This window comes from Nyctereutes procyonoides, unplaced genomic scaffold (genome assembly GCF_905146905.1).
Source record: "Nyctereutes procyonoides isolate TBG_1078 unplaced genomic scaffold, NYPRO_anot_genome, whole genome shotgun sequence".
In the NCBI taxonomy this organism is placed as follows: domain Eukaryota; kingdom Metazoa; phylum Chordata; class Mammalia; order Carnivora; family Canidae; genus Nyctereutes; species Nyctereutes procyonoides.
Genome location: NW_026575043.1, coordinates 497,171 through 641,349, shown reverse-complemented (window position 1 = coordinate 641,349; position 144,179 = coordinate 497,171). Strand labels below are relative to the sequence as shown.

Genomic DNA, 144,179 nt, shown 5'->3' with positions numbered 1-144,179 from the left:
GGGAGTCTATCCTATGTGTGAAGATTGGGGAAAATATACCGGGTATGAGAACACAGCAAGGGGTTTAAGAGAGTATGTAACTCAGGGTGGCAGTCTTCAAAAGACATACTTTGAAAGGGAGAGGAGTAAAGAAAAAACAGTTTTTGGTAAATTTGTAGTGAAAGGGATAAAGAGTGAAAGAGGAAACTTTTAAGATTCCTGCAAGATATATATATATACACACAAAGAAATCTCAAAACCAGTAATCACACAGTCTGCATAAAAACATCTACTAAAGAAACTGGATTTTGTTACACTGACAGAAGGAACCACTGAATAAAGAATCTAGTACACACCCTAAGTTTATGAACAGGGGAAAATGTGAAAAAAATATAGGAAAAGGTACTACATGGAAACAAAAAATCAGAACCAACACACCTCAGGTAATACAAATCAACTAGCCCACTCCCCCAAAAATCCTTGAAGAAAAAGAAAAATGAAACAAATACTGCAAAGTAAACTGAACATCTCAAACAAGCATCAGAGATATGAAAAACACCTTGAATCAGAAACTCAAGGGGCATCCCGCGTGGCTCAACGGTTTAGCGCTGCCTTCAGTCCAGGGTGTGATCCTGGAGACCTGGGATCGAGTCCCACGTCGGGCTCCCTGCATGGAGCCTGCTTCTCCCTCTGCCTGTGTCTCTGCCTCTCTCTCTCTGTCTCTCATGAATAAATAAATAAAATCTTTTAAAAAATAAAAAAAAGAAACTCAAAAATTAAAAACAAAGATAGATCAAAAAACTAGGAGGAAATGAAAAGAGAGCTGATTGAACCTGGAAGGAAATGGAAGAAAGTTACCTGAAAAACAAACACTACATCGAAAGATACCTAGGGTAGAAAATCCTAAATGTAAAAAATAAAAGGAGCACTGAGGCAGGAAAGGCAGGAAAACAAAGAGAATGAAAGCGAAAGGAAAGAAGAAGAAAGTGGAAGATATTAGAGGAGTGATTGAAATGGAAGCTGGGCCAATGAAGTCCCTGAAAAATAAAACAACAAAATAAAATTAATATTGAAAGTCCTAATCCAAGAAAACTTTACATGTTTTTTTTCCCAAAGATTTCATTTATTTATTCATGAGAGACACACAGAGAGAGGCAGAGACATAAGCAGAGGGAGAAGCAGGCTCCCTGTAGGAAGTCTGACGCAGGCCCTGGGTGGCGCAGCGGTTTGGCGCTTGCCTTTGGCCCAGGGCGCGATCCTGGAGACCCGGGATCGAATCCCACATCGGGCTCCCGGTGCATGGAGCCTGCTTCTCCCTCTGCCTATGTCTCTGCCTCTCTCTCTCTCTCTGTGACTATCATAAATAAAAAAAAAAAAAAAGGAAGTCTGACGCAGGGCTCAATCCCAGGACCCTGGGATCACACCTTGAACCAGAGGCAGACAATCACTGAGCCACCCAGGCATCCCAAACTTTACATTGTTAAACACTGAAAGGGCAGCCTTGGTGGCCCAGCAGTTTGGCGCCACCTCCAGCCGGAGGTGTGATCCTGGAGACCCGGAATCGAGTCCCGTGTCGGGCTCCCTGCACGGAGCCTGACTCTCTCTCTGTCATGAATGAATGAATGAATGAATGAATGAATGAATAAATAAATAAAATTTTAAAAAGAAAACAAAAACAAAACACTGAAAACAAGACCTAAATGTACAAAGGGCTCACTGGATACCTTGGAAGATTGTCCTGGAACAGGAAACTAGAGATGTGTGCTAGTCAATATATTTGGCTTCAAAGATAAAGAAAAATGTCCTCTAGGCCTCCAGGGGAAAACATTAAAGAACTTAAAAGGGCTAAATAATTAGACTGATATTAGCTTTCTCAAAAACACCACACAAAATGAAACTATAGTGGAATATTTTTTAAAAATTCAATGAAGAAAAGTGCGACCCATGGGGCACCTGGGTAGCTCAGTCTGTTAAGCGTCTGACTCTTCATCTCAGCTCAGGTCTTGGTCTTAGGGTCATGAGTTCAAGCCCCACACTGGGCTCCATGCTTGGCATGAAGCCGACTTAAAAAAATTTTTTTATGAAGTGTGACCAAAGAATTTAATATTCAGCTCAGCTGTCCTTCAAGTATCAAGATTACAAAAATAGTTTGAGATCTAGAAGAACTTAGGGATTTCTAAATCCATGAGTCTTTCTGGAGGAGACACCTGGAAACAGGCTTTATTCAACCATATGACTTGGAAAACTCAAAATTATCAATAATATTTTAATATATTTTATTGTAGGCCTAAAATTAAAATAGAAGCAGCAACAAGGATAGAAGATAAATATGTAAACATCATTTATTGTGACAAGTAGAATTAATACAACTTCAAAATGGGAAAAAGGAGGAGCACCCGGCTGGCTCAGAAGAGCATGAGACTCTTAATTAATCTTGGGGTAGTGAGTTGGAGCCCCATGTTAGGTGTATAGATTTTTAGAAAAAAATAAGTAAACTTAAAAAAAAATGGGAGAAAAGAGAAGCTCACTGATTGTAGGTGAAGGAAACAAAACTGACAAGTCAATGTAAAAGCTGGATATGAAAATAGGTGACTAAGGGCATTAAAAATATTATAAATACAAATGTTACCATTGTAATAAAACTACATTTTCTTCTAAATATGAAGAATATTTCTAAAGTAAAAGAGCAAAATATACACAAGAAATAAATATAGCCAACACAACAGTCAATATTAAAAAATTTTAAAAAATAAATTGATGGTACCAAAGATATCAAATCATATCAATAAATAGAAGTGAAACCTAACTTACCTGATAAAAGAAAGATTGGGGGGGGGCATCTGGATGGCTCAGTCAGTTAAGTGTCTGATTTGGGCTCAGGTTATGATCTCAGGGTCCTGGGATCGAGCTCCACATTAAGCTCTCTGCTCAGTGAAGAGTCTGCTTCTCCCACTGTCCCTCCCCCTGCTCATGCTCATGCTCTCTCTTTCAAATAAATAAAATCTATAAAAAAAAGAAAGATTTTTCATTCAAGCTACAAATTAAGACCTGATTATACATGTACCCTATGCACTGAATGTTGCCAAGATAAATTCAAAACGATGTAAATAAATGCAGAAATATACAATGTTCATATGTTAGACTACTCAGTACTCTTAGGATGTCAATTCTCCCCAATTTTTTTTTTTATAGATCCAATGCAATGCAAAGTAAAATCCCAGATGTTTTGGAAGAAATTGACAAGCTGTTTCCAAAACTCATATGGAAATGGAAATGACCTACAATTGCCAAGACAACTTTGAAAAGGTTGGAGGACTAATGCAACTGATTTCAAGAATTACTATAAAGATATTAGTAATCAAGAGAGAATGGTATTAGTGTAAAGGTAAACAAATAGATCATTTGAACAGAATAGGAAGTCCAGAAATAGACTCGCATGAATATGAACAACGTTTCAGCAATCATTTGAAGGCAAATCAGTGGAGGAAAAAACTAAAAATTACGAAGCACCTAAAAGAATTACAATTTTTGGGATCCCTGGGTGGTGCAGCGGTTTGGCGCCTGCCTTTGGCCGGGGGCGCGATCCTGGAGACCTGGGATCGAATCCCACGTCGGGCTCCTGGTGCGTGGAGCCTGCTTCTCCCTCTGCCTGTGTCTCTGCCTCTCTCTCTCTGTGTGTGACTATCATAATTAAATAAAAAATTAAAAAAAAAAGAATTACATTTTTTTTGTGTGTGTGTGACTTTGGGTTAGGCAAAGATTTCTTAGTCATATCACCAACATGACCCGTCTTAAAAAAAAAGATAAATTGTACTTCATGAACATTTAAAAATTCTGCTCTTCAAAACACAGTATTAGAGTGAAGATAGCCCATAAACTGGAAGAAATAGTCATACATCATTGCACTGATAAAGGACTGGTATCCAGAATATATAAGTTTAGAAAACAAACAGCCCAAGGAAAAAAATGGGCAAAATCTTGAACAGATACTTCAGAAAAGGCTTTATAGGAATGACCGATAATCCCATGAAAAGATGCTCAATCATTAGTCCTTAGAATTACAAATTAAAATTACAATAAGGTACATATCTATTAGGTTGTCTAAAATCAAAGACTGACCTTACCAAGCATTAGCAAGAATGTGTAGTTAAGGAAAGCCCATAGAATGTTGGTAGGAATGTGAAAGAGAATAAATATTAGAAAACAATTTGAGTTTCTTTAAAAGTTAAAAATATTCTTAGCAAGTAATTTCAACCATCCCACTCCTAGGTATTTACTGAAGAGAAACGAAAACATGTCTATACAAAGACTTGTTTATACACAAATGTTCATACTTCAAAACTTCATTTTTAAGAGCTCTCAAATGGGAATAACCCAAATGTCTATCAACAGGTAAATAAATGTACAAAAAAAAATAAATAAATAAAAAATAAAAAAATAAAAAAAAAACAGGTAAATGTACAAACTGTGGTGTATCCATACAATGGAATACTCAACAGTATAAAGAAAGGATTGTTGATATATGCAACAACACAGATGAATCTCAAAATAAATATGCTGAATAAGAGAAGCTGGACCAAAACAGTTAATGTACTGTTTTATACATTCATATCCAATTCTAAAAAATGCAAACTAAATTTATAGCAACAGAAAGCTGAGCAGAGTTTGCTTGGAGATGAGGGCAGGATGCAGGGAAGGGAGGGAGGGAGGAATTATCAAGGCACACATGTTAACTTTTTTGGGTGATAAATATGTTCATTATATTGATTGTGGTAATTGTTTCACAGATGTGCACATGTTAAAAGTTATGTTCAACTGTACATTTCTGCAGTTTACTATACATCAATTTTCCTCAGTAAAGCTGTTTATTTTTTTTAAGATTTTGTTTATTTGGGAAATACTGCACAAGTGGGAGGACAGGCAGAAGAAGAAGCAGGCTCCCTACTGAGCAGGAAGCCAGACCCAGGACCATGAAATGATGACCTCAGCCAAAGGCAGACCCTTAAACAACTGAGCCACCCAGGCGCTCCAGTAAAGCTGTTTAAAAAATACTATAACTGATTATATTGCAGATTCGAGGTAAATAAATTTAAAAATCTAGATGAAATGGATAGTTTTCTAGGCAAAGTAATACATTACTAAAATTGATTCTCATTATAAATAGCCTAAATAGACCATTTTTTTGTAGAAGAAACAGAACAAGTTACCAAAGAACTATCACATAGGAAAAGTACTCAGATGGTTTTACATTAGAATTCAAGCTTCAAAGACCAGCTAATTCCAGTGCTCTATAAATTGTCCTAGAGTATTAAAAATGAACAAAAAAGGAATTGCTTTTATGATGCAATTAAAATGTTGAAACCTAAACCTGGAAAATGTAGTACAAAAAAAATAAATTACAGGCCAATTTCATATAAACATTGAAGAATAAAGTACTAAATAAAATATTAGAAGTCACACATATTAAGAATACATCATGACTAAGTAGGATTTACTGCAAGAATGCAAGATTGATTCAATATTAGAAAATCCTTTCACATAACAAAAGATAATAATAAAGAAAAAATAATGTGATTTATATAATTTCTAAAAGGCCTTTTGCAGAATGCAGTCTTCTTTTTTTTTATTAAAGATTTTATTTATTTGAGAGCGAGGGAGCAAGAAGAGAGCATGAGGAGGGGGTGGGGGCAGAGGGAGAAGGGTAGAGAGGCAGAGGTAGAGGGAGAAGCAGACTCCCTGCTGAGCAGGAAGCCCAACAAAGGGCTTGATCCCAGGACCCCGAGATCATGACCTAAGCCAAAGGCATATGGTTGGCAGACTGAGCCACCCAGGCACCCTGAATGCAGTCCATCTTCTAAAATGACTGGAATAGAGGACACCTGGGTGTTTCCGTGGTTGAGTGTCTGCCCGTGGCCCAGGGCGTAATCCTGGAAGAGTCCAACATCTGGCTCCTTGCACGGAGCCTGCTTCTCCCTGGGCCCGCATCTCTGCCTCTCCCTGTGTTTCTCATAAATAAATAAATAAAATCTTAAGAAAAAATGAAATGACTGTAATACTTATTTTTTGAGAGGGAGAGAGAGCACTTGTTGAGGGGGGGCAGAGGGATGAGAATCTTATTTTAAAAGATTTTATTTAGGGCATCCCTGGGTGGCTCAGTGGTTTGGCGCCTGCCTTTGGCCCAGGGCGCGATCCTGGAGTCCCAGGATCGAGCCCCGCGTTGGGCTTCCAGCAAGGAGCCTGCTTCTCCCTCTGCCTGTGTCTCTGCCTCTCTCTCTCTCTGTCTCTCTCATGAATAAATAAGTAAATAAATAATCTTTGAAAAAAAATAAAAGATTTTATTTGAGAGAAAGCACAAGTAGGGTGAGGGACAGAGGTAGAAGCAGACTGCCCCCTGAGCAGGTAGCCCATTGTGGGGCTCAAACCTGGGACTCTGGGATCAAGACCTGAGCCAAAGGCAGATGCCCAACAGACTGAGCTACCCAAGGGCCTCGAAGGAGAATCGTAAACATGCTCCACAACCAGCAGAGAGCCCAACATAGGGCTCAATCTCATGACCCTGAGATTATGACCTGAACTGAAATCAAGAGTCAGATGCTTGGGACGCCTGGGTAGCTCAGTGGTTGAGCCTCTGCCTTTGGCCCAGGGTGTGATCCTGGGTCAGGCGATCGAGTCCTGCATCAGGCTCCCTGCGAGGAGCCTGCTTCTTTCTCTGCCTATGTCTCTGTCTCTTTCTCTGTGGGTCTCTCATGAATAAATAAAATCTTTAAAAAAAAAAAAAAGTTGGATGCTTTACTGGCTGAGCCACCCAAATGCCCTCTGTAGTATCTATTCAAAAAAATTTAGGAATGCGCAGCAAATACACTCAGAGTTCTAAAATAATCACTGCAAAGTTTTAAAATCTATGTTTCCTATATTTAGTGATTAATTATATAAGCCTCATTCTCTCTCACAGAGATTAGGCCATATTAACAACTTGCTGAAGAGCTTCTAAAGATGCTTTCCTCTTTTGGCCTGTTTTACAAATGAAAAAGGATAATAAGTTAAAGTATTAGCCTTCACAACGTTATATTATGCATTATTTGTAAGGGAAAGTATTTCCATCATTATCTTTCAATAAGTTGTCTGTGAATTATCTTTCACTATCTTTTTTTTTTTTTTTAGAGTTTTATTTATTTATTCATAGAGACACAAAGAGAGAGGAGACATAGGCGGAGGGAGAAGCAGGCTTTATGCAGGAGCCCAATGTGGGACTTGATCCTGGATCCTGGGATCACACCCTGAGCCAAAGGAAGACACTCAACTGCTGAGCCACCCAGGCATCCCTATCTTTCACTATCTTAAACAATCAAACCCAAGGTAGAATATACATATTCTCTAAGGGACACTGACATGGTCTTATGCTGGAGAACACAGAAGCAATCTCAAATTTAGGAAAGTGTCCAACTTTATAAATGTAATTTTTGTGTCCTGGGGTACAGACATAAGCCTATTTAGCTCATAAAAAAAATAAAATATAACAGTAGACAATATCTACTGTTGTTGAATGAATTAAAATATGAGATTACAGCAGGCCTGGCAGAAACATGTACACACAGTCATCAAGAAGACAGTAACACAGATCCTGGGATGCAGATGAGCACCTTATTTCAAAAGTTCTGGTTGCTTACATCTATAGATTCCTCTAGAATGCAAAAAAGAATGGCTGACATTTTCTTTTCTTGACCTGAGACATTCATTGAATGTTTTTACTGGCTAAATTGGGCAATTAAGAATACCCATTCCCCATACAACTTGCCTTTTTACATTAATTTAATTTTCCAATAATGTGGAGATTCTGTTGTTGAGACTTGGTCTCTGTCCATGCAACATCCCATGATCCTCTCATTTATAAGAACTTCTGGGGTATGGATTCACTGATGTTAACCAAGGTCCAACCACTGTTTGAAGACTTCCATACTCTTCACACTGTCTGGGTTTCCTTGTAGTGTGAATTCTTCAATGATGAATAAAGCTGATGGTTCCATGCAAAACATTTCCACATTCATCACATTTATATGATTTTTCTCCTGCATAGACTCTCTGGTGCACAGTTGGTCCTGACTTGTGGGTGAAGGCATTCCTGTTTCCTCCATGTAAGGTTCTATAAGGTTTCGGTGCTGTATGAAGGCCTCCTCACAGTCATCACATCTATGCAGTCTCTCCTTTATGTGGATTCTCTGATGTAAAGTAAGTCCACTATAGCTGAAAGCTTTCCCACATTTCCTACACTGAGCATTTTTCCTTGTGATGTATCTCCTGGTGGGAAAAGAGGGACCCGCCATAAACAAAAGCCTTTCCAAACTTGTTCTCCAAGAGATTCTCTTTGTCATTTGGACTCCCTGATGTCGAGTAAGGACTCACCAGTTACTAAATCTTTTACTACACTTACTGCATAGGTGTTGCAGTTCTACAGAGATAGAACTACCACATGATTTAGCATCTTCATAATTTTTTTGTTGGAGACAAGTCCTTATTTTCATTCTCAGTAACACCATCTAAAAAAAAAAAATGCAGACAGTTCAAATGTTGGTTATCTCTTCTCCTGAGATAATAAGACTTAAGATGAAGAGCAGTGATAAAATAAAACCCAGTTTTACCTAAAGTGCATCCCTTTTCTATGTATCCAAACTGTCATCTCAATTTGGCAAAGTGCTGAAAAAGGCATGTGAGGTTCCAGTTTTAGTGAGAAGAGACAACTGGGCAGAAAGTTTGGAGGATTTTCTTATAAAATGTGACAAAGAACCAGGTAGGTATAATAAAAAAAGTTAAGAGATCAGCTTGAAACCAGAGATGAAAAATGAAGTTATTATGCAATCAAGAGAAATTTTGTTAGTGTGAGTTAAAAGGACCATTTATACCAAGTGAGATGTACTTAGGCCACTATTATAGAAAAACAAAATGCTCTACAAATATTTATTGAGTGAACCAATTAACAGTGAGATATGATAAAAGTTAACTCAAAGCAATAGCTAGAACAGTTTCAAAAAACGTAGTATTTTTTAAAAGATCTGTTTCTTTATTTCAGAGAGCTCATACAAGCATAAGGGGCAAAGGAAGAGGGAATATTAAATGGACTCGGCACTAAATGGGGGTGCTGATGTGGGGCTGGATCTCACAATCCTGAGATCATGACCTGAGCCGAAATCATGAGTCAGTCACTTAATCAGCTGCACCACCAACGCACCCCAAAATACATACTGTTTTGAAAGGGAAAAATTTAAGTGGGGAAAATAACTTTTCCAGCAATGTTCAGGACTAAATCATAGGAAGAAAGCCGCACTTTGAAGTTCAAGGAGTTGAATAGGTCAAAACAAACTAAACAAAACCCCTCACAAATATGGCTTGGAGTTTCTACCTCAAGAATTGGGCAGATAATGAGGAGATGGGTAGAGGCCAAGTTTTCTTTTCTTTTTTTTTTTTTTTGAGGCCAAGTTTTCAAGGGAAAGGGCATTACTAATGAGAATTCTAAGAAACTTTCTTCAAGGATCTCTTCTTTCTCTGAAGACACTGCTTTCCATTTCAAAAGGCAATAATGTTCAAAGTCAAACTAAGACAAGGTCTTAATAGGCTGCACTTGACACTTTGGATTCCAAAGTACTATTTCTGCCACAAGCATATCTTGTTTTATCCTTTAGCCTAGACCCTAAAGGAAATGGGATGAAGCTGGTCTTGCAAAACTGAATTTGAAGATAAACTTTCAGTAAAATTGCCCAAACCACCACCATCCAATTTCAAAAATTTCCAGAGATGCACACGAATACCAAGGGGGAATTAAAGTCCATGAGGTAGGTGCTGGGTTTGGCTCAAAGACAGGTAGTGGATCCTAGAGTTCAGTTTTACCGTTTTCTGTACTATTCCAGAAGACTTTCACTTGTCAAGCCATAACATAAGTGATTATCCTAACCCTTCCCACCTGATGGCTCTTCCTCCAAGCTGTCTCCAACTTCTCCAGCATCAGCGATGTCTCTTCTCCACATTCTGGATATTATCCCTTCCTGAGTCTGCAGCTCCCCAGTAGGTGTCAGGATCTGCTTCAGCACTTGCTCCTTGGTCTGTTTCTGATCTCAGCAACTGTAGGCAAAGCTCTGAGACTTCTGACAGCCCTTGGAGCCCAGGTAGCTGCCTCTTGGTAGTAGCAACTTCAAGTCTGAAGGGATGTCCATGATTTCTCTGCCAGCACGATCCCAGGCATAGCCCTCTCCCTCTGCCATCAGTCACTAGTAGGGACCTTTGCACAGGAGGACCGCCATTCTGAGAGGAGAGCGCTCAGAAGATTCACTCCAGCCTCGAGTTCACACTGGTTCTTCAGAAGTATTTCCTTGTAGTTAGTAACAAACAACTACAAGGAACAAAGTAACACTGTTAACAGAAACTCTCAATTTTAAGTTCTTTTCCTCAAGAGCTCACTTAGGAGACAAGGCACTGAAGGAAAAAGGAACTGTCAGGAAGCGAAATAAATTAGGAGAGTGGGAGTGACTTTGCAAATTATTAGCTAGCACCAACACTAAGTACTAAAATCTTACTTCCTAAATGTTAATAAAGCTTGAAAGACCATGACCCTCTTCTCCTGGGTTCTCCCTTTTAGAGAATCCCAAATAAACAGTAAAGAAAACAACATCAGAAATGAAATAACAGCTAATATTTAAAAGTGACTACAAATTTACTCATTTAAGTAGATAATATCATAATCCCACAGACAGTTGAGACACCATGGTAGAGATTGAATCACTCAATACAGCACACAACCATCCTAATCCTTTCTCGCACTCCAGCGTCACCTATACTCTAGGGAGAGTCATGAGGCGGATCATCTCCCGACCAACCCAATTTTGCTTTCACAAGAGCCGGGCCCCAGACTTTCCTCCTCCTAACAACCCAGGTATCCTAATACACCTCACAACTCGGAAGCCATCCTTGACCCTCCCATGCAGCTCTCCATTGTCGGACACACTCCCACCCCAGCGTGCCTCCTCTCCTCCTGCACTGCCGTGGATCTCCCCTAGGAACCTGGAGGCTTCCTCCTCTCGGTGATTGCCTTGGCTGTCCCCGCCCTGCCAAACATCCCTGCGGCAAGGGCAGATGAGGGGGCCCACCCTCCCAGGACAAACGTCGCTAACCCGGGCTATACTGAGATAACGAGCAGGGGCGGAGACAGGGCGGGGAGCCCTCTCTTCGTCAGCCTGAGTGAGATGGGTCCTGAGGGAGCCGCAGCAGGCAGTTGGCCCGGGAATCCTGCAGTGGCCACAGACGACTGGTGCCCGCGGTTGGAGCGCCCACGGGAACGCAGCAGCAGCAGATGGCTGTTAAGAACCTCAGAGCGCCAAGCACTGTTCTCAGCACGGTCTACAGAACCCAGCGACTCATGTACCGGCCCAATCACGTGGCGGCTAGTACTGCCACTTTCCCTATGGAGACACTGACACAAGGATAGCCATCGGTCTGCCCGAATTCACTTAGTATGCCTGGAAAACTAGTACCTACACTGCCAGGTCCGTTAGCGGGTATGAGATGGTGAGATGCCCACTCCTAAATATTTTTCAAGTAGGCACAACTGATGCAGTAGATGAAAGTGAAATATACGTATCAAGCTTATAGAGGAATGAATAAAATCCTAACCATAAATCACAAGGGACAAATGACCCCCACTTTGAGGTCCTTCTTGGGATAGCCTGGACCAGGCCATTCCGGGTAAGATGACTGGTGGAACAAACATGCATCCCCCAAAGACCACTTTCAACTGTGTTGGCTGAAAGCTCTGGGAGCCAATGGGTTTTCAGACCCGGGAGTCAGTGGTTTCCAATATGAAAACTGCTGGCTTTCAATGATGGTCTTACCATGTGAGCTAAGGAGTTACTCAACTGACTTTACTTATTTGGCTTTGTCAAAATCAAATTACGTCTAAAGCCTACATACAACATTTTTTTATAAAATACATTCATACATATATCCTCTCTATATATACACAAAAAAACTATACATGAGTAATAAATGTGCAAGGACTCCTTACCAATTACCCCCAAAAACATTTGGAATGAGAGAGAATCCAAAGAAATTTCCAATAAAATGAACTGCTAGAGACTGTGGTATGAGAACTTTTAAGTGTGAAAGGACAAAAGTTGAGAATATTTAATTAAAGGTTATCAAATGATAATCCCTAAGAGGAATAGGACAACTTGTTGCTCAAATTCTGGGCTTGTGGTGCCAGGAGAGACACCTGAAAAAACTATTTTATATACTTATGTTTCCTTCAATCTTAGAAGTGGTGTTAGCTACAAATATAAAACCCTCATCAAGGGTAGATCCATATGGGTTATTGGATAGACCCATAATGGGACATCTAAATCTTTATCATTTGTATTAGTGAAAACTGCCAAATACCCTGAATTCTGTCAGAATGGAGGGTGATCCCTTCCTATAAACATATAGAGAGCCCTCTTTTAGTGGAATGTCTCCTGTGGACACCCTCCTTGGGTAGGCAACAAGAATTGGGGTTCATGTTAGGCTGACCAAACCTCATTCAAGATTTGGTGTGCAAAGAGGGTGGTGATATTACCTTGGGTGTTTAGACCTAGGACTCTGGGGTTTCTAACATATCTTTCAGAATAATGACAAGAGTAAGAAAGTTTCCACACAGATCATTACTAGAGACACTGATTACCACTGCAACACAGGGTTCCCTCAACTGAAGTAAACAGGAAGTGTGGGCTCTGGAATTGGGCTGCTTGGGTTCAAAGCTTGGCTCCACCACACAATAATTTTGTGACCTCAGATGGCTTTGATTTCAGTTTCCCCAGCTAAAAATAAAGCACATAGTAGTGTCTGGCCCTTGGTAAGCCATTAATGTTAGGCATTAACAAATCCTTTTCTTGACTTGCAAAGATAGCCAATAAGGGATCTGTTCAGAGCACAGGAGTACAGAGCTGCTCTTCTTGGATCTTCATGCTCTCTACAGCTGGCCTCACCACACAATAGACATTCTCAATTAAGAGCCCTACTCAATTCCATTCTGCTTCCTCATTAGCTTTATTTCCCACCTAAAATTCCAGCAACCTCTTCATACAACGGGGTTTTTTTTTTTGAGGGGGGCCCCAGCTTTCATCCCTTTGTCCCTTTCCATTAAATCCTGGACCCCGTTTGTCAGGTTACTTTTCATTTAAAGCCCCCTTTTCACTGTTTTAGTACTTTGATTCTCCCCCAATCTCTCCAAGTTTTTTTTTCTTTTTTTGTCTTAAACACTCAATATCTTGTTTACCCTGAATCAATTAGAAAAGCCAGGCAATCTCACTCATCCTTATTTCTAAGCCACCACTTCATGATTCATCATTTGAATGTTACACCAGTTCTTCAACCTGGCTGTTATGTTACTATTCTCGACTGACCTTATTTCTACCTTGGACTTGCTTCAATTTCACATTTTTCTTTTCCATCCTACCGCCTGTTATTGTTGATGATTTCAAAATCCACAAAGGTAAGCTACTCCAAAGGACCCTAATTTCTAGATGCTGTCACGGTTATAGCATGTCTACCTTTTATCCATAAAGATATACTCTGGACTTCGTCATGGGGCACTCTGTTCACCACATTCCCCAGTTTCATCTCTAACCCGTCATGTCCCCCACTTGCCCCTCAGGGCCTTCGCCTTCTGTGTTGCCAGTTTAGCTGGCATTATTCCACTCTATTTTCTCCTTATCCTGGATAGTTTGACCCCTCTGATGCCTACTTGGAAATTCCATGCCATCCCACCCTTTCTTGGTTCTGCAACTATATACAAGTGCAAGAAGCGATCAGAACAAAGCCCCCACCTTCACTTTTAAACCAGTGATGAACTGTATCCTATTGAAGGGGTACATCCTGCTGCTCTGGGTCTCTGTCTATAGCTCCTTTATGTTAGGCAGTTAAGGACATCAGAGGCAGATGGAGGATGTGTCTGCGTTGAAAGAACGTGTTAAGCAGATGAACTGCACAACCTGCAAGTAATAGCACTGCAAACAGAAAATAAGAATTGAGTTCCAGTAAATAGTAAGATTATGAGAGAGGCTCGAAGGGACTATGAAGAGTAACTTCAGTTTGGACACCGTGTCTGAAACCAGATCTGATGGCAAGGACAGATAGCATCAGCTGGTATAGAGGAAAGGCGTGCGTGGGTTCTCATCACTGAGTAGCAGAGAACTTGCAGGAGAGTGAGAGACACATGGCAGGGTGAGCTGGGGAACAGGAGCATACGGCTGAGTACACTCAGGCTCACTCGGGGCAACAAACTGATTTCTGGATGTAAAAAAATTAGGTGTCCGGCCCTGGTGGCTTCAGTGTCTCATGGGCTCAGCACCAATGCTGGTCGTAGGATAAACACCCTAAAGAGTTTTCAACTTATGATTGAGTTGTTTTTCAAATGTTCATTTGCTTTCCCCTATTGTGAACTCAGGATGTTTTCCCAGTCATGTAAATTCCAATCCCAAAAGCAAATGTGATACATAATATGCCTAAATTATAGTAGTGATACCATTATTATTTTTATAGGAAAATGTGCTCACACCTACAAGTTTAGAAGCTACATATCTATTTCTCCAGAGACTCTTCTGGTTCCAAGTCAGTGATGATATGCTTATTTTCTGTAAAGGACTGTGGATAGAGGGGCAAGAGAAAGGGGCCACTGGGAAAGGACACCAAGTACATTACAGGAGCAGGGAGGAAATGGGATAAAGACACAGGGCTGGATGCAATGGGAGATAGGAGTAGCCAAAGGATAGTTACCCTTGTCTTTCACCACCCCCTTCTGTCACTATCTTACCACTTCAAGCCCACTAACCAGCTAGAGGTGAGGGGTGGAGAGGATCCTGGAGCCACATGGGATAAGGTGGGGTGAGGAGGTAGCCCCAGAAATTGTAGTCCGCCATGGCAAGGTAGAAAGGGAAGGAAATAAGGGGAGACAGCTCAGTGAAGGTTATAGTCTCTGTAAATAGAAAGATAAACAGGGGTGCCTCAGTGTCTCACTTAAGCATCTGCCTTCAGCTTGGGTCATGATCCCAGGATTCTGGGATTGAGCCTCAGCCCCACATCAGGCTCCCTGCTCAGCGGGGAGTCTGCTTTTCCATGTCTCTCTGCCTGCCACTTGACCTGTTTGTGCTGTCAAATAAATTTAAAAATTTATTTAAAAAGAAAGTTTAAAAAAATGGTAAAAATAAAAAGACCAGGAGCCATACATGCCTCTACATGGCTGCCTATTATCCACAACAATAATCATAGGCCTTCATTAGGACATAACTATTTACTCAGTAATACAGGAGTAAAGTTAACCAGTTATCAGTTGATCTGTGTTTTCACAAGTCCCAAGGGACAAAGTCACCAATCTTTGGCTCTTTCATGTGCTCAAAAAGGTATATAGATCAAAAAATTGTAAACTAGTTCTAGAGAGCACTTATTAGGGAATTCAGAACGTGAGAACTATATAGTTGGGTAAAAAGAGAGGTTAGGAGTAAAACAGAACTCTAGCACCCTCCCTTAACTAAACATACACAGCCGTGTGCTCAGATGACCCCTGGAAGCCTTCAAATGTAGGTTAGTCTATTTTGAAAGCCTTAAGTTTGAAACAGTAGGAAGGCCATTCTGAAGCCCTAGGGGCTGGAAAGTGGTCTAGTTCCCTGTCCACTAAAGCACTGGTAGCACCTGGCTTTCTTTATGCCTCAAATCTGCATGGGTCCCTGTTTACACAGATTGTTTCTAGGCATAATCACTCCACAGGCAACCATGAAGGGAGCTGGGATTCAATGCAATGTTTCTCAGATTTACAATCAGGTGACCACAGAGCTATACAAATGAAGATTCTTGGCCCTCATTCCAGACTTAATGAAGCAGAATGTCTGTGAGTGGGATACAGGCATTTCAACAAGCTCCATGGGTGATTCCGATGCTCAGAGGAATCCCTAGAGCAACGGATAGGACCTGAAGTCAGAGACCCAGGCTTCAGGGGCTGGCCTTTCCCTTTGTGTGATGTTAGGGCTATGTCACCATCTCCATAAGCAAGGGTAGCCTTGCTTTTAAGAAGGAGAGAAATGTTGGGATGCCTGGGTGGCTCAGCAGTTGAGCATCTGCCTTTGGTTCAGGGCATGATCCCAGGGACCCAGGATTGAGTCCCACATCGGGTTCCCAACAGGGAACCTGCCCCTCCCTCTGCCTGTGTCTCTGCCTCTCTCATGAATAAATAAATCCTTAAAAAAAAAAAGGAGAAGAATTTTAATTTACAGAGATATTTTAGGAATTCATTAAGAGTGTTCTGTAAGTGCCTTTGGTTAAGAGGCTCTTTCGCCCTCCCAATCTGTCCCCAAGTTCTGTTTCCAGCTTACTGCCATCAACTGTCCAACTGAAGCTGGTCTACCTCAGGTTGGCATGGATGCTTCCAAACCATGAGCACTCTTGCCTCTGCTTACATCTCCTTTACCCTAAATGTTTCCCGTTTTGCTTTCCAAATCTGCCCATCTAACCCTCATCATCCATAGAATCCTTCTTGACCTGCTTAGGCATCAGTGATCTGTCCTCCAGAATTGGTAGCATTTACTGTGTGCCAGGTGCCACTTCAAAGATACAGGACTCATCAATCCTCCTGCCCTGCTGCCATTTGATGATCTAACCTCACACGTGAATCTTAAGAAATCCCAAACTAAATTGTAAAACTTTTGAGAAGGATAATTTGGTGTTCTGCGTCTTGTTCTCCACAGCACCTGAGAGAATGGGCAGCACACAGTGAATTCTTTGTAAAATATCTGAGGTTTCCTTTTAGCAAGTGACTGACGTTTTGCCCTAAAGGATTTGAAAGCTAGTATTTCTCTCCAGCCTCCATTGTGAGACAGTTTCCCTATAGTTGTCATACAGAAACAGATTTTTTTCCTCTGTGGATAATCTGATGTTGAATTAGAGCTGAAGTTTGCCTGAAGGATTCCCTACACTCTTTAAATTTACAGGGACCACCTCTGTTATGGATTCTCTGGTGTTTACTAAGATCTGACTTTTGCCTGAAGGCTTTGCCACATTCATCACATTGGTAGGGTTTCTCCCCAGTGTGGATTCTCTGATGCTGAATGAGGCTGGTTATTCCTCGGAAGGCATTCCCACACTCATCACACTTGTAGGGCCTCTCTCCAGTGTGGATTCTCTGATGTTCTGTGAGGACTGACCTTTGAGTAAAGGCCTTCCCGAACTTATCACATTTATAAGGTCTCTCCCCAGTGTGAATTCGCTGATGTTCTCTAAGACTTGTCCTCTGAATAAAGGCTTTTCCACATACATCACACTTGTAGGGTTTCTCCCCAGTGTGGATCCTCTGATGCTGAGCAAGGCCACTCTGACTGAAGGATTTCCCACATTCCTTACACTGATGGCACTTTTCTTTGTGGTGGATCTCCTGGTGGGAAATGAGGGATGAGTTATAAACAAAGGCCTTTCCACACTTGCTGCACGCATAGGGCTTCGCCCCAGTGTGAACTCCTTGATGTTGAGTAAGTATCGAGCGCCAACTGAAACTTTTATTACACTGAGTACAATGGTATGGTTTGTCTCTTGTGTGGATCTTGAGATGGTGAAAGAGGCCTGCTTTCTGGCTGAAGGCTTTGCCACATTAATTACAGTGATAGTGCTTCTCTCCTGTGTGAAGCCCCTGATGTTGGTTAAGAGCTGACCACTGGCCAAAGGCTTTGCCACATTCATTGCATTTGTATGGTTTCTCTCCAGTGTGTATTATTTTGTGCCGAATAAGTACAGTTCTCCCACGGAAAGTTTTTCCACATTCCTCGCATTTGTAGGGCCTGTCCCCAGTATGGACCCTCTGATGCTCTACGAGGTGCAAGTGCTGACTAAAGCCTTTCCCACATTCCTCACACTCGTGAGGTTTTTCTCCCAGATAGACCATCTGCTGTCCAGCCAAACTGACTCTGTTTTCATCACCTGTAGATTGTTCACCTTCCCTGGAGTGTCCAGAAGACTCTTCTGCTTTTGCTGCAGATTCATTAACTTTTCTGTATCGAGTGGACCAGAATACTTCACTTTCAAACCTAAACATATTCCCACATGGTTCCATTTCTTCAGAAACTTCTTGCTTTAAATTCCTGTACTCCTTTCCAGTCTCAACACCTGAAACTACAATCGATCACCAAGTCAGCTAATTTCCAGCATAAAATTATTCAGGTGAAAAATACATAAGAACCTAGAGTTTCTGTAGGACAATGAAATGGCATTAAAATACAGGACTGACATAATATATAAAGCACTTCAAAAACTATTATGGAAAAGACCAAACCCAAAGGAAACTGGTCAAAGGAAGAATTGACTGTCTCCAGGAAAGGAAATAATTAACTCTTAAACACAAGATACTCCACCTTAAGATAAGGGAAAAACAAATTTAAACAGTATCAGGATACAATTTTCACCCATCATCTCTGCCCATGAGTATAACACCATGTTCATGAAATGGGTGTCACACATCGCCAGTGGGAGTGTAAACTGACCCAGGCTTTACAGAGAGCAATTTGCCAATATCCATCAAAATTACAAATGTTCTCAACATTTGGCCAAGTAACTCCACATATGAGAATCTATACTGAAGTACTCACACACATTCCCCACCACTACCTGTTAAAGTAAAACACTGAGGACAGCTTGGGGGATGGGTAAGTTGTGTGGCTTGTCCATACACTTTAATATCAAGCTGCTGTTAAGAAATAAAAACTACAAATTTTACTATCTTAGTGATAAAAAGAAAAAAAGATACTTGTTTTGAATATGAATACATATTTTGAATCTGAAAAACATATGTATGTAAAAATATTTCTAAGAAGAACACATAAGAACTTAAAAACAGTGACAATCTGTTTCAGGGCTGGGAGGAGACCAGATTGCCAAAGGAATTGAGTGGAATGAAAAACCTTTCACTGGGTAACTTCTGTTTTTGAACTATATGAATTTTTACCTATTTTTAAAAAATAAATATAGACAAAGTAGAGATAGGAAAATATGGGTTCTTTCACCCATTCACCAACTTTTATTTTTATTTATTTATTAAAAGATTGTATTTATTTATTTTTAAAATGATTTTATTTATTCATGAGAGAGAGAGAGAGAGAGGCAGCAGAGACACAGGCAGAGGGAGAAGCAGGCTCCATCCAAGAAACCCAATGTGAGACTTGATCCAATGACTTTGGGATCACGCCCTGAGCCAAAGGCAGACACTCAACCGCTGAGCCACCCAGACGTCCCTCATTCACCAACTTTTAACACTCTGCTATATTTGCTTTGTCGTTCCTGCTCTTTATAAGCATACACATTTATACATTTTTTTCCCGAACCATCTGGAACTTGCAGACATCGTGGGGCAGAGGCCTGTCTACTGACTGATAGCCAAAGTGAAGACAGTAGTACTGTCTGATCGGATAAAGGCTAGAGAAAGCAGGGAGATAAGGACAGGAAAATAACTATCAGAAGGACTAAATTAGGGATCCCTGGGTGATGCAGCGGTTTGGCGCCTGCCTTTGGCCCAGGGCGCGATCCTGGAGACCCGGGATCGAATCCCACATCGGGCTCCCGGTGCATGGAGCCTGCTTCTCCATCTGCCTATGTCTCTGCCTCTCTCTCTGTGACTATCATAAATAAATAAAAATTAAAACAAAAAAAAGGACTAAATTAAGTGATCTCAAATAAAATATTTCAAGAATTCACACACAAAAAATTTAAATACAAAGAGAAAACAAGAATGGAAGAGTGACAAACCAAAGTGGGTGAGTCTATGCATGAGAGCCCTTCCTGACTATACTGATCAGACACAGAACAAAGTACTAGAGGCCCCATGTCATGGGCCAGCCTGCCTTTTCCTTTCTCCCAGGATGGTTCTGTCTTCTTTACCTTGCTCCTCTGGTTGGGCTTCAGGTTCCAGAGACTCAAATTTTAGTTGCACCGTCAGGGGTGGAAGGGACGTGCTGGGCTCCTGCTCTGTCCCCAGAGGGCCCATGTCCTGCAAGGGCTTTTCCTGTTCCTCAGTGTGGACCAAGACCTGGGGCAGGAGAGACACAGTTCAGACACTCTGCAAACAGCAAACAAGAGGATACAGTCCAGGGCAGGGACACCAGCTCCCCGATACCTGAACTTCTCTCCAGACACCAGTCTGTCCTAAGCCTACTCATGGCACCTCCTCTGGGAAACCTTCCCTTCTCTCGTTCTTCACAGCTACAAAATGCTGGTTGTACCACCTTCACTTCATTTATGCTCGAAGAAGTGGAGAAAGGGAAGGGAGGCAGAAAGGAAGAGAACAGAACTTGGGGGAGAATAAAACAGGAGAAGGAAAACAGGGCGGGGATAAGCAGAGAGGAACGAAGGACAGAGGGGCTGAAGAAGGCAGAAGGAAACTAAGAGGGAGGAGGATGGAGAGGAGGTCTCCTCCCTACAGACTCTGCCCTGCCCAGGCCCCCACCCCACTTCCTTCTGGGAGATGACCTTGATTTCTCCTTGTACATGGTCAAGGTCACGGTCACATCAGGACCGCCCACCCTTCATTTCATCACCCCCCCACACACACACACACACACTTCTCCTTTGGTTCCCACTTAGAGGAAAAGGCCTTTTCTTGTTTGAGGCTTGTATTTCCACCCTTGCCTTCAACCCCATCCCTTCTTGCACCCTTAACCCCTGCTCCTGCAACTAACTCATTTATCAGTTTAAGCTGCCATATAGCTTCCATGCCTAGACAAAACAATTCCCCTTGTATTTGAAAATAATTGGTTTCCCCAGCAGGGTGCAAAATGCAGGGGCCAGGGACCGCTTAGTCTGTTTCTTAGTTCAGTAGCTCTGTGACCATGGCCCAGTTACTCGGACCGTATGGCACTGATTGTGTACCAAAGCACCTCACCTGGGGGGGGGGCACTGGCACACACCAGGCCCTCAAACTGCTCCCCAATCCCTTACAGTGGCTAAATTTTGTAAATAAGAAATCACCACACACTGCCTCTATTCCGACTCAGTTTCATTTTGTAACCTCTGACCCCAGAATAAGAGCCAGAATTAGCATGATGCTATCTGAGATGGACAGAAAAAGATGTGTCCACCTCAAAAGTGGAAGGAGAAAAAGGCTGGTACAGTGAGCTATGCCTTCCACCCATGGATCTCTGGCAGGGCCTCAAAAATCAAGTTTAAATTCCATTAGCTGCCCCCAGCGTGCTCTGAGGGAAAGGGCTAGTAGGTAAACAAACTCAACATGTTTAAAACCAAATTACTGTGCTGCACTTGAGAACTCTGCTTCTTTCTTCTGGTTCTGCCTAGAATGGTGCCTGGTACAAAAATCAACATTCAGTATATGTCTTCTGAATGAGTGGACTTTTCCTTAATCCACCTTCCCCTATACCTTGAACTCTGTTAGGAGCACCTGGATCACACTGGAAAATCTTAAGCTGGAAATCCCCAGTGCTCAGCCTAGAACAGAATCCTCGGTAGACAGTTTTCATCCTGCCTTTTTCATCCACTAGTCTGTCATTGTTTCCAATTAACTTATGGACGACATGCTTCATCCTTGTAGACTCACCATCACAACTCCATTTCAAACTCACATCCCTCTCCAGTGTTTCTGCCCCAATGCTGGAATGCACTTCTTGTTTGATTAGTTACCTGTCTTATACTCTTCCTACCAAGACTTCCCAGCCTTGACTTTATGACAAGTTGGGTCAGATAATTCTTTGTGGTATGCGGCCGTCCTATACACTGTAAGATATTCCCCAATGTCCCTGCCTGTTAGCCACTAGATGCCAGTAGCACCTCACCCTATCTGACAACCCAAAATGTCCCAAGACGCTGTCAGATGCCTCAAGGGCACAAAATTGCCACCGGTTGGGAACCACTGTCTTTTAACAATGTTTAAACAAAACAGAACAGAACAAGCTTCTATAACTTTGGTTACATCCTGGGGTTAGAGAAACTCATTTAGATTTAAAGAGAAACAGAAGCTTGTGTCCTACAGAATAAAATCTACACTCCAGAGATGATATTCAAGGTCCTGGACTCTCTGTTCTCAACCCTTCTACTTACAACTTGCCTGTCCAACCTAAATGGGCTTTCTCCTACTCCAGGCAACTTGGCTCCTGCCCTGGCCCTCAATCCTAACCTTCCACTCTGCTCCAACCTCACACGTCTCCAAGGTGGAGACTTTGATTTTGCCATCTTTTAATTCTTTAATGGAGGCAGAGCAGCAGATACACTATACTGCAAAACAGAAGTGATGTCTGTTTCAAACGACTGTTGCCCACCCCATTACCATGACCTAACATTTCCTCTTAGAAATCTGTTTCCAATGTTTTTGAGCAGCATTTCACCAACTAGAACTCTGTAGGCCTAGTACAGAAATACACGATCCTTCCACAGAAAAAAATATAATTTTAACCAACTTTCCAAGAGGGTTGAGCCTGATGCACCAGACTGTCAAGAACAAATTTTGTGAAACAATGCTGCACTTCACTCTGGCCTAGAAATCCATAATCTACCTTTTCTCAATCATAAACCAGATCTCTTTTTCTCACCTGTTCTCTGGGCTCATCCAGCTCCCTCTCCAGGTCCTCCAGCACGGTCACCACCTCCTCCCCACTCTCAGGGTGCTGCTCCCGCACCCAGGCCTGGAGTTCCTCGGGCAGGATGGTCAGGAACTGCTCCAGAACTAGCAGCAACAGGATCTGCTCCTTGCTGTCGGTCTCAGGGCGCAGCCACTGGTGGCAGAGCTCCCGGAGCCGGCTCAGGGCCTCGCGGGGCCCAGATGTTTCCCGGTAGCATAACTGCCTAAAGTACTGCCGGAAGACTTCTCTGCTGTGGGTGTTGTTCTTCTGCAGGTTCTGATCCCGTGTGGTGGTATCCTTACACTCCTTTTCCTCTTCCTCGATCTTTACTTCCAAAAGCTCATCCGGGTCCTCGTGGGCCTGGGCTGCCCAAGTAGATGCCATCGTGTCTGTCTTCAAAAGCTTTGTCAACGCTTTTGGCAAGAATCCCTGGTCAAGTTCGTCCTGAGCCGACCCGAGGGAGAAGCCATCCCTTCTAACACAGGCTACACCACAGGCAAAAATGGCAAACTCTAACAATTTACTTTGTGCTTTGAAAGCCTCCTCCAGGTTAATTGACGATACTCGGGGAAATGCTCTGATTACAAGAGATTTAAGAACAGACTAAAGAGAAGTATTAAGTAAAAGATGCCAAGTGGTCTGAGGATTTACAAACGAATACGACGCGGCAGAAACACCTGCATTCTGTTCTAGAATAAAGGGCAAAGCGCATACAACTAAGTTTAGAGCAAATAAGCAGTAATAAAAGACATCCTTCCTGTCTCCTTTGTTCTGCTCGCCTTTGTTCTGTGACCGCCGGAAGTGCGGCGGAAGCCCAGAAGTTGGCAGGCAGCGGCCGCGGGACTTTATCCCCGCGGGCGCAGCCTCCGCTCCTTCCCCGCGGCCCTCCGAGGACGGGAGAGGGCCGCACGCTCGCTCACCCGCGGCCGGCAGAGGCCAGAGCACTTACCCCTCCCGGGCACGAAGGGCCGTGGCCTAGAATAGGCGCGGAGCCAGAACAGCCGACAGCGCCCCACAAAGGCCGGAAGCGAGCGAGGTCCGCGAGCACGCACTTCCGCCACAGCCGCAGGCGGGCGGGCGACTCGCCGCAGTTCCCGCGGTCCCCGCGAGGTCGCGAGAGTTAGGCGGGTGGGAGCGCGTGCGCCCTCCCCGGCAGCCGTAGGGAGGGGCGAGCTAGCAGGTGCAGTAGCTCTCTCTGCCCCCCCCCCACGGTGGGCGAGGCCCGGCACACCTCGAGTAGGTGCCACTTTGTCCTATAATGCTTTTTATAACTTATTCGAGTCAACTTGGCAATGTTTTGTTGGGGGTTTGCATCCCTGTTCGTGGAAAATAACTGCCGGTTTTCCTTCTATGACCTTGACCCCATGGCGCGCGGCTTTCTGTAGGAGGCTGACCTCGAGGAGGCGGCACCGCGGACGGGCCGGGGCGACGGTGGCCGCGGCGCCTACTGGAACGGGATGGCCCTTGGTGGGGATGGACGGGGGAGGAGGGCCGCGGGTGTGTGTGTGGCCACAGCAGAGCCCCCAAGCACGGAGAGCATCCCCGTCGTTTACAGGGAGGAGACCCATGGACGTAGGGATGCAGAGCAGACACCAAAGGTATAGAAACGAATCTCCAGAAAACTCATTCCTCACTTTCCGTCCAAGTTTATTCCTAACATTTGGCCATTTTATAAACCAGGTAATGCTAATTTATAAGAGAGTGTTTCTTGTGATAATTTGATGAGCCTTCTAACTACTAAAAAGAGGGGGAAAAAAGCAGACTTTGAGATCCAAGGCTCAGGAAATAAATGGTGAAACTAATGTCAGAAGATCACTTTACTTTGTGTATAAAATATGAACGTATACACTTGATTAGCTCATAATCATGTTGGGTGTATTTAGGGAAGTTGAAAGGAAGCAAGAAAGGAGGAAAAAGTTGAACAATTATTTAGGAAAAGAGAATCCCAAAGGAACTTTATTATTATTTTTGCCCCAAGCTTTAAATCTGGGTGGACAAGGCTGTTTTGGAAAATTAAAGATGGCTACAAATTCGTCAGCACTTTTACCATTAGGAGGTAATGTCATTTGGGGGTCTATGTCATTTTCCCTTAAGTCTGAGTCGATTTGATGACTGCTCTAATAAAATACAGCAAGAGTGATGCTGCTTAAGTTTTCCAGCCTGAGCCTTTAGAGAACAGCAGCTTTCACTTTTTGTTTTCTGGAACAACTGCTTTTTTTTTTTTTTTTCCATTTGTTTTTGTTGAAGTTCAATTTGCTAACATATAACACCCAGTGCTCATTCCATCAAGTGCCCTCCTCAGTGCCCATCACCCAGTTACCCCAATCCCCTTCCCACCTCCCCTTCCACAACTCTGTTCGTTTCCCAAAATTAGTAGGAGTCTCTCATGGTTTGTCTCCCTCTCTAATTTTTCCCATTCAGTTCCCCTCTTTCCCCTTATCATCCCTTTTACTATTTCTTATATTCCTTGTATGAGTGGAACCATAATGATTGTCCTCCAATTGACTTACTTCACTCAACACAATACCCTCTAGTTCCATCCATGTCGAAGCAAATGGTGGGTATTCATCCTTTCTGATGGCTGAGTAATATCCCATTGTGTGTGTGTGTGTATATATATATATATATATATATACCAATATATACCACATCTTTATCCATTCATCTCTCAAAGGACATCAAGGCTCCTTCCACAGTTTGGCTATTGTGGACACTGCTGCTATGAATGTTGGGGGTGGTGTCCTGGCGTTTCACTACATCTGTATCTTTGGGGTAAATACCCAAAAGTGTAATTCCTAGGTCATAGGGTAGCTCTATTTTTAACTTTTTGAGGAATGGCTGCACCCGTTTGCATTCTTACCAACAGTGCAAGATGGTTCCCCCTTCTCCACATCCTCTCCAACATTGGAACAACTGCTCTTGGAGCCCTGAGCCATCACAGAAAAAGTCTGAGTGCCCTGCTGAAATCATCAAATAAAGAGGCCCTGCAACCATCTTTCTACCTGTCCCTGTCCCCAGTGCACTGGACATGGCACTGCACTGTCTTGGATTTTCCAGACAAACCCAGCTGCCAGATGAAGTGCCAGTAGAAGATGCCACATGAAATGGAAGACTCTCCCAGCTGAGCCCTTCCAAAATTCCTGGCCAAAAACATCATGGGATGGCTATCTAAGCCATTGTTTTGGGGTAGCTTTTTATGCAGCAACAGATAACCAGATCATGTTTACTATTACGGCTTGGTTAGACGATTCCCTGAGAATATTAAATTTCCTTAGGTTAAATGGTATAGTCTACAGGGAATTTTCAATTTGTAATTGATTTCTCAACTACTAACCAGAAAAAGATGTGGAAGATATGCTACATTTTTTTTTTTTGCTATTTTTTTAAGTTGAGAAGTTTATTAGGGAAATATGAGAAGCAAAGACACTCCAGTGACATGAAGAAAATTCTGAAAATGTCCCTTCAAGCCAAGTTGGGGCCTGGCCTTGACCTCCCCAAAAGGACAAGAAAGCGATGAGTTAGCAACAAAACTCTGTGGTGGCCACCTTACCAGGACATGAGGGACTCAGCCAGGACTGCCTCTCAGTTCTCCACCAAAGGCTGAGAGGAGACAAAGATTGTTTATAGAACCAACAGCAGAAACCATGAGAGCTCTAAGGAAAGTCTGAGAGAGAGGAAGGGAGGACTGTAACAAAGTCCCAGGGGTTTGGCTCTGAGCACCTCAAATACATTGACAAATAGTTCCACAAGATGTTACTTAAAAGGTAAAATGCCTAATGTTTCTGAGTTCCCCAGGTCCACAACCAGCTGTTTTATTTTTTTTAAAGATTTTATTTATTCATGAGAGACACACAGAGACAGAGGCAGAGACACAGGCAGAGGGAGAAGCAGGCTCTATGCAGGGAGCCCGATGTAGGACTCGATCCTGTGACTCCAGGATACACCCTAGGCCAAAGGCAGGTGCTAAACCACTGAGCCACCCAGGGATTCCCCAGTTTATTTTAAGTAATCTTTACCTACAACATGAGTCTTGAACTCATGACACCGAGATCAGGAGTCACTGGTTCCTCTGACTGAGCCAGCCAGGCGCCCCCAACCTGATGTTTTGTTTTGTTTTTTTTTTTTAAGGTTTATTTATTTATTTATTTATTTATTTATTTATTTATTTATTTATTTATGATAGAGAGAGAGAGAGAGAGAGAGAGAGGCAGAGACACAGAGAAGCAGGCTCCATGCTAGAAGCCTGACGCGGGACTCGATCCCGGGACTCCAGGATCGTGCCCTGGGCCAAAGGCAGGCGCCAAACCACTGAGCCACCCAGGGATCCCCAACCTGATGTTTTTAATAAGTTAGTTGCAAGTGGGGAGATAAGGAAGAGGAAACTATCTATTTAAAAAAAACTTAAGAGACATATCAACCAAAGTATGTCTTCTTCTTGGGATCCTAATTCAAACAAATAAGCTAAAACAAAAGAAATTTAAAAATTCATGACATCATTGAGACAACTAGAAATTTGGTACCAAAGGATTATTGCTAATATTTATACATGTCATAATACTATTATGGTTAAATAAATTCCTGTCTTTCAGTCATACCTCTAAGAATCCATCTTTTGAGCTATATATTGAAATATTTACATTTGAAAAAATATATCTGAGATGTACTTCAAAATTATATGGAAAAAATAATACGGCAATGAGTTATAAATGAGAAAGATGGTCATAATTTGATCATGTTGAAGCTGGGTGGCAGGTTCATGGAGATTCATTATGCAATTTTTTATATAGATTTGTACTTTTTCCAGAATAAAAAGAAAAAAAAAGTTTGTGGCTTTTAGTTGGTAGTATGTAAAAAAAAGAAAGAAAAAAGAGGCAACTTAAAAACCCTCCATGGCTAGTTAAAAAATAATTTGAGCTTTTCCCGTAGGAGCCACTGGGTTGAGAGGAGTGCAGTCCTCTCCTCTTCATGGTGTGTACTCATCCACTGATATCTGTGTACTCTGAAAAGAGGTCATTTGGCAAAAATGTTACCTTGCCTGCTGTGCTCAAGGCTCCCATTCAACCTGATATTGTGAACTCTGTTCACACCAACTTGTGCAAAAACAACAGATGACCCTATGCTGTCAGTGAATTAGGAGGTCATCTAGCCAGTGCTGGCCTCCCAGGGTACAAGGTGATGGGACTCACCATTATAGCCAGGGTTTCTGGGAATATGTGCTGTGGGAGCTGCACGTTTGTACCAAGAAAACAACACAGAAGCAACAATGCTATCTGCTCTACCCTGGCTGCATGAGCCTTTCCAGCACTGGTCATGTCTATAGGTCATTGTACTGAGGAAGTTCCTGAACTTCCTTTGTTGGTTAAAGATAAAGTTGAAGGCTACAAGAAGACCAAGGAGGCTGTTTTTGCTTCTTAAGAAACTTAAAGCCTGGGTGGCTTAGTCGGTAAAGCATCCAACTCTTGATTTTGGCTCGTCATGATCTCAGGATTGTGGAATGGAGCCCCGTGTTGGGCTCTGCACTCAGTGGGGAATCTGCTTGAAGATTCTCTCCCTCTGCCTGTCCATACCCCCATTTCTCTCCCTCTTTCAAATAAATAAATCTTAAAAAAAAAAAAGGAAGGAGAAGAAGAAGAAAAAACCTTAAAGCCTGGAATCCACTGAAAAACCTGGGAATCACAGTGAAGCTAGACCTGTACACAAAGACCACGTGCCAGAACATCATTCTTCGCTAGGCCAAGAGTCACAATCCAGAGCAGCAGCCTTAGAAGCCAAATCAGATGAGAAGGGGTTTCTGGGCAAGAAGCCTGTGTTAGGGAAGAAAGTAAAAAAGGCTGTTGGTGTTGGAAGCAGAAGGAACGTTTGGTGGGAAAAGGCCACAGCTACCAAGAAACCAGTAGCTGAGAAGCAGCTTGAAGGGAAGAAACCTATCACAGAAGACAAGAAGCCTGCTGCATAAGCTTAAATTTGTTTGTTCTCTAACAGTTGAACCATTTTGGACAGCTAATTTTGAATAAAGACCTGATCAAAGGCAAAAAATAACAATAATTTGATACCCATAAAATGAAACCTGTAAGTGGGATGCCTGGTGGTTCAGTGGTTGAGTGTCTGCCTTCAGTTCAGGGGGTGATCCCGGAGTCCTGGGATCCAATCCTGCCTTGGGCTCCCTATGGGGAGCCTGCTTCTCCCTATGCCTATGTCTTGGTGTCTCATGAATAAACAAAATCTGGGCAGCCCCGGTGGCTCAGTGGTTTAGCGCTGCCTGCAGCCCAGGGCATGATCCTGGAGACCCAGGATCAAGTCCCACGTCAGGCTCCCTGCATGGAGCCTGCTTCTCCCTCTGCCTATGTCTCTGCCTCTGTGTGTGTGTGTGTGTGTCTCGTGAATAAACAAATAAAAATATTTAAAAAAAATCTTTAAAAACAAAAAAAGAAAAAAATTTATGCTAGCAATATGTATGCATAACATGTAACTCTTATGGATATGTCCATAATGTATTATTAAATTTAATAGTAGTGGCAGTTGATATGTTCAGTATGATTATATTTGAGCATATACGTGTGCTTCTCTAACAAGCACATAAAAATACTAAATTTGTTTCCTGCACTAATTTTTTCAAAATGCACATTTAGAAATTTTTGTATTGCACGTAGCCTTTGAGTCATTTTCTATTGGCTTCAATGAAGAAAAATGTTCTGCCTCTGGGATAAGAGGAAGTTGGTAGGGATCAGGGAAGTCGGTAGTATTAAGTTAGAATGGAGGAACTGAACCATTCAATAGGAGTGAATTTTCAACAATTTTAGTCAAAGAAGTGAAGGAAGAATCACAAGGTGAAAACAATGTGTTTAGAGGAACAGGTTAAAAGTGGAAAAAAAGAGCAAGTGAAAGGTAGGGAAAAATGTTAGTGATGAGGTTTGTTTGGAAAAACACAAGAAGACATTTCCTATCTTTTCCCCCGTTGGGATCTCCTCACCTTTCTCCTGAACAGGGTGCAGCTCCCAAGGTTCAGAAGTGAGCTGACCCATTCTGGCTGGAGCCAACTCTGGGGTGAGTCCTGTGCTGCTGCCACATAAGCTGTTTGCCCCTGGGTCCCTTCCTGTCGCTGCAGGAGGACTAGGACCCAGGGACAATGAGATAAATTTGACCAGGAAGCTATATGCTGAGAGTTCTAGAGCTTCAATCCCAATATCAATGGGGAACATAGATCAGGAGGACAGAGGTTTCCTTGACCAAGGGCAGGGATTAGAAGGACAGGGAGGGGAACACAACTCTGGCCAATACATCTTTTTTTTTTTAAGATTTTATTTATTCATGAGAGACACAGAGGGAGAAGCAGCCCCCCCCCCCCCCCCCCCAGGGAGCCCAATGCAGGACTAGATCCTGGGACTGGGATCATACCTTGAACCAAAGGCAGACGCTCCACCGCTGAGCGACCCAGGAGTCCCTAGCCAATACATCTTGACAATTTCCCTCCCTACATGTGAGAGGAGATCACAACTCTCTTATCTCTCTCTGGAGAGAATACCTGCCTTCCGATGATAGATCACTTCTTCCTTATCTCACCCTTTGTCTGGGATGATCCAGCTTCCTGGACAAGCCTTCCAAGTCCAGCAACAGCCTCCTCCCTATCCCCTGGGCTGCTCCTGCACCTGGGCTGGGAGCTCTCCCACAGGGTGGTCAGTAGCCCTGGCTCCAGAAAGTCCAAGCCCTGCTCCTTGCTGTGCAACTCTGGTCTCAGCCACTGACAGCAGAGGGTCTGGAGTTGGCCTTCTGAGGCCCAGAAGAATCCTCCCAGCAGAACTGCCTTAAGTTTCGTCTGAAGAAATCCTGTCAGAAGGACCACTTCTGTGCAGGTTAGATTCTGCTACTCACATTCCTTCTGTTCTTCTGCAGCCCAGAAGGGCTGGATTGAATCCATTCCTGGGCAAACTGCTCAGAAGACTGGCTCATTATAACAGCAGGGGGAACTTAAGGCTCATGATAACACATAACACAACACTTAACAGATCAGCTCCAAAGGAAGAACATATTTAGTCAGAGTGAATCGCTATGATCAAGCCAGTGATTTGAAGGTAGAGATGCTCTGTAAAAGATAAAATGAACACAAACTGTCATTAGGATACTGTCATAAAATTATGCAAAACACATTACTTTAGGATTAAAGAACAATACTAGTAACTTAGATCTAGAAACTTCAGTGGCATATTCAGATAACAAAATATTCAGGTAACGAAGAAAAAACAATGCAAACAGTTGTCCGCTTAAGCTGCATGTCACAGGTTTAGTCAGTTATATTTACAAATCAACCTGTCTGCCAAGAATTGTGATAGATATGTTCCAAGGCGTTCTTAGTTTTAAAAAAGAACAGTGTGCATGTCAGTCAATGTGTCCCAAATTTGAGTCAAGAGTCCCAAGTCAATTAACTGAAGCCCCCTTTGTACATAAACCCAGTGAGTATTTTTCAGTTCTTATCAGATGCCCCTGCAGCACCTAACACTGCTAGCCACTCCCAGTCTTACAAGGAACTGCAATCTTGTGGCTGTTTTTCCATAAGTTGGTATCTGTAAAGTGCTTAGACCAATGCCTGGTGCTCAGGGAGTTTTTGTTTTGTTTTTTAAGATTTTATTTACTTATGAGAGCACAGACAGATGAGAGAAGCAGGCCCCTCATGGGAAGCCCAATGTGGGATTCCATCCCCAGACCCGGGATCATACCCTGAGTAGAAGGCAGACGCTCAACCACTGAGCCACTCAGGCATCCCCAGGATGTATTATATAACACTTGTCATAACTCATTCTTAAGTCTACTTTATGGCTCTCCTTCAGCTTGTCAAGAAATGTCTGGTACCGTAAGTTGAGACCCAGCCATCTTCTCATTCCATTTTCATGCTGGGCAACCTTGTCCATTCAGTAGTAGCATCTGAGAAGTGAGATGTTGTCACCTAAGAACTCCTAAATCTGATTCTTTTTTATCCCAATCTTGCTTTGGAGCTCCAGACCATTATAGTCCAATGGTGTATCAGACCCTTCCACTTGCATGTATTAAAAGCAGCTCTTGGGATGCCTGGGTGGCTCAGTGGTTGAGTGTTTGCCTTCAGCTCATGATCCCAGGGTCCTGGGATTGAGTACCACATCGGGCTCCCTGTAGGGAGCCTGCTTCTCCCTCTGCCTATGTTTCTGCCTCTCTCTGTCTCTCTCATGAATAAATAAATCTTAAAAAAAAAAAAGGCATCTCAGCACCACCAAAATTAACTCATTTTCCCCCCATAATTAATGTCTCCTCCAAAATTACCTACCTACCTCACTCCTTCCTTCCCCCATCTCTTTTAAAATGGCACATTCACGGGGCACCTGGATGGGTCAGTCAGTTAAGCATCGGACTCTTGATCTCAGCATTTTATTTTATTTTTTATGATAGGCACACAGTGAGAGAGAGAGGGGCAGAGACACAGGCAGAGGGAGAAGCAGGCTCCATGCACCGGGAGCCCCACGTGGGATTTGATCCCGGGTCTCCAGGATCGCGCCCTGGGCCAAAGGCAGGCGCCAAACCGCTGCGCCACCCAGGGATCCCGATCTCAGCATTTTAAATTCAAGCCCTGCATTGGGTTCCATCCTGGGTGTGGCACCTATTTAGAAAAAATGGCATATTCATTCACCTAATCATCTAATTAAAAAAACTAATTATTCCTGGCTATATTTTGCTTTATTATTTTTTCTAAAGATTGTATTTATTTGAGAGGGTGAACAGGGGAGAAACAGGGAGAGGGACAAGCAGACTCCAAGCTGAACATGGAGGCCTTTCACCAAGTTATAGTATTGGTTCTTTCTGTGACAACAGCACATCCCTTCTAGCTTCTAGTCTTGCCCCCTTCCAATTCATTTACCACAATGCTTCTAGAATATTCCTAGTAGCCTATTAGGATTATATTACTAAGCTGTCTGTAGAGTAGACCTTCCCATCTACCGTGGATGCCACAGTTCACCGGGTGCCTAGATAGTGCCAGCATACTGATGAGCATAACTGGCACAGCTGCAGCCCTCGGCCTGGTCTCTTCTGCAAGGCGGCTGCACTGCTGTTATGTTAAATGTATGAGCTGTTACATTAAACATGGAGCAGCACAGTGCCTTTCAATGTTTAGGACCCTTGGCATACCCAGTTATTACTACTTTCCTCTGGGCCCCAGCTACACCACACCCGCCTTCTTTCGTTTCAATTTTCTCATCTGTCACCCACAATCAATCCCCTAAGGGCCATTTCTTTCCTCTTCGCTGTCTGCCTCCAATTGAGAGACCGCTCTAATGGCTTCAGGGGGGTGACCTCTAACTCGCCCCGGCCCGCCTCCCAAGGCCTATATGAAGCTTACTTCCCTGAGGCACTTACACTATACTGTCATAGTTTCCTCATCACACGGTAATGTCTGTTCCCGTGCTTAAGGCACGCACGGCGCCCACCAGACGGCCGTGCTACCTTGTGGACCCGTTCTTGGCCATAGGATCTCACGAGGCGCTGCCCTCGGCCCCTCGACATTATGCAGGTCACGCTGCCGTATTTCAGTGAGAGCCTCCCCTGCACTACGTGCAATCCCACGATCATTCCCCCAGGATTTTTCACTAGTACTCCGGCAAAAACACCACCTGCGGACCACACCAGCGCTGCGCAGCGCCTGTGTCCGCCAAGGCTGCCCAGGTCTTGTGGGTCCAGGCTATAGCCATCCTGCCTGCGGGCAGAGAACCAGCCTCCCGCCCACGCCCGCACCCGCGACGGAAGGGGCACCCTGGGACAGCGGCGCCCGCAAGACCGGAAGTGCGTCACGACCCCCGAGCGCGCCTCCGCCGGCTCCTCGCCGCCTCTCTAGGGAGTTAGAGGGCCCGTCATCTCAGTGGTTAGTTGGCTCCCACCCGCAGCGGGGCCTCACAACCGCTCGGGAAGGCGGCTTGGCCTGGTGTCCGGCAGCCCTGGTGCCTGGGCCCAGGTCTCTCTACTCCACTGAGGACACCGGGCCCCTGGTCGATGGAGGTCCTGCCCGCAGGGTCCCTGAAGATGCCCGCTGTCCAGATAACAGTCCACTCCAACCCCCCGGGCCCCGGAAGCAAGGCTGGCTTGCTCTTCATTGTCTGCAGGCCTCGTTCACACAACTTGGGTCCTTCTGGGTAACGGAACCGCATCAGATCCCTGACTACTGGGCTGGCAGAAAGCTAGGAGGATACCACCCCCTACCCCTACCCCACCCTATCCTCGGGAACAACATGCTGATTTAGGCCTCTTATCTGGGTGAAATTAGTAACCGTTCCTTTCATTCTCAAGTGTCCCAAATTGGGCAATAAATTACATATATGATTACCTTATATCTGAGAATCACTGATAAACTAGCTAAAATACTCCCAGGTTCTGCCCTCAGAAACATTCAGCCAGTCTGGGGTAGTGCCCAGGAAACTGCAGTTCAAACAGCGCAGGGGGTTCTAACACAGGTATATATTCAAAAACAGTGGCTTCATCAAAGAGCTGAGATGCTGGCATGGAAAACTGGGTGTGGGTGCAGACCTAAAAAAAAGTCAGTAATTTATACACTGTGCTCTTCTCTTTCTTTTTTATGTAAAGCACCAAAATGAGTAAGGAGTGAAGAGCAGAGGGACTGTTTTCACTGTTAAGACAAGTGGACTAACAGAGACAAAGGGATCTCTAGTAAAAGGTATTATAAAGATAAAGCACATTTTTTGGTAACACTGTCTCTGCATCTTTTTATTTTTCCTTATCTTTGGTCAGCATCTGTTGGTCTAATCCAGTTTTAACATGTAATTTTGCCTGAGTCCTTAAGTTCTCACATTTTGTTCTTCACTTTCCTCTTTCCCTCTCATTTTGTTGCTACTGCTGTTTGCAGATGCCTGAATTGTGTCCCGGGCTACATGAAATTACGTATAATTCACAATGATCTCTGTTCATAGTTTTGCTTTTAAAAATTTTAAAGTGATTAAAAAATAGATCAGTACAAGTGTTTAACCACTCTAGGCTTCACCTTTCTCATGTAGATATGAATGGGTAAACTCAAAATTTCTTCTTAAAGGTAGAATTCTCTGATTCTATGTTAAAAACCTCCTCCTATAGCACAACAAATACTTTCAGTGATTCCACTATGCTTACCAAATGCACAGGAAAGTGTTTAAGGATCTCTCAATCTGGCCCCACTCCTGCACTTCCTTGCAGGAGCTCCGTGACGTGACCTGGCCAAACTGGAAAACGTGTGGATCTTGAATATATCTTAATCGGGCCCTCCTCACCCTCTTCTCTCTGCCACAAATACTTTCCTCTATCCTCCATTTCCTTCTACAAATAATCTATTTTCCTCTCAACTTCTTTTGTAAAAGAATTTTTTTAAAGACTCATTTATTTGCCAAAGAGTGGGAAAGCATAAGCAGGGGGAACAGAGGGAGAAGGAGAAACAGACTCCCTGCTAAGGGGGGAGCCTGACACAGGGCTCGATGACGCAGGGCTTGATCCCAGGAGCCCAGGATCATGACCCAGTGGAAGGCAGCTGCCTAACTGACTAAGCCACACAGACACCCTTACTTTTCTCTCAACTTCTAACTTAAATTAACATTGAACCACAGACACACTTGTATACTGGTACAGACTTTATATTTCAAAATTGCTCCTGAGAAAAATACTTCATATTTTATAATTTTGACTTTAGATAAACGTTTTAAAAAAGATTTTATTTGAGAGAGAGAGCAAGCACAAGCAGGGGGAGCAGCAGAGGGAGAAACAGGCTCCTTACTGAGCAGGGAGCCAGATGCAAGGCTCAACTCCAGGACCCTGAGATGACCCAAGCCAAAGGCAGACGTTTAACCAAATGAGCCACCCAGCTACCTTGACTTTAGGTATACTTTTATTTTAAAATCTCCTCAGAGATAACTTTGTCTTACTGGAAAAGTATAAAACACTCTTCCACTATAAATAATAAATTTTAAAGGAAAAGTATTGTCAGATACAGAAAATAGGAGTCATTTCCAAATACAAAATGTGGACAGAGACTTGGTTCTCCTTGTGTCTTGACCTTCAAATAAAAATTACAGTGAAAGAATCTTTAGGGCTCTTATCTACATCTCTAGATAGGTGTTAGTTGCAAAATTCTCAGCCATTTTTTCCTTACAGTGTCCAGTCTCCTAGCAGTGTTCAGAGGGGTCCTGGACTATCCCTCAAGAACCAACAGGCTTTTTAATTGGATTTCAATCAGTATTTCTTATACCTTGCTCAGCTGTAAAACTGACTACTCTTTCAGATTAGACTTTCAAAAGCATACGGATAGATGGTTGCTGGCTTAACAGAGATCACTGCCAGAGACTTCGTGGGTTGAATAAAAAGAGCCAGGGTAGAGAAAGAAGAGAGAGAAGCGGGGGTAATTTAGGAATGTAAAAGGGACACAAGCAAGAACTTCTGGCCAGGAAGGCTGGAATAATCACAGAATAGCCAGGGTCTGCATGCCATTGTCTACAGGCCACATCAAACATTAGTTTTCAGGGAATGACAAATATGCATCCCAGATAAGAGAATTAGCACAATTAGTATCAGAAACAAGTAAAGTTAGTTTAGTGAACTGTAAGTAATTTTAATCACGTTAACCATCACTGCATTCTAAGTGGCACATATCTGTACAGCATATATAACATCTTTTGTTTCTTGGTATTTCATCAGTTGTTGAGAAAATTTAGAATTTTTGAGAAGCTGTGAAAAAAAAAAAAAAAAGACAAGCACAAAACAAACCAAACAACCAATCCTCAACTGCAGGTGTAAAACAATCCATTAGAAATACATTCTTTAAAATTCTGATCTGTTCATATTTTAAATCTTTTAAGAGCTGATATAGCGGAATTATCCAAATATGCTGCTTCGGTATATGCAGATGCATTTGAAATATTTATGAACTCAGATTACAATTGTATATGTATTATATTACTATATGGAATATATATTTATTTGAGAAGTAGATTTTATTTCAAACTTAAGTCTACTATATTTTCCTTCACTTTCAAATCCACATGTACACTTTTGGAAATCATTTAAGCTCGAGACACAGTAAAATACACTCTTGAGAAAATTTAAGATTTGGGGAAAGACCTGCAATTAGCCACAAATGGTGACAGAAATGGTTTGAAATATTATAAATAAGGATATATAATAGAGCCAAATACACGAGACTGAAAATCACCCCATCACTTCTGCATTTCTCTGTAGAAGAATTAGGTGCAACTCTAGTTACTCAAACCCTATTTCCTAGCTCATGTGGAAGTTGTTAGTTTTTAAATGGTTTGGCTTGAACCAAATTTGGAAAAAGAATGAAACAATCTGTGACACTGTAAAGTAGTGATTGTGCATCTACGGGAGTGTGTCAAACTGCAAGAGCACCAATAAATCAAATACTGTCCCCACTAGTAAACAGAACGAAGAAGCTCTGTTACTCTAAAGACTACTGTTTCATGAACACAGAAAGGTCTAGAGTATCATCTTTCTGTGTAACAGAGGAAATAAGGTTATATATACTAACGTTTTCTTGTATTTACATAAACACTGAGGATACATAAGATACTAGGAAAATGGCTATCTATAAGGTCAAAGATAGGCTCCCTTTTTAATGTTGTTCTGATACTTGAACTGGATGAAGAATGAGTTATTTTTCTTGAAAACTCTGGCTAAGTAAATTAAAATTTAAAAGTTAAAAATAATCAGGTTGCCTGCTGTTTCAAGTCAGTGGAGTGTGTATGTTACTCTTGATCTTGGGGTTGTGAGTTCAAGGCCCATATTTGAGGTATAGAGATTACTTAAAAATAAAATGCCCCAAGTGAGGGATAAGTGGTGAGTCTTTCCTGGAACTGAATAGAGGAGCTGTGCATTTACTAAAACACACAGATGGGAGGCTTTGTTGAGCTAAAAAAGCAAAGCCTCAGTGCCTTCTAAATCTTGTAAGTTCCATTTACTAGTAATTTCTATTTGGAGATAAAATGCTTCCAGTGGCTTAATAGAAAGAGCACTGGGAATTAGGAGACAGAGTTCTAGCTCCAGCTTCATTAATTAGCTATCTGTATGATCTTACAGTTGCTTCCCAGAACCTCCATTTCTATATCAATCATACAAGGGGGCGCAGAAGTGATCTCTGAGAACCCTTACAGTGTTTCTATTATTAAGGCGTATTTGGTACTCCAATCCAGATTGTCATCACCAGAGAGTTTCCATTTCTTTGTGTCCTGGGCTTAGTATAAAGTAAACACTCAGTTACTTTAGGGGAAAGAAGTTTTTTTTAATGCATGACCTTGGTGGTAATCAATAGGTAGTGCTGAGAAGCATGGAGCTTATAAAAAGCCAACAACATGGAAGACTGATAATACTTTTCTCCTTTTTTATGTATTTGAAAATATCCATAACTAGGGGTTAAAGAAAGCAAAAACTGAAAACGCTTGTAAGTCACAGGAAAAATACAGAGGCCTATATTTTCATAACAAAGATCAGAAGTGAGATAACCAGATTTTTAGCTAAGTTTCTTGGCCTGTGCCAATTGAGTATCTCAGGCAATGTCTGCTACGTCTAGCCACTGAGCTACCAGTAACGTATGATTGTTAAATTCCTTGGATCCTATCTGGAGGCTGAGTTACTGAAATGCTACAGAGTGCTTCTGTAGGGAAAAGCTTTGTGTATGTCTATGGGACAATTCATCTGCCCCCCTGCTGCAGGTCAGAAAGGTATGATAATTTTATCACACCTTAATGAAAACAGAAAATAGCCAAATAGTTTATATTATATATTTCACTGCAATTACTTTTCAATTGGTTTTTAAATTCTCAGTGAGTGAACTACTTTTAACATAATTTTGTGTTCAGGCAGCATTTAATTTTTAAAAACTCTTTAAAAGTTTCCTAGAACTAGAATGAAGAAGGCTTCCTGAAGCACACCTAGAAAACTTTTTGCACAGGTGTGTGTGAGACTGAGGACTGTGTTGATTGAGTCAACACAACAATGTTCAGTACTGCAAACTGTGGATGCTGTTGACCTCAGAACACCTGACAGAGGTACTTACGGTATTAACACTTCTCTCAGCAGAAAAATACAATTTCACTGGCTCTCCTAGGAGCTTCCTACTCGAGAGGATTACACTACTTTTTACTATTACCTTGCTCAGGGACAAAGTGAGAACCTGCCCTGCAACCTTGCCTAGTGGTCTGATGTCAGGAAATGTTGCCCTACCTGTTCCAAGGGGCTGGCTGGACTCAGCAGAGGGTGCACTTTCCGGTGCTGAATGAGGTTGCATTGATAAATGAAGTTCTTGCCACATTCTTCACATTCGTAAGGCCTCTCCCCAGAGTGAATCCTTTGATGCTTACTGAGGACGGAGCGTCGACTAAAGCTCTTACTGCACTGACCACACTGGAAGGGCTTCTCCCCCGTGTGGATCCGGAGGTGATGGAAAAGCCCCGCATTCTGGCTGAAAGCTTTGCCACAGATGCTGCACTGGTAGCGCTTCTCCCCAGTGTGGAGTCTCTGGTGCTGAAACAGGCCTGACCGCTGCCCAAAGGCCCGTCCACACTCCTCGCACTCGTAGGGCTTCTCGCCTGTGTGTGTTCTCTGGTGCTCGATAAGGATGGAATTCTGGGTGAAGCTCTTCCCACATTCACCACAGATATAGGGTCTCTCCACTGAAGAGCTCACCCGCTGCCTTTCCAATCTGCCCTCATGGTCACAGGTGTCTCCACATTCAGGCGTCTGAATAATATCACCATTCGATTTTTCAGGTGCTTCCACAAGAGATTTCATTTCTTTAGAAAGCTCCCTCTTTGGGGCTAACTCCACATTCCAAGTCCCAGCCCCATCACCTGAAATAATAAGTAGATCACATGAATGTTGTTTCCAAAGGAAAATGGGAAAAACCAGCCAGGAGAGTAGGTGGCAGGAGACAAATAACCATGGTTTCTGTTTACTGTCCCTGGGTAAACAATGATGCCCAGTCCCCAGGGAGAAAACTCACGGAACCATAACTGCTGTGACTGTCTGCCTCTCCCGCCAGGCTGCAGACTTCCTGAGGGCAAGGAGCATGTCTCCCCTGCCTGTCACAGTATCCCTAAAACCAAGCACACTGCCTGGCACACAGCAGACATGGAACAGAGGTGCTGAACTGATAGACACTCGGGGAGTGAGGAAGGCCTCCTGAGGAAACTCTAATCCTCACCGATCTCCTGAACCGGGCACATCTCTCGAGAATTGCACTGATGCAGCTCTTCCAAGGTTTGGAGCCGGCCACCTGACAACTCGTGGGCTGTTCCCCGGGATGCTTTCTCCTTCACAAACTCTCCCTGTTCACAGACATAGGTTGGGACCTGATGGAAATTAAGGACAGTTAGGAATCAAATATCAGAGAAGACACTGTAAGGGAGCCATCTCAGGTCCACTGCACAGGAAAGGAAGGACCAAGAAACTGGCAAAGAGGAAAAGGCAGAGAGATAGAGAACCCACAATACACCCCATCAGGAACAAAGAAATCCTCCTCTTCCTCTTGCTGCACTGAAACCCACACTCTCCCTGTAGGTACAAACCTCTGTTTTCCTATCTTCCACCTGTTCTCCTGGCTCATCCAGCTCCCTCTCCAGGTCCTCCAGCACGGCCACCACCTCATCCCCGCTCTCAGGGTGCTGCTCCCGCACCCAGGCCTGGAGCTCCTCAGGCAGGATGGTCAGGAACTGCTCCAGCACCAGCAGCTCCAGGATCTGCTCCTTGCTGTGGGTCTCGGGGCGCAGCCAGTGTCGGCACAGCTCCTGGAGCCGGGTGAGGGCCTCTCGGGGCCCAGGGGTCTCCTGGTAGCAGAACTGCCTGAAGCGTCTACGGAAGATCTCTCTTGTATGAGGGTTATCCCCCTCTTGTTCTTCTACCTTTACTGCCAGATGTCCCTCCTGCATCTCTGGAGTCTGAAGGGCCAAGGCTGTGGCCATTTTAGGCTTAACTATTCAGGAAAAGAGTCTATGCTCGATGATGCCTTTTTGATCTTTTCTCCTAGAAATCCCAAAATCTATAAAGTAATTGCAGAGAAAAAAAAATATTAAAATATAGAAAATATTTTCTGCTGGCAGGCACAGGGAGTACTTGTACCAAAAGCAGTCACTGTCTAGTGAAAAACTCTGAATGCACGAGTAACGGTAAGGACTACAAAAATTCTGATGCAGGTGATATGGGAAGGGAAATAGAACACCCACCCTATCCCAACAGACAGACAGACACACACACACACACAGAGTTTTATTGAAGGAAGGGACCATTCTGATCATCATGAATGAATCAGCTCAAACAAATCGGCGGGAACATACTAGGTTTCCATTTGAATGGCAAGATACTGGACTCGGAGTTAAGTTTTCAGTTGGAGGTAAACCAACGTTTTGGTGCCAAGGGGTCACAGAGGACACTAAGAATAGGAGCAAAGGGAGAGAGAAAGCAAAAAAAGATAAAAAGACAGAATGAGGAGAAAGGCTCCATCCTTGCAGGTGGGGTGTGGAGGAGCGAGGTCTGTGTGGGGTGGGAGAAATCCAGATGGAGACCTGGTCCTCCAGGCACAACCTCTGCTGACCTATCTTTGTAGGTGGATATAGAGATCTTTTTTTTTTTTAATTTTTATTTATTTATGATAGTCACAGAGAGACAGAGAGAGAGGCAGAGACACAGGCAGAGGGAGAAGCAGGCTCCATGCACCGGGAGCCCGACGTGGGATTCGATCCCGGATCTCCAGGATCGTGCCCTGGGCCAAAGGCAGGCGCCAAACCGCTGCGCCACCCAGGGATCCCTGGATATAGAGATCAAGTAAGACCATGGATAAAGAGCACAAGAAGCTGGGAGCTTGAGATATTCTCAAGTATTATAAATTACCAATATTATTATTTTCCTTATAAATGTTGTTGAAAGATTTAATGAATCCTAGTGGTCAAAACATTATGGTAAAAAAATGCTCTTGAACTGCTCTTGACTCAGAGATATTAAAATGAAAGAAATATTGGTTCTGATATTTTAAAACAGAGGTAGAGTTTGAGCTGTTTCTTGTTCTTTAATTTTCTGAAAACTGTTTTCTCTTTGAATATTGAGGATGGAGGATGGCAACCGTGTGTAAAAGAAAATCAGAGCACGTAGAGAGACAAATGTCTATGACCACGTAAAACTTATGGTAAAATCTTAACCATGAGAGTAATTAATGAAAGCAATTTTCTGAAAGAATATTATATAAACCAAGTGATTTCAAAGGATCATGTTTTGGCAGAGGCTTTCAAACTTTTTTGACCAGGACTCTCAGAAATATTTTATATAGAAACAAAAAATTTTTACATTGAGACCCAGAGCATGTATGTATACATGCACAGGAATGCATGTTTGCACATGAGTGAGGTACCACACACACAAATAGCTAAAATAATAATTTCACAAAACACTATGTATCCTGAATTACATATATATACTATTATTTTTTAAATTCTTTTTTGAAACCCCAAAACAAAAAACCCTGCTCACAGCTGACCACATAGATTTCACGATCCAGAAGTCATGATATACAGCTTAAAAAAGTTTCCACATTTAAGTAAAATTATTAAAATTCACTGTAAATACTGGGGCAACTGGGTGACACAGTCAGTTAAGCATCCAACCGTTGGTTTCAGCTCAGGTCCTGATCTCAGAGTCCTGGGATCCGGCCCTGCATTGGGCTTCAAACTCAGCAGGGAGTCTGCTTGAGATTCTCTCTTCCTGTGCTTCCCCAAACCCCCTCCTCTCTCATATAAACAAATCTTTAAAATATATATGTGTGTGTGTGTGTGTGTGTGTGTATCCCAACACTATTCTTAGGCATTGGCATGCATCACAAAATAAAAAAACTAGGAGTGGGGTGGGGGGGTGGCGGGTGGAGGGCTGCCCGGGTGGCGCAGCAGTTTAGCGCCACCTGCAGCCCAGAGCATGATCCTGGAGACCCAGGATCGAATCCCAAGTCAGGCTCTTTGCATGGAGCCTGCTTCTCCCTCTGCCTGTGTCTCTGCTTCTCTCTCGCTCTGTGTCTCTATGAATAAATAAAAAATCTTTAAAAAAAACTAGAAGCATATTTAAATTACAACTAAATACAGGTCACACTACAACCACAAAGTTAAATCTATAATGCCATTTTTAGTTATATTTAATCTGCAAACATAATCCTCCTCCACAAATTTCTGACAGTTCTGGCTTCATTGATAGTCATGACCCTAGCACATCTTAGCTCCTTTTCGAACCCAGTGCCTCTAAAATGCTTCCCAAATGTTTTATAACCCTAGCCTCCCAGTCACAAACATATAGTTTTTAATATTGTTTAGGTTCACCACCCCATTGTACAGGTCTTCCTTGACTTACAATGGGGTTATGTCCTCATAAACCCATCAAAGTTGAAAATATCACAAGTTGAAAATGCACTGAATACACTTAACCTACCAAACATCATAGCTTAGCCTCACCTACAGTAAATGTGTTCAGAACACTTACATTAGCCTACAATTGGGCAAAATCATCTAACACATATCCTATTTGGTAATTAAATGTTGAAAATCTCATGTAGTTTATTGAATATTGTACTGAAAGTGAAAACCAGAATGGTTGTACAGGTACAGAATAGTTTTAAGTCTATCAGTTGTTTCTTGTAAACAACTTGAGAAGATCAAAACTCAAAATTTGAAGTAGCATTGAACATCTATCACTTTCCATCATTGTTACGTTGAAAAATCATCCTACATCATTGGGGCCTCGGAAACAGGTCAGGAATATAATTAGCATAATAATCTCTCACAGTTAAAAAAGAAACACATCAGCATTTTATTTTATTTTTACATCAGCATTTTATTTATTTTTTATTTTTTTTAAGATTTTATTTATTTATTCATGATAGACACACACAGAGAGAGAGGCAGAGACACAGGCAGAGGGAGGAGCAGGCTCCATGCAAGAAGTCTGACGTGGGACTCGATCCTGGGACCAGGATCACACCCTAGGCAGAAGGCAGGGACTTAAACCGCTGAGCCACTCAGGCTGCCCTACATCAGCATTTTAAAGCTAGTTTTTCCTAGAGCCTCAGCAAGATCAATACCTCAAAATCTACCATGACTCTCAGAGAGAAATGTTCTTTACCAACAGGCATAGAGGTTAAGACAAAGCAGCATGCAATACAAATGTCTCTATCATAATGCCTCCCCACACTTCTCCCTCTGATGTCACCATCAAAGGCCCCCACCACTTGTTGGACACATCCCCGTACTCTCCCCTCTGATGTCACCATCCAAGGCCCCCACCACTTACTGAACACATGCCCACACTCTCCCTTCTGATGTCATCATCCAAGGTTCTACCACTTACTGGACTCATCCCCACACTTCTCCCTCTGATGTCACCATCCAAGGCCCCCACTACTTACTGGACACATGCTACACTCTTCCCTCTGTCACCTTCAAAGGCTCCCACTACTTACTGGACACATCCACACACTCTCCCCTCTGATGTCACCATCCAATGCTCCCACTTCTTACAAGATGCAATCCCACACTCCAATGTCACCAGCCAATGTGCCCAGTAACTACAGGACGCATGCCCACATTCCCCCCATGATGTCACCATCCAAGGTCCCCACCACTTACTGGATTCATCCCCACACTCCTCTCTCTGTCACCATCTGAGACCGCCCGCTACTTACCGGACATATCCTCAAACCCTCAAGCTTGGTTTAAGACCAGTCACAGCTCTAGCTCAATTGTTGGGCCACATTCTTGTTTACTCTATTCCACATGCAAAAACTGCCAACTCCATTTAGGCTTTCCTTCTCACTGTTCTTTAATCAGGCCTTCCTCTTCCCTGTTCCATGTCTGTGGTCTTACTTTCTGTACTTATTCAAACCCTATCCAAACTCAGCACATTGATCTGACTCTCAAATCCTCTGAGGTCTTCCCCATGCACTACAGTCCATCCCCTCCTCCTCCCAGCTCTTCTATTATGAACCTTTTCTTTTCCCTCAAGTCACTATCTTGCAGTTATTTCTCATATTAAAAAAAAATCCAGAATGTACAGAATAAATTCCTTCATCAAACTCTACTCTCCAGAAGTAGATACTGTTAGATAAGAATGGACCCTTTGGACTTTCTCTTCAATCTCAGAGGTGTGAATGTGTGCGTGTACACACACACACACACACACACACACACACACACACCTCTTATGTTTCCTGTTTATCTGCAGTAAGTAGAAGGTAGTATGAGGTAGCAGATCTAGTTATGAATCCTGACTTATGAACAATGTGATTCCAGGCAAGTTTCCTGATGGATTTTTCTGACCTTCAATCTCTCTTACAAAATGAGGACAACTACTTTGTAAAGTTGTGCAAGAGTATTAAATGAGATAATGCATATAAAAGGATTTTGCACAAAACCTGGCACTTAATAAGCTTCAAATCAACTACCTTCTAAAGAGATAATGTACAATTTTTGGTTTAAGGTGGCTTAATCAATAGCTGCTACCTACCCTAGCAGCCAAGACTGTAATGTTTTCTACTTCCCAAAGCACAGCATGGGTATGTGGGTGGCGAAATGTGGGTACCACACAGGTGAACACACAAATGAAATCGCTGTTTCATCAAGTTTGCAGAAATATTCTGCAAGACATTCAAGTCTTCAGATCTATTCTTCTGCAATTTTAAATCCTAGCTAGAAGACTAGGTCTCCTGAGGTCCAAAAGGTGCAGGATCAGATTCAAACAAGAGAAGTAACCTCCTGGGTTGTGGCTGGAAAGCTAATCCAGAAAGAGGGCAGAATCAACAGAGAGAGCAAAAGGTCTAAGAAAACAGACCCTGGTGCCAGACAGCCTGGATTTGCAAGCTGACTACAGCCCTGACCAGTTACACGACCCTAGCAAAGTTACTTGACCTGATTTTCTTTCTCGATATTAAAAAGGGGGCAGGGGGGCTTACATTATAGCAGTGCCTACCTCCTAGAGTTATGGGAAGTGAATATGTTAATACGTGTGCTTTCAACAATGCCTACCTGGAACATAATAACTGCTATTTAAAGTCGCAAAAAAACAAAAACAAAAACAGAAGGCAAGAGCCTGCGCCGGCTGTGAGCCAAACCACGAGAGGCTGCGGCACAGGATGAAACGACCCCTGCTCCTTGCTTCAAGCAAGTCCCCAGCAGAGACTGGCGGCCGCGGGAAAACACAAACACGTCCTACGACACGCACAGGGAGGGCGCGAAGCGGCCCGGGAACCAGGTCAGCGAGCGAATTAGGTCAGCGAACGGGTGGACGAGCTGGAAAGAGACAGAGGGGAGGGGCCGGGGCGAGGAGTGAGGGTCCAGGGGCCGCCGCCGCCGCCGCCCTGCCCGCCGGGACCCCTCGGCCCCCCGCCTCACACCCCCAGCCCCGCCGCTCCCGAGGCCCTGGCGCAGCCGGACTTCGAAGCTCACCGGGCATCCGTGGGAGGAGAGGCCCTCGGCCAGACGGCTCCACCTCCGAGTCCTTGACCACCGTAGCCCACGCAGCGAACGGCGGCAGTCCCGAGGTGCTTCGCGCGGCCCGTCTCCCGGGGACAGCGGTTCCGGCCGCGTTCGCTCTAGCAAGCTCGGAGGTCTCGCGCCTCTGTGGTCGCCTCGCGGAGCCCCCTCTCCAGGTGGAGCGAGGGCCTGGGTGGCGTGGAGCCCCCCAGGCGGGCAAATGTAGTAACAGCCGACTTAGTGTTTTAAACACGTTAACTCATTCATTCTAAATAGCAACCCTGTAAGTTAGGTACAGTAATCCCCATTTAACAGAAGAGGAAACTCACCCGCATTACTTGCTTGTAGGCCCTATCAATAATTCTTATTTTCTTTAGGATTTTATAGAATGTCTCCAATTCAAATACAAAAACATAGAGTACTTAATTTGAATGAATTCTTTCTTTTTATAGTTATGTTATAAACTTGGTATACAGTTAGGATCATTTCTTTCTGTTTGTTTTTCTGTTTCAGGGTTTATTTTCCTTTCATCCCTTTTCATTTCCTTTCTGAACATGCAAAACACTTAATTCAAAATCTAAACGATATAAAAGGATATAACCAAAGTTTTGCCTCTATCCCTAACTCCTTTACTCCATATACAGTGGACCCTTTAATAAGATGGGTTTGAACTGTGTGCATTCACTTATACACAGATTTTTTCAATAAATACAATAGAGTTCTATAAATGTATTTTCTTAATGATTTTTCTCAGTTTACTGTACTATAAGAATACAGTATATTATACATATAACATACAAAGTGTGTGTGAATCTAATTATGTTATCAGTAAGACTTCAGTCAATAGTAGGCTACTAGTAGTTAAATTTTGAGGGAGTCAATATGTGCGTTTTTTACTGCATTGGGGTCAGTTCTCCAACCCCTGCATTGTTCAAGGGTCAACTGTGTACACCCCATTTCCAGTAGTTTTAACTTATCCTGTCTTTCCTTCCTCTTTCCCTTCTCCTCTACTCTCCCTTACAAAGATAAGCACTTACCTTCTTTCCGTCTTAAACTATCATATTGTTTTGTACCTTGCTTTATCACTTACTAAAATAACCTGGAAATTATCTGTTCAATGAAATATCCCTCTTTGATTTTTTTTACAGTGTCATAGTACTCTATCATGTAACTGTACCATAATTTTTCCAGCCAGTCTGTGAGGGATGGGTATTTGGATTGTTTCCAACATTTTGTTTTAATAAATAATGCTGAGGTGAACAACGAAGAGAGAGGAGAGAGAAAGGGAGGTATCTTTGTAAACATATTATTTTGCACTCTCAACAGCAAAGTGTGAGAGTGCTTGTTTTCACATAACCTCCCCAACTGTATGTTTTCAAACTTTTGAATTTTATCAATATGGAGGTCATTAAGTATTTATTTTTTTAAAAGATTTATTTATTCATGATAGACATAGAGATAGAGGCAGAGACACAGGAGGAGGGAGAAGCAGGCTCTATGCCAGGAACCCGATGTCGGACTCGATCCCGGGGCTCCAGGATCGCACCCTGGGCCAAAGGCAGGCGCTAAAGGGCTGAGCCACCCAGGGATCCCTCATTAAGTATTTCTTTAGCAACCACAACTCCAATGCTGAAATCCCTGTTAAAAATGAATTCATAGTGTACTCCAAAAACTATAAAACATTAATGGAAGAAATTGAAGATATCCCACGCTCATGAATTGGAAAAACCTATATTGTTAAAATGTCCATACTACCCAAAGCAATCTATTGATTTAATGAAATCTCTGTCAAAATACCAACAATATTTTTCATAGAACTAGAACAAATAATACTAACATTTTTATGGAACCACAAAAGACCTTGAATAGCCAAAGCAATCTTGAAAAAGAACAAAGATGGAGGTATCATAATCCATGATTTCAAGTTTGTATAACTACAAACTTCTAGTAATCAAAACAGTATTGTACTGGCATAAAATTAGACCTATAGATCAATGGAACAGAAAGGAAAACCCAGAAATAAACCCACACATATGTGGTCTATTAATCTTTGACAAAAATATACAACAGGGAAAAGACAATGTCTTCAATGAATGGTGCTGGGAAAACTGTACAGCTACATGCAAAAGAATGAAACTGGACCACTTTCTTACACCATACACAAAAATAAACTAATGGATTAAAGACCTAAATGTGAGACCTGATACTGTAAAACTCCTAGGAGAAAACATAGGCAGTAATTTCTTGACATTGACCCAGCAACATTTTTCTAGATACATATCCTTAGGCAAGGGAAACAAAAGCAAAATTAAACTATTAAGGCTACACCAAAATAAACAACTTTTGCACAGCAAAGAAAAATATCGATCAAATAGCACGGCGAAATACTGAATGAGATTGGGAAAAGATATTTTCAAGTGACATATTCAATAAGGAGTTAATATCCAAAATATAGAATTTATACAACTCAGCACCAAAGAGCCCCAAATAATCCAATTAAAAAATGGGCAGAAGACACAAACAGACATTTTTCCACAGAAGACATACAGATCACCAACAGACACACAAAAAGATGCTCAACATTACTAATCACCAGGAAAATGCAAATCAAAACCACAATATCACTTCACACTTGTCAGAATGGCCAAGACCAAGAAGACAAGAAATAACAAGTGTTGGCAACGTGGTCTCCATGCACAGTCAGAGGGAATGTAAAATTGGTGTCACCACTTTTGAAAAAATTGTATGGAAGTTCCTCAAAAAATTAATAGAGTTACCTTATGATCCAGTAAATGCACTATTGGATATCTGCCCAAAGAAAACAAAAACATTAATTTAAAAAGATATATGTACCCTATGTTTATTGCAGCATTATTTACTATAACCAAGATATGGAAGCAACCTAGTATCCATCCATGGATATAAGAAAAAATGGATTCACAATGCCATATGTTAGCAAGGATTATGGAGCAATGAGAACTTTCATATGCTGTTGATAAGAGTGTACATTAGTATTATTATTTGGGGGAAACTTTTGGGCATATCCACTAAAGCTGAACACATGCATAGTCCATGACCCAGGAATTTCACTTTCAGAGATAGCCACCAGAAATGAATATATATTTGCATCTAAAGGCATGACTGAGCAGCATTTTAACAGCTTTAAAATTGAAACAACCCAAACATCCATTAACAGCTGAATACATACAAAAGTTTAAGTTTATTCATACAATAGAATACTATGCAACAATTAAAAGGAATGAACTACTGCTATAAGCCACAGCGATAATTTTCACAAAAATAATAGTGAAAGAAGGCAGACACAAAAAGATACATATTTCATGACTCCGTTTACATAAAGTTCAAACAGGGAAAGCTAATATCTGGTGTTAGAAGTCATAACAGGAAGGGTGGATGGAGCACAAATGGGTCTTCTGGGGAACTGGTAATGTTCTCTTTCTTGACTTTGGTGATGGCTATGTGGGTAGTTTCATTTTATGAATTTCATTTACCTGTACACTTATATTTTCAAATATAGGTTTATGTCAATAAAAAGGCTTTGTGTGTGTTTTTAATTTTAATTTTATTTTTTAAAAGATTTTATTTACCTATTCATGAGACACAGAGAAGGGCAGAGACATAGGCAGAGGCAGAAGCAGGCTCCCTGCGGGGACTTCCTGATATGGGACTTCATCTCAGGATCATGCACTGAGTCAAAGGCAAATGCTCAACCACTGAGCCACCCAGGTCCCCCTGTGGGTGTTTTAAATTCAAACCGTTTTACAGTTGAAGAAATCAACTTTCAGAGAAGTGAAGTATGTTGCTGAGGTCAGCACAGCTAGGACTTAAATCCAGGTTTCCAGATAAGGTAGCTTCCTTGACTCTGAAAAATCCTTTAGCTAGTAATCTTTACATATGGGTCTTAAATGGGCCATTACTTTTGTTGCAAGTTTAACACAGTGTCCATTAGGCAAAAATACAATTGTTAGTAATACTTAGATACATATATATGATAATCTTCATACTCAGTTATTCCACAAATGCTTCCCAAGTAGAGGTGGAGATATATAAAGTCTAAAATGACCTAAAATTATTATACCAGCCGTAAGGTGATTATATAGAAATATGGAATGTTTTCTTTAAATAGGGGTTATGGATAGAACAGTTCAGAAAAATTTGAAACACATTATCTAAAATTATGTTCTCTCTCTCTCTCTCTATATATATATATATATATATTTGTTAGATATATATCTCTATATATATTTGTTTACTATATGTAAACAAATCAATATATAAATAAATAAATGTGTAAACAAATGAATAAATAAATAAATAAATATATATCTCCAAATAGTGTAAATAAATGAAAATAATTCTCAAATTAGGGAGGTAGGAATCTAGAGGAATTTTTTTCTTTAAAAATATCCTTTATTGGGGTGCCTGGTGGCTCAGTTAGTTAAGCATCTGCCTTGGGCCCAGGTCATGATCTCAGGGTCCTGGGATCGAGTCCCTTTCAGGCTCCCTGCTCAGGAGTCTGCTTGTTTCTCCCTCTGCCTCCAACGCACTCATGTTCAATCTCTCTCTCTCAAATTAAAAAAAAAAAAAAAAACCCTTAAAAATATATCCTTTATTACTAAGTTAAAATGGATTTGGGGGGATCCCTGGGTGGCGCAGTGGTTTGGCTCCTGCCTTTGGCCCAGGGCCCGATCCTGGAGACCCGGGATCGAATCCCACGTCGGGTTCCTGGTGCATGGAGCCTGCTTCTCCCTCTGCCTGTGTCTCTGCCTCTCTCTCTCTCTCTCTCTCTCTCTCTCACTGTGTGCCTATCATAAATAAATTAAAAAAAAATGGATTTGGGCTGTATTTTTCCCCAAGTCTTTTTAATAACATTAAAAGAAGCCTGGTAGGGACGCCTGGGTGGCTCAGTGGTATCAGCGGTAGAGCATCTGCCTTTGGCTCAGGATGCCTTTGGCCCAGGATGCGATCCTGGAGTCCCAGGATCGAGTCCCACATCGGGCTTCCTGCAGGGAGCCTGCTTCTCCCTCTCCCTCTGCCTATGTCTCTGTCTCTCATGAATAAATAAATAAAATCTTTAAAAAAAAAATAAAAGAAGCCTGGCAAGTTTAAAGAATCTCCAATTCATGAGCTTTACCTATTCCCACTCCCTGCTTCCCACTTTTCTTTCTCCTTGCTCTATTCTTTTTTCCTTTTTTTTTAAAGATTTTATTTATTTATTCAGAGAGACACAATGAGAGAGATGGAGACATAGGCAGAAAAAGAAGCAGGCTCCATGCAGCAGGCTCTGTGCAGGGAGCCCAATGTGGGACTCCATCTCGGGACTCTAAGATCATGCTCTGGGCTGGAGGCAGGCGCTCAACCGCTGAGCCACCCAGGGGTCCCTCCTAGCTCTATTCTCCTAATCTCTTTTTTTAATCCTAATCTCTTAATATCCATCCACCACTGTATCTCCTAGTTCTAATTTTGTGCCTTGCACCCTTTACCATTCATTCATGCATTCATATGTAAATCAGTCTTTTAGCACACATTTATTCACATTTATTTAACAATTCAGAACTCAAAAGATTTGAGACTGTTGGCAGAGATTGTTTGGCTACCAAATAAGTATTCTGTTTTCTTAAGTAACAGAACTCCAATTTTTATCTGTGTACTTTGGTATCTGGTATTATATTCCCTGGCTACTTTTAAAAAATATTTTATTTATTTATTTGAGAGTGAGAGAGAAAGAGGGAGTAGGGAGAGGAGCAGAAGGAGAGGGAGAAGCAGACTTAGGCTGAGCAGGGAGCCCAACATGGGGCTGGAGTAGGGGCTCCATCTTGGGGCTCATGATCATGACTTGAGCCAAAAGCAGACACTTAACTGAGCCACCCAGGCCCTTTTTCCTACCTACTCTAGCAGCCAAGTGTGGTCATGTGACTCAATTCTGGCTAATTAAATGTAAGAGGAAATGTGTGTGTTCTTGGAAGGTTCCATGAAAGATGCTGTTAGCTGGCAGAATCCCTTTTTTGCCCTTCCTGCTGCCTGGAATGCAGAATTGATGGGTGGTGCTTCAGCAGCCATGGGAAGAGAAGATGTATGAAGAAGATGGGGAAAATGTGAGAACCTGGATCCCCAAGGACCCCATGAAATAAACCAACAACTGTAAATGATCTGCGTTTAGATGTCTTTTACATGAGAGAAATATATTTTGTGAATTTTTCAGATTTTTGTTACTAATAGTCGATCATAAACTCTGACATAGGGCGTCTGCTCCTTGACTTAGATACAGATGTATGATAATCTTCTTACTCAGCAATTATGTGAAATGTTTCTCAAATATAGATATATATATATTTTTAAGTCTAAAGTGACCTAAAATTATTATCAAGTCATAAGGTGATTATATAGAAACATTGAGTGTTTTTAAAAATAAGGATGATTGATAACATAGATGAGAAAAATTTGAAACTCATTATCTAAAATTATGTTCTCTCTCTCTCACCTTAGAAAACTAGGGTTTTCTTTTCCTTTTTGTGTAAAATGTGATCCTTTCATCTCTGATTGAACTATCTTTGCTTCCTCCCTGAAACATAGATATTTAGGAAACACAATTTGGAAAGAACGTAGATAATTAGGCAGAAATGATGTGGCAGAAAGAATGTAAGTAGTCAGGGAATAAAAGGGAGGAGAGAGCAGGCAAAAAATGGCACCGCGTTCAGTGATTCATCAACCACTCAGTAAATTATGTTAAAAATGCCATAATGTCAAGCCAGGCTCAAGTGTCCATAGCTTGAGTTACCCTCCAAGATTGTTATGCTTGGAAGTTTGATCTCTCCCTTGAAACCTGGGGGAAGTTAGGGTCTTTCCACTTGTAAGTATGCTGGCTAATCAATATAAAAAGGATAGCTCTACATTAACAGTGATATGACACTTAATAGGAATGACAGCTAATGCCCTCAGGGTCACTGGGTCCTGAAACAAGTTAACTCTCATGTGGGAGCCATGCTAAAGGAGCATATTTTCTAGCTTATCCAGTTTAATCTCACTAGGGTATACTCTTTTTGATCCCTGCTACCCATCTTCTGATTGAACAAAGTATCTACATTCTTTTGACTTGAACCATTCTCTGCTCTTTGTTTTGGGAAGATCTCAGAACTCCTCTCCAGAACCAACCCATTTTATTTTTCTCTGCATTAACATAGCATTAACGTAACAGTGCCTGGAAGGAGCACTTCCTAGGACCTCCATGAAAGAGCAAGATCTTTTATTTTTTTTAAAGATTTTATTTATTTATTCATGACAGACACACACACACACACACACACACACAGAGAGAGAGAGAGAGAGAGAGAGAGAGAGAGAGGCAGAGGGAGAAGCAGGCTCTATATAGGGAGCCTGACGTGGGACTCGATCCGGGGTCTCCAGGATCACACCCTGGGCTGAAGGTAGTGCTAAACTGCTGGGCCACCAGAGCTGCCAGAGCAAGATCTTTCAGAAGGTAATCCCAACTGTCACCACATTTACTGAATGCGCACAGACAAATCTTCCAGGGCTCTGAAGGGGAGGTACTGGACAGTTCACTAATCCATAAGCCAGGCCACTTTTAGTGACACATCAGAAGCACTGCTATAACCTCTGGGAGACCCAGCACTCAGAAAGGTTATTTATCCCAAATGGGGTTACAGCAGGACATACATAAACTTAGGGAATCAACACCCCTTCCAAAAAAAAAAAAAAGGGTATTCAGGGCATGAAGGGGGAGGAATGGAAGACAGACATGGAAGCTGGAGTGTACTTGGGTAGCTAGGCAAAGTGAGACCAGAAAAGGAAAGTAATACGGAAGTCCTGGGACAAATTTGTGGAGGACACTTTTGAATGTTTAGGAATTAAATATAGAGGGTTGACGGTATTCACAAAAACCACTTACTTTTAGAGGTGGAAGGGACCTTTGAGAGATTCTACTATTTCTTTTTAAGATTTTATTTATTTATTCATAGAGACGCAGAGAGAGAGGCAGAGACACAGGCAGAGGGAGAAGCAGGCACCATGCAGAGAGCCCGACGTGGGACTGGATCCAGGATCTGCAGGATCACGCCCTGGGCTGCAGGCGGCGCTAAACCGCTGCGCCACGGGGGCTGCCCAGATTCTACTATTTTAATCCCATAATTCACAGATGCCCAGAAAGCATGGAAGACTTGCCTAAATGCAAATGCTGCCCAACAATTTTACTACAATAATTAAAGCAATGGGTTTTGATTAGTTGTGTGTGTGTGTGTGTGTGTGTTTTAATGTTGAAAGAGACCTAACCTCTGTTTGAGGGATTTTCCACACTTATTACACATGTAGAGTTTTTCTTTGTTGTGGATAATCTGGCGCTCAGTGAGACATGAGGTCAGATGGAAGGCCTTCCCACACTCTTCACACTCAGGGTTTCTCCCCAGTGTGAATTCCGTAATGTCTATTAAGGTCAGAACTTACACTGAAGGCTTTTCCACATTCACTGCATTCTAAGGCTTTTTCTCCTGTATGAGTTTGCTGATGTTGAGTGAAGACTGAACTTTCCCTAAAAGCCTTCCCACATTCCCGGCACTGGTAACATTTTATTAAGCTATGGTATCTCTGCTTGCCACAGCAAGTCCTATGCTGTTACTGAAGGTTTTGCCACATTCACTGCACTCGTTCAGTTCCTCCCCAGTGTGATTTCTCTGATGTTTAATAAGGACTGAGCCTGGACTAAAATTTTTACTACACTGATTACACTGATACGGTTTTTCACCCGTGTGAATTATGAGGTACTTAAACAGGGTTGTGTTTTGACTAAAGGTTCTCCCACACTCTTGACACTGAAAGGGCTTTTCCCTGTGTGGATTATTTGATGTCCAAGAACTTCAAGCTGTGCATGAGGCTTTTCCCACACCAATCACATTATGTTGTCATCCTTCCTCTGAATTTCCTTGACGCCTCCCAAGCCTGTCCTTGCATTCATGAAGGTCTCCAAAATGGAGAAACAGAAAAATATTCCTACCTCTGCAGATTCTATGGAGTATCATCTTCTGTGATTCCATTTCTTTGGATACTTCCTGCTTTCCAGCCAATTTCCCAGTCTCAGGCTGGCTCACTATCTAAAATAGGAAATAGATCATTGAAACGTCCCTTTCTTTTTTCAGCTTTTTTTTTTAATAGAAAGTTTTAGACATTTAAAAGCAAACAAAATGGAAATGTCACCTGTTTGAACTGATGGAGTCTTACACACCAAGGGACCATTTGTCTCTTTCTTAGTCATGTTCCCTCAACTGATAAATATCTCTTCAGCTCAATTAAGGAAAGTGCTGGAGAGGAAAGGTGAAATAAACACATCTTGAAATAAATAACTTATGTCGTACTTACTAACGTAGGATTGGGAGCAATCTTTACCATGAAAAGGGCACAAATTATTAAAGCATTTGTTAAAAGTCTGAGGGTATGAAGAGTACTTCAAACTGCATTCAAATACAATTATAGAGGAAAGGCAAAAACTTATTTATTCTATTGCTTGGAAAGAAAATTCTTTGTCTTAATCTTCCCCCAAATAGGACATTGCTTGCAGATTCAGTGTAAACTAATAATTCCCTCATATTAACTAAGATCAGTATTCCTTTATGAACACAACAGAAAAATACAGTTTTAGTGAAATTTGGCCTGAAGGAGATAAGTGTTCCACCAAACTCATTAAAATGAAGATTGTACCTGAATTCAAAGGAAATCTGGAAAAGGACTGATTTCTTGGCTCTTCTGGTCATTTTATTGCTATTATCTAGACAGACTGTCAAGGGGATCAGGATATAAAATGGGGGTAGTTTGTAAATGGAAAGCATATATGACATGTCAAGAATGTGGAAAGGAAAAGGTACCAAATGTAGACTGGAGTGAAATGAAAGGGAAAGTATTGGCATGAAAAGAGGAGAGAATTTAATGTGGAAGAAGATAGAAATGCAGTCAAAGTGAAAGGTTTTAAAAGGTGACTTTATCCTTGATGGGTAGAAAAAACTTAGAGAGACAGAGGGTAGGGCAAGACACTGAGGAGGTAAAGGAGAGCTGGTTGTAAGAAGCAACAGGCTGATGTGATAATTCAGTGCTTTAATAAAAAGCATAAATAGGTATCTGAAAAACAAACTCCTTTTGCTTTGAAGGCCAAGAATGAAGGCTGTACTTTGTAAAGAGAGAAGTAGATGAGACAGTAAGGATTTCGGGTGAGTCAGGCAGAAGCACCCATGAGTAAGCTCTCACGGACGGCTTTGATTGGCCAAGAAAGAGCCTGCTCCCCTAACACATCTCCCCAGAGAGTCTCCTCCTCTTGTCCTCACCTCTCTCTTTTTGGGAATGGGGTTTCAGAGTGGCATGTTGGAGCAGGGTCTCAATGTGCTGGAGCGGATAACTTCGTGACTGGTGTGTGGCTCCCAGGGACATCACCTCCTCCCAGAGCACTTCCTGTCCATCTGCTTGGGATGTGCCATGGAGACAAGCAGGGACTACTGGGCTTCAGAAGAAGCTGCTGTGAGAATCAGAGCTAAAGCTTCAGGAAACATTTCCCATGGAGACAGGATTGGGGAAAGGATTCAAGGACTCAGAACAAGGGAGAGACAGAAACCATGAAGCATGATGGGGGGTGGACTCCCAGCAATCTCACTGCTTTCCTATTAACCTAACCCGCAGATACTGCACTTTGCCACCACAAAACACCTGCTCTTGTCTCCTGAAATCCTGGATCATCAAACTCTCTATCCAAATCTTCCAACAAAGACACAGCCTCATCCCTGTTCTTGGGGTACTACTCTGGCACCCAGGCCTGGAGCTCCTCAGGCAGGATGGTCAGGAACTGCTCCAGCACCAGCGGCTCCAAGGTGTGCTCCTTGCCGTGGGTCTCGGGGCACAGCTAGCATTGGCACAGCTCCCAGAGCCGGGTGAGGGCCCATTTCTGGTAGCAGAACTGCCTGAGGCGCAGAGCTCCTGACTGGACTGGCTGTTCTTCTGCACGTCAATTTCTTGTACAAATACTTACCTTCCTCCATCTTTATTTACTATTACAGGTTCTTGTTATTTTCCGTCCTGGATGATGAGCTCTGTAGCCATCTTCTCTCAGGTGAGGGGTCCCTGCAGATGACTTTATACCCCAAGGAGAATCCCTTTCACAGAATACAGAAGAGTATTAAGATGAAAAATTGCCACCAATTAAAAAAGAAAATCTACATGTACTATTAAAGGTTGCCCAGGATACTTTAAGAAAAACACAACAGAAGAAGTTTTTGAAATTTTGCTAACAGTAACATAGATGATTTAAGGATTTGACACTCTTGGTAATGAAAATTTAAATGACTATTTTGGAAATTAAAGAGTAATCTTTTTCCTTCTTGTCTTTCCTGTCCTCACTCTACCCCAGTAAAATCCCCTTCAATTTTAGACGTGTCAAATGTGTTCTACTTGAGGGCCTTGACACCTGCTTGGGATGCTCTTATGCAGATATTTGCATGGGGTATTCCCTCATTTGATTACAGCATGCTCAAAAAGCATTTCCTCCAAGAGACATTTCTAGATCATGCTGTAAAATAGCTCTCCACCCACCATCACTCTCTTATCCTACTACAATGTTTTTTGTATCATTCACCACCACCGGAGGTTGTATGTTTACTCCTCAGTCCCACAATACACAGGCAGGGCTTTATCTGTTCAGAACACAAACAGGTGGTGCCAGAGCAGTGCATGATACATAGTAAGCCATCAATGATTAGACAAATACAGCAGTGAAAACATTAATAGGTCCACAGTTGTGAACTTCCTGAACGCTCTGAAAACCAAGAGCATTTTCTTTAAGTTACTAGAAGGCAATTCTCAAAGTAATAAGTTCATTAACAAAACTTGTCCTGAAATGACAGTAGGCTCATAGTCTTAGTGTGAATCACGTTCTGTCACAGAACTACTAACACGTTTGTACACGCGGCTGCCCTAGACTCCTGAGGGGCTATGCGTTTAAAACACCATATAAGCACCACGCTTTTCAAACAATCCCTCCAAATCTGGTTCCGAAATCATTTCTGACCCCCAGGGTTGGAGAAAAGTTTTCTGTGTGTCAGGGACCCACCGGCTCGCAAGAAAGCCACGCGTCTCCCCGGAGTCCCTGGCTTCCCGCCCGCGCTGGACAGCGGAGCCGCGCCAGATGTCAGCCCCTCGGGGTCCCCCTCTGGCGGCCCAGGCCCCCTGCAGCGCCCCGCCTGGTACATGCCTGCCCCCCGCTCCCCGCACCCAGGACACTACCACCCCCAAAACCCACGCTCCCGGGTCGAGGCGGGGCTGCTCCGGAAATGACCGCTCGGTCTGCAGTTCCTGATGCTTTCCTCCCTGCCCCCCACCCCGGGGTTGTATCTTCCTCTCTGCACTTGCGGGTCCCCGAGCCTGCACCGCCCCCTCCCGCCGAGTGTGTGGTTCTTCCGGAGCCCCTTCCTCCGCCTTTCCTTCCTGCTCACGGGACCCCACGGCCTGGCACATCTGCACCCTACAGTGGGATAGCTCGGTGTCCGAGCTCGACTTGGAAACCCCGCTTAGTGCTCTGGATACCCTGTCGCCTTGGAGGCCCTTGTTGGAGGACTGAGAATCAGATGAGACTGTTGGGGTGGCCGGTGACCTGGGGCCAGAGGTTTGCACCAGGAGTGGAACGACGAGCAGGACGGATTTGATTCTCTCCAGGGAAGGAGAGGGCCCAGATACGCAGAGCTGCGGGCTCGGTTCTTTTAGGCTGGCCCGGAGTTTTAATGATGTGAGAGGGTTGCAGGAGCTCCGGTGGAGGTGGGACAGGGGGGTCCATTCTTGGCCAGGTAGAGCGGGAGGGGCAGGTCCTCTCGGGGCTCTGTCAGGGGCTCCTTGGGACGCGGGTTGTGGTCAGACTAGAGAAGAATGTTTTGTATACGTGGAGTCGATTTTCCCAAGATGTAGGGCACTTGAAAAGCAATGAGGTAGGGCCAAGTGTAGACACCTGTAAGTTTTGTCTGTAAGGTGGCTGGAGGAAGGGAGGTGGGGTTTGAATAAATTTCTTTTAGAGATGAACCATAGAAAATCAAATCTGATAGCCTACAATTGGGGAAGTCACACAGACATGAAATTCCAAAGACAGTCAAGCAAAATAAGATATAAATGTCAACAAAGGAGAACCTGGTAGGGGTCTGGGACTCACAGGGAAGGAATGCAATCCTCAGGAAGATGAAAAAGAGTAACCGTTTGGTAAACAAATGTTTTCTTAGCCACTCAGAAATACTGGGGCATAGAGGACCTTGATGAAACTGGCCTTGGTACGTTCCTCCCTGTCCACCATACCTAGTTCACACCATAATGTTGTTATCCGTGGTGACACCTCCCTTCCTGGAGCAGGACCTCTATCTACATTCTGTTTAGGCAGTTGTGGGGGAGGTAAAGAGCTTTACCTGAATCTCCTGGGTTTCAATTGCTTTTTAACTCAAAATAATCATTATGCTTAGGGAGCATGTCTTGAGGCAGCCTGCCCTTGGCCCCTACAGAATGCAGTTACTTAATCTCTGTGTGCCTTATTTTCCTTATCTGTAAAGTAAAAATAATAGTACACTCATCAGACAGTTATCGTGAGTATTGAATGATTAACCTGTAAAGAACCCCTGGCATCCAGGTAGATCCTTGCAAATCATCTGGAATAGTTCTTAAGCATTATTTTTAATGGTCTCAAGGCATTTATTTTAATAGCTAACTTACTATCAATAAGCATACTAAAATATATTTTTTGCTATAATGAACAAGTCTGCAGCATTTCTTTTTTTGCAACATTCTTATACATGATCTCTTCTGCACACATATGATTTTATTTCTAGGGGATAGGTTTTCACAGTAAGATTCCTGGATGGAAGAATATATATATATGTGTATATATATATCTTTTTAAAGATTTTTAAATTAATTAATTAATTAATTTATGAGAGAGAGAAAGAGAGTGTGTGTGGGTGGGGGGGAGGGGGGGAGAAGCAGATGGAGAGGGACAAATGAGCTCCATGCTGAGTGGAGCCAGATGTGGGGCTGGATCCCACATCCCAGAGATCATGACCTGAGCATTAAGCAAGAATCAGATGCTTAACAAAATGAACCACCAGTATATTTTTAATAATGAAAGATGCTGTCAGATTGCTTTCCAAAAGGCTGTAACATCTCATATTTCAAAGAGCAACAGTCATTATAGCTTTTCAAAATGAAGGCCAGGATGGCCTCATGTCACATGGGAGAGAAAGTTTTCCCAAGCTTATCCTTGATCCTTGGCCCTCAGATCTCTTTCTCTAGGGTGCTATTTATTCCCTCCAGATAACGGGATAAAACTAATTCCTATATTCTAAAGTATTGCTCACATTTAAAAAATATTACTTTCTAGGGTGCCTGGATGACTCAGTCAGTTGAGCATCTGCCTTCGGCTTGGGTCATGTCCTGTGATGGAGCCCCAAGTTGGGCTCCCTGCTCAGCGGAGAGTCTGCTTCTCCCTCTCCTATTCCCTCTGCTTGTGTTCTCTCTCTCTCTCTGTGTCAAACAAATAAATAAGATTAAATAAATAAATAATATTACTTTCTAAGATCCATCAACTTTCCTTCATATGTGTGTCACATTTCCCAGTTTGTATTAGCAGGAGTTAAAAGTCCATGTCACTTTGCAACCTCGTCTGCACTTTTAAAAACTTGTTTGTAAGACCAAGTTTTGTTACATAAAGGTATGCCTATGTTTCCTATACCTAAGATATCTGTATATTTATCAACTTTTTATGTTGTTTTGTGTTTATTGTGTTACACACATCTTTATCATTTCTATTCATCTTGTTTGGTCTTTCTATTTATTCAATTGTCAAAAGTGCAATTCTCTTCTACAACTGTGACAGTAAAGTATTTTGTTTTTAATGAAAAGCTTTTTATAATGTTAACCTTTTGATTTAAATTTAATTTGTTTTAATTTATGGTATGAAGAATAGACCCAAATTAAGTATTTACCATACCAACTTTTTGATTTACATTTATTTTTTTATAATTAACAATGCATGTTGTAATTGTGTTTTTTTTTATTTTTTTTTTAATTTTTATTTATTTATGATAGAGAGAGAGAGAGAGAGAGGCAGAGACACAGGCAGAGGGAGAAGCAGGCTCCATGCACCGGGAGCCCGATGTGGGATTCGATCCTGGGTCTCCAGGATCGCGCCCTGGGCCAAAGGCAGGCGCCAAACCGCTGCGCCACCCAGGGATCCCTAATTGTGTTTTTTTAAACAAGGGTGTTTATTTTCATAAGCGAAGTGTGAGAATAAGAAATATGTATTTGATCTTTGTGCCCAGTTCCTGACACAGAACTTTGAATTTCCCAAGTGATGGAGTGATAGGAGCATCCTATGTTATTCATAACAAGCCAATCCAACCATACCTGAATTTATTCTAATAAGGTGACTCTTGGTGGGCCCATAGGTGGCTTCAGATGAAGGGACTGATTGCCACAGGAAACACCGGGATTGGAGGGTTGGAACTTTTGGCCCCCTCCCTTGACTCTGGGGAGTGGAGGAGGCTGGAGATTGAGTCAATCACCAATGGCCAATGATTTAATCAAACATGTAGTGGAGCCTTTGTAAAACAAACAAACAAACAAACAAACAAACAAACAAAACAATGGCATTTGGAGAACTTCCAGGTATGAGGTACTGTGAGGCATCATGCCCTGAGAGTGAATGAACACTTCACCCACCATCCCTCCCTGCCAAACCTTGCCATATGCACCTCTTACACTCAGCTGCTCCTAGGTTGTATGTTTTAGTAACAAACTGGTAAAAGTAAGCAAAGTGTTTCCTTGAGTTTTGTGAACTGTTCTGGCCAATTATCAAATCTGAAGATGAGGTTGTAGGAACATTTTATTAGCTGCTGGGTCACAAGTACAAGTGGTCTGGACTTGCAATTGGCGTCCAAGGTGGAGGCTGCTTTTGTGGGACTGAGCTCTCGAATTGTGGAGTCTCTGCTAACTCTGAGTAGTGTGAGAATTGAATTGCATTGTAGGCCACCCAGTTGGCGCCAGAGAATTGGCTGGTGTAGGAAAACCCCAACGTACTTGGTAAGCACAGTTCATGAAAACTTTCTTGACTTGACTTTTGAGTATGATTTTGGTGAAACATATTTAAAAGAGGACATATCTTAGATTATTGTTGGGCTTTTCCATTCAGGATAAAGCATCATTTTCTCATATTCTTTTGTACTAAAAGGCTCTTCTGAGAAGTCTCCTCAAAGCTTCTTTAACATCCTTGCTCCTCAGGGGGTAGATGAATGGGTTGGCCATAGGAGTAATAACACAGTAAAACAGCATTAGAACTTTGGTAAGGTCTTGAAAGCTATCCCCTGAAAGCTGCATATAGATGTAGATGCCAGGGCCATAAAATAAAGATACCACCAGTAAACGTGAAGAACAAGTGTCGAAGGCCTTAAGTCTCTTATCAACAGAGGGGATTCGAAATATGGCTTGGGCAATACAACTATAAGGGACAAGAATCATGGAGAGGGGACCCATTATCAGAAAGGTGGCCACCATAGCTAAAGTAACCTCGTTGATTATGGTGTCCACATAAACCATCTTAATAACCCCAGGCAGCTCACAAAAGAAGTGGTCTAGCTCCTGGTTCCCACAGAGGGGCAGCTGGACCATGAGTATGGACTGCAGCAGTGAATTTGCCAGACCATTGAGCCGGGCAGTGCTGGAGAGCTGCCAGCAGTGCTTGTGGTCCATGACTACAGAGTACCTCAGAGGCTTAAGCACAGCCACATAGCAGTCTAAGGCCATGATTCCAAGCAGGACACATTCAGTACAGCCTAGCCAATGGAATATATAGGCGTGGGTCATACAGCCTATATAAATAATGTTCTTGTTGGGGCCCACCAAGTTGAATAGCATTTGGGGTACAGTTGTGGTGGTGAAACAGAGGTCCAAAAAGGAGAGGCTCATGAGGAAGAAATACATAGGACTTTGAAGTTGGGAATTTAGTGGAGAAACCAGAATAATAGCAATATTTTCCAATTGTGCACATGTAGGAGATGAGAAAGGCAAAGAAGAGACGAAGACCCAACCAAGGGTACTTGGCAAAGTCCATAAGAATGAAATCCTCTGGGAAACTTTCATTTATATGCTTCATTAAATTTTGATGGGAGACACCTGCCAAAATCAAGGAAGATATGAGTGATTTAAAAACCCCAAGTTAGGGGATCCCTGGGTGGCTCAGCGGTTTAGCGCCTGCCTTTGACCCGGGGCGTGATCATGGAGTCCCGGGATCGAGTCCCACGTCGGGCTCCCGGCGTGGAGCCTGCTTCTCCCTCCTCCTGTGTCTCTGCCTCTCTCTCTCTCTCTCTCTCTCTGTCTATCATAAATAAATAAATCTTAAAAAAAATAATTAAAAAAACCCAAGTTAGCAGAAGTTTTGAGAAAAAAATATACATTTTGGGGGGCGGAGAGATAGGTTACACTCCCGATAGAAATCATAACATTAATGAATATAATAATTATATTAATATAATTTTTTTCTTTTTTTTTTGATTACTAAAAAGGAAGAATTTAACATTAGCAGAAAGAGCTGCAGATTATCTTTCCTTTGTACCCCCTGGAATTGTCTTTCAGCGTAATCACATACAGCCTCACTCTCTTCTCTGAATGGACCTATCATCTCCTTGCTTTCACTAAAATCTGAATGTTCCACAAGGACCTTGTTTCCTTTGTAGACCTCTAAAGTGGTTGATTTTCTCCCTATATCACTCATCTTGTGAGCCTGGAGATGGAGTCTATGTTTCTCCTGATACTCACTGCCACTTGCAAACTCGTTGCCTGCCCTCCTTCCTGCCTAAACTTCACCCAGTTTTGAATTTCATATTATGAGATTAACACACTCCACCCTTTCTTGCTGCAATAATAATAATATATTATTATTATCTTAATAATTATATATAATGTTACATTATAAAGTAACATTTGGAAAATCCTTTCAGTAGAGAATGTTTTTAGTAGAGAAGTTTCTTTTTTTAAGATTTTTTTGATTATTTATTCATGAGAGACACAGAGAGAGGCAGAGACATAGGCAGAGGGAGAAGCAGGTTCCTCGTGGAGAGCCTGATGTGAGACTTGACCCTGGAACCCCAGGATCACACCCTGAGCCAAAGGCAGACTCTCAATCACTGAGCCACCTAGACATCCCAAGAAGAGAGGAAGAGGGAGAAGCAGGTTCCAAGCAGGGAGGCTGATGTAGGACTCGATCCCAGGTCTCCAGGACCAGGCCCTGGACTGAAGGCAGCACTAAACCACCTGAGCCGGGATCCCTGGGTGGCACAGCTTTTTGGTGCCTGCCTTTGGCCCAGGGCGCGATCCTGGAGACCCGGGATCGAGTCCCACATCGGGCTCCTGGTGCTTGGAGCCCGCTTCTACCTCTGCCTGTGTCTCTGCCCCCCTCTCTCTCTCTGTGACTATCATAAATAAATTTACAAAAAAAAAGAAAAAAAAAAAAACCACCTGAGCCACCCAGGCTCCCCCAACAACCCAATTTTAAAACAGGCCAAAGTCCTTAGCTCATCAAAGAAGAAATATAGGTGGCAAATAAGCAAATGTAAAGATGTTCCAAATCATATGTTGCTATAGACTAAATATTTTATTCACCCCCTTCACCAAATTCATATGTTACAACCTAATTCCCAATGAGATGGCGTTAGGAGGCAGGGCCTTTGGGAGGCCTTAGGTCATGAAGGTGGGCCTTTATGTCTGGGATTGGTGCTCTTATAAAAGAGAACCCAGGGGATCCCTGGGTGGCACAGCTTTTTGGTGCCTGCCTTTGGCCCAGGGCACGATCCTGGAGACCCAGGATCAAGTCCCACGTCGGGCTCCTGGTGCATGGAGCCTGCTTCTCCCTCTGCCTATGTCTCTGTCTCTCTCTCTCTCTCTCTCTCTCTCTCTCTGTGACTATCATAAATAAAAAATAATAATAATAAAAAGAGAACCCAGAGACCCCTTGTACTTTTCACCATGGGAGGTTACAGCTAGAAGGTGCTATCTGCTCATCAAAAAGTGGTTCCTTACCAAATATGCCTGTCTCATGATCTTGGACTTTCTTTTTTTTTTTTTTTAAAGATTTATTTATTCATGAGAGAGAGAGAGAGAGAGAGAGAGAAGCAGGCTCCATGCCAGGAACCCGATGTGGGACTGGATCCTGGGACTGCAGGGTCGCACCCTGGGCCAAAGGCAGGCGCTAAACCTCTGAGCCACCAGGGATCCCCAATCTTGGACTTTCCAACTTCCAGAACTGTGAGAAAAATGTTATAAGCCACCCAATCCTGGGCATTTTGTTTCAGCAGCCCAAATGGGCTAAGACGTATGTCATCAGGGAAATACAATTAGAACAATGAGATTCCACTACATGACTACTAGAATGGCCAAAATTCAGAACAATGACACCAAATCTTGAGAAGGATGTGGTGCAATACGAACTCATATTCATGACTGGTGGGAATGCAAAATGGTGCAGCCACTTTGGAAGATAGCCTGCAAGTTTCTTACAAAACCATACATACTCTTACCATTTGATCCAGCAATAACCCTTCTTCCTTTAAAGACCTTATAAACTATTCATGGAAGCAAGATATTTCATAAGAGGAAATGTATACAAGAGAAAATTAACATATGCACAATTCTCAAGACATAGCATATAGCCTTAATATTTAAAATCAGAATATTGGGGATCCCTGAGTGGCGCAGCGGTTTGGCGCCTGCCTTTGGCCCAGGGCGCGATCCTGGAGACCCGGGATCGAATCCCACGTCAGGCTCCCGGTGCATGGAGCCTGCTTCTCCCTCTCCCTCTGCCTATGTCTCTGCCTCTCTCTCTCATTCTGTGTGACTATCATAAATAAATAAAAATTAAAAAAAAATTCTTTAAAATCAGAATATTTTGGTTGATCCATTTACAGTTATTTATCCATTCACTCATTGAATTAACATTACTTTTATGCCTACCAAGCATAGGGCATAATATTAGGCACTGAAGGGCAGGAAAACTAACCAGATCTATCCTTCATTCCAAGGATATCATACACCAGTATCTCTCTACATGCGCATAAATAAGTAAGAATAACTAAAAATGTGCTAACAGCCATCCTAGATGTACAGGTAAAGGGTGAAGAGAATTTAGAGGTGGGAGAAATCATTCATAGGCGGGAATCAAGAAGGTGATGGTATCATGAAGGTGACTGCTACTAAAGAAAATCTCATATTAGATATGGATTTCAGCTTAAACATGGCACACATAACAAAGGTATTTGTCCCTACCTACCACAGTGGCAGTAAAATAATTTTTTAAAAGGTAAAAACTCACAAAGGAGAAGAGGTTGAGAAGGGAGATGACAACAGAGAAGCAATGTCAACAGGATTTTGGAAGATGGAAAGGTGTTTGGGTGATGGTTGTCTTGGAAGATCTGGGAAAGCAGAGACCTTGAGAGCAATGGGAGGAGCCAACAAGCAAGTAGACTCATAGGGGAGAAACCGAGAAAGGTGTAGGATTGGAGGAACCACAGACCTTGAAGGTGATAGCTGTGGCATGAAGTGAAAACGAGAGGACTGTAGGAGGGATATATTAAGAACAGTTAGACCCTGAGGTCCCCTACTTCTTCAGTGCTACCAGGTGACTGCAGGAGGCAGCATGTTTGCTCCTCTGTGAAGGTAATCTAGGGGCACTATGCACCTGGGGACACCAGGCAAACCTGATCCCACAGGAGAGGACAGAATGAAAATGGGGCAATCACAGAGCACTCACCAATTTGTGAGACTCTCAACTTTTCTCAATTATCAGAATGTTGGCAGCCATGCCAGGACGACTTAAACAGGAATTAGGAGGATTTGTGATTTGAGAAACAGTCCAGGAAAAAACCTACATTTTCAAATGAAGATTTTTAAAATGAAAAGCTGCATTCATACTTGACCAAACTACAGGGAAAGCTGCCATCAACAAACTCCTTGTATTCACAAAATTACCAGTCAGCCCTGTTGTGTCTTACCCTGAAATATGAGTGGACCAGAATGACCAAACATCTCAGAAAAGCTTTTAACTATAATAGAGAGACCAAAAAAAATGAGCTTAAAAAAAAAAGAACTTAGATATAAGAGACAATGCAGGAAGGAGAAAACCTCAAACATTAAGGAGATACTATAACCTTGAAATACAAGCAGAATTACTAGAAACCGGGGCATTATTTAGAGAACATGAAATAGTGGTTGAAAACTATATGATAGGGCAGCCTGGGTGGCTTGGCGGTTTGGCGCCTGCCTTCAGCCCAGGATGTGATACTGGAGACCCAGGATTGAGTCCCACATCGGGCTCCCTACATGGAGCCTGCTTCTCCCTCTGCCTGGTTCTCCCTCTGCCTGTGTCTCTGCCTCTCTGTCTCTCATGAATAAATAAATCTAAAAAAAGAGAAAACTATATGATATAAAGGAAAGATTAAATAAAAGGTTTGAAAGGGAAATTCTTAGAAAATAGAACAAAAATATAGAAATGGAATAAAATAGATAAAAAATTAAAGTATCAGACCAGAAGACCTATCAGGTTTTAGAGGAGTTGATTAATAACACTGTCTTCTCTTCTTGAATTCAAAACAAAATGAAAAATGGATATAGATGCTAGAGTGACAATCAAAAAATGTGTTTGCATTATTGTTTGAAGATCACAGTTTATGTCATGCAATCAAATCATCTTGCTTTTTCTACATCCCTGAGAGTACTTACCCCATCAGTTACTAGCACAAATGGACAACGCCCACCCCTCCTCCCAAAACACACACAGACACAGACACACACACAGACACACACACACACGCACATACACGCACACACACAACCACATGATGAATCTGTGCCTATAGGTCAGGCATAGTGAAAGCAGAGCGGGATGAATCCCAAAGACAGGTGAGATTCAACCAGAGAGAAAGTGGCTGAGTCAAGCACTGAATCAACCAACCATGCTTGGTACCATTTGTCAAATTTACCGGTCTTAGTATGGTTTTATCTTTTAAAGATTTATTTGTTTTTTAGAGATGGTGGGGAGGGGCAGAGGGAGAGGGAGAGAGAGTCTTAAGCTGACTCTGTGCTGAGCTGCTTGGAGGGGAGCTCGATCTTACCACCCCAAGACCATGACTTGAGCAAAATCAAGAGTGGGATGCTAAATCAACTGGGCCATCCAAGCACCTCTATTTATTTTTAATTAAAGTATAATTAACATATGGTGTTAGGGGCATCTGGGTGTCTCAGTCAGTTAAGCCACGACTTGGATTCAGCTCAGGTCATGATCTCAGGGTCCTGGGATTGAGCCCCATGTGGGGCTCCCCACTTAGCAAGGAGTCTGCTTGTCTTTCTCTCCCTCTGTCCACCCCAGTCTCTCTTTCTCTCTCTCAAATAAATAAATACAATCTTTTAAAGAGAGAGAGAACACAAGTGGGGAGGGGCAGAGGGAGGAGAAGCAGGCTCCCGGCTGAGCAGAGAGCCCAAAGCAGGGCTCCATGCCAGTACCCTGGGATAAGCACCTGAGCCAAAGGCAGATGCTTCACTGACTGAGCCACACAGGCATCCCTCTAAAAAATTAAAAAATATAACATTGGATGTTATATATTTCAATTTTTTAATTAAAAAATAAGTTTACCAATCTGATAAATTCCTTTTTCTTTCTCAAAACTATGAAGGAGAGAGTTGAGATAAATTGGAAATATTCCCCCATACACTTCTTGCCCGATGAATGTACTGAAACTTCCTCCACTGTATTAGAAATGGGGATTAATGGGTTGCCTGGGTGGCTCAGGACAGGGACAGGACCAGATATGGAGGCAGAGGCAGTGGCAAAGAAACAAGTCTCCAAAAACAGAGAACATAATAACCTATACTTGCTGGAAAATTCATGCATTTGCATATAAGATGGAAAAGAGTAAAACAAGATCCCACAGCAGCCCCCACCTCCCCACCCCAGTCCTCAATACTTTGGTTTGTTGGTCATTGTTCATAAGGTTTGGTCTTCAAATTTATAATCAGAGTATTTAGTGCTTTGATCTGCTCTCTTTCCTGCTTCCTAGATAATGGGAACTTTCGGACATAATTCTGAGATTGAAGGGAACAAATGATAGCCTCGGGTCTGGCATAATAAGAAGTCATTTAGCTCATGGAGTGATCTTACCCTGCCTGATCTTGTTCAAAATTTGAAAACTTCATTTTCTGTCTCAAAACAAAATAAAATTGATCAACACTCAGTGCCATCTAGGCTGATGTGCATAGAATGAAACATCACAAAAACATACTTTTCTCATTTGAACTTGTATTAACCAGGTGTCATTAGCTATAGAATTTAGTCAGGAGAAGGGTTGCAAAAGGGTTGGATTCCAAAAGTTCTGAGAGAGGGAAGAAGGTACAATCTGTCTAGGGCTTCAATAAGAGTCACTAAAAGTCTTGATACGGTGGATAGGGTGAATGTACTTTCCAGAGGCATAGGTTCCAAGTCTGATTCAATGGCAGATAAAACCAGTTCTCACCCATTACACCAGTGGTCCCAGAGGGGCTGTCATTGGCAAATGAATCTCTCTGGAGGAACAATGACCATCTTTTATTTTCAGTTTTGGTTATGATTGCAGATTACATTAGTTCTTCCACTCATCAATCCCATCTTAATAGCAAGGGAGAGTAGGATTTACCCCCAAAATTTTCAGAAAGCAAACAATACTGCATTAATGGTGATGATGATTGTAGTTTAATATATCCTAGTTACTTTACATGAATGGTCTCATATAATGTTCCTACCAACTCCTTGACATGGGTATTATTATTGTCTTAATTTTATAGTTGACCTTGAAGCTTCAAAAGGTGTCATTTGTCCCACCTATGTAAGGCTTACACATTTTCAGAACTCAAACACCAAGTGAATGCTTTGCCAATGTCATGAGTAAACATCGGTTTTCTTGTCATGTTGGGGATGTGTTATTTGGTGTGTTCAACCATACAAAAGGCTCTTTAAAGACAAGGCTCAGGTCCTCTTTTTCAACTGATTTCAGCACAGTAATAAATTAAGTCCTCCTTCTATTTCTTACAAAGGAGGGTAAAACTTCCAGCCATCTCAATCATATGAAGAATATCTCAGAGCAGGTCACTTTTCAGGACAAGGTAGAACAGAAGAAGGAATTTAAAAAGTGCTTTAAAAGCAAAATCCTTGCCAACTCCATGACAATACTTTTATCTCCACACTTTCATCACATCCACAAAGCTGCCTCTTCAGGCACTTTAGCTTATTAGATGCTCTCATGATGAAGTTGTTACTCAGAGCAAAGCCATACAATTCTCCCTCTCCTACTTGTTATGGACTGAATTGTGTTCCCCCTTCCCAACTCACACGTTGAAGCCCTTACCCCTGACCTGACTACATTTTGGGATAGGGTCTTTAAGGCCTTAATTAAGATTACATGAGGTCATAAGGGTGGTGCCTTTACTTAATGAGACTGGGTCCTTATCAGAAGGGAAAGATAAATGAGAGCTGTCATACCACCTCACTGTCTTCCTCTCTCTCTTCTTGAAAGGCCATGTGAGGAAGCAGCAGGAAGGTGGAGGTCTACAAAGCAGAGGAGAGGCCTCTTCAGAAAACGACTGTGACAGCGCCTTCATCTTGGGCTTTTAGGCTCCAGAACTATGAGAAGATAAACTTCTGTTGTTAAAGCCACCCGGGCTGTTATATTTTGTTACAGCAGCCCTAGGTGACTACTATACTATATTTACATTGAAAGAATCGGCGGATAAGGAGAGCATGTCCCAGGCAAAAGCAGATAGAGCCTAGGAGATAGAGAAGATCAATTCGGTTTGTTCATATGGTTTGTACCTCCTGTGAGGAGAAATTCTTATATAGATTTCTAAGGTTTTATTTTACATCTTCCTCTTCCATGTTTCAAACCTGAGTCAAGCAGTTGCTCACTGGACAAGTCTTTTTCCACAGAAAATAGAAGGTTATCTCAGGCTATCTAACCCATAGGACCGAGGTTTGAGATCAGTCTAAGTTGCTTAATTTTGCTTATCTCTGTGGCCAAAAACTTAATTCTTGACTGAATAAAATAGAAGACAGGTATCATGAGAAAAGCATGGATTCCAGAATCAGACAGAGACTTGGATTTGACACTGCACTTTGTCCTTACTACATGTCTGTGAACATTACTGAGCCTGTTTCCTCATCTTCAATGGATTATTACACATATTTGACAGGATTGTTGGGTTGATTAGGTGGAGTGTGTCTGCAAACACCTGGAATATTGTAGACTTCCAGTAATTCTAATTTGATAATAGGAGGGTAAGCAGATGTTCATGAATCAATATAAAAGTGCTAAAGGCCTATGTTGACTTCACTTTTAGTTCAGCTATGTAATATGGAGTTTTGCAAACGTAATTCACTTGCTTCAAAATTACTTGGAGTGTTTGCTCAAAGTACTTATTTCTGTGTCCTTCACCAAACCAGAATTAAAACTTCTGGGGATGAGTCCCAAGAAACTATATTTTTAACAAGTTCCTTAGGTGATTTAAATGCACATCCAGCTTGGGAGTCACTGCATCATAGGATCATTCTGTGTTTTAAATTGCAGAATTAAACTTCAATTTCCATTGGGGCGAATTATTTATTTCCTTGGGGACTAAAACTCTTCCTTGAATACTGAAGACATATAAGAAAATATGCATTACTATTTTATAATTTAGTGGTATTTGGAAAACCATATGTAAAACGTAGCATGCTGGGTTCTCTGGAATCCCTAATTAATTACATGGGAATTCAGGAAAAGGCTTTAAGAATTGGGAACATTTTTGTCGTTCTCCCCCCATTCCTCCCCTAAAAAGAGAGGACAGAGAGGAACTTCAGCAAAGACATCACAAAGGAAGTTACTGATTTCTGGGTTGCTCAGCTCTCAGAGCCACAGGAAGTGCATTTTCTTCTCTTCACAGTTATCACTTTGATCATAAACACATCCTTGGTCCTTGAGAGTGAGAATGTTCAGTCCCAACTGCATGTGAATGATTGGATCAGAGTTTAGAGTAACACGGAATAATTTTGGAGAAGAAAAGCCAAGGCCCCACTGGGAGTCGAACCCAGGATCTCCTGTTTACAAGACAGGCGCTTTAACCAGCTAAGCCATGGAGCCTATACAGGTGGCCATGATTGTGTTAGATCTATCCTTGCTATTAGATTAAATAGTATTGCCAGAGCCCATAGAATGCAGAGCAGTCTCTCATAAGAAAACGGACAGACTCCCAAGAGGACGTTTTTGCTCACTTAGATGCTGCAGAGCTAATAGAAATGGGAAAGGTTGGGCGCAGCTGGCGGGTTAGGACTCCTAACACTCCACTCAACCCAGGAACAACTCTCAGGAAAACCCAAAGCCAGGTCCCTCTTCTTCCCAAGTAGAGCCTAGCCAGGACTGTACCTGCTCCTTTGTAACTTAGACGCGCGACCTTCCAATATGCTAAGTTATAGGATCTCTCAGGACCGCAGGGCACTGCTGAGACCGGTGACACAGGCACAGGTGTAGGGTGCTCGGGGTGAAGGCGAGGAAGAGGGGGCCCCCCAACCCAAAGTGTTCCCTGGGTCCGGGGACAGCCCTTCGGAGGTGAGGGTCTGTACGGTTCCTGGAGGCATCGCTTTGCCCCTTCCCGCAAAACCGAGGCCTGCTTCCCAGGGCCGTGCGTCATCAGTTCGCCCGACAGGTGACGCCTTCTCCCCTCTAACCCCATCCTGTGAGGTCGCAGCTCCGCGGTCACTCGCACCCCCGACACTGCACCCCCCCCCAAATGGCCTGCCCTCTTCCGCGAGATCGTACCTGGGGCGCAGAGAACGGGGCTCTCAGGTGGCATTTGGTCGCGCTGTGCTGAGTGCTAGGGGCCTGAGACTGGGGTGGGGGTGGGGGTTTGGCCGGCAGGGACTTTGGACACCCGAAGATGAGGTGCGGAGGGGATGAGGCTGAGAGGCCGAAAAGGGCGTTGGAGGAGATCCCGGGACCACCCAGACCGCGCTGTGCGCTGGGGGCCGTGGGGACTGGTCCTCTTCTGCCCGGAGGACAATCCAAACAGATCCCTTCCCTAAACTTTGGGTCTTGTTAACGTCTCTGTCTCTCAGTCTGTCTTGCTGCTGTAGGCACGCACAACCAGGACTCCAGCTCCACTCCTGCTCCCGTGAAGAGGATGCAGGGTTGGGGTGGGATCCCCTCTGACTTCCACCTGCAGACTTTGCAAACACCTCCCCGCAACCTTCCCCTGAGACTCAGCCCACCACAGGCCTGAGATTCAACACAGCAATGCAATGCCAATCAAAATTCCAGCAAGTTACTTCATGAATATTGACAAATTGATTCAAAAGTTTATATGTAGACAGAAATAACTCAAATTATCAACACAAAATTGAAGAACAAAGTTGGAGGATTGTCACTACTAGACCTCAGATTTACCATAAAGAGACAGTAATAAAGACTGTGGTGTTGGTGAAAAACAAAACAAACAGATCAATGGAGCAGAATAGAATGCCCAGAAATAGACCCACATAGTCAACTGATCACTGAGTAAAGGCAATACATGGAGCAAACACAGTCTCATCAACAAATGGTGCTGAGACAACTGGATGTCCACATGCAGAAAAAACAAAAAACAAAAAGAATCTAGACACAAAACTAGACACAGACCTTATACCTTTTACTAAACTTAACTCAAAATGGATCCTAGACCTAAATTTAAAATGTAAAACCATAAAACTCCTAGAAAATAGCATAGAGGAAAACATAGGTGACTTTGGGTTTAATGAAAACTTCTTAAAGACACCAAAAACATGATTCATGAGAGGAAAATGTGTTAAGTTGGACTTCATGAGAATTCAGAATGTCTGTTCTGCAAGACACTGATAAGAAAATGAGAAGACATGCCACAGACTGGGAGAAAATATTTGCAAAAGACACACCTGAAAAGGACATATCTAACATTTGCATAACTAACATATGCAAAGAACTCTTAAAATTCAACAACAAAAGAAACAACTTAATTTGTACCATTTTTCCCCATCATGATAAGTGTACCCTTTCCTACTTTAATTCCTACTCTCTATTTCCTCTATTCACCCATCCAAACCTCCTCTGTGGTCACCATCGGTTTGTTCTCTGTAGTTAAGAGTCTGTTTCTTGGTTTCTCTCACTCTCTCTCTCTGTCAAACAAAGAAATAAAATCTTTTTTTTTTTTTAAGAGTCTGTTCCTTGGTTTCTCTCGCTCTCTCTGTTGTTTTCTATTTTTCTGTTCCCCCTCCCAATCATTTGTTTTGTTTCTTAAGCTAAACACATGCGTGAGATCATATGGTATTTGCCTTTTTTTTTTACTTATTTCGCTTAGCATAACACTCTCTACCCCATCCATGTTGTTGCAAATGGCAACATTTCATCCTTTTATGGCTGAGTTAGATACATACATAAAACCTCTTCTTTATCCGTTCATCCATCGATGGACATCTGGGCTCTTTCCATATTTTGCCTATTGTTGATAATGCTGCAATAAACATCAAAGTGCATGTATCCTTTGAATTAGCACCTTTCTATCTTTTGGGTAAATACTGTGATTGTATTTATGTATTATGGGTAAATACTGTGATTATGTATTTGTATATTCACTGGCTCATAGAGCATTTTTAACTGTAATTTTTTGAGGAACTTCCAGACTGTTTTCCACAGTGGCTGCAACAATTTGCATTCCCACCCACAGTGTAAGAGGGTTCCCCTGTCTCCATGTCTTCGCCAACACTCGCTGTTTCTTGTGCTTTGATGTTAGTCATTCTGACAGCTGTGAGGTGACATCTCATTATGGTTTTGATTTGCATATCCCTGATGATCAGTGATGTAGAGCATCTTTTCTTGTATCTGTTGACCATCTGTAAGTCTTCTTAGGAGAAATGTCTGTTCATGTCCTCTGCCCATTTTCAAACTGGGTTGTTTTTTAGGTGTTGAGTTATATCAGTTCTTTATGAATCTTGGATACTAACCCTTTATCAGATATGTCATTTGCAAATATGTTCTCCCATTCTGCAGGTTGCCTTTAAGTGTTCTTGATTGTTTCCCTTGCTGTGCAGAAGTTGTATTATTTTGATGTCCTCCCAAACACTCAATTTTTTAAATGTGCAAAGACCTGAACAGACAACTCTACAAAGAAGATATAGAGATGGCAAATAAGCATATGGAAAGATGCTCAACACCATATGTCATTAGGGAATTGCAGACTAAAACAGCAATAAGATACCAACGGATAGCTATTAGCATGGCCCAAATCCAATACACTAACAACACCAATTGTTGGTGAGGATGTGGGGTCATAGGCAGTCTGATTCCTTGCTGGAGTAAATGCAAAATGGTACAGTCACTGTGGAAGACAGCTTCGCAGGTGTATACAAAATGAAACATAGCCTTAACACATGATCCAGCAGTATTGCCTCATGGCACTTACCCAAATGAACTAAAAACTTAAAACCACACAGAAGTCTGTACACAAATATTTATACCAGCTGTATTTATAATTGCCAAAACTTGGAAGCAGCCAAGTTGTCCTTCATTAGGTGTACGGATAAGCAAACAGTGCTGCATCCATACAGTGGATTATTATTCACTGATAGAAAGAAGTGAGCTACCACATCACAAAAAGACATGGGGGACTCATAGGTACATATTATGAAGTAAAAGAAGCCAATCTGAAAAGCCAATCACCTTGTATGATTCCAACGTGATGACATTATGAAAATGCAAAACTATGGAGACAGTAAAGAAGTCAGTGGTTGCAGGGGGTTCTGGAGGAGGGAGGGAGAGGGGGATAAATATGGGGAGCACAGGAAATGTCAAGGGCAAGGGAGATATCATTTTGTGCAATACTGTACCAGTAGATGCCTGTCATGGTACACTTGTCAAAACCCATAGAAACTCCAACGCAGAAGATGGATCTTAATTGCAGAAAAGTAGACCTGGAAGAGAGGCACGTTTCAGTTAGATGAAGGGAAGATATTGCCCTAAAACTGCGGGGTTGTGGCAAGAGAGAAACAGGGAAGAGGCAGAGGCCGCGGCGATGTGGTTCACGACCACTCCTCATCCATGCCCCCACGGACTCTCAGAAAAACTCCCGTAAAGGTGGGATCTAAATGACAACTTAACCACTGCCCCCTCAGACCACCTTACAGGAGGTGCAGTGATTTGACAGCAAATCAAGTCTCCCAGGGAAGAGGGCAGTCTTGGGAGCCTGATGTCTTCAGGACAAAGTGTTCCCTCTCCCTGTGCTGGTAGAGCCCTCATTCTGTGTAACCCGCGGACTCTTCACGGTGTACACGGGAGACCCACAAAGATCTTGAGAGTGTTCCACGAGCACACACACACGCTGCCAACTTGCACAGAGAGAGGACAAAATGAATGGAGGACATTGAATTCCCCACATGTGATAGTGAGGAAACAGGCTGATGACTGTGGGATGGGCTGCAAACATGGACACCCCCCGCCCCCCCACTGCACATGGAAGTGAACATGCCTCTAGCCTGGCGGAACTTCGAACACCCAAAGGGGATTTGGAGAATTCACTCTGCAATCACTTAGGGTTGGTGACCCTTCTTCCATTCCAGTGTATTCCTCTTAAACGGGAATGTCTACAATGGTTATCCTACACCTGTCCCAGTCCTGCATTGGGGGAGCAGATAACTATGTGGCTCGCACAGATTTGTAATTGGAGAGGAATTGTGCCCAGAATGGCTTATGCAGGAGAGCCTAATTCATGCCTACTTTGGGGAGGGCAGTTAGATGAGTTCATGCTGAACTGAGTTGAGATCTGGAGGAGATTGGGATGGAGTGAGCATTGTTTCATGTGGGATAGGTGTAGCTCTTTGGGAACCAGGGGGCAGATCATGTTAAGTGTAATAGAGCCTCCCCCCCCCCGCCCCCCCTCCAGCCCTCCCTGAGAGCTCCATCTCCTAATCACCAAAACCTGAGAGTGTTGTCTTGCAAGGCCAAAGGGACTTTGAGGATGTGACTGAGGTAAGGATCTTGAGATGGGAAGAGGAGGCTGGCCTCCCCAGGCGGGCTCAAGGTAATCACAAGGTCTTAGAAAAGGGTGGGAGGAGGGTGCGGGTCAGAGGAGATGTGACAATAGAAGCAGAGGTCAGAGCCAGATGGTCCTGTCAGGAGCTAAGGAACGTGGGCCGCCTCCAGCCACGGGAAAAGGCAAGAAGGAATTCCCACCCGGCGGCTTCTAGAAGGCAGGCAGCTTTGCCACCTCTCGATCTCCGCCCCAGGGGACCTGGGTCAGACTTCTGACACTGCGCTCAGCTCCTCGTCACAGCACTCCGACCGGGGACTGGGGTGGGAAGCGGGTCACGGTCTCCCCGGCCTCACTTCCTTCTCAGAGCAGGTGGGAGAAGTGCCAAAAGCCTCGTGCCTTCTCTGAGGCTCGAACTCAGGACCTTCAGATTATGAGACTGACGCGCTGCCTGCTGCGCTAAGAAGGCACCGACCCGGGTCCTCTCAGCAGCACTTTCATTCTCGCCCGCTTCACGCCAGGAGCCATTTCTAAAAAGCCAGGGTCCTGCCCAAACTCGTGCGCCCGCCCGAAGGAAGAGTGTGTGCGAGGTCACCTGTGTGACGCGCCCCGGCACCCGCCCCGCATCCCGAGGGCGCGACAGGAGGGCGGCCTGCGGACAGCCAGGGCCCAGCCGGGGGCGTGCACCTCAGGCCGCCTCGGGATCAGGCTCCGCACCGCGCCGCCTCCACTCCACCCCCCCCCCGGGCTGCCGCCCCCGCCGCCGCCCCCCGCCCCGGGCGACCTGTGCGCGTCCCCGACCGCAGCACCCCAAGGGCAGAGGGTCGGGAGCAGTGCGCCGGGTGGCAAGGTGAGTGGGAGATGCCCTAACTCTGAAATGGTCGCATGGACTGCACATCTCCCACCTGCCGTTTAGTACTTTAGAAGAACGATTCACTTGGCTTTCTTGACGGTATAAGTGACTTGATTTGAAAAGCTTCCTTACCTGCAAAACGGGACATTTCACACTACTACTTAAAAAACTGAATTCTTGACACAAAAAGTTGTTTAGTGAATACTCATGAGGGATACAAATAATGATAGGAAATGATATAGAAAAAAAATTCCAAACATGGGGGATGGGGTTTGGGGATGATTATATACATGAGAATTAGAGAAAGGTGATAAGTCAAATAAACAGAAGTAGATGGAATATTTACCAAATGGTGTTGAGTAGCTATCTAGGATAATAAAGCTGAATATATCACCTGCAACAATAAAATATATTCTAAATAGATGCACATTTTAAAAGAAGGGATAAAACCACAAATTACTAACATTGTCAAAACAGACATTTTTATTACTTTGGTGTAGAAAACTAATGTTTGCAAAAAATTCAGAAACATAGAAAGTGACTTACTATATTAAAACAATATTCTGCTTAGATATACCCTCATATCCTCAAAAAAAAAATACATAATCAAAGTGAAGGAATCAAATGACCAAACTGGGAAAAATGTGTAAGTTGTGTCATGAAGAGTTAAATTTCCTAATATAAGTACTACACCTCAGCAAGAAAAATTCCAACTGTTGGGGAAAACTTGCAAAGGATATAAATACGGAGTTAATGAGAAAAAAGGACGAGGGGCCCTTGAGTGGCTCAGTTGGTTAAGTACCTGAGTGTTGGTCCTAGCTCAGGTCTTGATTTCAGGGTTGAGTTCAACATACCTTTTGTAAAGAAGAAAGATAAATATTTCTGAAAGTGTGAAAAAATGATAATTCTACTCTAAGAGAAATGCAAAAATGAAACCATGATGGTAATGGTACTTTTTGCCTAATGGATTTGGCAAAACAACAAACAAAAACAACTGTTTCCTGGTGTGTTGCCTACTAGCATTCAAACAGATTGAATTTGCTTCCTATGATTCTTGTATCAAATCTCCACAAGCTCAGCAGCTTCAAGCAACAGATCCCTTTTTTCCCTCCTCACAGTTCTGGAGGCCAGAAGTCCAAAAGTCAGTGTAACTGTGTGGTGGATGAACATGTTGACAAGGTCATACTGGCTATTGAGGCTGGTGGGGAAGAATCCTTATGTAATATTGAGAATATTATATGAAAATAAATGTAAGGAACTTATGACAAAATCTGGAGCTTAGTAGAGATAAATGGCAGTTAATTGTCACCAGCACAATGCTGGTCAGGGTGTGAGGGAAACAGTCCCTTCCCGGGAGCTACCGGAAGATAAATTAGTAATTGGGGAAGGCTGAGACAACTCATTAAATTACCATCACACAAGTGATTTGACTGAGCAATAGTGCTTTTAGGAAATTCTCTAATACTGCACCTTTGTGAAATGCGGGTGTAATTTATTGCAACATTGTTTATGTAATTAAATGTGGCTGGTGCAAAGTTGGGTGCTGGTGTGGATCAAGGTAGAATTAAGGTACATTTTCGGGTGTATGTACTCTTATATTTTTGTAGTTGTGAACCAGATGAAGGCTTTACTCATTTCTGTATGAACCTGTTGACCTTAGATATAAATAATTGGTAGTCAGACTGTTCTTTTTCTAAGGTCTATAAAGTTGATTCTTGAACTCCAGAGTCCTTCAGTTGTGAGGAATGACGTCGCGATGGCCCTCCCAGGAGGCTGGTGGAATCAGCTAGCCTTATAAAGGTTAGCAGTGGCAGGACTCGAACCTACGCTCTCACAGACACCCGAGCCTTAACTCAGCGTTTTAGCCGCTCCGCCGCGCCGTCACCTACGCACGGCGCTCTGCTTTTTCTGGAAGGTTTAAGCCTACAGGGAGGTTACCCCATCACCACTAACCCTCACCGCCCACCCCCTACCCCCTCCACTTCCACCCTAAGCCCCGTTCATTTTCTCCAGTGTTCCTCCGGGACCACTGCGCTCAGACCTCCCACAAACTTCACGAGCCAGACTTGTACTGGGGACACCGCGGCGCCCCCGCTTCATGCGCTCCCGGTCCTCCGCTACAAGCCGGGGGTGGGGGGGTGGGGGGTGTCTCCCCCCCCCCCCCCGGAGGGCGTCCTGCACTTGCTTTGGTAAAGTCCAGGGGGAAACAGCCTGCAAACGCACCTACTTGCGGGGCCTGCAGGTCCGGGGCGCCGCTTCCCGCCCGGGTCCCACCCGATGCAGGTGCGACCAGCCCTCCGCCCCAGCGTTTCTAACCCAGCAGCCCCGCCTCAAGGCCACGGGGCCCCTGCGAATCACTGAGGCTTTCCGGGTCTCAATTTCCTCATCTGTAAAGTGGACTCCATTAAAATTTTTTTTTTGCCTGAACAAAAGTGGTAGATTGATTTTGTCAATTCATGTAAATGGCTAAAGAGCACTTCCCAGTAAAGCTTTTATCTTTATTTGAATCCCTCATGAGTATTCACTAAACAACTTTTTGTGTCAAGAATTCAGTTTTTTAAGTAGTAGTGTGAAATGTCCCGTTTTGCAGGTAAGGAAGCTTTTCAAATCAAGTCACTTATACCGTCAAGAAAGCCAAGTGAATCGTTCTTCTAAAGTACTAAACGGCAGGTGGGAGATGTGCAGTCCATGCGACCATTTCAGAGTTAGGGCATCTCCCACTCACCTTGCCACCCGGCGCACTGCTCCCGACCCTCTGCCCTTGGGGTGCTGCGGTCGGGGACGCGCACAGGTCGCCCGGGGCGGGGGGCGGCGGCGGGGGCGGCAGCCCGGGGGGGGGGGTGGAGTGGAGGCGGCGCGGTGCGGAGCCTGATCCCGAGGCGGCCTGAGGTGCACGCCCCCGGCTGGGCCCTGGCTGTCCGCAGGCCGCCCTCCTGTCGCGCCCTCGGGATGCGGGGCGGGTGCCGGGGCGCGTCACACAGGTGACCTCGCACACACTCTTCCTTCGGGCGGGCGCACGAGTTTGGGCAGGACCCTGGCTTTTTAGAAATGGCTCCTGGCGTGAAGCGGGCGAGAATGAAAGTGCTGCTGAGAGGACCCGGGTCGGTGCCTTCTTAGCGCAGCAGGCAGCGCGTCAGTCTCATAATCTGAAGGTCCTGAGTTCGAGCCTCAGAGAAGGCACGAGGCTTTTGGCACTTCTCCCACCTGCTCTGAGAAGGAAGTGAGGCCGGGGAGACCGTGACCCGCTTCCCACCCCAGTCCCCGGTCGGAGTGCTGTGACGAGGAGCTGAGCGCAGTGTCAGAAGTCTGACCCAGGTCCCCTGGGGCGGAGATCGAGAGGTGGCAAAGCTGCCTGCCTTCTAGAAGCCGCCGGGTGGGAATTCCTTCTTGCCTTTTCCCGTGGCTGGAGGCGGCCCACGTTCCTTAGCTCCTGACAGGACCATCTGGCTCTGACCTCTGCTTCTATTGTCACATCTCCTCTGACCCGCACCCTCCTCCCACCCTTTTCTAAGACCTTGTGATTACCTTGAGCCCGCCTGGGGAGGCCAGCCTCCTCTTCCCATCTCAAGATCCTTACCTCAGTCACATCCTCAAAGTCCCTTTGGCCTTGCAAGACAACACTCTCAGGTTTTGGTGATTAGGAGATGGAGCTCTCAGGGAGGGCTGGAGGGGGGGCGGGGGGGGGGAGGCTCTATTACACTTAACATGATCTGCCCCCTGGTTCCCAAAGAGCTACACCTATCCCACATGAAACAATGCTCACTCCATCCCAATCTCCTCCAGATCTCAACTCAGTTCAGCATGAACTCATCTAACTGCCCTCCCCAAAGTAGGCATGAATTAGGCTCTCCTGCATAAGCCATTCTGGGCACAATTCCTCTCCAATTACAAATCTGTGCGAGCCACATAGTTATCTGCTCCCCCAATGCAGGACTGGGACAGGTGTAGGATAACCATTGTAGACATTCCCGTTTAAGAGGAATACACTGGAATGGAAGAAGGGTCACCAACCCTAAGTGATTGCAGAGTGAATTCTCCAAATCCCCTTTGGGTGTTCGAAGTTCCGCCAGGCTAGAGGCATGTTCACTTCCATGTGCAGTGGGGGGGCGGGGGGTGTCCATGTTTGCAGCCCATCCCACAGTCATCAGCCTGTTTCCTCACTATCACATGTGGGGAATTCAATGTCCTCCATTCATTTTGTCCTCTCTCTGTGCAAGTTGGCAGCGTGTGTGTGTGCTCGTGGAACACTCTCAAGATCTTTGTGGGTCTCCCGTGTACACCGTGAAGAGTCCGCGGGTTACACAGAATGAGGGCTCTACCAGCACAGGGAGAGGGAACACTTTGTCCTGAAGACATCAGGCTCCCAAGACTGCCCTCTTCCCTGGGAGACTTGATTTGCTGTCAAATCACTGCACCTCCTGTAAGGTGGTCTGAGGGGGCAGTGGTTAAGTTGTCATTTAGATCCCACCTTTACGGGAGTTTTTCTGAGAGTCCGTGGGGGCATGGATGAGGAGTGGTCGTGAACCACATCGCCGCGGCCTCTGCCTCTTCCCTGTTTCTCTCTTGCCACAACCCCGCAGTTTTAGGGCAATATCTTCCCTTCATCTAACTGAAACGTGCCTCTCTTCCAGGTCTACTTTTCTGCAATTAAGATCCATCTTAAAGTATTCCCTTTGCTTCTATTTTCTGGAAATAATTGTACAAAATTGGTATAATTTCTTTTTTAAATATTTAGTAACTTTCACCAGTGAACCCATCTGGGTTGCTTTCTGTTTTGAAAGGTTATTAACTATAATTCCAGTTTCTTTGAGATAGATAGATAGATAGATAGATAGATAGACTGTATTAGTCCATTCAGTTGCTATAATAGAGTGCCATAGACTGAATGACTTATTAACAAATGGTTCTGGAAGCTGGAAGTTCAAGATCAAGGCACTGGCTGAATCAGTGTCTGGTGAAGACTCACTAGCTGATTCATAGATGGACATCTTTTTATAGGTCCTCATATGACAGAGGGGGAGGGAGCTCTCTCAGATTTCCAACCCCATTTGTGAGGGGTCTGCTCTCTTGACTTAATCCCCTTCCAAAGGCCTTGACTCCAAATATTATTAGGATGAGGGAATAGGGTTCAATATATGAATTTTGGGGAGATAGAAACATTTAATATTGTATTGACCTGCTCAGGTTATCTATTTCTTCCTGTGTGAGTAGATTGTATCTTTTTTTTTAATTTTTTTAAATTTATGATAGTCACACACACACACACACACACACACACACACACACAGAGAGAGAGAGAGAGAGAGAGAGAGAGAGAGAGAGAGAGGCAGAGAGAGAAGCAGGCTTCATGCACCCGGAGCCCGACATGGGATTCGATCCCGGGTCTCCAGGATTGCGCCCTGGGCCAAAGGCAGGCACTAAACCACTGCACCACCCAGGGATCCCAAGTAGATTGTATCTTTCAAGGGATTGGCTCATTTGATAACCTAATCAAATATATGAGTGTATATTGGTCATAATATTCTTTTATCATCCTTTTAATGTTCATGGTTTCAGAATTGGGAATTAGTGTCTTCTCTCTTTTATTCTTTGTTGCTTGACTAGAGTTTTATCAATTTTATTCCAAAGAATCAGCTTTTGGTTTTGTTGATTTTCTCTGTTGGTTCAATTTTCAATTTCATTGATTTCTACCATATTTTTATTATATTTTTTCTTCTGTTCACTTTGGTAACTTGTTCTTTTTATACATACCTCAGTTATAAGTGTAAATTACTGATTTTAGATCTGTCTTCCTTTCTAATACATGCATCAATGCTGCAGATCTCCCTCAAACTACTGCTTTCATAGCTCCCACAAATTTTGACAAACTGTGTTTTTATTTTAATTCAGTTTGAAATATTTAAAATTTTCTCTTAAGACTCCTTTGACTCCTAAGTTATTTAGACATGTGTTGTTTACTCTTTAAGTATCTTGGGGTTTTTTTTAAGTTTTTTTTTTTTTTAAAATTCATGAGAGACACAGAGAGAGGGGCAGAGGCACGCAGAGGGAGAAGGAGGCTCCCTGCAAGGAGCCTGAAATGGGGCTTGATCCCAGGGCCCCAGGATCAGAACCTGAGCCAAAGGCAGAGCCCCTGAGCCACCCAGGAATCCCTCTTAGGATTTTTTAATTATCTCTGTATTATTGATTTCTAGTTTCATTCCATTGTAGTTTGAGAGTAGATATTATATGATTTATATATTTTTAAAGTTTGTTAAGATGTGCTTTATGGCCCAGAAAATCCACTGTCTTGGTGAACATCCCATGGGAGGAAAATGTATATTTTGTTGGCTATATAGATTTTTTATTGTATAGATGTCAGTTAAATCTAGTTCACTGATGGGGCTATTGAGTTCCACCATGTCCTGATGGATTTTTTTCTGTCTGCTGGATCCATCCATAAATATTAGAAGGCTGTTGATATTTCTAGCTATGATAGTGGACTCATCTGTTTCTCCCTATGTTTTCATCATTTTTTGCTTTACATATCTTGACACTCATTGTTTATGCACATATACATTAGGTATTGTTTGTCTTCTTGGAGAATTAACTCTTTTACCATTATGTAATGCCACGATTTATCTCATAATTTTCCTTGCTCCAAATGTACTTTGATATTAATATAACTATTCCATCTTTTGATTATTGGTACTGTGGTATATCTTTCTCTATCTCTTTACTGTTAATCTATAGATGTATTTATATATGAAGTGGGTTTCTTGTAGAGAACATGTAATTAGGTCTTGTTTTTTGATCTGCTCTGACAGTCTTTTAATCAGTGTATTTAAATCCCTGACATTTCAAGTAATTACTGATAAAGTTGGATTAATATCTTCTGTATTTACTATTTCTATGCATTGCCCTGGTCCTTTCTTCTTTTTCTGTCTTCCCTTCTTTTTCCGCTTTCTCTAGTTTTGAGTATTTTGTATGACTCCATTTTCTTCTCTTCTCATATCACTTTAATTATATTTTTTATTTTGCCTTCTTAGTGGTTCATTTTTTTTTAAGGTTTTTTATTTATTTATTTACGATAGTCACAGAGAGAGAGAGAGGCAGAGACACAGGCAGAGGGAGAAGCAGGCTCCATGCACCGGGAGCCCGATGTGGGATTCGATCCCGGGTCTCCAGGATCGCGCCCTGGGCCAAAGGCAGGCGCCAAACCGCTGCGCCACCCAGGGATCCCAGTGGTTCATTTTTGAGTTTGCAATATACATATAAAACTAATCCAAGTGCACTTTCACATAACACTAAGCCATTATGTAGTTAGCACAACTATTCCCAGTGTCACTGAAACATTGTTGGTATTATTTTGAACAAACTAATACTCCTCAGATTAATTAAGAAAAAGAGAAAAACAATGTTTTATTTTACCTTCTCTTGTTCCTCCTCTACCACTCACCCTTTCTTTATATAAATCCATGTTTCTGACCTATGTCATTTCCTTCTCTCTAAAGAACTTCTTTTTAACATTTCTTGCAAGGTAGTTGTACTGGCTACAAATTATCTCAAAAAAAATTCTTTTTAACAAGCCCTTATTGCTACTTAACGGTTGAAGGATAATTTCACTGGGCAACTAATTATGTTAATCTTTTCTTTTAACACTCTAAATATTTCACTCCGTGCATGCTGAGTGTTCTCTGAGCTTCCTGGAAATATGGTTTGGTATCTATCATTAGTTTGGGAACTTCTCAGTTGTTATTGCTTCAAATATTTCTTCTATTCCCTTTTCTTTTTCTTCTCCTTATATCCCATTAAGTATATGTTATACCTTTCGTGATTTCTCCATAGTTCTTGGGTGTTCTGCTCTGCCTTTTTCATTCACTTTTTTTTCCTTTGAATGTCAGTTTTGGAAGTGTCTCTTAACATTTTCTCAAGCTTGTTGGTTATTTTCTCACTTGTAAACAGAATTATAATAGTGCAACAATAAAGGTCAGTCAGCCACCAATTTTCTTAATAGCCCTCCTGTTCTATGTCAAAACCTTGAACTTTCAAAAGGTCTCATTATCAAGATCTGGTGCACATTATGAATGCCATCCTCAGATCTAAAGCTGTTGGGTTGAACTTTTCCATAGGAAAACTTTGTTCAATTGATTGAATATGAAGGATCAGTAATTGTACTTCCAAAGCAAGTTTCTTAGGTCCTTACAGCATACCCTCAGACAGGAATTCAGGAGTATGTGACTTATTGGGGGAGCAGTGCTCAGAACGAGGACGGGGAAATAGCAAAGCAAAGATGTCACCTTGGATAAACTTTAGCCTTACCCTGACCCATGGGACAGAGGTGTTCTCGAGTATACATAACAAAGCATTGAGTTAAGGGGTTTGGACTTTGTTGCCTGTCCCTTCCATCATCCAGTTATTGGCTATAGCTGGTGATGGAATGATCATCCATTCTATTAAATGTCTCCAAATAGTCAAGGTCAAGTCATTGGAGAAGGTCAGAGGGATAAACCATTGGGAAGATGAGTGTGGAGTCCTTTAAAAAAAATCTGGGACAACGGAAGAAAGTGGGGTGGAGGAGGCACAACATATTTAGGTAAGTGGGAGATACTCTGGCTTCGAAACTTTTTTTTAAAGGTTTTATTTATTTATTCATGAGAGACACAGAGAGAGAGCACAAGGCAGAGATATAGGCAGAGGAAGAAGCAGGCTCATGCAGGGAGCCCGTTGTGGGACTCAATCCCGGGACTCCAGGATCACACCCTGAGCCAAAGGCAGATGCTCAACTGCTGAGCCACCCAGGCATCCCTGGCTTTGAAACTTTAAAGTGAAGTATGAACATCCTTTGTGTTATCTATTACTTTAAGAAAAATTATAGATAAAAAAAAGAAAAATTATAGATTTTTTTCTTTGGTAGTATAATCACTAATTTTGTTTTAATGCCTTGTATTGGTTTCCTAGGGCTGCCATAACAAGTTAGTACAAATTGGCCTAAAACAACAGAAAATTATTCTCTCATAGTTCTGGAGGAGAGTTTAAAATCAGGCTATGGGCAGGAGTATCCTCTCTGTCAAGATTCTAGGGAAAAACACTTCCATTCCTCTTCCAGCTTCTGGTGGTTCTTGCAATCCTTGGTGCTCCTTTGTGGTCAAAAACTAGCAATCTCTGCCTTTGTCTTCATGTGGCCTTCTTTCCCATATGTCTGGATCTCTGTGTCCAAACCTCCTTTTCCTTCTTCTTCTAATGACACCAGTCCCTGGATAATGACCCATCCTAATCTGGTATGACTTCATCACAACTTGATTACATCTGCAAAAGCTCTATTTCCAAATAAGGTCACATTCACAGATATTAGAGATTAGGACTTCAACACATATTTGGGGGGAGTACAATTCTACTCACACCATGCTTAGAACCTTTGTCTGTAAATTTAGGATAATACCTCAGAAAGTTATTGCAAGGTTTAAACACTAGAACCAAACAATTCAGTAAATAATAACAATAAACACAACAATATAGTGAATCTTATTGATTACTTATTTATGTGCCAGATACCCTTCTAAAATATTTTATGTGTATTTATTCACCAAGTCCTTCTATAAGTCTATTAGGTATACTGATTGCTATTTCCATTTCACATTTGAGGAGAATGATGCCCCTTGAGATGAAGCAATTTTTTCAAAAGTCCCTTAGCTATCAGATGGAGCAGCTGAGGTTTGAACACAGGCAGTGTAACCTAGTTCAATAAAGTCCTAATCAATATGAATAGAGCTGAGGTCCAGGCATAACTAAGGAGTAGTTTGCTGATTGTTTAATCTTGCTATGTATAGTAATATAGTAGCCACTTTGTGACTATGTCTTATTAAAAAGTTAAAAAAACAGTTTTGAAACATTTGCCTATGATATAATCCAAGAGACAGGATAATATTCTCTGATTACCCTGCCCCTATCCTATACATTGTCTATATCCTTTTCTTGCTTACTTTTCTCCAAAGACTTTATCAGTATCTCCTACACTAATGATTTTACATATTCATTTCTTTATTTTCTGTGTCACCCCCAACGAATGTAAGCTCCATGAGAGCTGTGATTTTTGTTAGCTGTGTTCACTGCTGTATTTCCTGCTTTTAGAAATATGCCTGGGTGATTACCAGAGCTGGAGATGGGGGACAGAGTGAAATGGTTGAAGGTGGGCAAAAGGTACAAACTTCCAGTTATGAGATAAATATGTCCTGGGGATGTAATATATAGCACAATGACTGTAGTTAACAATACTGTATTATATATTTGAGAGTTGCTAGGAAGGCAAATCTTAAAAGTTCTCATCATAAGGGGAAAAAACCTGGCAAGTAGACAGAAAGGGAGAAAGGAAGAAAGAAGGAAGAAAGAGAGAGAAAGAAGGAAGGAAGGAAGGAAGGAAGGAAGGAAGGAAGGAAGGAAGGAAAGAAAGAAAGAAAGAAAGAAAGAAAGAAAGAAAGAAAGAAAGAAGGAAGGAAGGAAGGAAGGAAGGAGCCTACCATATAAAAGATCAGCAGTGAATGTTGCTGGATTAATGGATGAAAGGATGGGAGACAAGAAGACACTGAAGTTCTGTAAATCCCCAGGGCTGAAACTAAGTCACCCTAGATATCTGGCACAATTTTCCAACCTGCTCTTCCCACAGCAAATTTGTCCTTGCTCTGGGAATGTGTCCAGGACATATTGGTTTCCAGACGATCATTATTCCTAAAGTTTCCTTAGGAGGATTAACAAGGGATCATAATTATTCTTCCTTCTCTTCAAAATGGCAAGAATGTCCCTGCAAACATAATATTTCTTTGAAGTGAATAGTGGATTCATCATTCATTAATTTCTCTTATGGATGAGATTAGAACTGGAGGTTGTTGAAATCTACAGAGATTATACATATCTACATGTCTGGGTACTTTAAATCGTAACACACTGGAGGTGGTCAAAAACCATGTAATGCAAAACTTGTATGAAACCTGATGGAGGTTAAGGTCACATGCATTATTTTTTGGCAGTGGTTTGCATTTCAATTGTCATCTCCTTAAGAATCTACTACTTTTCAGGACTAAGGAAGTCTAGCAAGCTGATCGGGGGTTTTTTTTGCTGTAAATTTGGTGAGAATTTTGGGGGATCACGCAAATTAACCTGCCTACATAAAATGATTTTCAGAAATAGCTTCTCAAGAAAAGACCAGGCCCTACTGGGAATCGAACCCAGGATCTCCTGTTTACGAGACAGGCGCTTTAACCAACTAAGCCATAGAGCCACCTGAGCAACTCTGTGCAACCGAATGAGTCTCATTTTATCTGGACTGGGTGCGAACATGACTGTACAGTCCGGTGTTTTCGGGCGTCTTCTGAAACATGCCAACCGCAGGGAGATGCTTCACTTCCACCGGACTCGCCAGAGGCAGGAAAATACCAAAGGCAGGGCAGACGAAGGATTTTCTACTATCCCGAGGAAAAGCGTTACAGAAAGTCGGGGGCTAAACAATACGTGGTAAAGACCATTTAAAGGAAAAACTATTCATAATTTTAAAAGGACTTCAAGGATTGGCCTAGAGTCGCTGGTCCTGTGCGACTTCTTAACTCTGAGCCGCCTGGAGGCTCCGGATTGGTGAGGAAGGACCGCTCCGTTCTGGGGGCCACAGGAGTTCCTCCCGCGACAGGGGTCCGCGGCCTGGTTCCTCCGCAGATCCCGGCGAGTCCTCTGCGGTAACCGCGGCCCAGGTGGAGCAGACTGGTGCGGGGGGTTCGGGCGGGGGTTGGGGATGGGATGTGGAGCTGCGGGGGGGGGGGGAAGGGTTGGGACGGTGGTACGGGGTGTGCAGGGGAGGGTGGCGGAAACTTTGAAAATTCCAACGAAGAAAAGAGCCATTTGTTGGCTCCCCTTCTGTTCATCTCGGGCTTTTATACTCGGACGGATCTGAAAATCAGCTCCCAGGGAACGGGAGGCCTTTTCCCTCTCACCTCGGGGAGCCGCCTCGCCGCCCCCGGGGTGATCCCTCCGAGGTCGCACCCCTCACAGGCCGCCCGGCCTCCGCGGTGACCAGCGCTCCCTCCCCGAAGTCATAAGCCCCGCGGTGACCCGCATCCCCAAGGTCACACACCCCCCGCGCTCACTCGCACCCCCTCCCGGGGTCGCACCTGGGCTGAGAGCGTGGCGCGTGGGCGGGAGGCGCCGGGTGTGGCCGCGGGCGGGAGGGACCTGGACTAGGGGGGTGTCAGCGGGCGGAGGCACCGGGGGCGGCGAGGACTAGGCTAGGAGGCTGGAGCGGGGCTGGAACCGGAGACGCCCTCAGACCCCGCGGGGAGCCCCAGGCGGGTTTATTCTCCGCGGTGGCCTCCTCTGCAGCTGCGTGCTCCGCGGCCTTGCCCGCGGGGACACTCGGGCTGCAAGACAGAGCCGCGGCCTTCAGCGGGCGCTCAGCCCGGGGCGGGCATCGGGTGGGACCGAGCACCTACTGTCCAGCGGCGGGGTCAACGGAAGGTCCAGGCACAGGGTTCCGACTCGTTATGCGAGTTGAACGCTGCTGACTTCCGGACGCCTGTGCGAACAGGAGGGGGTGCGCATGACCCCACCCGTCTTTGACCTCCTTACGTGTCCTCTGAACAATACAAGTAGCTCTGAAAAAATCTGCTTGGGGGGCGGGGGGAGGGGCGGGAAGGTCAGGACCCCAAGCGGCCCAAGCGCTGGGTGAGGGATTAGAATCCCACCCCGGCACTTGACGGGATGAGCAGTGGGTGTTATTCTATATGTTGGCAAATTGAACACCAATAAAAAATAAATTTATTAAAAAAAAAAAAAAGAATCCCACCCCGCCAGTCAACTTGGTGCAAAAGCTACAGAGCGTTCTGGGGAGCGCCTGCCGGTCCCCTGCCGCGGCACTTGGTGTCCCCGGGAGGTGGTGGTGTGGCCCAGGCGGAGGCAAACACGGCTTTATCACAATAAACTAAGGATAATTAAGATCCAGTTAAAACAACAACAACAACAACAACAACAACAACAACACGAACCCACACTCTTCCTGTATTTCCCCTTTCTTTTCACATCTTTGGTCAAGCTCTGGAGTCCTAAAGGGACTTATTTTTCGTAGAACGATGATACGCCGCATAGGTAACATTTTGACATAGGCCCAGCCAGAGAAAGAGTCAAAGCAGACCTTCCTTACCTCTTTACCCTCCTCCCCGCTCTCCCACCCCACCTCTCTAAGATTCAACCTCCCAGGCAAACATTTATTTCCAGGGACTTTGTTTCTGCACACAAGTGCATGCAAGCCCATATATTCATTGTCCCCACTTTTTACTCAAACACACTCTTAAACACTTTAATCGCTTCAGATACCCTTGAGTTATTCCCATAGGAAAACATAAAGAGCCCCCTTACTCCAGTATTTTAACTTCCACTGAATCTATACAGCCTCTCACTTTTGCCCAGACAACCCATGCTGCTGCAAACAACTTTGTATATGAAGCCTTTCACGTTTGTGGCAAGTTTCTGGAAGTGCAATGGATAAGTCAAAGATAGTGAGATGGTAATTTTGATGGATCTTGCCTAGTAGCCTCCCCTAGATATTCATGCCAATTTTCACAACCACCAGCAACTTTGGAGTTCCCCTCTCACCATGCCAGGACTAGCGGACTTTACTAAACAGGAACATTAAGCATTTATATAGTGCTCACTAGATGCCGAGTATTTATTTTTTTATTTTTTTATTTTTTTAAAAGACACATTTATTCAGCGTCATGATCAGACTATTACATTTAGCAATCAACAGCATGGGTGCAAAAAAAAATCTACATTAAAACCCTTTGTTGGAATGCTTTACACTTTCCACACAACAGAAACTATAATAACCTGTTATACAATTAGTCACAAATACAGTCCTCGAGTTTTTTGCCCATACACATGAGTATTGTCTAAAACATGTCTTCTTTGTAGCAGCTAGGCCCTGCCACTACTGTGCTTGGCTGAGTTCACAAATCTGTTGTAACCTGTAGCTTCCCTGTCACTTCTCTGGCTCTCCTCTCCTGCTAAGCTTTGTTTCCTGGCAGTAATTAAAACCTTCTGCCACTGCCATAGCTGCTGCTGCTGCTGGAACCGCCATAGCCACCTTGGTTTTGTGGTTTGGCAAAGTATTGGCCTCCACCACCATAGGGGCCAGAGCTTCTGCCTCCAAAATTTCCTCCTTTCATGGGTCCAAAATTTGAGGATTGATTGTTGTAATTGCCAAAATCGTTATAGCTTCTGCCACCTCCAAAGTTGCTTCCGTCATTACCAAATCCATTATAGCCATCCCCACTGCCACCGTATCCACCACCACCTCGACTGCCACCGAAGCCACCTCGACCACTGAAGTTCCCTCCACGACCAAAGTTGTCATTCCCACCAAAACCACCTCCACGACCACCACCAAAGTTTCCAGAACCACTTCGGCCTCTTGGGCTGGACGAAGCTCTGGCCATCTCTTGCTTCGATAGGGCTTTCCTCACTTCACAGTTGTGGCCATTCACAGGATAGTATTTTTGAATGACAATCTTGTCTACAGAGTCGTGGTCGTCAAAGGTCACAAAAGCAAAACCTCTCTTTTTGCCACTGCCTCGGTCAGTCATGATCTCAATCACTTCAATTTTCCCATACTGTTCAAAATAATCTCTTAGATGATGTTCTTCAGGGTCTTCTTTAATGCCACCGACAAAAAATCTTTTTCACAGTTAAGTGGGCACCGGGTCTTTGAGAATCTTCTCGGGAGACGGCCCTCTTTGGTTCCACGACTCTTCCGTCCACCTCGTGCGGCCGGGCGTTCGAGGCCCCGTCCACCTCCTCCACGGTGGCCTACGCGACGAACCCAAAGCCTCTGGAGCGCTTGGTGTTGGGGTCTCTCATTACCACACAGTCCGTAAGCGTCCCCCATTGCTCAAAATGGCTCCTCAGACTCTCATCGGTCGTTTCGAAGCTCAAACCTCCGATGAAGAGCTTCCGCAGCTGCTCGGGCTCTTTGGGAGACTCTGACTTAGACATGACGGCGGTGGGAGGGGAGACTTTCACGATGCTTACTCGGCGGTGTCCAGGGGCAGAAAGGATGCCGAGTATTTATTGTCTTATCTTTACATTCCTTGACATTTGATCTTCATAACAATTCCATCAGGATAGTAGCATGTTTACCCATATTTAATTGATAAGAAAATAGGCTTTTCCTTTTAAAAAGCCTGCCTAAAGAGAACAGAGAACAATCAAGATTAGGTATCTGTGTTTGTATCAAAGGATTTTTTAGGGGGGCTATTTAATAGATATTTAATAAAGTAGTATCTTACTATAGTTTTATTTGTCCATACCTTCCCAATATTATAAGACTAAAATCTTCTCAAAAATTGTAAAGCCACTACTTGCTTTTCCTTTCTATGAAATGTCTACTAAAATTTTTGTCCATTATTTCTCTTGCAGTGAATGATTGGATTTTTTTCTTTGATATATGCTATCTCTATATTAGAGGTGTGTGTCTGTGTAATGAGCTATGAACATTATTTTTGGGTCAGTTATTCATTTTTCTTTTCACTTTACTTGCAATTTCACTTTACTTGCAAGTTTTTTTTTTTTAATCCAGACAAATGATTTGAAGCTCACAAACAGGAAAATTAGACATTACTTACCCAAACACTTTAGGGATCTGAAGTGTTTGCAATTATGGAGGTGGGAGAAAGGTTCTGGCCTTTCTATTTAGCCAGAAATCATGAGACCACTTTTTGGCATTTGTAAAGTAATGCCATTAAAAAAATAAAAAAAAAAAATTTTTTAATTGTCACTAAAAAAAAAAAAAATCCTTTAACTCCTAGCATGAATTTTGTTTGGTGCTGTTGAATTAATTATTCTTGCTGGATTCTACTTATTAATATTTTATGTGAGATGTTGATCTTTAGCTGTGAAACTTGAATTATTCTCATTTGATTTGTTTTCTCTTGGGTGCTATTTGTATCAAGTTTTGGTGGTCCTAATGAGTGAATTAGGCAGTTTTCCATTTCTTATGCCCTGGAACTGTTCTCAATCCACAAGATCTGATCCTTGGCAATTTGATGGAACTTGCATAAGGGAATGAGCGTTTTTATGGGGGTTAGAAACGTAAAGAGCTCTGATACCCTCTTCATTTACCTCTGAGGTTAACACTCTATAAGAATGAAACGGCATGTCCTATGGTGTCTGTTATTCTCAGTGTCCTCATTTGTTGAGAGATAACAATACTAAAAAAGTTAACCGATCCACTGCCTCTATTGTCCTAGTACACTCCCTGGCACAGGAAAGCTTTCAGTCAATGTTTTTCGTTATTATTATCACATCAATATTGATAATTTATATTATCCTAAACTCTGTCATTCATTACACTTAGAACATCAGATACAGATGTATAAAGTCATAAATGGTATTTGATTTTTACTTAAGACATCTCTCAAAAAAAGACATCTCTCATCTATTCATATATCTATTTCTAAAAAAGAAATATATATATATATATATATATATATATATATATATATATATAGAGTCAAGTTATGAAATTCCACAGGCAATTTTAAAAGATATTTTTTGGAAATAATTTCATTGTATTTATAAGGTTAGTTTTATTGCTTGTTTTTTAAGTTTCTTATAATATTACTTATTTCTTTGTCCATTGCTAGTTCCTGGACTGAGAATGATGAATTAAAGCCAATTATTAATTGTATCTATCTACCTGTTTCTTCTGCAGGATGAAAATGTTCCTCTTTTAAAATATAAATATTAAAAGACAGAAATATTTGTGGGGTTTTTGTATATATATATTTTTTCTTTTTTTTCTTTTTTCTTTCTTTCTTTCTTTCTTTCTTTCTTTCTTTCTTTCTTTCTTTCTTTCTTTCTTTCTTTTTTATTGGAGTTCAATTTGCCAGCATATAGCATAACACCCAGTGCTCATCCCATCAAATGCCCCCCTTACTGCCCAGTCACCCCATCCCTCTGCTCACCTCCCTTTTCACTACCCCTTGTTCTTTCCCAGAGTTAGGAGTCTCTGGTGTTCTGTCACCCTCGCTGATATTTCCTACTCATTTTCTCTCCATTCCTCTTTAATCCCTTTCACTATTTTTTATATTCCCCGAATGATTGAGACCATATAATGTTTGTCCTTCTCCGATTGACTTATTTCACTCAGCATAATACCCTCCAGTTCTATCCACATTGAAGCAAATGGTGGGTATTCGTCATTTCCAATAGCTGAGTAATACTCCATTGTATACATAAACCACATCTTCTTTATCCATTCATCTTTCGATGGACACCGAGGCTCCTTCCACAGTTTGGCTATTGTGGACATTGCTGTGATAAACATTGGGGTGCAGGTGTCTCGGTTTTGCACTGCATCTGTATCTTTGGGGTAAATCCCCAGCAGTGCAATAGCTGGGTCATAGGGTAGCTCTATTTTTAACTTTGAGGACCCTCCACACAGTTTTCCAGAGTGGCTGCACCAGTTCACATTCCCACCAACAGTGCAAGAGGGTTCCCCTATCTCCACATCCTCTCCAACATTTGTGGTTTCCTGCCTTGTTAATTTTCACCATTCTCACTGGTGCGAGGTGGTATCTCATTGTGGTTTTGATTGGTGTTTCCCTGATGGCCAGTGATGCGGAGCATTTCCTCATGTGCATGTTGGCCATGTCTATGTCTTCCTCTGTGAGATTTCTGTTCATGGCTTTGGCCCATTTCATGATTGGATTGTTTGTTTCTTGGGTGTTGAGTTTAATAAGTTCTTTATAGATCTTGGATACTAGCCCTTTACCTGTTATGTCATTTGCAAATATCTTCTCTCATTCCATAGGTTGTCTTTTAGTTTTGTTGACTGTTTCTTTTGGTGTGCTGAAGCTTTTTATCTTGATTAAGTCCCAATAGTTCATTTTGGCTTTTGTTTCCCTTGCCTTCATAGATGTATCTTGCAGGATGCTGCTGTGGCCAAGTTCAGAAAGGGTGTTGCCTGTGTTCTCCTCTAGGATTTTGATGGATTCTTGTCTCACATTTAGATCTTTCATCCATTTTGAGTTTATCTTTGTGTATGGTGTAAGAGAATGGTCTAGTTTCATTCTTCTGCATGTGGCTGTCCAATTTTCCCAGCACCATTTATTGAAGAGACTGTCCTTTTGCCAGCGGATAGTCTTTCCTGCTTTGTCAAATATTAGTTGACCATAGAGTTGAGGGGCCATCTCTGGGATCTCTGTTCTGTCCCATTGATCTATGTGTCTGTTTTTTGCCAGTACCACACTGTCTTGATGACCACAGCTTTGTAGTACAACTTGAAACCCAGCATTGTGATTGCCCCCGGCTCTGGTTTTCTTTTTCAATATTCCCCTGGCTATTCAGGGTCTTTTATGATTCCACACAAATCTTAAGATGATTTGTTCCAACTTTCTGAAGAAGGACCATGGTATTTTGATAGGGATTGCATTGAATGTGTAAATTGCCCTGGGTAACATTGACATTTTCACAATATTAATTCTTCCATCCATGAGCATGGAATATTTCCATCTCTTTGTGTCTTCCTCAATTTCATTCAGAAGTGTTCTGTAGTTTTTAGGGTACATTTCTTCTACCTCTTTGATTAGGGTTATTCCTACATATCTTATGCTTTTGGGTGCAATGGTAAATGGGATTGACTCCTTAATTTCTCTTTCTTCAGTCTCATTGTTAGTGTATAGAAATGCCACCAATTTCTGGGCATTGATTTTGTATCCTGCCACACTGCCGAATTGCTGTATGAGTTCTAGCAATCTTGGGGTGGAGGCTTTTGGGTTTTCTAGGTACAGTATCATGTCATCTGCAAAGAGGGAATGTTTGACTTCTTCTTTGCCAATTTGAATGCCTTTTATTTCTTTTTGTTGTCTGACTGTTGACGCTAGGATTTCTAGTACTATGTTGAATAGCAGTGGTGAGAGTGGACATCCCTGTTGTGTTCCTGATCTTAGGGTAAATGTTCCTAGTGTTTCCCCATTTTCGTAGATGGCTTTTAAGATGCTGAGGAATGTTCCCTCTATCCCTACTCTCTGAAGAGTTTTTATCAGGAATGGATGCTGTATTTTGTCAAATGCTTCCTCTGCATCTATTGAGAGGATCATATGGTTCTTGTTTTTTTTCACTTGTTGATATGATGTATCATGTTGATTGCTTTATGAGTGTTGAAACCAGCCTTGCATCCCAGGGATAAATCCCATTTGGTCATGGTGAATAATCTTCTTAATGTACTGTTGGATCCTATTGGCTAGCATCTTGTTTAGAATTTTTGCATCTGTGTTCATCAGGGATATTGGTCTATAATTCTGTTTGGTGGGATCTTTGTCTGGTTTTGGAATTAAGGTGATGGTGGCCTCATAAAATGAGTTTGGAAGTATTTCATCCCTTTCCATCTTTCTGAACAGCTTTAGTAGAATAGGTATTGGTCTTCTTTAAATGTTTGATAGAATTCCCCTGCGAAGCCATCTGACCTTGGACTTTTGTGTCTTGGAAGGTTTTGATGACTGCTTCAATTTCTTCCCTGGTAATTGGCTTCTTCAGGTTTTTTATTTCTTCCTCTTCCAGTTTTGGTACCTTGTGGTTTTCCAGAAATGTGTCCATTTCTTTTAGATTGTCTAACTTATTGGTGTATAGCTGCTCATAATATGTTTTAAAAATCATTTGTATTTCCTTGGTATGGGTTGTGATCTCTCCTCTTTTATTCGTGATTTTATTAATTTGAATCTTTTCTCTTTTGTTTTTTTTAAGATTTTTAAAATTATTTATTCATAGACACACACACACACACAGACAGAGAGAGAGAGAGAGAGAGAGAGAGAGAGAGAGGCAGAGACACCGGCAGAGGGGTAAGCAGGCTCCATTCCATGCAGGGAGCCTGATGTGGGATTTGATCCCAGGTCTCCAGGACCACACCCTGGACTGAAGGTGGCGCTAAGCCGCCAAGCCACCCTGGCTGCCCCTCTTTTGTTTTTAATAAGGCTGGCTAATGGTTTATTTATCTTATTAATTCTTTCAAAGAACCAACTCCTGGTTTTGTTGATCTGCTCTACAGTTCTTCTGGTCTCTATTTCAATGAGTTCTGCTCAAATCTTTATTAACTCTTCTTCTGCTGGGTTACTAGGTTTTATTTGCTGTTCTTCCTCCAGTTCCTTTAAGAGTGAGGTTAGCTTGTGTATTTGAGTTTTTTCCAATTTTTTTGAGGGATGCTTATATTGCGATGTATTTCCCTTTCAGGACTGCTTTGCTGTATCCCAAAGATTTTGAACGATTGTATCTTCATTTTCATTAATTTCCATGAATCGTTTTAATTCTTCTTTAATTTCCTGATTGACTCTTTCATCTTTTAGCAGGATGTTCTTTAACCTCCACGTGTTTGAATTTCTTCCAAATTTTTTCTTGTGATTGAGTTCGTTTCAAAGCCTTATGGTCTGAAAATATTTAGGGGACAATCCCAATATTTTGGTATCAGTTAAGACCTGATTTGTGACCCAGGATGTGGTGTATTCTGGAGAAAGTTCTATGTGCACTTGAGAAGAATGTGTATTCAGTTGCGTTCAGATGCAAAGTTCTGTATTTATCTGTGAAATCCATCTGGTCCAGTGTATCATTTAAAGCTCTTGTTTCTTTGGAGATGCTGTGCTTAGAAAATCTGTCATTTGCAGAAAGTGCTGTGTTGAAGTCTCCTACTATTAGTATATTATTATCTAATTATGTCTTAACTTTGGTTATTAATTGATTGAGATACTTGGCAACTCCCACATTAGGGGCATAAATATTCATGATTGTTAGGTCCTCTTGTTGTATAGACCCTTTAAGTATGATATAGTGTCCCTCTTCATCTCTTACTACAGTCTTTGGGATAAACTTTAATTTATCTCATATGAGGATTGCTGCCCCAGCTTTCTTTTGAGGACTATTTGAATGGTAAATGGTTCTCCACCCTTTCATTTTCAGGCTGTAGGTGTCCTTAGGTACACCTAAGGAGGTGTAGGTGAATCTCTTGTAGACAGCAAATAGATGGGTCATGCTTTTTTATCCAGTCTGATACCCATGTCTTTTGATGGGATCATTTAGCCTATTCATGATCAGAGTTACTATTGAAAGATATGAATTTAGTGTCATCGTAATACCTATTCAGTCCCTGTTTTTATGGATTATTTCTTTGGGCTTTCTCTTTGTTTTACAGGGCCCCCCTTAATATTTCTTGCAGAGCTGGCTTGGTGGTCACATTTTCTTTCAGTTTATGCCCATCTTGGAAGCTCTTTATCTCTCCTTCCATTCTGAATGAGAGCTTTGCTGGATAAAGTATTCTTGGCTGCATGTTCTTCTCATTTAGTACCCTGAATATATCCTGCCAGCCCTTTGTGGCCTGCCAGATCTCTGTGGAGAGGTCTGCTGTTAATCTAATATTTCTCTCCATATAATTTAGGGATCTCTTGTCTCTTGCTGCTTTAAAGATTTTCTCTTTATCTTTGGAATTCTCACGTTTCACTATTAAACGTTGAGGTGTTGAACGGTTTTTATTGATTTTGGGTGGAGGACCTCTCTATCTCCTGGATCTGAATGCCAGTTTTGCTCCCCAAATTAGGGAAGTTCTCAGCTATGATTTGTTCAAATATGCCTTCTGGCCTTCTGTCCCTCTCAATGCTCTCTGGAACCTCAATTATACGTAGATTTTTCCTTCTGAGGCTGTCATTTATTTCCCTTATCTTTCCTCATGGTCTTTTAATTGTTTTTCTCTTTTTCCCTCAGCTTCCTTCCTTGCTATCAACTTGTCTTCTACGTCACTCACTCTTTCTTCTACCTCATTAACCCTTGTCGTTAGGACCTCCATTTTGGATTGCATCTCATTCAATTGATCTTTAATTTTGACCTCATTAGATCTAAATTCTTCTGCAGTCATGAAGTCTCTTGATTCCTTTATGCTTTTTTCCAGAGCCACCAGTAGCTTTATAATTGTGCTTCTGAATTGGCTTTCTGACATCTAATTGTAATCCAAACTCTGTAACTCTGTGACAGAGAGTACTGTTTCTGATTCTTTCTTTTGTGGTGAGTTCTTCTTTCTAGCCATTTTACTCAGTGCAGAGTGGCTGTATGAGTGGGTTGAGTCAAGAATATAAACCACGACCTAAGTGAATTTCACCCTAGATGATTCTGTCAAGGTCAGGGACCAGAAATTGAAAACAAAGATCAGAATGAAACAAAACAAAAGGACCACTAAAGTGAAAAACAAATTTTAAAACAAAGTAGTAAAAAATAAAAGGCCAAGAATCCTAACAAAGAAGAGAAAAAAAAAGAAAAGAAAAAAAAAAGAAGAAAAGGGGGGGGGGACTAGGAGATGGTGGTGGTGTCAAAGTTGTAGTGGAGGGAGAATGTAGTCTACCTGAGGGGCTCTAAAAGGGGATCCTATTTTTTCTGAGTATAAGTTCTGTATGTTAGAAGATGCTCAGTCCCAAATTTATATAAACCAGAAATACTTGTAGAAGGCCCCAACATTGACCACCAGAACATAAATGAGATAAAACAGGGGGGCAGAATTGGAATGAGGAATCTCACAGAATGAACCAGCACGGTATACCACTTGGTTCTGGGTGCATGCTGGTCATGTTTTAGAAGGTATTAACTTCTGCCATTGTAGAACAAAATGAGGCAGAGAAAACAAAAAACACAAAACAAACAAACAAAAAAACATATCTCGTATATCTCCCAAAATTGAGTGTGTTGAAGGGAATCTAGAAGTGGAAAATATATCTAGGACCTGTTAATTGTGTAAATATGAAAGTCAAAAAGGAAGAATCTTAAAAATGAAGAAGTGGTAAAATATTGTAGTTAAGGTGGGAAAAGAGAAAAAAATTGAAAATTTACAGTCTGATATAAAAATGAGTTGTCCTCGAAAAAGGAAGAAAAAAATAGGAGGGGTACCCTCTGGTTCTATATACTATAAATCCTTCAACTCCCCCTGGAGCTTTCTAGCACTTCTTGGTCAAGAACTTACTCTTCCCCTGTCCTTCCAGCTGGTCTTCTGGGGGAGGGGCCTGCTGTGCTGATTTTCAGGTGTGTGCACCTGCGGGAGATGCCCCGCCCCTTGCTGGGCGGGGCTCAGTGGGAGCTGTTTACCCCTTGAGGCCTCTGTTCCCTGGCGCCCCGCCCCTCCCAGGCATTGGGTGAAACAAAGAGAAACAACAACACTGGCGGGGGCCAGCTCTCCAGCTCTGGAGTCAGCTTCCGCAGTAACTACCACAGTCTCCCAGTCCGCACTGGCCTAGATATTCCCAGGCTGGCGGGGGCACTGATTTGCACAACCTGGGGGCCCTGGGCGGCAGGACAGTCCTCGCTGTCCTGTGCCCTCCCCGCCTCCGCCTGTGGGGCCGGCGGGGGGAACGCAGGATCGTGGACTGTGTCCACCCAGCGCCCTGGGATTCGGGGCCTGGAATCATGCTCCCAGCACGGCTCCCAAAGACAGCAGGGCGCAGACCCCTCCATGGGGAGCCGCCTGCCTGACCTACCGGCCTCTCCCCATGCCCTGCTGCAGCCCTTTACTGAGATCCGCCCGAGGTTTGTGGCGCAGTTTAGAGGGGGGCGCACTACTTCTGTTAGTGATTCCGGAAAACTGGAGGCTCCACTGCCCCTGCTGTAGTTCTGCTCCGATTTCCCTGCTAAGTGCCTTTCCATCAGGGAAGAATCTGGTGCAGATTTTTTAAAGTTCCTGCTTCTCTGAGGCTGGGCTTTCCGGTCCCGGAGGCTTTTGCAGCCTGGCTTTAGCCCGGCTCCTCACGGGGCCCCTCCCCCACTTGATTCTTTTTTACCCCCCCCCCCACACACACACACACCTTGCTAGAAGCGAAAATCCTTCTCTTTGTAGTTCTAGCTGTTCTCTCTTTAAATCTCAGGTCAAATTCGTATGTGTTCAGGATGGTTTGAAAGTAATCTAGGTAAGTTGGTGGGGCTGGGTGAGTTGATGACCCCTATTCCTCCACCATCTTTCCCTCTTTCCACCAGACAGAAATCTTTGTGTCTCCACTTATAACTTTCAGTAATTTCAAATTATGATTTGAAATTTTAAAATGCTGGAAAAAATTGAAATTGAGATATTGAGTATATCTAATGTGTATCTTTGTAGAGAAATTCTAAGGGAATGGAATTTCTCATTCTGGCCCAAAACTCCCCAGAGACTTGAATAAAATATATTTCTAACCTGAATATCTGGTGTAAGTGGGAGACTCACTCTTTTAATTAATTAATTAATTAATTTTTAAAGATTTTATTTACTTAGTTTTTAGAAAGAGAGAGAATGCATGTGTGAGCAGGGGAGGGGCAGAGGAAGGAGAGAAGCTCAAGCAGACTCCATGCTGAGCAGGGAGCCCCATGTGGGACTCAATCTGATGATCCCCAAAGCATGACCTGATCCAAAAGGAAGAGTCCCATGCTTAACCAATTGAGTGACCCACGTGCTCCTACCCTTTTATTTTTTAAAAAAGATTTTATGTATTTATTTGAGAGAGAGAGAAAGAGAGAGCATGAGCAGGGAGGAGGGGCAGAGGGAGAGGGAGAAGGAGACTTTCCACTGAGCAGGGAGCCCCACTCTGGACTCCATCCCAGGACCCTGAGATCATGACCAGAGCCAAAGATAGATGCTTAACCAACTGAGCCCCCCAGGTGCCCCAAGAATTATCCTTTTAATATTGATATTTTCTAGGTTTTCTTTCATTTTCCTACTTTCCTCTCTGAGAGAATATCCATATGATTCCATAATTCACATCTTTAAACTATCCAGAATATGCTGATGTCTTCTAAATATCTTTCTCACATAGACTTATTTAGAATTTGATAGGATGATAGACAGCTGCCTGTAAGTCATTTCCACCACAGAGACTTGAACTCATCAGGTCCTTCCAATGATTACTTTTCTCCTTGTTATCAACACAATCTAGAAACTAGAGAATCACTCTAGATGACTTTCCTTCATTCATTCCCTCCTCATGAGGGAGGGAATAGTTCATTCATATTCATCAAGTGAATATAGTGTCACTTGCTGTTTAGGCTCAAATAAGAAATCTTTCCTAATTGTGGCAATCACAGCATTCATAGAGCATTCTAAGTATAACCTATTATCGTGAAATCATAATTTGATTTGACTGAGAGTTATTACTATAAATTCAGTTAACTCATCAATAAGCCAACGAGTCCAAAGATAAAATTCTAGTTTAAAAATGTTACTTGTTTTGTCTCTAGAGAAGCTTATAGTCCATATAGATACAAATCTGAGTCTTTGACTGGACAAAAAATTCTAGATCAAGTTTACCATAAGGTATAGTTGAATTTGCCCCCCAAATTATAAAAATCAATCCTAATCAATGGCGAACAGTGTCCAGAGTTTGTTCTTTTTTTCATAGAGGGAGTTGTAGCCATTGGGCAACCTGATTGGTGGAACTGTAAGGGGCAGAGTGAGCCATAGCCCCATGGCATTTGAAATTCCAAGGTAAGCCCTTCATCCTCAAATCCATGCTACTTTCTGACCCCTGACTGACAGTGCCTCTTAACATGTGGGATGGGTGTGAGCTTTGGTTCCTGATGAACAACCAATTATGGAGCATCTGGCACAGTCTTTTTTCCCTGGGCCCTATATCACATGTATCTAATGCCAGATGTGCATCAACTACCCATTGTCTCTTAGACTGAGAGAAGACAAGTAGAAATAGAAAGAAATAGAAATAGAAAGAAATAGAAAGTTTAAAGTTAGTTCACACTTTGGCTAGGGTTTGTAGACATGGTTTGCAAAAATGTACTGGCATAAAGTGGCTGACTTCCGGAGAACTTGATGGCAGATATCAAGAGCATGGTTTCTACATAACTTCACAAATTAGGAATATGTGTTGAAGACAGAAGATACCCTTAGAGCCCTTAGAACATGCTGATTAATTAAAATTTATTTTCTTTAATTTAAACAGACAAAGTCATAAATGATTTCCCCTCCTTTGGTGGGAAGTCATCGTTTGAGACTCAGTTCTCCCTAAAAAGGGAATAGAAAAATTGCCTTGCTGAATGTCATTTAGTTTTGATTACCATGCATGTTTCTACTACTTTCTAAGTAACACTCCAATTTGTTGCATCATATAATCCTTGCATTCCATCTATCTTTAATGTATCTTGCAAGTTACTAATGTACTTACTATCTATATTTAACACAATTTATGAATTCTGCCTTTCTCACCAGCGACTTGCTTACTTGCTTAATAATTATCTGTATTTTGCACATCCTATGCATTTTCCCCTTTATCTCATAAAGCTACTAGCTTATGATCCATATAGGCTTTATCCATCCAATTTGTGTTCCCATTTTCCATATCAGAATATTATCAAATAATATAGCAAATTCCTATTTCATGAACCCATCAAGCTGAGTGTTCTGTATTTCTAGAGTAGGCTCCCACTGTCCTGTATGTGAATAATTCTGAGGTTCATAGGAGTCCCTAGGCTCAGGCTGTTAGGGATAGGGTATGAGGCTAAGGTATTAGAGTATCAGGTTCTCCAAAAATAATTTGGTGACAATTTCATTTCCTATTGATTTGTCTGTTGGACGCAAAGGATATAAACAGGGGAAATTGGAAAGAGAAATATCTGAAAAAAAAGAAAAGATTCTGTTATCTTAATTCTTTAGTTCCTCTGAAATGATCATCTAAAAATTGATTTGAGCTGTATGTATGCTCCAGTTGTTGCCCTGAGGATATGAAATGCTTCACACAGAGCCGAGACCACTGCATTTCAGAGGCCAAAGGGCATCTGAAAGAATTAAAAGTATGTCACTCTCTCCTTTTTTGCAGAGGAATAAAAGGGTGGATAGTCTGTATGGTTTCATAGGGAAAATTTAGGGGATGGGGAGGGGAGCAGAATCTCTATCAGGAGCTTCCCAGATTCAAAGAAAAGAGTGTTTCTGGCCTGAAACTTGACAGGGCAAGAGAAAACTTCTAGTCAGAGCAATGGATGAATGGGCAGCAGGGGGTGAAGGGAGAACAGGAGGTGAGACTTGGCTACAAATCACAACATACATCTGAGTCTATGGGAAGATGTGTTAAAGGGAAATTGCTTTGACTTGTTAAAACAGTAATGAAGACTTTAAGACAATTGCCACAGAGAGCAAGTATGGCAGTAGGAGAGCAAGGCTGAACTCAGCTCTGAACACAACAGGGACACTTGGGGACCTACAGCTAATAGGCAGAGTGAGAGCAATGGACAGAATACCACCAGATGACATATCAAGGGCAGAAGGATAAACTGACGGAGCAGGATTCTTGGTAAAGGCTGGCTGAAGTCAAAACCTGGTGGAGAAGGGGACCAGAAGAGCCTGACCAAGGTCTGATCAAGGAAGGAGTCTGTCAGATAATACACCACACCTTGGATTCGGACCCACCTGGAAACCACAAAGGTCAGAGACTGATGTCACTAAAGCCAAGGGGCTGGCTGAATTGTCCGTGTCAACCCTGGGGTCCTAGGAACACTGGGGTCCTAGGCTGAGTGGGGATGCAGTGTGGCCAACACTGAGCAGAGCTTCGGTAACCAAAAAAAGTATAGGAGAAATTCTCCTCATTCCTCCTGTGCCAAAATGACAATATTTTCTGCAGACCCTCCCTTCCCAGGAGCTGTGGTCTTCAGACTGTAGCATGTGCTAGGATCACCTGGAAGGCTTTTTAAAACAGAGATTGCTGTCCTCACCCCCAGAGCTGCTGATTCAACGAGTCTGGGAGGGATCTAAAAACTGCATTTCTAACAAGTTCTCTGGTGATGCTGTTGCTGGTGGTCAGAGGATATCACTTGGAGATTAATTCCCTATTGATAGAGGACGAGAAAGGGAAAATATGAGTGAATGAGGACCTGTGCTATAATGAATTATCTGTGGAGGGGAACAGGTAGCCTCCAGGGCCTTACATAGACAGTGCATCCACCCAAACTATGCTGAGTTTTGGCTGCTAGTGGCTCACAGCTGCCCCTTCTTCAGAGTTTCATTTGCCAAAGGGGCCACCTGCTCTGGGAGGTTATGTCCCTGGGGCCCGTGGGTGATTCTGCAGCCAATAGTTGACCAATCTGACTTACACAAGGCCAGCCCTCTGCCTTCAAGATGGAATAAAATTGTGTGATTTATTCTGAAGCTAAGCTCTGGCAGAAATCTAATGTTATCTTCTTTCTTCTTCTGCCCCTTCCTGCTTCACTGATTTCTTGCTTCTGGAACCACTCAGGAAATTGTGTTTGCCTGAATCCTAGTCTCAGCTTCTGTTTACTGAGTATTTCTGAGACCACAGGATAACACCTGATGTCCTCTGGGATGGACTTTGGCCCTCTCTTTCTCAGATTTGGGGGCTTCAGCTTCCAGAACCAACATGAGCAATCTTAAAGGCCAGAAGCTCCCAGTGTTTACATGGTCCTCAGGGAAGGCATGGCATCTATGCAGTAATCACCATGAGGGAAACTGTTGGGGCCTCCCTCCAGGAGTGGATGCTTTGAAACTCTGGGAATAAATTATTAGCGAGGGCCTGAGTCCTGGTTCTCTGGACTTTAGAACCTGCCTGTCCTGCCCAGGGACCCTCTCAAAGGTTTTGGGCATTCATCATTTTAGACACCTGTTCGGTGGTTTATGGGGTAGATGTATGGGAAAACCCTAGTTTTGGAATTAATTAGCTCAGGTTTATCTAATTTGCATGATAGTCTGTGGGAACCTCTGGTTCAAAGAAAAAAATTGGCAGCAATAATAGTGCCAGTGAGGTAATGATGATTACCATGACAGTAACAGTAAGGTTCTAACTACTTTGGCGGGCTGGAGCTCCCAAGACTGTCCTGGGCACTCTGCTTGCTCCTGGAAGGTTGTGGCTTTCCTTGGTATCAAGCTCTGTTATAGGGGTTGGTGAGCAAGGGATCAAGGGAGAAGTGGAAAACCTTTATCTCTGATTGTCCCTTTATAAGACATCTACATTCTCATCATCATGGGCATCATTCTGATCAGGTCTGCTGCCCCACACTTGCCCCCCAGGACACTCACCTCCCTATGCAAGGATGTTATTTCGCACTTCTCTGATCTGGGCTGTGCCCAGTTTAACATTGGTTTTCTGTTCAGGGTCAGCCCGTGGTGGGCACCAGGAGATCAGAATTTAGAGCTGTCAGAGCTGCTCAGGATGGAGCCTTTGGCAGATCCTCAACACAATGCATTCAGGTTGAGGCTGAGCACTCTTCCTTATTACTTCGAGACTTTTCCATGGATTCAAGGAGGCTGCTCCCCTGGAGCAGTAACTTTGACTCAGAGAATACAGTTCTTGGGTTTAGGCTGAATCTACACTACATGGCCCCATCCTCCCGGACCCTAATAACTCGGATCTGGAAATAATGGATTTGGATCCCTTCTGAGGACTACTGAGGTCCTGGGGGTTCTCAGGACATCAGAGACTTAGGAGAAACTCAACAACGAAACACCTTTACTCAACACCACTGCCGGCTGGCTCTGGAGCCCCTCATGGCCTCATAGCTGCCCTGGTGCTTGCCAGGCCCATAGAAATCCCACACCTCATGGCTATGGCCACACACGGCCAGAGATTCCTTCCTTCCTAGACTTTCAAGAAGATAAAATGTCCAAACGTTTGGAAATATTTTCCATATGTGTCTACCACTTCTAAATTTTATTTATGAGTTATTTATTTACTTTTTTGCCTCTGAATTTTAGAAGCAGCCCCCTCCTGGAGGCAAGACCCCAGCTTCCTCCTTTGTGGCAGCTACCATGTAAATGCCACATCTTCCTCGAGGACCACGTGAACACTACTGGTCCCAGGGCTTCAGGGGTGCCTGTGTTCATCTTGGAAGCTGGAGTCCCCAAATCTGAATCACTTCCCATGTGTCCCTGGCTTGGTCAGTTTTCACACTGCTATCTAGGGGTTAAGGCAGGGATCATTTCTATTTGGTACACAATAGGACTTGTGTTTCACTTTACCGCTAATACTTAAATTCCCTCTACTTTTCAAGTGAAAAATAATATTTTAAAGTACAAAAACTTTAAAAAGTATTTGAAATATGTCCAAAGTAGTTTTGAAAGGGATAAGAAAAGCAGCTATTTTCTTTCACTTCCTCATACAAGTTTAGTTCGTGTTATTAGTTTCTGTTGTCCTGAAATCATCTCACATAAAGGACTGTGATGGTAAAACAGCATGTTCTTGACTCCTCTGATTAGGGGGAGGCTTTGTCATACTTTACTTCTGGTTTTATGTGGTTTTAGATTTCTAACAGTGAGAAGGAATTTTATAGGTGGGCTGTGTCTCTGTTTGGAGGAAGCAAGGCTGCCTCCCACACTCTCTCCCAGTCCAGGGGGTGGCTACATCCCAGTCCCAGCAGCTTCCCAGGTCCCAGCAGCTCCCCAGCTCTCCAGGTCCCAGCAGCTCCCCAGCAGCCAGCCGCACCTGACCTTCTGGAAAGGTCAGGGAAAGGTCCAGAGTGTGTTAGAGAAAAACAAAATACTGAGGAGCTAGGTCAGGTATTGAAGGAAGCAGGGACAAAATGACAGAGGAGGATGCCCCAGACATAACCTGGGAGCAGGAAACACTGATGGAAGCCCACCTGCTGCAGAATTTTCTTTATTTGACAGTGACGAGAAGGAGTTTAAAGGAGGGGCAGCTCAGGCTGAGGGGAAACCCATCCTTCAGAATGAAAAGACATCCCTGCCCAGGTGCCGTGGCCTGAATGCACGAAGGGACAGGCACCCAAGAAGGCTCTGGTAGGGTCCGACCGCAGGGGCTTGGGAACCCACCATCATGGAGATGCCCTCCTTTCATATGAGGCCAGGCTTCCGCACTAACACCTACAGAGAACTACAGGGTGTCAGAGGAGCAAAGGCCTATTTGGGAGAGGAAGAGTTTAACAGCGCAGGTTTATCTTGGAAGAGAGAAAGGCTGTGAAGGAGATCTTGGGGAGTCGTGCTGCCAGCTCCTGCTTCTTTAAACCTTCAGGATGGAGAGAGGATGGAGTCAGAACTTCTGGGGATTGCCTTTTTAGGGATATTGTATAGTCTGAACCATCTACCCTGAAATATGCTTTTCCTTGGGAATGGAGTGGAAAAACTTGATATTTTGGGAGTAGGGAGCTGGGGAGAAAGGTATTCTTTCCCGTGTTTTCAAACACACATATGAGCACATGGACATTGGTGTGCACACGTACTCGGGTAATACGGTCATTGGGATGCCGAGTGGGAAGGAACATAAAGTAAAATGGATCCAGTGTTCACCATGTTTTTTAGGTGTGGGGCAAGGGGCTGATGCTTTCTGGCCTGTTCTACTCGGTTTTGAGCTGTTTCAGGTAGGCCAGGATGTCTGCCTTGACAGTGCTGACGGGAGCCTGGTGGAACCAGCGCATGACAGGGACCCCATCGGGTCCCACCAGGAACTTCTCAAAATTCCAGCGGATGTCATGGACTTTCATGGGCTCCCAGAAGAGCTGGTTTGATGAGCCCAAAAGATCAGAGGTTGGAGGGCAGGAGTTCTGGAGCAGAGATAAGAAAAAGAGAAGTTTTTTTCCCCCTGCTTCTGCCATGTGGTAATCTACATGTGGACCACATGTGCCATGTGGTAATCTACATGTGGACCTGAAAGTCACAGCAAGTTTAGAGCTGCCAAAGACCACAGAAGCACTTTGGGTTCTCTGAGACCACTGGTTCCCGCTTGCTGGCCTGCCAAACAGGTCTGGTCCTTGTTGAAATTTTCATCCATCCATGGCAAACTGAAATAAAAGACAATGTGGGGGGTTTTCGCAAAATTCCACTTATTGACTATAAAAGACCATCATTTTATAGGACTGTGGTCCAGTCTTATCCCCAACCCTAGAGAGTCTACTCACCATCATATGTCTCAATTTATTAACTATCAGGTGGGATCCCAGTGAACCACAGGGATTTCAATGCATCAGCAATCAACCAACCAAGAGCTAGAGAGTATGATGATAAACAGAAAATATTCCTCTTTTCCCTGCCTGCCCTTCCCATGATTATATTATGGTGCTTCAGTAAAATAATATCTTCCATTTTCTTTGATAAGTCATTTCTATAGTTTTGGTTTTCTTAGCTGAAAAAAATGCTTTGGTTTAGAGTAATGGTTCCCAGAGTTAGGGCTTTGTAGTCTGATAAAAGTTCAGCAACTATTTTTTTTTGAGATTAATGCAGAATAACCAACATTTATTTTAATAGACAATAAGAAAAATCAAAAGTCAACTATAACTGTAAATTTAAACATTAACAGATTTGTAAGTATTAGATTAAAGAAAATAAAATCAATCATATCACCATTTTTGGGCAACACAAATGGTAATTTGTGCAATTTAACTAAATATTAATTCAATATCAGAGTTAATGATGGTCTTTTTATAGTCAATAAGTGGAATTTTGCGAAAACCCCCCACATTGTCTTTTTTATTTCAGTTTGCCATGGATGGATGAAAATTTCAACAAGGACCAGACTTGTTTGGCAGGCCAGCAAGAGGGAACCAGTGGTCTCAGAGAACCCGAAGTGCTTCTGTGGTCTTCTGCAGCTCTAAACATGCTGTGACTTTCAGGTCCACATGTATATTACCACATGGCACTCTACATGCTCCATGTCTGTCACCCTGATTGCATAGGGGTCCCTCAGGGAGGAGCTGGGCCCCATGGATATTTGAGAGTGCCCTGAATGGCACAGCTCCTTACACCTACGAGGGCTTCCATGGCTGACTGTCAAATGAACAGACAGTGTCATTCAGTAGGGGGCGGCAGTTCATATCAGACCTGCCACATGTTCTGATTCCTATACTTGAAGCTCAAGCCTCTCAATGGATATTGCCTTGATTCCTGAACTTATCTGAGCTTTTCTTTCCAAGGAGTGCAACCTTAATCCTAGGAATGAGCCCCAGGCTTTCAGGGTGCCTCTACCTACCTGACCTGGTCAGGGCAGGTATAGTCACTCACCTTCAGGAAGGTAAAGACCTTCTGTTCTTTCTCTCCATTCACATCCCCTTTCTCAAAGAGCTGAAAATTGGGGACAAAGCCACCACCTGGACGCACATGTCTGCAATGAAACAGAGGGGCCCCAAGAGGGTCCAAGTTAGGACAAAGAGGGATGGTAATGGCCACCACACCTCTATCACAAAAGGAAGTTAGATATAAAGAGGGAGAGATGGAAGACAGGGAAGGTGAGGAAATAGGTCTCTAGGGGCCAGGACCTCATGCTTTATGGAGCCAACAGAGAATTCCATGAAAACTGGAGGGCACTATTTTTCAGTCAGGATTCCCAATTCATTTCTATTTCCCCACATTCCCTCCTTTGCCCTATGCTTCTTTTCCAGTAGATATTCCCCTAGTGTCACCGTCAAGGAACTCGAGGCAGAATGAATGCTTAAGCATTGCCAGCAGGGCAAGTTTGCATGCAAGCCTCACAATGATGTTCTTGAACCCTGTGATCCACCACCTGCCCTGGAAGTTTCCAGAAGAGGAGAACCTCCAGGCAGAAGGAGGAAGGGAAACCCTGCCAGGACCTAGGCAGTGTCCTAAGCAAGTACTCACTTGAGCCCAGAAAGAATCTCTGAGTTCTTTCCTGGTTCTTGTTTTCCAAACTGGTTGCAGGGAAAGCCCAACACAACTACACCAAAAGACTTCAGCTCCTCCTGCAGTGCATTCAGTTCTGTAGGGAGACAGCAAGCATCATGAGTAGCGTGGCCTCTAGCCCTACCCTCAGCAGTGAGAGACCTCTGGATGTATTCATTTATCACATGAATAAAGTGAGGACTGTAAGGGAAATATTCAAGATTACAGAGATTGAGGGGATCCCTGGGTGGCTCAGCGGTTCAGCGCCTGCCTTTAGCCCAGGGCGTGATCCTGGGGTCCTGGGATCGGGTTCCGCGTGGGGCTCCCAATGTGGAGCCTGCTTCTCCCTCTGCCTGTGTCTCTGCCTCTCTCTGTCTATCATGAATAAATAAATAAAATCTTAAAAAAAAGAGATTACAGGGATTGAGAGGCAGAGCAAAAAGCCAGAATGCAGGTTTCCAGGAACATACCTCTTGTGCGGTGGTTTCCAATGTACCTCCACTGCACCATCCAATAGGGGTGCTCCTACAAAGATTGGGTAGCCCTGTAGGGTGGGGTGAGTTTCTGCTTGATTCTGAAGGAAATTAAAACTTAAATGCCACTGCCACCTACCTTAGGAGTGGATTGATTGACCGATCAAAAATTTTTCAGGAAAAGGCAAATAAATGGAAATGTCCCCCCTTCCCCCAACTATGCCCCATGATGACACATCTGACACCCCAGGCATCCTCCCAGGAGCGCTTTTTGGTATGCTCACCTAGGAGCTGTGGAAGGGAGCCAATACCTGAGTCTGGCTCCAGAGCACTCTCTACCGTCTTGTCAATTCTAGTGATCTGACTGATGCCATCTCCTTGGGACCTTCACTGGGATTCCAGGCTACAAACTCCACTCCACTTTTACTACTGCCTGGAGGGTTTCTACCTTGTCCGTCTACACCTGTACCGTGTTTCCATCTTCAGCTCCACTCTCAGTTCCCAGTACCAATGCCAGCCAGTCCCACTCAGACTCAGCTCCACCTGCCAGGATCTCCCCGCCAAAAATTCTCAAGTGAGAGAGCCTTCCTGGTGTTGTGCATGTCTTCACTTATTATCACCCACCTTCCTCCTTAACCATTAAGAACATGTCCTTCCTATGGCAGAAACACTTAGCAGACCCTGCTTCCTCTGGCAAATGGTTCCAACTCTCTCAATTTCTCCATCTGGAGTAAAATTAGAATGAAACATTTTAAAAAATTCTCATGTACTAGTTTACTAAGTTATGTCATAGCAACAGAGTAGAAAACTCTGCCATCAAATAAATGAGGAAACTCATAACATACTGGAATGTTCACAGGTGAACATTTGAGTATTGTATTATGTGAAAAAGCAAGATGCAGGATCAGTTGTGTGTATTTGTGTATATGGGATTTTTGCTTGCATTTACATTAAAGATTTATGAAAATATGCACCATAAACTGATGATCGTAGTTATCCAAAAGGAAAAAATGTGAAGTTTTCACTTTTTTTTTTTTAAAATGGAGCCCAACCATAGGACTTGAACTCACAGCCCTGAGATCAAGGCCTGAGCTGAAATCAAATGTCAGACACTCAACCAACTGAGCCACCCATGGATCCCTGAAAGTTTCTACTCTTGAATCCTTTGGTATCTTTTAAACTTTCAATGTTGTGAATATATTTCCTATTCAAGACAAATTTAAATTAACAATTAAATTAAAACAGATTTAAAAGCAAATTTGCATTCCATGGAACTGCTATCTATATATTAGAACTTTTTAAACTTACTATAATATTTTCAAATTTAACTCTTTAAAGGAAGGAAATTTCCTACTTGCTGATACTAAACTGTGAGATTTTATATACATTAAGCAAAGATTTAGTCTGTAGCTTTTCAGGTTTCCTACGGTTATCCATAAAAATAATAAATCTAAAGTGATCCTGAAATTCTCTTCCTATAATCTGTACTTTTGAAAGTATCATTTGAAGCACAATTTCACCATTAAATGTAAAAAGTCTTTAGATTCTTTTGGTGAATGTGAACCATTTTTTTTGTTGTTGTTGTTGTTCTTTGAAGGAAGAGGTATTTCAATATAGTTTTTGCCTAATCAAGCAGCCCCCTCTATATCAGTCCTTTTAGGCTGCTATAACAAAATACTGTAGACCAGGGGCCTTATGAACAACAAGAACTTATTTCTTACAGTTCTGGGGACTGGAAGTCCAACATCATGGTGCCAGTATGGGGCGGTTCTGGCAAAGGCCCTCTACCAGGTTGCAGATGGTAGGCTTTTCACTGTGTCCTCCCAAGGTGCAAGGGCCAGGGGGTTCTGTGAGGTTTCTTGTTATAAAGCACTAATTCGGTTCATGGAGGGTCCACCCTCACGGCCTCAAGCAGAAAAATTGTTTGTGGCTTGTCAGAAACTGCATTTATCTCTACTTCAATCCATCTAAAACTTTAAATAACCTTTTCTGGATCAACAGAGAAACCAAACTCTTCCCCACAAGTGCACAAAGAAAATCCACCTCAGTTATCACAGAAGGTCGGGGCAGGTTTGGAAAGATGGAGCATCTTTCCAAATAGCCATTACACCAAAGACCACCCATAAGAAAGCTACGTTTCCATCTCCCCATCACATGGAGGTACTGTGGAACCCAAGAGCATTTTCCAAAAGATCTGCTATCGTTCCCAGAAGTCACCAATGAGGAGGATACAGGCAGCCCCGGGAAGCTAGCCTTTTGGGCCTGGGGGCGGGGGGGGGGGGGTCACAGCTGGGGCCTGGTGTTCTGTCAACAGTCTCACAGGACATCAACATCATACATCATGGTCATGTCAGGATCATGATGGATCAAGACAAAAACAAGACCACTCCATTATCATGTTTTAACACAGAACAGGGACCTTGTCCAGATTGCAAAAATGGCCATGCATCTCCCTATTCTTGTCAATATAAGTGACTTCTGCTTCTTTACCAACTACAGTTTTAGCCTTGTTTTATTCCTCCGACCTTGTAGATATGATTTATTAAGACATATCTTAATCATGGTCACAGAATTGTCCCCATTTCATTTCCTGACAGCAGCCCATTCAGAGTAAAGCAATTCTTTGAATCCTTCCCCAAAGTACCTAACAGAAGCCCAGATTCTCAAATAAGTTCTTTCTAGCACTTTCTTACTGAGAAGCTCCATGATTCCCTATAGTATGTGTTCTCCCTCAGGGCATCGAACAACAAGTACCACTTGTTCAGTGATAGATATGTTCCTGGTGGTCTTTGATTAAATCTTTGGGAGAATCTCATTTCTCAAATCTGAAGATGATTCTCTTGACCTCCTAAGGAGTAGAGCAGTGACAGGATTCAGGGGGACAGATTCACACAACCACTTAACCCCCCCACCTCTCTCCTCTCAGTAATAAATTAGGAAAACCTCTGGAATTAGAATATGGCCATCTGACAAAGCTAGTTCCAAAAGAATTGAAACATGAGCTCTTACCAGGATACTGAGCTGTCAAGCCTCAGTAGGTGGCCACATTGACAAAGAGGACATGCTTGCCGGCATACTGCTTGAACTGAATGTACTCCTCATTGTTGAGGGTGAGGGCTCCATACTCATAGATGGTGCCCATCACCCCGTTATAGCAATCCACCTGGAATGTAACAAAAATAACCACAATGATGTGATCATAAGATAAACAATAACTCCCAGCATCCAGGGGCTTCTCCAAAGTGCTCAAAGATATTTCATGTAATACCTGGGAATTCTAAGAACTGAAGAGACTTTTTTCCAGTAATATTTTTAGTTATGGCGAGGCAAATACATTCTAGTATTGTGTGTTATGTAAGTTAAAACCCTTTCTTTGTGGGAGTGCCCAGCTGGCTCAGTTGGTGAGGCATTCGACTCTTGGTCTTGGGGTTGTGAGTTCAAGCTGCACATTAAGCATAGAGATTACTTAAAAAATAAAATCTTAAAATAAAATAAAATAAAATAAAATCTTATAAAAGTGTGTGTGTGTGTGTGTGTGTGTGTGTGTGTGTGTGTGGCAGGACAAGTACTTTGTGATGATCTTGCCTTCCCTGGAAGATTAACACAACTCTCTTCCACCCTCTGACACTCAGCATCCTGACACCAGGCTCCCACTGCTCCAGCCCTTCTCATATTTTCTTAAGAGATCTTTGTAATCTGACATCAGTGTCTCATCTAGATGTTCTTAAACTGCAATTTCCTTCCCCCAGAACAGGGCAAGGAACACGCTCCTCATCTGGATCCCACGGAGGCCCTTCCCAGAGCTTTGCCAGTGGGCTGCTCACTGGGATGAAAAACCCATCCTTGGTACCCTTTCTTGTACCCTACATTGTGGAGAGGTGGCCTTGACTGCTCCTGGGTAGGGACAGTGAGACAGGAAGCAACGGGAAGAAGCTTCCTGCCCGCAAACATGCCAAAGCCAATAGGCAGATGGGAGCTGGCGTGAAAGGCAATATGCTTTTTTCTGAGGAGCTCCACACTCCTGGAGGTGTGCACAAAAGTCAGAGAAGTGTAGAATGAATGGAAGTGAGTTTCAAGGGATCTCAGTCCATAACAGTTTGCCTGGAGCAGTAAGGGAACAGCCGGTGGGCAAGCTCTCCTGAAGAGAGCAGGGTCAACAAACTGTTTTCGTTTCCTGAGTCTGTGCATCTGCCATCAGGACACCAGGCAAGATGTCCATACATTCCTACACATCTGAGCACAAACACGTTGCTCCAAATATTCGGGAATAGTAGCCTAGGAAAGCCCTGCTGGAGGAGCTGTCATCTCCATGCCCCTAGGTCAACTTGGCTCCATGCCAAAAAAATTCTACTATTTGTCCTTCTCAATACGTAATAGAAAAAGTCACATGGAAATCATTGCAAGAGCTGTCATCTGTATGCCTCCTGCCTTTGTGCTATCTTAGCTCTGGGCTCACCAACACCCAGCATGTGTCTCTTACATGGATGCCACCCTGTAAGCTGGGATGCCAAATCCCAAGAAAACTAGGCTGGAAGGCTGGGTCTTTCCGACTCCACGATCAGTTCTGCTCCAGCTTGAAGGGATCCAGACACTAAAAAATGCAGCCTTTAGTTCACAAGATGGCTTTCCACAGCTGAAATTGTACCCTAGCCAGGCAGTAGTGGCTGACAGACCTGGCTGTCCTCTCACAGGTTGCCTTTTATTATTATTATTATTATTTCTGAAAAGGAAATAGTGTTACGAATGCTGGTCTTTGAGCATTTCTCATGCATCATCTTACACATCATAGGGACCCATTAACAGAGCACTCAAAGTGATTTGAGGACCTGAACAAGTATCACCAGGGCATATTAGGAATGCAAGTTCCTGAGACACTTCTCTAAAGAAGACCTACAAATGGCTAACAGACAATATGAAAAAATGCTCGACATCACTCATCATCAGGGAAATACAAATCAAAACTGCAGTGAGATATTATCTTACACAGGTCAGAATGGCTAGAATTAACAACTTAGGAAATGACAGATGTTGGTGAGGATGTGGAGAAAGAGGAACCCTCTTACACTGTTGGTGGGAATGCAAGCTGGTGCAGCCACTCAGGAAAACTGTGTGGAGGTTCCTCAAAGAGTTAAAAATAGAGCTACCCTACAACCCAGCAATTGCACTCCTGGGTATTTACTCCAAAGATACAAATGAGGTGATCTGAAGGGGCACTTGCACCCCAATGTTTATAGCAGTGATGTCCACAATAGCCAAACTATGGAAAGACCCCAGATGTCCATCAACAGATGAATGGATAAAAACGATGTGGTCTATATATACAATGGAATATTACTCAGCCATCAGAAAATGGAATCTTACCATTTGCAAAACATGGACAGAACTTTTGCTTATTACGTTAAGCAAAATAAGTCAAAGACTAATATATGATTTCACTCATATGTAAAATTTAAGAAAAAAACAGATGGACATAGGAGAGGGGAAGGAAAAATAAGATAAAAACAGAGAGGGGAGCAAAACTTCACAGAGTTAAGAGAACAAATTGAGGGTTGCTGCAGGGGAGGTTGGTGGAGGATGGGCTAGATGGGTGATGGGCATGAAAGAGGCACCTGTTGTGATGAGCACCAGGTGTTAGATGCAACTGATGAATCACTAAATTCTGCTCCTGAAACCAATACTACATTGTTATGTTACTATTATGTTACTATATGTTAACTAACTTGAATTTTATTTATTATTTATTTATTTATTTATTTATTTATTTATTTATTTTATTTATGATAGTCACAGAGAGAGAGAGAGAGGCAGAGACACAGGCAGAGGGAGAAGCAGGCTCCATGCACCGGGAACCCGACGTGGGATTCGATCCCAGGTCCCCAGGATCGCGCCCTGGGCCAAAGGCATGCGCCAAACCGCTGCGCCACCCAGGGATCCCCCTAACTTGAATTTTAAAAAGAAAAAGAAAAAGAAAGAAAGGCAAGTTCTTGGTTCTCTGAGACTCGCTGAATCAGAAACTTGGTGGGTGGTGACTGCAGAAAAGGAAAGAAGCAGACTCTCCCGCGGCCAGCTGTCCCCAGGCAGGGTACCTGAGGTCCAGGCTCCCTCTAGAACCTCCTCGAATGTGTTGCCACCATAACTTTGCTCTAGTTAGTGTAACTTCACTCTTGTAACGTAAACACCCCCACCCCCGGTTTATGTTAGCAATCGTCCTCCAAGCATATGGCCCACTGACACACACCTGAAGGGCCTCAGGACTCATGTTTTCCTAAAGGCACAGGGCCCCCGCCTCCAAGAAGCAGTGCACAGGTCTGCTGAGCAGGGCGTGCTCTCGGCCTTGGAGAGGACGAGAGAGAACTCCTCGCATCCCTGGAGGCTAGGCTAGTCACCAGGTGCTGCAGTCCGCTGGCTCCCCAGTGGGACACTCACCTTCATCTTTTGCGTGTTTTGGGTCGGCTGCGCGAGGCCGGCCAGGAGCAGCGGGAAAAGAGCCGAAGCCAGGAGTTGCGGGAGCATAGCTGGTGCGCACGGATCCGGGTGCGTCCGGGGCCTCAGTCACTTTTGAAGCCCTGGTGGGGATGGGAGTGGAGAGGTGTCCTCCAATCGCAGATCAGTGCACGCGCGTGCACACACCTGAGCCCCCCTCGCTCCCCCCCCCGCCGCCCCCAGGGCATCCGAGAGGCTACCTGCACCTGTTGTCCCGCGAGTCCTCCTGGCGAGTAGCGTGGGAGGCCTCGCTCCTTGGGGTCAGAAGTACTGTGCCCACCCTCCCCAAGGGACTGGGACCCCCGGGTACTCGCTCCGCGTCCAGGAAGAAAAGCCAGAATCAGAATCTGCTTTTTAAAACAAGATCGTCACGTGGTTTCCATGCAGTCAAGCTCGAGACACTAATCCTCCAACCCGCCCCTCAGTCTCCCATCACTTAGTCTCAGCGCACTGTGTTTCCTAGTGATGAGGTCCAGCCGCGGGGCCTGAGTGTCTCAGACGCCTTGGAGGGCACCGTGTCTCCTGGACAGGAGCTAGTGCGTGCAGGTGGCATGGCTGAGGGGGACACAGGAGCTAGTGGATGCAGGTGGCACAGCTGAGGAGCACCTCCGCAGTGGGGAGGCCCTGGGGAATAGAGCCCTAAACTGAGTCCAGAAGGGCACAGGCTGGAGTTTCTTGTTCTCTGGAAAGCCCTGCAGTCATCTCGGCCTTGCCTGCTCCAAAACGCTGTTCTGAGGCCCTAACGGGAAGCAAGTGGAAAGCTGTTGGAAAGGGAATCGGTGAAGGGGTAGGGAGTGGTGGCTCCCACCCTCCTGCCCCCACCCCCCTCCCTTAGCGGCTCCCTGGGGGCGGCTCAGTTTTGCTAAGCTCCTTGTGAATTAAGGCGATAACTCCTTCCTTTTTTTTTTTTGTATATTTTTTTTATTGGAGTTCGATTTGCCAACATATAACACCCAGTGCTCATGCCATCAAGTGCCCCCCTCAGTGCCCATCACCCAGTCACCCCATCCCCCCTCCCACCTCCCCTTCCAAAACCCCTTGTTTGTTCCCCAGAGTTAAGAGTCTCTCATGTTCTGATAACTCCTTCCTTGTTGGCGTCAGGCCCTTTCCAGCCCGCCCCTCTACCTGCCCTTCGGGTCCACATTCAAGGCGTGCTCTGCTCCTGGGGCAAGGTTGGCTGGGGTTGAATTCTTGGGAACCCCTTGCAACATAAGCTTCTTGTTGGCTCAGATTTCTGAGCTCTTCCCAAAGGCCTGTAGACCTGCCAGGGGGACCAAGCCTTGCAGAACCCAGGGCATTCACAGCAACTTGCAGGAGGCTCCCTCCTTGGGCACAGACTTATACACACATTGGCTTCTCCCCCTCCTCAGTTCAAAATAATGGCTGAACCTCCAACTGTGAGGTGACAGAGACACCACTGAGTTCAAGACCTGTGTGTGCCACTGACCAGCTTCTTGACTCAGAAATGGTTAACGTCTCTGTACTTTAGTTTTCCCATCTGTAGAATAGAGGTAATTAATAGAGTTTGCTTGCTAGGACTGCTTTGAGCAGTAATAATGACTCTACAGGACTCATGCCAGCACTGGGCACAGGTAAGCAACCGTTCAGACACTCAGCTTTATGCTTGAGAAAAAGAAGCAGAGAGAAGTGATATATTAGAGCTCACAGTTTGGTAATGGTGACATGAAAGCCAACTCTGGATTCCTGCTGTAGATCTCTTGTTCTTCTTCCAAATGCATCATCAGTTGTGACTAAATCTTCAGAGTCGTGTGCCTTTGCTCATCTTGCAATCACGAGGAGACACTGCATTACGGACCATATCAGTAGGTCCAATGGCCTCCTGAATGAAACTCCAGCTCCTCACACTCCTGTTCCAATATTCCTGGTAAGCTTTGAGCATGGTCGGTCCTGGCCTCCAGCAGCGAGAAATGAAGGTGTGGAGCACACCCGGAGCAGGAGGAACACATCGCTGGTCCACTGGAGGGTATCTCAGAGCTACAGTTTCCCTTGTTTCCTCCAGAGCCTGTTTCATGACCTGCTTACAGGAATTTTGCTTTTGCCCCTTTGCCTGTTTCCTTCCCGCTGGGTCTGTCTTCTTCCACATTCTGCCTCTGCTCCAATTTTCTAAAGATCAACTTTGTTGATGTCACTCATTAAAAAAAAAAAAAAAAGATTTTATTTATTTATTTATGAGAGACAGCGAGAGAGAGGCAGAGACATAGGCAGAAGGAGAAGCAGGTTCCCCATGGGGAAGCCCAGTGTGGGACTCAATCCCAGTATGCCAGGATCATGACCTGAGCCAGAGGCAGAAGCTCAACCACTGAGCCACCCTGTTGATATCACTCGTATGTTAAAAATGCTTTGGTTCCTCCCTAATTCTTCCACCTTTGATTTGAAATTATCTCATGGAACACTCTGGATTTGACTCTCGACAAATTTCCAGGCATGCCCTGCCTTCCATAGATGTTATGTTTTTGGTAGATTGAACTGGCTCCATCACCCCAAATCCACCCACTGAGGTGTCAATTATTGACATTCTAAATAAAATCTGAGCCAATACTTTGGGATCCTTCCTGAAAGATTTCTTGACTTATTTTTATTCAAAATGATGGATCACAATTTTAACAAACAAGACTTCAGAGTCACAGATCAGGTCCAAACCAGCTCCACCAGGCTTTGAATTGACCAGATCAGGCCTGCTGCCTTTCACAAATAGCCTAGGGCAGAAAAGGGTGATCCTCAGATCAGGGTGTCTCAATCACTGTTTCTGTGACCCAAGCAGGATGGAGTAGTTTAAAGGACAGAGGCAGGAGTCCTAAGGGGACCAATGATCTGCACCAGGTCACAAGAGGGTTATGGGCTGATTATGTTCCCCAAAAAGACATAGTGAAGTCCTAACCCTCTGTGATTAGTTGCCACTGTGATTGCCACTGTGATTAGTTAAGATGAGGTCATAGTAGAGTAAAGCTCTTTATAAAGTCCAACCCAGTGTGACTGGCGCTCTTCATAAAAAGAGGGCCATGTGGGGCTGTCCTGTAAAGATGGGGACAGATGCCAAAGTCATCTGCCACAAGCTGAGGATGGTCTGGGGCCACCAGACATGGGAAGAGGCGAGGAAGGCTCCTTCCATACAGCTTGCAGAGGAAGCATGGCCAAGGTGACCCCTTGGTTTCAGACTTCTGGCTTCAAGAACCGTGAGACGATACATTTCCATTGTTGTCAATCATTTAGTTAGTGGCACTTGGTTAGGGCAGCCCTCAGAAATGCATACTAATCCCTATAAGCAAGCTTCAGTTCAGAGAAAGGAACTCAGTTCTGTCTGACCGCTTTCATTTTTCTTCCATTCCCTGTGTCTGTCCCATGCTCACTATGAACCTCCTTCATTCTCAATTTCTTTGATCAAAAAGGAAACAAAACTCTGTATGGCTTCCGTACATGCCTTCATCTGAGTTCCAGAACAAAACTACTTCTTTGTTTGCCGGAACCCCAACTTAGAGATCTTAGCTTCTGCTTGATCTCTAAAAAAATTTTCAGATCCAGTCCATCTTCCCAGGTACATGCGGGCTCCCCTGTCAGGACTCCAGCATCTCCTTTCTCTGCCTGGCAAGTGAGAGACACAGACTGCAGTCCTGGATCTGCTGTGTTTATAATGCCATTCCATCATATTGTAAGTCATGCTTCCTCATTTACTGGTTCGTATAGTCCTTACCACCAGGCTACCTATGAGGCAGGAGGAGCACCTGTCCCTCAATTCACAAATGTGAGAGTAGGATTTGAAAATATAAAGAGGGAGGAGGGGCAGAGGGAAAGAATCTCAAGCAGACTCTTCACTGAGCACAGAGCCTGACCTGGGGCTCCATTCCAGGACCTCGAGGTCATGAGCCAAAAACAAGAGTTGGCTGTTTAACCCACTGAACCGCCTAGGTGCCCCTGCTATTACGTTTCTGTCCAAGTCCATGTTTACTATTGCCTTATCCTTGAAAACACCCCAGATCCAGGCTGGCCATGGTCCTAATCCAGAGCCTTCACAAAGGCAGCTGACATAATATCCTCCTGGGGGCTTTGCCACTATTGCCAGCATTCCCACCCTCATCTGCTCCACGAAATAATTCTGGTGTTTGGTGAAGCTCTTTCCCAGGTAATGCTAATGTCCATAATTTCTACCATCTTGTTCCAGGTAGGTGCCCCTGTGTCCACACACACAACCATTGGTGTCTGAGACACCATCGGCACCCACAAGAGCTAAGCAACTTATCTGCCATAGAACCAGCTGTCCCCCAATAAGGCATGGTCCCAGAGCTTCTGAGAGAGGAAGGAATATGCCATCTCGTACACTGCAAGCCCAAATCCAACTATTACCTGGCAGGGGTTTGGAGCTATAATATGACCACCTTCAACTACCTTTGTCACTTCATATCTTTTAATATTTCTACTTCTTTTAAGAGGTGCAGATCTTTTGGTGATTTAATTTGACCAACTTCTGCCTTGAGAAGACTGGGAAGAGGAAGTATTTACTCGGAAAACTCTAAACTTTTAATGCCTGGATATCTTAGCTTCTTATTCACCTATGGCTTTTCAGAGGCCCAGAAATTGACCCTTTTGACCTTGAGTAGCTTTACCTAAAAAACAAGCTCTGTCCCTGTAGCCATCAAGTCAAGTCAGGTGCAACAAACAGAAGCTGGTAAGCTTCTCTGCTCCCTGTGGATTCCCACTGCCAATGGTTCACACGTGAGTTCTAGCCTGGGAGGTCCCTGCAGGTCTCAGCCTATCCTGGGCCAACTCTGTCTCCCCCTAGACCCGACCTGCAGGGGCAAAGTCACTGGAAACAAGGGATGCTGGAGGAACTGAATGCCAGAGCACGAATAGGGAGAAGTTAAAGGAGAAATAGGGGCATGATGGAGAGGGGAGATAAAGGGAAGAAGGAGGGAAGGAAAGAACAAAGTTTGAAGGACAAAAAGGGAGGAGAATCATTCTGTGTTAACTCCCTGTTTACTAGTATCAGGAATGTTTAGATAGATTTTCTTACTGAAGCATCACCAAAATAATCACTAGGTTAGTATTTTCTCCATTTTATAAGTAGGGCTATAAACACAAAGTAAAAATAAATGTCTTCTCAAATTACAGACCTAGTAATTTGTCTAGCTGGTACTCTCATTCAAGTATGTTCTGATCCCAAATCCAGACTCTGTGGTAGCCTGAATAAAGGCCCCCACAGATATCAGGTGTTAATCCCCGGAACCCAGATGTTATCTTATATGGAAAAGATTTTGCAGATGTGATTAAGTTTAGGCTCTTGGGATAAAGGGATTATCTGGATTATCTGCATGGGCACCAAATACAATCATGCATATTCTTAGGGGAGGGAAGCAGGAGATTTTACTAAGAAGATAGGAGAGATATGACAATGGAAGAAAGAGGTTGGAGTGGTGCCAGAAAGGGCTCATGAATCCTTTCAGTTTCCCATGACATGTTCCTCCGTTCCTTCTCACCCTTACTGGAAGCATCCATATTTCTGCAAGTTAGTTCAAGACATTCTAGGCTTTTTCTATCATGCACCTCAAGGTTCTTCAAGCCTCTATACATTATCCATTTTCAAAGCCACTTTGAAATTATATATATAGATAGATATCTGTATCTATTTATATCTATATTTATCTCCTGTTCAGTATATAGATATCTATATCAATATATATATTTGTGTGTGTGTGTGTATATATATATAGAGAGAGACAGAGACAGAGACAGAGATAAAGAAACAGAGACAAAGGGATCCCTGGGTGGCGCAGCGGTTTGGCGCCTGCCTTTGGCCCAGGGCGCGATCCTGGAGACTCGGGATCGAATCCCGCGTCGGGCTCCCGGTGCATGGAGCCTGCTTCTCCCTCTGCCTCTGTCTCTGCCTCTCTCTCTCTCTCACTGTGTGCCTATCATAAATAAATAAAACAAACAAAAAAAAATTTAAAAAAAAAAAGAAACAGAGACAAAGAGACAGAGACAGAGAGAGGGAGAGAGATTATAAGGAATTGACTTACCTGGTTATGGAGGCTGAGAAGTCCTCAGATCTGTTATCAGCAAGCTGAGAACCCAGGAGAGCTGATGTTTGAGTCTGAAGGCTTGAGAACCTGGGGAGCTGATGTTATAAGTTCCAGTCTGAGTCTTAAGGCAAAGGACTAACGTCCCAACTCAAAGACAGATTTCTTTCTTACTCAGCCTTTTTTTCTATTTAGACCTTCAACAGATGGGATGATGCCCACCACATTATGGAGAGCAACCTGCTTTACCTATTCTACCAATTTCAATGTTACTTGTTTCTGGAAATACCGTCACAGACACACTCAGAAATAACGTTTAACCAAATTTATGGGCTCCCTATTACCCAATCAAATTGACACATAAATTAACCATCATGGTAAATGTATTATGACGATTGACTATGTAAACAGTATCTTTCTCTTTATATATTTAGATAGATAATATGTATCTCTGTTTAATCATACCAATGATTATACCATATAATTATATAATTCAAGAGCGCAGATATAGTGTTATAAAATTCTGAGGTCTTTACATTGCCTAGAAAGAGGGTAAAAAGAGGCAAAGTAACTATTTATGACTAGGATCTGATATATCCTGACTATATTTTGTAATTTCAAAGAATGATCACAGTGTGTATAACTACCAACTTTATGGGAGTGGGGGTCCAAACAGTTCAAAAGAAAACTAGAAAGAGAGAATATGGGATATAGAACAAGAGAGACAAAATTCACACCTAACATGGAGAGATACATAATGCCTGAAAATGAAAGGATGGGAAAGAGCAAAAATAAACCAAAATAAAAATAGCTATGTTGTTTTTAGACAAGGTAGACTTTAAGGCAAAATGGATAACCATGAATTTAGAGAAATTTTTGTAACAATTAAGCATACAATTGACCAGGAAGATAAAATTACTCTAAATCTGTAAGCACCTAATAACAGAACTAATAATATATGAGTTTAAAATGGATAGAAATCTACAGTGAAATATACAAATCTACACATTACAATGGAAGAACTTAACATATGTGTTTTAGTAATAGAAAAAGCAGGATTGAATAATGATAGGTGAGATTTAATCAGTACGTTTATCAAATTAGACATAGCAGACGTATACAGAACATCCAACAACTGCAGGATATAAATTATTTTAAAGGCCACATGGAGAGTGGCCCAGTGGTTTAGTGCTGCCTTCAGCCCAGGCTGTGATCCTGGAGACCCGGGATTGAGCCCCATGTTGGGCTCCCTGCAAGGAGCCTGCTTCTCCCTCTGCTTATGTCTCTGCCTCTCTCTCTCTGTGTGTCTCTCATGAACAAATAAAATATTTTTTTAAAAAAATTAAAGCACACATGGAACATTCACAAAAATCAACCATATGCTGTGCTATAAACCAACTGTCTATAAATTTCAAATGACTGAAGTGATATAGACCATATTCTCTGACTACAGGCAATTAAGCCACTATTCAACTAACAAATAACTAGAATATTCCTAAATATTGGAAACTGAGGACTGAACCATAAAATAACATATGTTTGTAAGATGACATGAGAATGGAAATTGTAAAATTTTTTCTCTTGGAAAGAAAGTTTCGTGCTTTGAAAATACATTTCAATTAGTTGGATCATTCATCTTTGCCTCCAGGTAGAGTCCTCCAACACTAATAGCTTTCCAAAGTGTCCTTGATTTCCTTCAGATAACGTGCTGTTTTTCTTCCTTTCCCATGTTTCTATGTCCTTCACGGCCTGCTTCTGGACTCTAGGAAGTATTTTGACCGGAATAATATTAAAACTATGACTGCAACCATTCTGGGCTGCCCACGGGATACATGGAGGAAATAAAAGAAAATGGAAGGAAGGAATTGTAACGGTAGAAGTGAGAACTAATGAAATAGAAACCCGATATACTAAAGAGGCTGACTTAATCAAAATATTTTAAAAAGATTACTGTTACTGATAACTCTGCAGCAATAGTGATCAAGAAAAATGGAGAGACTGAACAAATAGCTAATATTAGAAATGGAAAAGGAAGGCGCCTGGCTGGCTCAGTTGAGCAGGCAACTCTTGATCTTGGGGTTGTGAGTTCAAGTTCCATGTTGGAAGTAGACTTTTCTTTAATATTAATAATAATAATAATGTTAATAATAATAATAATAATAATAATAATAATAAAAAGAAATGGACAAGGAGACATCACTTCAGATCCAACAGGGGGTAAGAACAAATATCATGAACAATTTAATGCTGATAAATATATGAGTTTAAATGAAATGGGCAAATTAGTAAAAGATACAACTGTAGCTTTTCTATATTTCTTTCTGTAATAAATACAAAATATGACCAATAATTTAATGTGTAAAGATATTTGATTTGGTTTTTAAAATCCACAAATAATTTTCCAGGTATAGATGATTCTACTAGTAAATTCTACCAAACATTTGAGAACAATCAAGAGCTTACAAAAAATCTTCCAGGGACGCCTGGATGGCGCAGTGATTGAGCATCTACTTTTGGCTCAGGTCATGATACCGGGGCCCTGGGATTTAGTCCCACATCGGGCTACCTGCAGAGAGCCTGCTTCTCCCTCTGCCTATGTCTCTGCCTCTGTGTGTCTGTGTGTGTGTGTGTGTGTGTGTGTCTCATGAATAATTAAAATCTTAAAAAGAATATTCCAGAGGATAGCAAAAGAAGAAAGAATCCTGAATCATGTTATAAGGATACTGTAACATATTATCAAAATGTGACAAGGACAAAAAAAAGTAACAAGGAAAGGAAACTATGAGAAAGAAAAACCATAAGCTAAATCTTTTTCATGAATGTAGTTGCAAAAATCCTACACAAAATATTAGTAAACCAAATTAAGCAATATAAAGTTGGAATTCTCCACCCCCCAGGAAATAAAAATGGTTTAACATTCAAAATCAAGCAATTAATATACCATTTTAAGAAAATAATGTCATGTGGCCATCTCAATATGTACTTCAAAAAGCATGTGAAGAAATTCAGCATTGATTCATATTTTAAACTCACAGCAAACTGAGAATAGAAGAGACCTTTTCTACCTGATAGAATATTTAGCACAAATCTGCAACAAATATCATACTTAATGGTGAAATATTTTATCATTACCCCCTGAAATAATTTTCAAGGAAAGGATGTCTCTGTTACTACCTCAATTCAATATTGCATTGGCAGAATGAACCAGTGTATTTAAGCCAAAAGACAGAAATTTATTGTACAAAGATTAGAAACAAATGAAATTATCATTAGTACACCTTGTGAACATATAATTTAAAAAGAAACTAGCGATAAATTATTATAGTTTTATGACTTTAGCAAAGTTACTAGATAAAAAATAATGCAAAATTCACTTTATTTCTATATACTATTTATAAACCATTAAAATTAAGCTTAATTTTTAAAAGTAACATAATCAAATATGCAGCCATAAAGTTAGCAAAAGATATACTAGGTTGCTTTGATGAGAAATGTATTAATTGGTACACTTTTGAAGAGTCCTAAATTAATTTTTAGTATACACATTATGAATTAGAAGAGAATGATGTAAGAATGTCAATTCTATCTAAACCATTCTATAGATTCAGTGAAATCCCAACCAAAGTCCCAACTTTCTCAAATTCTTAAATTTCTGTGGAATTTGAAAAAAAATGATTAAGAAATTTAAGTGTGGCTAAACTAAAAAACACAAGAAACAAGAATGTTAGTGGAGATGTGGAGAAAGCAGAATCTTCTTACATTCTTACTGGGAATGCATAATGGTACAGCCACTCTGGAAAACAGTATGAAGTTTCCTCCAAAAGTTAAAAATAGGACTACCCTATGATCCAGTAATTGTAGTATTGGATATCTACTCCCAAAATACAAAAACTCTAATTCGAAGGGATACATACACACTGATGTTTATGGCAGCATTATTTACAGTAGACAAATTATGGAAGCAACACACACATGCACACACACACACATACTGAATATTACTCAGCCATTAAAAATAATGAAATATTGCCATTTGCAACAACATGGATGGAGCTAGAGGGTACTTTGCTAAGTGAAATAAGTCAGAGAAAGATAAATACCATATGACCTCACTCATATGTGGAATTTAAGAAACAAAACAAAGGAGAGAAAAAAGAGACCCACCAAGAAACAGACTCTTACTCTAGAGAATACACTGATGGTCACCAGAGGGCAGGTGGGTAGGGGTTGGGGGAAATAGGTGAAGGGGATTAAAAGGACACTTATCTTGATGAGCACTGAGTAATATGTAGAATTGCCGAATCAGTATATTGTACACCTGAAACTAATATAAACTGTATGTTAACTATACTGGAATTAAAATGTAAAAACTTAAATATAAAACAATCTGAAAAAAGATTTTTTTAAAAGATTTTATTTATTTATTTATTTATTCATGAGCGACACACAGAGAGACTCAGAGACATAGACAGGGAGAAGCAGGCTCCTTGCAGGGGGCCCGATGCTGGACTGGATCCCTGGACCTGGGATCACCCTCTGGGTCAAAGGCAAACACTCAACCACTGAGCCACCAGGCATCCCCCCCGCCCCCCGCCAAAAAAAGATTTAAATATAAGTGCAAATGGTCAAAAACAGTCAAGACACTTTTGAAGAGGGTAGGAGAACTTATAAAATACAATTGCACACTAAAGACTTTTTTTTAAAAAAGATCTTATTTATTTATTCATGATAGAGAGAGAGAGAGACGGGCAGAGGGAGAAGCAGGCTCCATGCCTGGAGCCCCACACGGGACTCGATCCCGGGACTCCAGGATCACGCCTGGGCCAAAGGCAGGCGCTGAACCGCTGAGCCACCCAAGATTCCCCACAATTGCACATTAAAAGCTACATTAGATGTTGCTTATTTTAAGGGTAAACAGAGCAATGGAAAGAAATAGAAACAGACATCAGAACAAAGTACGCTGCAAAGTAATAGAAAAAGAAAGGATGGTCTTTTAAATAAATAGTGATGATTCTATTGCGTATCCATCAGGAAAAAGAATTAAAATGTTACCTCTGCCTTAACTCAAATACAAAATCTCTGTCTAGTCCAGTCTTTGGCCTCACATCCCCAAAAAGAAATGTAGGGGAGGAGAATCAGATAAATCCCACTGATTGAGGAAACAATGAGACAAAAATATGGGCTATGCTTCGGGACAACTGGTCTTGTATCTTCAAAGATGTCCTAAAAAAGTACTTTAGTGGAATTGTTCTGGATTTAAAGTCAAAGATGTGAAAAATACATTAACAATCAATATCAAAATATGAACCTTGAATGAATCCCAGTTTGAAAGAAAATTATAGTCAGTTTAGGAACTGTTGGATGATTTTTATTACAGAATGAATGTGAGAAAATTTTAGGGTTCTTAAAATTGATATTTGAGGAGGAATCATATCTTTTAGGTAGAATATATTGTTTTTAAGATATGTCTTACTGATGATGTATATAGAGGTAATATATCTGAACATCTGCAACATACTTTCAAATGATTCAAACAAAACAAATGAACAAATACACATAAGTGCACATAAGTTAACAACATTAATACTGCTGAAAACACGAGGCAGATAATCCAATGATTACTTTTTCCTTTTTTTTTTTAAAGTAGACTCCCTGCCCAGTGTGGGGTTTGAACTCATGACCTGAAATTGAGACCTGCATGCTCCACCAACTAAGTCAGCCCCGTTCCCCCCCCACCCTTTTATTTTTCCAGTGATCATTTTTCTATTTTGTCAGCATAAGTGTATATTTTTAAATTTTCTTTTTTTAATTTTTTCTTTTTATTTTTTTTAAGATTTTATTTATTCATTAATGAGAGACACAGAGAGAAAGAAGCAGAGACACAGGCAGAGGGAGAAGCAGGCTCCATGCACGGAGCCTGACGTGGGACTCCATCCTGGGTCTCCAGGATCACATCCTGGGCCAAAGGCAGCGCTAAACCACTGAGCCACCCGGGCTGCCCAAAATTTTCTTTCTTCTTTCTTTCTTTCTTTCTTTCTTTCTTTCTTTCTTTCTTTCTTTCTTTCTTTCTTTCTTTCTTTCTTTCTAAGATTTTATTTATTTATTCATGAGAGACACACAGAGAGAGGCAGAGACATAGGCAGAGGGAGAAGCAGGGTCCCTGTGGGAAGCCCGATGTGGGATCCGGGAATCATGACCTGAGCCGAAGGCAGACACTCAACCGCTGAGCCACCCAGGCATCCCTTTTTAAATTTTCATAATAAAAGCTTGTGAATAAATGAAATCTAGGAGTGTTGTAGATATAAACATGAAAGGCAAAAAAAAAAAAAAATGCAGCTTGTAGAAGACAACAAGCAGTAACTTTATGACCTGGGGACTAAGAAAAATTTCTTTGATAAGACACAAGAAACATTGATTATAAAGGGAAACATTTTTAAATGACTAAAGAAAATATGAAATTTTGCTCATCCAAATACATCATAGTCCAAGTGCCTTCAATAGTATGCTTATCAGGGATCCCTGGGTGGCGCAGCGGTTTAGCGCCTGCCTTTGGCCCAGGGCGCGATCCTGGAGACCCGGGATCGAATCTCACGTCGGGCTCCCGGTGCATGGAGCCTGCTTCTCCCTCTGCCTCTCTCTCTTTCTCTCTCTGTGACTATCGTAAATAAATAAAAATTAAAAAAAAATAGTATGCTTATCATATTTTGTTTAACATATCCAGCTATTGTGCAGAGAGGGATTTTTCAGGATCATGAGTACGAAGATGTGTACACTGTGTAGCACCGTCTGAATGTTCCTTTACAGAGCTTATCGAAGTCTGTCCCCTTCTTGTGTATTTAATGAAATTAATATGTGCTGATTTATGGTATACCTAATGTATGAGGGGTAAGTACCAGGAGTGCAGGTTACTTGGTCTGATTTGTCTAGAAAGCAACTACCTTTATTTATTAGGGTCTTAGTAAGCATTTGTGGAATGAATAACTAGACCTCTAGGTATCTTAGAACCGTAGATCATAAATTTGGTTGGAGGAACATAAGCAGTTTTAAAGATCTATTGAAAACTATGGACTCTTCTCCCTCTAAAAAAGTGACACTTTTCTAGGAGATAACACATTTAAAATATGTGTATACTGTTAATTTGGTGGGAGAAAAAAAAAAAAACAAACCCGTTTTCCTTTTCCTTTCTTTTCAGGGAAGAGTGAGCATTCTCATTAAGTTGGAGCACAATTTAGCCAAGACAGAGTATCAAGGGAGGGGTTATGCCAGACTGAAGCCTTGGCTTGAGGTATTTGAACGTTCTGCTGAGAAGTATGGACTTTATCCTATTGGCACCAAGAAAGTCCATGAAGCTTAATGAAGATGTAGGGCAGAGTAACAGGATCAACCAGAAAAGCCTGCTTGCTCTTTCCCGAAGACCTGCAACATATTTCCATAAATTATCTGTGAATGTGATTCCACTTCTTGGATCTCTAGCAAAGACACGTTGGGGTACCTCAGAAACATTGTTTCCTGCTTGCTTTTAGCAGGCTGAGCTTTGGCTTGTCTAGGTCCCATGGAAGCCTTTGCATATGCATAGATGAGAGTACAGAGGCTTTATTATAAACCGTTTTGCTTGTACAGGATCTTCAATCACAGAACTGCTCTGTCCACCATGCTTCAGTGCCGCAGCGCATATGAAAGCACAGAGTGTTATTTAAGTGCACTGACCTGAGTTCAGAAGGCTGATGTGTGTGCTGCTCCTTCAGTGGGTACATACAGGGCCTCTGACTGGCACAGCAGTGGACTTACTCTAGGGTGGCAGGTTTTCATACTGTACCCCAAACCAGGAGCCAGTGATGAGAGAGAAACTCTGCCTTTAGAGACGTCTGTATTTGTTTCAAAGGCTCTGAATAAACTGGGAACTGGCAGAATACTATTTGGCCAGAATGTCTACTCCTATCAGTTTCTGGGTGCAACTCATGTCCTTAGAGGAAAAGCTTTTCTGTTCCTGATATTTTAAACAAATCTAACATAGCTATAGACAGCAGTGAGTATTGAGGAATCAGGAGACCCTTGATATTATCATCATAGGGCATAGTGTCACTTTTCTAGAGGGAGAAGAGTCCATAGTTTTCAATAGATCTTTAAAACTGCTTATGTTCCTCCAACCAAATTTATGATCTACGGTTCTAAGATATCTAGAGGTCTAGTTATTCATTCCACAAATGTTTACTAAGACCCTAATAAATAAAGGTAGTTGCCTTCTAGACAAATCAGACCAAGTAACCTGCATTCCTGGTACTTACCCCTCATGCATTAGGTATACCATAAATCAGCACATATTAATTTCATTAAATACTCAAGAAGGTGACAGACTTTGATAAGCCCTGTAAAGGAACATTCAGACGGTGCCACACGGTGTAAGCGGGAGTGAACCGCATTACAGGAGTCAGAGAAGGTCTCTTGGTTGAGGGGACACACAGGTGGGACACGAAGCAGAGGGAGATACGGTTCAGAGGAAGGAGCAGGTGGAGATCCAGGGGAAGCTGTCCCGGCTGTCAGCAGCGGGTGTGAATACTTGGCAAGCCAGAGTCCAGCCCGCTGGACAAACAAAACAGGCCAGTGTGGCAACAGGTAACGAGCTATGAAATAGCCTGGAAAGTAGTGTGGGGTGCAGATTCCCCAGGGCCTTGTAATCACAGTAATTCTGTATGTTCACTGAGCAGCGTTGGGAACTCCAAGGGGGGAACCACTGCGATAGACTTAACAGTTTATTTGCAAAAGTTTGCACGGCCTCTGCACAGGTGAGGTCCTGGAAGGCACCAAATCAGAGCCAAACAGATCATTTCTTCCTCCCTTCAATAGTTCATCCAGCCATTCTGCTACTGGGTCGCTTGGTTCTTGTTCCAGATGCCCCAAAGACATGGAGGCCCAAGACCAGAATAGGGAGTAGGTAAGTCTACTGCCCGCTGAAGACAGACAGCCAGACAGTTGCTGCACCCTTTTAAGCCTGCCCTTTGTGTATGTAAATTTGATTTTGGTTGACATTTTTGATCAACAGCTGGCAGTTATAGCACATTTTGGCTTCTGCACGTGCACCTAATCATGATGCATTCTGTTATGAATGTATGTATGAATATATGTATTTGTGTATGTACCATGTATTTATGAGTTTCTAATAAGCTTTTGCTGTGAATTTAGGCTATGTTGCATCTCTTGTGCTCATGCTCAACTCTTGGACATCCCCTTATGGGTTCGGAGCCAGCTCTGTGGCTGTGCCTTTCCTCTCCTGTTAGCTCTTGGGGGTGGTTCCCAGGTGTGGCTTCATCCCTTCTTGCTCTTATCTAACTGCCCGACAATTCAGCAAATATATATTGGAAGCCAGCTTACCTCCTGACTCCCTTCCTTGGAATATGGTCTGATTTATTAATTTACATATATTAAATTATATGTATTTATAGAATTTCTATATGTATTAATTTATATACTATTTTATATATTTTTAAAATTTTAAACGTTTTATTTAAGTAATCTGCACATCCAACATGGGGCTCAAACTCAGCACTCCGAGGTCGAGAATCATATGTACTTCTGACTGTGCCAGACAGATGCCCTTATTAATTTACATTTTAATTTGTTCTGTCTACAGGTAGAAGCATTTCAGATCTGATGTGATCAATGATAAACACATTTTTTGAATACTGTACACTAATCAGTTTAGTCCAAGATAGCATTATTATCTCTAATATCATCTAAACACTATCAGTTCACTGATTTTTATTTTTATTGATTTCACTTTTGACTTTTAAAGTCAATATAAGTTTATATGAATTGCCCTTATGATATTGGTGCCTATTTTAGTCTATCCACCTAGGCAATGGAACTTTTAACACTTAATCTGTCATGTATCATACTAGCTATTTTTCCCAGCTATCAATGATCTGTGTATTTAACCAGCATAGGTTTTGTACCTCCCACGAAATAAAACCTAAGTCTGTAGGGCAGAGAGGGGCTAAGTGCAGAACATTCTGCCCAGAGCTAGAGTTTAAGATGCTTGTGGTTGACTTTTGGCAACCCCGTGCTGGTGTACAGCATTCAGCACCCACTTGTTCATAAATAATCTATTTAAATATGTTGGCGGGCACCTGGCCTGTTCAGTGGGAAGATCATGCAGCTCTTGGTCTTGGGGTCGTGAGTCTTGGCCCCACATTGGGTGAGGAGGTTACTTAAAAACAAATAAGCAAGCATAAAATAAAACAAAATAAACAAAGATAAGATAAAAATATGTCATAAACAGCAGCAATGGCTCTCAGTAGACCTCGTTCTATAGATTTTAAAGTTCTTCTCCCCCACTTTGGAAAATCAGGTCCTTTGTGTATCCATCAGGACATCTGCTTCTTGTGATTACAGGCAGGGATTCCATGGCAATCTGCACACCACCTGTTGGAGGCCAGCATTTGCTGTGATTGGTTGTGCCCATTCTGCAGGGTTAAATATTCCAATGTCCCCTTTGATTACAGAACAAGTGCAGGTTAAGTTATGGTTTTAATTTTTATCTTGAGATCTATCTTGTCTGGCTTGCATCCACAAATTCACATACAAGTACATGGCTTTTATTAATCCCTAGTTTTAACTTTAAATTCTCTGTCTTGCATTTTTTCTTCTTTTAAGTTTAAATATATATTTTTTCTTAATGGAGAAGACAGAAGCAAAGTAGATGTTAAGTAACATTACCTTCTCGTTGTCAACGATTAACCTATCATTTCTCCCAAGTTCTGTATTTTTCTCTTCCTTGTTCCCTTTCTGCTATAATTTAGCTTGAAAACACACACACACACAGAGTCTCACACACACTCACACACATTCACACTCTCACACTCATAGTCACACACTCACACAGTCACATTCACACACTCTCTCTCACACACACACACACTCACAAGGAGCTAGTGGCAGGGCCAGTCACAGATATCTGGGAGTTCCTGGATTCTCCTGGGTGTGGACACCAGTAGAAGACAAGGACAACAGAATTCGTGTTCCCTCCACAGCGCGCTCAGCAGATGGCACAACAGATTTTCTCTTAACTCATCCTGATGACAGATTAATCATGCCTCAGAAGAGTCTTGGTTGAGCAGGGTGCCCCCCCTTGTTGCCTGTTGTTCCAGGAATAGCTCTGGAAGGCCTTCTTATCAATCCAGTCCCTGAGGCTGAATTCACTGATCCTCCTTCACTCTCCTATTTTATTTCCATTTCTACACTCTCCACCCTTCACTGTCTACTGCTGCTCTCCCTCCCCATTGTGTACAGGGAAAAAAGTTTGGATTTGGGATTTAAACAGGACTAGCTTTGAGTTCTTTCTAGCTATGAAATTTTGAGCAAGTTATGTAATTTTTGTATATCTGTTTCTTCTTTGTAAAATAACATAAAATAATGACTTTTAAAATAAAGATGAAGAATCTATACCTGGAAATGTCTGGCATGAATAAGGACTTAGTGAATGCTCATGTAAGTCCCACTGTTTCTTTGTCTTCTTTCTTCCTTCCTTCACTGCTTATCTCTCTCATTTACCTTCTGACATGATCTATTCCTTTTCTGTCCATTAGTTTTAAGAAGTCCTCTACTCCAAGTGTCTCTAGTGTGTTACTTTTATTTTTAAAGATTTTATTTGTTTATTTGTCAGAGAGAGAGAGAGAGAGAGAGAGAGAGCAGGGGGAGGGATAGAGGGAGAGAGAGAAACAGACTCCCCGCTGAGCAGGGAGCCTGATGTAGGGCTAGATCCCAGGACCCTGAGATCATGACCTGAGTCAAAGGAAAATGCTTAACTGATTGAGCCATCCAGGTGCCCGCCAGCATGTTACTTTCAATTAAAACTTTTATAATGGAAAATCCCAAACATGCACACTCTACAGAGGAGCATATGATTCACCTCACACACCTCTTACTACATCAGCTGTGAGCAGCACAAGTGGTGGCTAATTTCATTTCGTCTGCATCCACCTGTGCTTCTTTCCACTGCCCCCAACGCTCCACGTACACATACACGCAGAATCATTTTGAAACAAATTCTAAGCATTGTGCCACTTCCTCTGTAAAAATTTCTTGACTCTGTTGATCTGAACCAGAAAGCAAGTCCACCTTGTCCCTAGGTGTCCCTGGGACAACTGCGGGGAGTTTCTAGGTCAACTCCGGCTGTTTTCTACTGGCCTGGAATGCCCTTCATGAGGTGCCACAGGCCAATGGGCTGTAGAATGGGAGAGGAGAAGCCAAGCGTCTCAATCTCAAATCTGTTGTTCTGAATCTCATCTGATTGCTATGTGGATGGAGAGTTGTGAGGGCAGAGTTGTGGCTGCAGCTGTCTGGTCCCAGCCTTAAACTAGGACAGGCCATCTTTCCACTCTCCTGAGCATCTGGTTCTCTCATATACATTTGTGGGCTGGAAAATCTACATGACCTACATGACCCACATGACCTATATGACACGGTAGAACTCAAAACTCAGCATTCCTTGATTCTTACTCTTGTCTCCCAACCTTCTAGAGTAATAACTGGTCAAATCAGCTTCAGAGGCAATCAGAATCTCACAAAACCTGGGAAAATAAACTGAGAATATCAGCCTTAGAAGGGACTTTTATGATTTTCTGATTTATAAATGGGCAAACTGAGGCTGAGGGAGGTATTTTCCCAATGCCTTGCCGTCCTATTAAAGCTGTCAGTGATGGCTGCAGGGTGTGCTTGCTGATATAGCACGTTTGTTCTTTCCCTGGGAGCAGCAAGGGCCGGAGGCATAGACTAGAGATTTGCAGGTGGGAGCGCTCTGGTTTTGAATGGTGTGGGTTCCTCAGATTCCGGTGGTTGTGTATGGACATGGAGCTCTCTCCCACGCCTTCCCCCAGCCCATTAGGGCAGGAGTAACAGAAAGAACACTGCCTAGGGGAGCACACATCCTTCCTCTCACTGCCTCTCCAGCCTAACCCCAAGAAGCAGAGTTCTTCCAGCCTTCCTCCTCCCCAGGGGGCCAGGGAGGAAAGCGAGTGTCACTGACACAACCTCCAGAAAGTCTACGTTTCCTGGGCCAGCTGCCCCTGTGAGGCCCAGGGCCACAATCAGCCTTGACCTGCAGAGAGCCCCAGACCTCAGCATGTTTGAGGAAGGAAGTCAGAAGTTTAAGAAAACATGAGGATGACAAATGCAAAAGTGGTCTCTCTAGGACTTTCCTCCATTTCCAAACATGTTTTATGGGGAATGGAGCCGCGTGGAGAGACAAATGAATTTGAAATAAAAACCCAAGTTTATGGGGCTCCTGGGTGGTTCAGTGGTTGAGCATCTGCCTTTGGCTCAGGTCGAGATCCCGGAGTCCTGGGATCAAGTCCTACATCAGGCTTCCCAGGGAGTCTGCTTCTCCCTCTGCCTCTCTCTCTGTGTCTCTCATGAATAAATAAAATCTAAAAAAAGAAAAGAAAAAACTCAAATTTATGGTCTAGGTCTACACTCTTCTTAGACTTTACCCAAGTCCCATCCCCTTTCTGAGCCTCACTTTTCCATTGCAAATTTGAGCAAGGAACTCCTGTTCTCCCTCTGTCAGGGACTCAGTGGGAGGGCTACGTGGAGATCACTGATGTAAAGAATATTCGTGAACTCCAAATATTATATAAATATTATTTTAAAGTGGCATATTTAGGAATAGGCCTTCTGCTTCTCACACTTGTACCCAGAAAATCCTGGCGGTCTGCATGGGTATCCCAGATGCCCACAGAGACCATCTAATTCAGAGAAAACATTCAGGGAAAACTGCCCCCAAGTAAATGGGGACACAAATCTCTAAGTCAGGTTTGGGTTGCAGAGGCTGGGTTTGAACCTGGGGTGAGGACGTGGACAGCATCTCAGCAAAAATTTCTTTTATGATCAAAGGAACCAAACTTCTGTTACTTGTAATTAAAACACCAGAAATTGGTATTGATTGAAATTGGCAGGAGTCTGAGGGCTTTCTTTGAGTCTTTAAATAAAAGATTCACTAGCTACATGACCCTGGGCAAGAAAGTTCTCCTCCTAAGAGTCCTAGTTCAAGGGAAACCGTGGAGTCTGAATGGGAAAAAAGAGGCAGTGTTGAGACATAGTGATGCTTGCCAACTTATCTATTAGGATTATGGACTACTTGCAATTGTAGGATTTTTAAAGTCAGAAAATGACAAGAGTTTATGGCCAATTTAGATCCAGAGAGGTTTTCAGCCTTAAAGCTATTGCTCAGGTCACAAACATTTCCACTTGTTCGATAAAATTGCATTCCCTGTCCTCTCAGTGAGCATAAATATAGATAATTTGGAGCAGGGGAGGTAGAATCCCAAGGTACTCAGAATAATTGACCTCCAAGATCAAGACTCTAAGTCCAGGGACTCCTGAGTGGCTTTGAGGTTGAGGGTCTGCCTTCGGCTCAGGGCATCATTCCAGGATCCAAGATGGATTCTCACCCCCCACAGGGCTCCCTGCAGGAAGCCTGCTTCTCCCTCTCCCTCTGCCTACATCTCTGTTTCTCTCATGAATAAATAATTTTTTTAAACAAAAATCTAAGTCCGGGATCCCTGGGTGGCGCAGCGGTTTGGCGCCTGCCTTTGGCCCAGGGCGCGATCCTGGAGACCCGGGATCGAATCCCACGTCGGGCTCCCGGTGCATGGAGCCTGCTTCTCCCTCTGCCTGTGTCTCTGCCTCTCTCTCTCTCTCTCTCTCTCTCTATCATAAATAAATAAAAATTTAAAAAAAATTTTAAAAAAATCTAAGTTCAATTAAGTGTGTTTTACTCATTATGTGGAATTTAAGAAACAAAGCAGAGGATCCTAGAGGAAGAGAGAAAAAAACTTTTTTAAAAATATTTTATTTATTTATTCATGAGAGACACAGAGAGAGAGAAAGAGAGGCAGAGACACAGGCAGAGGGAGAAGCAGGCTCCATGCAGGGAGCGGGATGTGGGACTGGATCCCAAGTCTCCGGGATCACGCCCTGAACTGAAGGCGGTGCTAAACCGCTGAGCCACCCGGACTGCCCATGAGCCACCGGGGCTGCCTGAGAGGAAAAATTAAAATAAGACGAAATCAGTAAGGTAGACATACCATAAGAGACTCTTAATCATAGGAAACAAACTGAGGGTCGCTGGAGGGGAGGGGTGGGGGATGGGGTAACTGGGGGATGGGCATGAAGGAGGGGACATGATGTGATGAGCACTGGGTGTTATATGCAACTGATGAGTCACTGACCTCTACCTCTGAAACTAATAATACATTATGTTAATTAATTGAATTTAAATTTTAGAAAATGATTCTGAGCTGAATTTCCCCGTTTCAAAAAAACAAAATAAACCCCAAAACTCCAAGGAGGTGTGTTTTAGAGAAGGGGTGCATTTTGTGTGTGTGAAGAGAGTCACAGGAGGGAGTCCTGAAGAGGAGGTAGAGAGCACTGTCAGGAGAGGTTTGGGTACATGTTGCAGAATCTGGGTGGGAGGCTCACCTAAACTGGTCAGCCTTGCTGTATGGGTGGAGGGGTGTCACAGGGCAGAGGTTTAGAGGCCCCAGTGGCTGCAGGAAGGGAGGAGTCTGGAAGGGAGAAGACAAGCAGGAGAGTTTCCACATTCCAGAAAGGAAGTGACAGGGATTTGAGGAGTGCTCCAGTGGATGGTGGAAGAGGAGGCAGCGGGTGCTGATGCCAGCAGGTGCACCCAGACAGGCAGCACCCCCAGGCCTCCTGTGGCCTCATCCTGGACAGAGGTCCTGTCTCCAGGGAGACGGAGACCATGGGACACAGACTTGGGGAGGTTTTAGGCCATTTGATGGGACCGCTGAGGCAGAGTTGGACACAAGTTTCTCTTCTACTCTAGGAGCCCTCATGTGATGAGCAGAGAGAGAAAATGGCAAAAAGAGCAAGGAATACAGCAGTGACGAGCCACGTGTGTGATTTCCCACCACGGAGGCCTCATCAGTTTTTCCACTTGAGCATTGGTGTCTTCACCTGTTGAGGAAACGGGATGTTTACCTTGGGGCCAGGTCGCCGCTTAGAGTTTCAGGGAATCTTTATTATTCTTGATTAGCCCTGTCAGTTTCGTCTCATTCTCCGAACTTCCCAAAGGCAAACCGGAGGCACAGAAGGTGACCGGCCCTGAGTCACACAGCTCCGGGAGGACAAGGGAACTGAAAGCATCGTTAAGTAACAATTAAAAGCGATATTCTTGAGGCCCGGTACCTCAATCTACGACGGTCTCTGAGCAGGAGGGGCGGGGGGGGCTGAGGGGGGCGGCCCGAGGTGCCGGTTTCGGGCCCTCCCCCCACGCCAGATGAGCGGCCTCTGCGGGAGGCTGAGGAACGCGAGAACAAACCGCTTCCGTTTTCCAGGAGAGCTCTGAGCGCCCAGACTCAGAGAACGGAGCCGAGCCCTGGGGTTCAGGGAGATGGAGGCAGCGCTCCGTGTGGTAGCGGAAGGGGGGGTTGCCGAAGGGGGCAGGGCCGCGGCTTGGGAGCGGGGGTTCTGCAGCGCGGGGTGGGAGGTGGGCGGTGTGCGCGGAGACGGACGGACGGTCGGGGGGCGCTGACCCCGGGGACGGGAGGGCTCTGGAAGCCGGCCCCTTCCCATCCAGTTCAGGGACTCGGGCCTCCAGCACCTCGGCGGAACTCGGGCAGCTGCTCTCCTCTCTGACTTGGGAAACAGAGCTTTAGGAACAGCCACCCCCACGGACATTCAGCCTTGTTTTAGCCATTTGACTTCTCGGGGGTCACCAGGGGTCACCAGCCCTCCAGGCCTTAGAGAGGTTTCCTTACGCGAGTCCCCCCAACAGCCAGGAAAGTGGGAGTGGATGCGGGGACAGAAAGCAATTTTTTAAAAATTAACTTAAGAGTCACCTGAGTGGTTCAGTCTATGAAGTGTCTGCCTTCGGCTCAGGTCATGATCTCCGGGTACTGGGATGGGGTCCGGCGTGGGGCTCCCTGCTCAGCAGGGTGTCTGCTTCTCCCTCTCCTTCTATCTCTCCTCACCACTCATTTCTCTCTCTCAAATAAATAAAATATTTTTTTAAAAATTAGCATAAGAGGTGCCTCAGTGGCCCAGTTGGTCAAGCGTCTGATTCCATCTCAGCTCAGGTCTCCATCTCACGGTGGTGAGCTCCAGCCCCACTTTAGGCTCCACATCCACAGGAGGGCAGCAGTTTAGCCCCGCCTTCAGCCCAGGCCCTGATCCTGCAGACCCAGGATCTAGTCCCACCTCCGGCTCCCTGCATGGAGCCTGCTTCTTCCTCTGCCTGTGTCTGTCTGTCTGTCTCTCTCTCTCTGTGCGTCTCTCATGAATGTATAAAAAATCTTTAAAAAAATTATTGAAATAAGACAGTCTCTGCACAGCCTAATGATGATCAAGTGCCATAAATTTTGGAGTTTAATCATTTGAATCTGACGTCCAAATGGGGGGGGGGTGGTGAGTGATGTTTTAAGCTTCAAGAAGCTAATAATCTGATGAGGAAGGCACAAGTTTTTCAAGAATACAAACAATAGAGATATTAAACGTATTTTACTCCTGGGGAGACCAGCGGGAGAATGGGGTTTGGGAGTCAAAGCCTGGGAATAATGGACAAAGCAAGAGAGGGGCCTTGTGCAGATCAATCAATGATAATGGGTTCCGGAGTGCCTGAGCTCAGCCCCCAGCACTTGAGGTCCAAAGGTGGATAGTGTTGTAGGCAGGACGGAGGAAGACCTGGGTGAGTTTCCCCCGGGGTGGGGTGGGAGTGGGGACCGACTATGTTCTGTAAGTGGGAAATCCAGCAATTCCTGGGCTCCAGGTCTGTGGCCCCCAGCAAGTACCCCTGTGAGCAGAGACTATTGAGCTGCTGGAATGCCCCTGAGCTGAGCGGCAAAGCATTTTTAGTCTTAGAGGAATTTGTGTCTCCTTTCCTCATCCTTCTCAGGCCTGGGGCTTCAAGGGATTAAGAGCACTTTTAAAAGACCTGCATTCAGAGCGGTGGATAATAACCGGAACATGGGCGGCCCTAGTGTTTCCCCTCCCTAGGCTGGTGTGTGGGGCCTCCTATACCAGATCTTCGACACTCAGGCCTGGGGTAACACCATGCCTTTTAACTTAGGCCAATCTGATAAATACAGAATGCATCTTTTCTTATTTATACCTCTTTGATTACTGCTGAGGAACATTGTATCCCAGCACAAATGCCATTTGGTTTACTGTCTGGTGCCCATGTGTCTGTTGGGCTGGTTGTGTAATTACTGATTTGTAATCACTTGAAGGCAGTTGTGTAATGAATATAGTAATGTGCTTCTTTCACGTATGTTGTGAATATCTTTTCCTCCTCAGGGCCATGTTCCTTCCATCTCTCTTGGAGAGGTCCTAGATGGTCCACAAATCATGATATTATGAATGGTATCTGGAATGTCAATGTCGTTCCCTTGGTAGTGACTCTACTGAAAAGCTGGGGAGGTTTTGTCTGCATCTGGACACTACTATTCACTTGATTAAAACAGACAGTAATCTTCAAGACCATGGATGCTTGCCCTCACCTTTTCACAATTCTGCCAGAATTTATATGAGTCCCAGGTCCTCATCGCACTGGTGAGCACAGAATGCCCATGGGGGTGTGTGTGGGTGAGGATGTGGTTTAAATTCTACATCCCCACTCATGCCACAGAAATCCTTGCAATTGGTGTGCACAGCCTTGGCTAGAGGATCAAAAGCTTGCCAGGGTGTGTGAGATCCCAGCCTCAAAAACTACATCTACGGACTAGTCATGACTGCATGGTTAGGGGCCTCCTACGTTTTGCCTATTCTGCTAGTCAGCTTTGTGCAGACAAATGCCAAGCCTGAGAAGACGAAGGTGAGCAGCCTCCAGAGAGGGTGGGGCAGGGCCCCAAGGTGGAGTCACTGTTCTGTCCTGCTCCAGTCATTCTTGTAAGGCTCTGACCTCTGCTTTCTTTCATTTTGGGGTTTTCCATTAACCTTTCTTTTCTACTTGCCTCTTCTTCATTCCTATAAATGGATGCTCCTTGGGCTGAATATAGGTAGGGAAGAGTCTCCTTCCTGCAGTCCTTGCTCTCCTCCATCTCTAGTTAGGATTACCTGGATACTCTTCCAACACGTCAGTATCTGCATCAGAGCTGGACACCAGGCAGGGGAAGCAGTGGGCACCATGGTGGGTGGCAAGGTTTGGAGGAGAGGGTGAGCCAGGTCATCTCTGATGCAGCTCAGTGGGACACCTACAACAAGAAGGAAAAAACCAATGTGGAAGTTTTTTTGCAAATGGATAAAATCAGAGAGTTAATCAGAGAAATATAAAACATGGGCAAAAATAATTGGAGGTCTAGGGGCGCCTGGGTGGCTCAGTTGATTAAGCATCTGCCTTTGGCTCAGGTCATGATCTCAGGGTCCTGAGACTGAGCCCAGTAGGGAGTCTGCTTCCCTCTGCCTCTCCCCACCTCCCGTGCACATGCACACATGTGTGTGTGTGAGCACACACTCGATAGATAGATAGATAGATAGATAGATAGATAGATAGATAATAGATAGATAGATAGAAAGAAAGAAATTGGAGATCTAAAACAAACAGATTTAGAATCAG

General features: G+C 43.1%; 4 protein-coding genes, 4 non-coding genes and 2 pseudogenes across 8 annotated transcripts in view; 3 read left to right on the top strand and 7 right to left on the bottom strand.

Annotated features, from left to right (window-relative positions):
• Positions 1-46,139, bottom strand: part of ZSCAN12 (zinc finger and SCAN domain containing 12) — a 46,250-nt gene extending 111 nt beyond the window's left edge. The window contains 14 exon segments of the mRNA XM_055322583.1: positions 1-1,016; positions 2,791-8,513; positions 9,932-18,144; positions 19,903-20,050; positions 22,560-23,192; positions 29,560-29,699; positions 30,150-30,413; positions 32,550-32,658; positions 33,054-33,437; positions 38,787-39,442; positions 39,796-39,943; positions 40,160-40,629; positions 45,641-45,904; positions 46,061-46,139. The exon segment at positions 1-1,016 is cut by the window's left edge and continues 111 nt beyond it. Coding sequence (XP_055178558.1) covers positions 16,877-18,144; positions 19,903-20,050; positions 22,560-23,192; positions 29,560-29,699; positions 30,150-30,413; positions 32,550-32,658; positions 33,054-33,437; positions 38,787-39,442; positions 39,796-39,943; positions 40,160-40,552 — 4,143 coding nt within the window. The 5' untranslated portion in view covers positions 40,553-40,629; positions 45,641-45,904; positions 46,061-46,139 and the 3' untranslated portion in view covers positions 1-1,016; positions 2,791-8,513; positions 9,932-16,876.
• Positions 27,298-28,823, top strand: LOC129508205 (60S ribosomal protein L4-like; annotated as a pseudogene).
• A 16,202-nt stretch (positions 46,140-62,341) lies between the features above and the next one.
• Positions 62,342-62,920, bottom strand: LOC129507836 (olfactory receptor 2G3-like). Its single transcript, XM_055322582.1, has one exon. It carries the CDS (start codon positions 62,918-62,920, stop codon positions 62,342-62,344), a length of 579 nt encoding a protein of 192 aa, XP_055178557.1.
• A 9,312-nt stretch (positions 62,921-72,232) lies between these two features.
• TRNAT-UGU (transfer RNA threonine (anticodon UGU)) lies at positions 72,233-72,306 on the bottom strand. Its single transcript has one exon. It is a non-coding gene; the product is annotated as a tRNA-Thr (tRNA).
• A 5,284-nt stretch (positions 72,307-77,590) lies between these two features.
• Positions 77,591-77,663, bottom strand: TRNAM-CAU (transfer RNA methionine (anticodon CAU)). Its single transcript has one exon. It is a non-coding gene; the product is annotated as a tRNA-Met (tRNA).
• A 3,491-nt stretch (positions 77,664-81,154) lies between these two features.
• On the top strand, positions 81,155-81,227 carry TRNAM-CAU (transfer RNA methionine (anticodon CAU)). The gene has a single exon. It is a non-coding gene; the product is annotated as a tRNA-Met (tRNA).
• A 7,997-nt stretch (positions 81,228-89,224) lies between these two features.
• Positions 89,225-89,298, bottom strand: TRNAT-CGU (transfer RNA threonine (anticodon CGU)). The gene has a single exon. It is a non-coding gene; the product is annotated as a tRNA-Thr (tRNA).
• A 2,561-nt stretch (positions 89,299-91,859) lies between these two features.
• Positions 91,860-93,090, bottom strand: LOC129508202 (heterogeneous nuclear ribonucleoprotein A1-like; annotated as a pseudogene).
• A 16,262-nt stretch (positions 93,091-109,352) lies between these two features.
• Positions 109,353-118,613, bottom strand: GPX6 (glutathione peroxidase 6). The gene is made up of 5 exons (XM_055323211.1): positions 118,527-118,613; positions 115,110-115,263; positions 111,607-111,724; positions 111,013-111,112; positions 109,353-109,559 (listed from the first exon to the last, which is right to left on the bottom strand). The coding sequence occupies exons 1-5, from the start codon at positions 118,611-118,613 to the stop codon at positions 109,353-109,355; spliced, it is 666 nt and encodes a 221-aa protein (XP_055179186.1).
• A 24,738-nt stretch (positions 118,614-143,351) lies between these two features.
• GPX5 (glutathione peroxidase 5) overlaps positions 143,352-144,179 on the top strand; it is a 7,565-nt gene continuing 6,737 nt past the window's right edge. The window contains exon 1 of the mRNA XM_055323208.1: positions 143,352-143,438. Within this exon, the coding sequence (XP_055179183.1) occupies positions 143,352-143,438 (87 nt within the window). The remainder of the gene's footprint in view (positions 143,439-144,179) is intronic.

Excerpts from the sequence above, each read along its gene's own strand:
- LOC129507836 (XM_055322582.1), bottom strand. The coding sequence starts at position 62,920 with ATGGCCTTAGACTGCTATGTGGCTGTGCTTAAGCCTCTGAGGTACTCT.